The sequence below is a fragment of the Neopsephotus bourkii genome, unplaced genomic scaffold (genome assembly GCF_033783945.1).
Source record: "Neopsephotus bourkii isolate Nb327-2 ecotype Australia unplaced genomic scaffold, CSIRO-AGI_Nbou_v1 NB_1358, whole genome shotgun sequence".
Lineage (NCBI taxonomy): Eukaryota > Metazoa > Chordata > Aves > Psittaciformes > Psittacidae > Neopsephotus > Neopsephotus bourkii.
Genome location: NW_026901837.1, coordinates 5539017 through 5660912, shown reverse-complemented (window position 1 = coordinate 5660912; position 121896 = coordinate 5539017). Strand labels below are relative to the sequence as shown.

The 121896-nt window shown below is 39.7% G+C and overlaps 1 protein-coding gene and 1 long non-coding RNA gene across 3 annotated transcripts; one reads left to right on the top strand and one right to left on the bottom strand.

Annotated features, from left to right (window-relative positions):
• Nucleotides 1–202: 202 nt before the first annotated feature.
• On the bottom strand, nucleotides 203–37118 carry LOC133219496 (uncharacterized). Its single transcript, XR_009727456.1, has 5 exons — nucleotides 36689–37118; nucleotides 26553–30722; nucleotides 9740–9840; nucleotides 9157–9366; nucleotides 203–838 (listed from the first exon to the last, which is right to left on the bottom strand). It is a non-coding gene; the product is annotated as an uncharacterized LOC133219496 (long non-coding RNA).
• Nucleotides 37119–44141: 7023 nt separating this feature from the next.
• On the top strand, nucleotides 44142–69113 carry HDAC2 (histone deacetylase 2). 2 transcript variants are annotated; one of them, XM_061366849.1, is made up of 14 exons: nucleotides 44276–44369; nucleotides 52477–52589; nucleotides 53039–53156; nucleotides 54061–54135; nucleotides 54412–54550; nucleotides 56462–56603; nucleotides 60660–60752; nucleotides 60866–60974; nucleotides 62408–62548; nucleotides 64033–64141; nucleotides 66614–66744; nucleotides 67578–67733; nucleotides 68452–68509; nucleotides 68720–69113. In XM_061366849.1, the coding sequence occupies exons 1-14, from the start codon at nucleotides 44318–44320 to the stop codon at nucleotides 68748–68750; spliced, it is 1467 nt and encodes a 488-aa protein (XP_061222833.1). In that variant the 5' UTR covers nucleotides 44276–44317; the 3' UTR covers nucleotides 68751–69113. The 2 variants fall into 2 exon arrangements, with proteins under 2 accessions (XP_061222832.1, XP_061222833.1); XM_061366848.1 differs by lacking the exons at nucleotides 67578–67733; nucleotides 68452–68509; nucleotides 68720–69113 and adding an exon at nucleotides 61804–61952 and having other exon boundaries at nucleotides 44142–44369; nucleotides 62368–62548; nucleotides 64033–64145; nucleotides 66618–66744.
• The last annotated feature ends 52783 nt before the right edge of the window (nucleotides 69114–121896 follow it).

Here is a 121896-nt window from a genome sequence, read left to right as displayed (position 1 = left end):
TTTCCCAGCTGCTATTTAAACTACATAGAACAATAATTGCAGCACAAAAGATTATCTGAGATGAATTTGAAATTGTATTTTCAGGAATCAGTGTATAGATAGATAAAAGACTGCCATTTGGAGATCAGTGATTCAGTTACCCCACTATACTGCCTTTTCTTAAACAGAAAAATAAGCATAATCAAAATATATTGCCCTATTTTAATGTTTGGGTTTTTTTTATTTGGCATGATGTCTAAAAATACAAGAGAAAACATTTTTAGCAACAAATTACAGTAGTTCAAGAGGGGCAATGGGCACAGACTTAAACACAGAAGACACGTCTGAATATCAGGAAAATCTTTTTTACTGAGGCTGACTAAGCACTGACACAAGCTGCACGGAGTGGTTACAGAGTCCCCATCATTGGAGATATTCAAAAGCCATCTGGTCCTGGGCAACTAGCTCTGGGTGGCCCTGCTCAAGCAGGGGAAAGGAGCCTCTTTTCAACCTCAACCATTCTGTGACACTGTGAAGATCCCCCTCCACCATTAGTATTCATCTTAAGTATTGCACATTAGTTCAGCATCACACAGACCACAGAGGAGGTCCAAGCCCAATGTCACAAGCTAGTCCAGTCATCTTTCAAACTCAAGCTATGAAAACACTACTGTGCACGTTTATTCCCTAGTGAGCTGACATAATTCATACTGGAACCTATGGAACTTATTGGGACCATCCAAGTGGAAAAGATGAGGGAGTAACTTAGAGAAATCTTCCTGGTTTTGCATCCTGGATGACCTCAGCAGTAAAGTTGAGTGGCAGAGGATACTGTAATATAAGGCCCATAGCAGGTAAACTTCCAGAAAAAAAGAAGCCCAGTGAGTAATGCATGGAACTCTGTACAGCAAGACACTGATGTATACTCAGAAACTTGGGTAATAGAGCCATTAAAATTTGTTTCACAGATGTCTGTTATTTAACTTTTCTGCAGTACCTAATTATATTAGCAGTTACTTATACTGGACACATGCCTTAAGAATATATCCAGACTGCTGCATGAATGCAAAAGATTCATGTTTGTATGTGCTAAAGATTTAACTTACATTGCTTCTGCTCTTTGATTTGAGCAATATATAAGATCAAACTGTAGCTCGTAATTTGAAGAAAATAGAAGCAAAATTTCAATCAACCCACAAACACGACAATGAAGTTTTAAACTTCATTTCCTTGTCCTCAGTATAGGCTCCTTGACAATGATGAGACTTGTTGAAATCATTATCTAACAAGATATATCTATTTTACTCTAAACAATCAAATGTTAGCAACCGTGAGAAAATAAAGGTCCTATAAAATTACTGTCTGAAACTTTCAAATGATGCTTTCTTAACAGATGAGAGTTTTTTACTTAAATGCTCAGACACCTGTCTAAGGTGCTAGTTCAGAAATTTCATGAGTTTGAGGCTTCTCTAAATTCTACAATTCTGTTTCTAGACATTTTAAGTTTGATGGAATAAACTGATTGTTACACTGCAGTACCTAAATCCCATGCTGAAGTCATTGAATACAGTTATTTTGCAGATATGATTTCACACATGCAACTGGTTTATCTTCAGTGTAGTAGAGTGCTCTAGCAAAAGGTGTTTGCTTGCAGTTTAAGTGATACCTCTCATTGAAGTTTTAGCAGGGCTAGAGAATGTTCTAAAAATAGCTTATGTCTGAAATAAGTTATGCACTTCCTTGGAAAGGCCAAAACCATCCTTGGGAGGGATTTTTAATACCCACTCAAAAAAGTTCAAGGCCTCACTTCTCCTAAAGCAGTTAGTGCTGGAGCAAGAGAAAATGTCAGGAGTTGAATGTTATAGGCAGTAGTATTTCTGCTTTCATTTAAAATAGGATAAAATGCTATTTCTTTTCTGTGTAAAAACTTTAGAAACCAGGTTTGTAGAAGCCTACAATCCCATGGCAATTTAAATCAACCCACTGATGCCTGACAAGATCCCAACCTCCCTGCCCACACAATGTATTCTTTCCTTCTCCTTTGCACTGACTCTCATGCTTACTGCTTCTTCCACATGGAGCTGCTTCGCTTCACTTTGCAAGCAGAAGACTAACCTATTCTAAAAAGGTGAGTAACATCACTAAAAATATCCTGGGTCAAAGAAAGGTATTTTCAAATCAGGATCTGTCACTAGAAGTGGCCAATAACTAATGCCTCACAAAGGACATAAAGACAAGGAAAGCATGAAGACTGTTCCAAACTCTAATGGTTTGCAGTCATCAGATGTCTCCAATGGGAGAGGGAGCTAGAAAGCCCTTGAACCCACTGACAAGGTGCTCCTGAGCTACACTCTATATTCTCCCCTGTTACCATTTTTCAAGATGTACAAAATGAATCGGAGAAGATTGAGTAGTACCTTTAAAATCTGATGATTAATATAATGATATGGCAATAGAAGTTTTATTTTCCTTCCTACCTCACTTTGAAAATGCTATGACTTGTTTTATTGTTTCTTAAAAATACCATGCTCCTTTAGACCCATTGGAGATTCCTGACAGATGTGGTTCTCAGATCTGTAAAAGACTTCAGGAAACAGAATAAGGTATGGTAAATTTTACTTTTTAAAGAGCTTTATTTTTTTTTTTCAGAAAAAGGACTCATGATAAATGTTTTAAAGATATTTTTAATAGTAATCTCCAACATTTTTTGTTATAGTATCTGTCAAATCCAAGGACACCAACTGGCTACTAGGCTACAATACTTAGTCTTCTAATTCAGTGTCAGTGTTCAGTCTATTGTGTAAGATTTACTGCATAGAGGAGAAAAAAATATTTAAAAACATTAACAGTATAGATCTGGTCAGTCTCAGATTGCCTTATAAGGATTTAATTTTGTTACTGAAGGCTCATGCACGTTACTGAAATAGTGATGTACCCAGGCTACTCATCATTACTCCCTTAAAGTTGATTTTTCCTTCCTTTATTAGTTTCTCTGAGGAGATGCTTTATGTGTGATATCCCATAACACTCTTCTACCACCTGATCAGCTCTGGCTATTCTGTTCTTTAAAGCCTGATTTACCTTCTGACAACTTTGAGACAGACCTAATAAACTCATCTTCAGAACTACCAGCTATTACTAACTGCATTTACCTTCATAGAGAAAGGATTTTCAATTCTTTCTGCAATACTGCACCGATGAAAGAGTCAAGCCCTTAGAGAACATCCATGTGTTATCAATCTGGATACCAGCCTTTTTCCCAGGGCTTGAATTGACAAGTGCAAGGAAAGCACAGAAAACGCTAGAATGCCATCATCCATCTGCTGCACCGTGCTTAGCATATGGTAAATAAGATTACCTGCTGTTCTGAGATTGCTATTAAAACTGGCAGTAGCAAGACTTTAGGGGCTGATGTTGACCAAACTACATGACTCTTTTTCTAGCTTACTTTCAGTTCATATTTGACTCTATTCAACTTCATATCAGTTACAAAGTTCTCTCTCATAGTGCACTGTCCCTGAAATGTATGCTTTGTGACACTGAAAAAGAAACATCAGCAGAGGCTGAGACCATCTTTGCCACTGTGACTGCAGAGAAACATTGCAGCACAGTGAATTTAATTCTGCTGATGTCCTTGTGTTTCCTAGCTGATTCTTTCTAACAACTTCCAAAATAATCTCCCTGCATCAGCAGTGATCCCTACTTTAGAAGGTTAACGCTTCTATGAAAACATCCTGATTATTGATCAGGATTCATGGAAAATATTAAACACCTACGTATTTTGAACAGATTTCGGTTTTCTGATGCAGTACATATACAGTACACATAATACATGGCAAATCATAGGACATGACAAGGAAACAATGCCACTTCAAACTATCTAATGTTATGCCTCAGGCTGATTAAATAAACAAAAAGAAACTTGACAGACTCATGCACATCTTACTCTTGGCCTTAATTGCAAACAACTGTTTTGTAATGTATGAGGCCTTTGCCATCCAATTCCTTGGCTGATTTTCTACTGATGAAAGACTTTCCACTTCATTGAACTGTGAAGGCATCATTTCTACTCCAAACCCATGGAGACAGAAGAATTAATTTACAATTCCCTACTATATGAAAGAAGTGATAGGCATTTCATAAGAGGTGGGACTAACAGCAGCACTATTACAAACTTCATCTTCAGAAAATTGTTCCAGCTGTTACAAGATCCTCAGCATAGCTCCACTTTACAGGAAGAGAAAAAAGCCTTTTTACTATGGACGGCTGTGGTACATCACAGTGCCTTGCAAAGAAGCAGCCCAGACCTATAGGACTGGTGAAGCAAAACCACCATTTGTTTTAAAAACCGAAAAGCTCTACATATGCTATTCATAGAAAGGGCCAGACTCCATTAAGGAGATAAAGGAAAGAATGGTTTGGATTGGTTTGGTTTGGTTTTTTTAAGTGAACGGCAAGGCCAGTCTTGCAAGAGGTAGTCATGTTTAATTATCACTGCATCAAGTAGTAATTAGCAATGCATATCCAGCAGTTAATGTTACACCTTAAGGCTCATTTGGATCAATCTGCTCTGAAGGCCCACAGGATTAACAGGAGGAGCAACTTGCACTCACTGCTGATTAGGGAAAAATTCTGACTATGTTTCCATCCTGGAGTCTAAAATTTCCACCTGCATACACCTGGTCTGCCCTGGTACAGTGGACTACCTTTCTATCCACTGATAACAAAAGGGGAACAAGTACAGCTACTAACACAAGTTTATTTATATTTAAGACCCAGTAAAATTTCCTTTTGCAAAGCCACAAAGGCTTTATCCTAAAATGCTGTAAATTGACATTAAATATTTCACAGCTGTCATGTTCACTTCCACTTTTGACACTTAGATATTAAAAGAAATCCAGAATATAGTTATTCAGGCATCTTATCAAGATCAAGCCTTGGAGCTACTTAAACACTCAAACTTCTACTTTTACTCAATTTAATAGATTGGAATAGCAATGACATAAAATGCTGAGTTACTCGATAATATTACATAAAAGAGTAGAAACAATCACAGGACTAGGCTAAAATTGTAGGTACTTTCTTAGAATCATAGAATCATAGAATAGTTAGGGTTGGAAAGAACCTTAAGATCATCTAGTTCCAACATGGCAGGGACACCTCACACTAAACCATGCCACCCAAGGCTCTGTCCAACCTGGCCTTGAACACCGCCAGGGATGGCGCATTCACAGCGCCCTTGGAAAACCCATTCCAGTGCCTGACCACCCTCACAGTAAAGAACTTCCTCCTTATATCCAATCTAAACTTCCCCTCTTTAAGTCTGAACCAGTTACCCCTTGTCCTATCACTACCGTCCCTAATGAAGAGTCCCTCTCCAGCATCCTCACAGGCCCCCTCCAGATACTGGAAGGCTGCTAGATCTCCACACAGCCTTCTTTTCTCCAGGCTGAACAGCCCCAACTTTCTCATCCTGTCTTCATACAGGAGGTGCTCCAGTCCCCTGATCATCCTCGTGGCCCTCCTCTGGACTTGTTCCAAAAGTCCCATGTCCTTTTTATGTTGAGGACACCAGAACTGCACACAATACTCCGAGTAAGTTCTCACAAGAGCAGAGTAGAGGGGGAGGATTTCTTTTCCTGTTGTTCCTAAGTGTTAGTCTACTCTTCCTGCCAACATTCTTGTTCAACCCCAAAAGTGCACTGAGCTAATTCCAAAGGCTGTTTATACTTACACTGTGGCTAGGATGTTTTTTGAACATATGAGACAAGCATTCAAATTCTCCCAAGCTGAGGAAATTCTTAATGTAAGGTAGCCAAATCAGTACAAAACAGAACTGCTGGTGAAGCAAAGCTGTGTGCTATGAACGCTTGCTAGGCTTGCTAAGCATCAACTGATCTTGTACAGCCTCCTCAGGAAGCCTAATGGATGAATGCCATAAAGTCATGGAGAGGCAAAAGGCTCTACTGACATATCTGGTGTAGACTTCATTGGTTACTAAATCACTGAAGGCTCTGTCCTTACTCACAGTAAGGGTAACCTAGCACCTATTCCTGGATTACAAATTCTACAAGGTTATTGTAAAGTTTAGGCATTGCAAAAGTGATCCCCAGTACCCCAAATGTCTTGGAATAACACCCTTGAACATGAAAATCTTATGTGAGAAGCCATGCTTTAGGTCTGAAATTTAACAGTTAACTAAAAACTATCTAAGCTTATGAACACTGTAGCAGCCTGCACAGTGAAACCGATGTTATCACTGTTTCTAGAAGAGAGCTGAGACTGTATACTCTGCAGTATTTCACCTCTGAATTTCAGGGCTGACATTACAGGCTTCACATGGTATGGGGAAACCTAAGTACTCTGACTATTTTGGTCAAATGGTCGCGTGGTAGAATTGCTCTATTAGCCACCTAGCAATCTCCAAATCTAGTAATGCATTATGAAAACAGCATTAGAGTTCGTTTGATTAACACTGGTGATCTCATTTCATTTCCTTTATGGCTTTTTATTAGTTACAATTCAACAGATCTGATGTCCTTTTAACTTTCACAGCTTTCTGTGTAATCAAGCCGAAGTTGTACTAGCACTTTATGTTCCATTAATTCCAGTTTTTCTATTGCAGCTTTTTGGAAGTGCATTCTGAGAACCTAGAAGGAGCTCATTTTCTCCCACAGAAATAGAAACCAAATCCAAGCCAGAAGAGACCACAGGAATTAAACACTTCTGCCTTTAATTTAAGAGATGCTATATGCCACATCTACAGCAAAATCAGTGTGAGATAGTGCTTTTAAACCAAACTTTACAGTCTTGTAGAGAAAAGAGGGAAGTTTCAGGTGTGAAAAAGAGGGGAGCATGACAGCTGCTAGAGCCATTATTCAAAATAATGTATTCTCAAAGACAGGCCAGGGATGTGTAGTAAATACGCTTTGTCTATATTGATTTTGGTCCTACCATATACAGCCAGTGTATCCCAGCATATTTTCTGCTTGCACCTAGATCGGGAGACTCCACTGGCATTACATTGACATGCCCTGAGTACAGTCAGGTAATGGACAGAGAAGTCCCCTCTCTGGGGAAATTACATAGACCCCCTGGGAGCATGTGTGAACGCATTCTCCTCCTCCTCTTATTCCACCACCTTCCCACTCTGAATCTGCATCATTAGGGTCCCCTAATTTCTCTACAAAGAAAGGAAACACAAATCCAGAATAATGACTAATTCAGTGTCTTCCATGAGGGCTGTTGTGGGTGGTGCTGACTCACACCAAGCGGATGAAAACAAGGAAGCTCCTGGCCTCAGTGCAGCTGACAGGTTTGGGCTATGTTTTTCAGCTAGCAGAGAAGATTGGCATTGCTGTGGAAACCCAAATCTTCGGTGGTGGGAGGGTAGGAGCAAAGAAGGTTTGTTTATGAATATACCCTGGCCCATCACTCAGTAAAGAGGTGTGCTTCTGGGGATGGGCTGCTCTCATCTTCTCCTTAGGGATATAAGGCAGGTTTCTCCCTTGCTACGTAACCTTTCTGCGTATGTATATGCAGAGCAAGCCTTATTCTAAAGCTTTCATATACACCTTCTGTTTCATAGCCTCCAGAGCTCACCTCCACATCTGATCTCTTTCCACTTGGGAGATAGACACCTGCTATGGACCTTATCTCAGTCTTTCCCTGAGGCTAAGGATAAACAATCTCTTGTTTTTGTAAGATTTGTTTGTTTGTTTGCTCACATATATTGTTGTGGGTTTGCATTAGGGAAGGGACTCTGAGACTTTTGTGTGCTGTCCTTTTGTAAAGCGGTAGATATGTAACTGCTCAGACTTCTCACGTGAGAATAATCTTGCCCTTTTGCTGGGTTTTTTGCTTGGTGACTCACCAAATTTCCAGGGGGACAGAAAGGGCAGCTCTTTATGTCAAGCCAAGGGTACTATGAGCATGACTGACAAAGGTTATTACTCTCCTAATCAAAATATAGGATAAATTAACCACTTAAAAGGGAGCTAATTTGAGTTGTCGGCTCAACTTTACAGATGAAGGGAGATGTCTGCATATGTTTCGAGCTACTCTAAAGCAGGCATTGCCAAGCTGTGACTCCTGACCCACATGAATTTTACTCAGGGACAGTTCATGCATGCCTTTCAGACAAGGATTATGTTATTTCTCCACCACCAGGAACACCACTAGGCTGCAGGATGCAAGGAAACCTGTAAAAGTTGATGAAAAAGATGAGAAATTTTATGCGCTGAGCTAGCCAACTTGAATTGTCCAAATGAATCATTGCTATAACCTTGCAGCTTGCTTCTTGGAAGGATAAGCAGTTACTGTATCTCAGAATAAAAGCCACATGAAAAAAACTTGGAGAAAATAAAAGTGATAGACAAAAGACACTAGTTACTTCAGAAGGAAAGAATGCATAGAAGCAAGCACAGATGTAATTTGACAAGAAACAGGAATAAAAATCTGTGGCTGTAATTATGAAAAGAATTATATGTAGCATAGAGAAAGGAAATAAAACAAATCAGCTGCCATATGTGAGAGCACAATATAAGACATGGAAACAAGCAAAACCATTTCATGCCAGTCAAGGTATTTAAGAGGAATCAAAAAGGCTTTTACAGGTATATTGAAGAAAGAAAATTATAGAGAAAATAACTTGATAAATAAACCAGGACTTATTCATTCCCCAATGAGTTGAAAAAATACCAAAGAAGATCTGAAAATTAAATTTAACTCAAAAAATAATAACTGAAATAAACTGAAGGCTCATATTGTAGCTTGCCTTTTCTGATAGCTTTTTCTCTAGGTATATACCTTTGCCATGTAGATTATGCACTTCTACATAATCATGAGTACCTGCGCCAGGTTTGTGCTATCTGATGAGACTTGCTGAATTCTGCACCCTTGTATTTGTGTGAATAAGGGCAGAGGTCCATCAACACAACTATTTTGCTTTCCAGTTAGGAATACAAGAGTCTACAAAAGTCTCATTCCTTCTCAGTGCAAATAAGAATGACCTACCTGAAGTAGACACATTCAATATAATATCAGATATTTTTTCTATTTTCCCACTATAGGCCAAACTTTCAAACTCACTCAGCTGAGTGCCCCAGTTCAGCTGTGAGAGTTGGGCTTCCTCCCCTGCTCAAAGCAACCTCTCACATCTTCGTGCCCTCAGCTCACCTCCAGCAGAGAGACCAAAAAGCATCTACCAGAAGCTAGATATTTAGGCTTAAATTTCCTCAGCTTGTGGAATCTGAAGTCTTGGTCTCCACCTATAGCTCTCACCATCACCAGGGTTTCATAGCAAAGAAAATCATGACAGAGCTGAACATGGGTCTCTTTGGAATAGCACCTGCCTCTTGTTTCTCTGCTCTTGAAGTGCCTGCTGAACTGGATTCATAATTAGGTCACTTTTAAGCTGTTACAAAGCCATGTAGTCCTAATTCTGAAGAACTAATGCAGCTGTAACTCTAAGAAAAATAACCACAGCAATAGTCATAATAATGGGCTGGATTATTCCACAAAGCAAGTGGAGAAACCTTTCTGCTCATCACTCAGAAGCAGAGAAGTTAGCTTTCTACTCAAAGGCCAGAGTCATAACTAAGATGAAAATCCATAAGCAACAGGACAAGCGAGAGAGCATAACACACAAACTGAAAAATAGAAACCATTAAGACCTCAAACTATTATCTTATCCTCAAACTCCACTGCAGAAATGCGTTGTAATGCTCTAGCACAGAGAGAAACTTGTTTGACCCCTTACCTGTCACAGAACTTCAGATTATTCCTTGTCACACAAACTTGGATACTTTGAAAGTTAGCTGTGATGCGGTACTGCTGTGTAACTGCTTCAAGCTACCAAATCTACCTAGAGTAAAGGATAGATGTCTCCTTAACAATCTGTCTAAAAATTATAAGGCAAAGTGACATAACAGCTCATGATTTGGTACAAGGGCATTTCCAAAAAATGAGGGAAAACTCATCAAATTGAAAATAACTTCAGCAGTACATCCTTTCAATATGTTATTTTAAATACATTATTATTAAATAATTAATTAAATTTTAAAACAGAAAGTCCAATGGTTCCATTTAATGTTTTACCAACACTGATGAGTGTGAAAGTCTTTTCCCAGCCATTTCCAGATAACATAAAAATTGGCGAGAGAATAAATAATCAGGAAGTCAGCTACTGTTACCCAGGGATTGCATTTTTTGTCATTTTGACCCAAAATACATCATTGGTTTCTTGAACTTGACAAAAAAAAAAAAAATCAAGATCAGTTTTTTTGCAAAATTGCTCCATCAGTGTCAAGACCATTTACATTATGCCTCCTTCAGTACCACCATCTCTCCTTCCAATTTTGTTATCTGATAGCACACAAGTCCCTTCCGTGTCATCTGCAGGATGAGTTACCAGGATGCAAGGTAGTTTTCATAGGTCTCTGGGGACTACTATATTTCTGTTCTTTTGCAAATGTCTTCAGCGTATTAGATATCTCCATTGTGCACAGCAGTCATGCTGACAAGGCTAGGATTTCCAAACATCTGGTGGCTCAACTTGTTCAGGCACAACAGTTCCACTTCACACTCTGGCTATTCAGAAACCCCAACCCAATGGTCCTTAAATCGTGGATGGGTCAAAATTGCTTGTACTGAGTTAAAATTTCTAGGCCAAAGAAAAGTGCACATGCTCTAGGAGAATAGCTAGCTCATCGGTTTCATGAAGAAGCCTCAGAACTTATCCCACAGAGCAGATGAAAGAGGTTTGTTTGACAGCCCCATTAACTGAAAGCTGCTGTGAATAGCACCAAATAGGCGAGAGAAGTGTGAATTTTGTTATAGTTACAATAACTGCAGGACAAAGAAGGACTAGAGGAGAGAGACTGATCTAGTCTTCATTCCTCTTTCAGTACTTTGCTTTTCGGCTGTTTCATGTGACAGGGTCTCCTGTTCATAAAGAATAAGACTTTAGGTTCTCAAGCATTTTATTTCAGTAAAATGAGCCAGGAATAAGGGCATAAGCTGTCATAACCAAGGTTTCTAAATGTAACAGTAGTTATTAACTAGTGAAAATTTTAGTGGTATTTTTTAATAAAAGATCACTGAATAGAAGTTCAACAGAGACCCCTGAAGATTAAAAATGGACTAGTTTAATGTCATAATTAAGCCAAAATCCCATGAGTATGCCAGAGATTATAGAACAGTTAGAATAACTTTTTTTTCAGTAAAGCATTAGGTACCATTTTTCAGACATCAAATGGTAACAGTTTATAAAAAGAAAAATGTCTTGATTTAAAGATAGGCAGCCTTCCTGAAGAGAAGTGTAACCGTGTTTCACTTAGAAAGGTAATAAGAGGCAGTTGACTCCCATTAATCTTGAATAGATCAAAAGGACACAGACAGCATAATAAAAATTTCAGTGAGTGCATAATAAAGCTTCACAGTGGTTGTGAAGGGCTAAGAGTTGTGAGAAAAATGGAAGAAATCTGTCTGGTATTAATGTAGCATCAGCTTTTGGCAACAATAATATTTCTATGACTATCTATCTGTATGAGTTTGTCTATTTAAAGCTAGAAAACAAACTGCTTCACAAGATTAACATTAGTGCCAGTTTCTAAATTGTGAATTAAAACATAGGGAAACTATTTTTACAGGTGGCTTTCCCACTTTCAAGAGTTTATTTTACAACTTGGAGAAAACACCAACAAAAATCTCAAAAGAAGCAGCAAGTCAGCAGCTGAAGAAGCAGCTGAAAAGCAAGATATTTATGAATACAAAAAATATTGATATATGTTTCCAAGCTTAGCATTCAAGCTAGAAATTATTGGCTTTTAAGAAACATCTATGATCCAATAAAGAGGAATGCTCATCTTAGTAATAAGGCTCTGCCTGAAAATGCGGTGCTGTGGGTTGATATTTGTCTCTCCCTCACCCTCCCTGCATTACCTTTGGCAGGTCACTTGTGGCTCAGTTTCTTCTCAACAAAGGAATCATGTTTCTGCTCTATGTAGAGGTTATACTAGGTAAATTCATTAACATCTAAGCCTGACTGCACAGCAGTAAGGAGCAAATAAATTAGACATGTATCAGAGAAGTTGGTGGCTACAAAAATCTGTGTTAGTGTGACAGAAAACCAGTTTCACAAATATGTTTTATAATTCTTTTTCCCTTGACATTTAGAGTATCTGGACTTTTACCAAACTGCAAAATGTCTTCAAGTTTCAGTAGCTTAGCTTCAGTCTGTTAAGGTAACAGATGCCACATGAGAGAAGGCACCTGTTACGCACTATGCCTCCATTAGGTAGTTATGGATAAAGCAACTTAGATATGCAATCCATAAAAGTCAAACCATTACCTCTGTCAGCTTCTTGAGCTACTCATGGAGGCAGTGAGAGTGTGCTGAATGAATCTGAAGAGAGGTATACCTCCTCAATGATATTGGTGCGTGTCTACAAGTGTGTGTGCTGCTGTTTCTGTGTGAAACTATAAATTTGTAGATAACAATGTTTTTCCCCCAAGAAGCTGGTGGGTAAAGCAGTAACAGCAAGCTCATGTTTGTGTAAGTGAATTGGAGCCAGATGGTGAAATATTATAAACTGATAAGTTCATAAGGTCAAACAGACATATGGTTGAAATGCCAAAGTGTCACATCAGGTCAGTAAGTGTCACCACAGTAGTATTACTGCTACTTTGCAAAAGGATTAAGAAGGAGAAAATGATGCATCACTGATGTCTTCTGCTTTCTGCTCCTAGAGGTCCCAGATCACAACTGGCTCTAGTCAATAACATTAACTTAGCCAGTGAGTGTGACTGACTGGAACAGCTTGTATCTCAGAATGAGGAAGATAGCACTATCATTTTTTTAGTTGAGATAACTTTATAGTAATCTTAATTTTCTTTCTCGTAAGCTTGTTTTACAAATGTCAACTTTTCATCTTGTCACTTGTTTATCAAACATATCTGGCTTCCCTGTGGCAGCATGCCATAAACTATGCAAGTGTCATGATCCCCTCTGCAGGGGTTCTGCTTCAAGAATTTAGGAACTTATTCTTTTATTCTAAGTCACAATGGTCAGCACCTTTGAAGAATCAGGTTTGAAAAGCATCAGGATCAAGAGAGACTCCATGGCTTAATGTTTAAGTTTGCTTAAAGGTCTCTTTCCCATCAGGCTCCTTTTCCATGTGTAATTGCAAATTCAATAGAGTTTCTTTCTGTGATAACTCTGCCACCATATCAGTAAAGAATGTAAAGACAGGAAAGAATGAGAATATAAAGGTTTTGTGTTTGCAACTAAGACCTTAAAAATTATTTGGGCATCACCTACCCAAACAGCAACAACACATCCAGAAGTATCAGGAAAATCAAGCTAAATGGTTTCACTCTGTTCTACGTACTATTATGCAACCAGCTGTTTCTGCTCATTTTAGAACACTATGCTAATCACCAAACCTGAAAATTGGCATCAGTCATAACATGTGGAAAAACAGCTCAAATATTTTTAAGGTATCTTTTGCAATGTGGCCAGTGAATATTTCATGAGGAAAGTACCAATCCACAGAAAGAATATATATTTATATTGAAAATAAAAGCAAAGAAGTATTTATGTTTTTCATATTTTCACATTTGAATCTAATTTGTACAGCATGCCTAATGAACCATACATCTGCAGAGACAAGGAACAATTCAGCTTTGCCTGCTGCCTTCTGTTTCTGTTTGATTTGTATTTGTTTGTAAGTGATGCTAGATTCCCAATTGCTAGGTTTATTGTTTATTGATTTTTACTATTATTGGGCTCTACGTATATATAGGAATTCATGATCCAGAGATGTTTACTAACTGTGCAGTGGGAACTGTATACAGGCACCTTGTTCATCAAATTCAGTGAAATACCAAGGAGGGACAGATCCTAGATAATGCCTACCACTCTGGACTGAAGATGCTCAAAGGTCTCACAAGTGGAGTTATGAAGGTATAATTACACAGAATCATGGAAATGAAGCTGAAATTTTGTCCATGCTGCATATGTGCCACAGGCTAAAAGGTTTTCTGAATGCTGTAGCCAACCATACTAGTGTGAGCACTTAGTCACTATTAAGATGCTATTCTATCTTCCAGCCTTCATCACAAACAGCCAGAACCAGACCATTTGACTGTGTGTTGCAAGAACTGTAATCTGTCACCACAGAATCATTTCATGTTTTTACTTATAGAGAGTTGTCAGGAAACTTTTATGCTCTGTTACAGCTGTGGAAAGAAATGTCCTGTAAAATGTACACTGCGCTCGATTGCATGGTTGTCAAGATCTTTCATTAAAACTTGATATATAAAAAAGAGCTCATGTTACTTTTCCAAAAACCTAAAAAAAAATACATTCAGGATTCTGGAGTTAGAGAAGACTAACTTGCCACTAGTCAAACGAAAAGTCTCAGAGATATTCATGAGTGAGGAACACAAAAAGTTTCAGTTACTGATAATAAAGTCTTCAAGAGTTGGATCACACACCTACTTAAGAGGATAGTTATAGAGCAAGCTAGACAAGCAATTTATCATTTCTGAGTTGCTCATCAAGGAAATAACTGATGCCAGGAAATACTGACAAATGTGGAAGAGCACCAGGCTCAGCAAGATACGTCTTTTACAGGCAATAAACTATCCTCATGTGATGTAAAGGAAAGAAATCAGAAGAAGTCATGTAGGAAAAGGTGAAAACCAAGTAAATCATTCAAAGTACCATTTGAAATACAGTTTAAGGAAGTCCTGTTAAGTCTGGCCTGTTTCAGTCCAGCAACCTGATGCCCTTCATGATAAAGTCTTCCTCATCATGATGAACAACGACTTTGACTATATGTTCCACAATAGAACAATGGTGGTAAAGTGAATCTTTGAACTAATGACTGCCTTATTACTGCTCAACTCCCTTATGTTTATGTATGGAAAGCAACTGAAAAGGGATAAAAGATTAATACATCATATTCAGGTTACTATAAGTTAAATTAATCTTGTTGCTTTTATTCACATAGAAATAGCTATAGCTTAAAGAAGTAAAGATTCTTTCCAGCTTTACTGAAGCTCATTGATGGCTAAAGCCTGTCCAAAACAGTAATACAGCAACCATGTGATTAACAAAGACCATAAAATTATTTAAATATTTGCTGTTTCTAATGCATTGCAGAAGATGTAGAGGCAAGTCAATGGTATGATGATTCATGGCCTTCTTATCCAAACACTAGGATTTTTTTGTTGTGTTGAAATACAGAATAATGAGGACAGGAATCCCTGAGGTCTCAATTTTTAGCAAATCAGCCTGTTCCTAAGCACAAAATGCAAAATTGATGCCCAGCCACACCTATGTGGGTAATCGATTTCCTTTTCAAAGGCAGTAAGTTGTGTTTTTTTAATAATCTTGGATGTCAGTAGTTTTGTAGCAGTTAATTCTTAGAGTGCAATTTTAATTCCATGTTAAAATTAACCTTAAATTACAAACAAAACCAAAACCAAAACAAAAAACATACAAAAAGAAAACAAACAAGAAAAAAAAAAAAATGAATAAGGGAAAAATCTCTCTCAGTCAAAAGAGAAAGATGTTCCAGGAAGAAAAACTACAGCTGGAAGATTCTATCTTACTATGGAACCCTTAAACCTGCAGCTTAAAATGCAGTACTACATTCAAAAAGGCTGTGATAAATACTCTGTACATAACTTTTAGCAATTTTGTACCTTTTTTCTCAATTGTTGAGATGAATAACATTCCTTAAAATATTTAACTAATTTAACTGATATATCTTTGTGAGTCACAATTTATTATTTTATTTTTTTTTTAACTTAATGGAAACTTTTATTCCCTGGAGAGTATGTGGGAACTCACCAAAAGTAATATGTTCACTGAGATGGGAGAGGCTGAGAGATTCTGTGCACACAAAGAGCAAAATCTGAGAGCACAGGACACAGCTGGACCATCGTTCCCCCCTGAAGATGACACAGAAATCCTGGTTACAGAACTTTACTGTAGAGTAATCGAAAGAAGACAGCTGGAAAAGCAGTGTATCAGCTGGAAAATTAAGCTTGTTACATACGAGTGAAAAAATTGTTCCATCAGTTGGCTTATAAGCATCTCTTGAAAACATTCCTTTACTTTGTAGGTTTTTCTTCAGTGGATTTCATCTTCAGTCCTTTTCATTAACTGGAGCTCCCCCTCAAGGAATACAGTGGGAAACAAACTAGCTTTGCAATAAAAGAGATAGATTTCTCATTTTGACTAAAACAATCCCGATATCCTAACCTACAAAATCTTCAGAGATTTTCTTCAGCATATTCCCTCGCTTATGGTTGATATATAGTTTGCTAAGCAATTTCATGTAGAAGTGAGGCTGCTCTTAAATGAAGAGACCTAGGCCAGAAAATATTAGAACATTGATTTCAGTGACTTCAGGGACTTTAAGTATGATTTTACTCAAACTACAACTCTTGTACCATAAAATGGATGATACCCACGCTGCTACAGTACAAAAAGCCTTTGTTTTGGCTCAGCAATGTTCCTCACACTTCAGTGAAACTTAAATGAGAGCTGCTAGATGGGTCACTGCATGGAGCTCTTAGTGGAGCACCTCTCCAGCAGCCCCACTGCCCAGTGCCTACCGAGGATGCATGTGTAGAAGAGATGATAGGCCAGAAAATATCCAGTGGCAAAAAGGGAAGACACAGGAGGATGAGACACCTGCACTATGTCAGGGAGGTCTAGGCAATGGTCTTGGCCAAAGAGACTGAGAGGAGAATGAATACTCAGTACCAAACAGCTACTAGGGTCTTTACTACAAAGCAGATGAGCATGAGTGAGAAGATCATCAGCATCATCAGGAATGGGACGGGACTTTGTTTCCTTCTCGGTGCTTCCAGTATCCTCAGTGTCCCTTTACCTTGACTTGTCATAAGTCCAGTCATACACCTACGAAACTAATCTCAGATGGGAGAAGATGTCCATAACTCTTAGGATATGACCAAGATACTCTCTGCAATAGTTCTGGTAGCACTAAGAGCTTTCTCTGCCTGACCACACTCAATCACACTGTGGTGGTAAAATTATTAATATTTAAGATTTTCAGAGGTCTGACTAAGAATTTTATCCTAAATAAAAGAACATTCCTGTTTATTAAAAGCTAATATTGTGATGGTTTCTACCTCCCCGCTCTGAGCTGAGCTAATACTGGTGTGCCACTCCTACAGGCCTCACCCACAGCTGTCTCTCCATACTGTCACATTATTTACTGTTTGATTTCCTGTGGTAGTTAGCAAGATACTTAAGGAGTCCATCCCTCCCAGGGAGGGATACCTGGTTTTGTTAAACATTGAAATGATTGGTTTTCCTCATTTTTTTTTTCTTTTTCCTTCTGAAACAGCATATAGGCTGGGTCTCTGAAATCACTTGGCAGAGAACACAGGAGCAGAGGGGGAGATGAGGGCAGATTGCTATCTCAGTCTGATCTTAGTTGATAAAGCTTATGTCTCATCTGTGCTTTATGATGCACTTGGAGTCCCTAGGTCTATGACAACACCTTAGGAAACACCATTTTTCAGGTTTTCCGGGGACCTGGTCCTATTCTTAACACTCTGTGGTATTTCTCAGCACGGCATAATTAGCTGCTTCAGAATCTGGTTTACTTTCACTTCTTCCAGAAGGTGGATAAAGTCACAAAGCTTAACCTGACACAGTATCTATCACTTGGTCTTCTTTTTAATGTTGTACAGTAGATAGCAAAATGCCACACACTACTGGCCCCAGTAATGTTACTCTGCCATTCATCCTCAAACCCCTTAAAAGCTACAGTTGCGTGTTATCTTTCTTGCACAATAATTATAGCATTTTGCAGGCCCTCATAGTTTTGCTGCAGCCTACAGGGAGTACTGCACATACAGCCATGCCATGACAGAGGTAACTGCCTGCCGCTGCACTGGTTGCTCAATACAGAGCCTTGGCTGTATCGTGCTGCCCCTTATTCCTCCTAAACAGCCAGCGTGAATGTTCAGTCACTCAGGAGCCAGGTTGTCAGAGATCTGATAATTAATCTTTGTAAATTATGCTTATTTATTCAACTGAAATTGCAGGAGGACATAGCCAATGTAATCTGAGGGTTCCCTGGGAAATGCTGTACCAAACAACCCTGTATGGCACAGCTGTAGAGTCTGCTGAGACAGAAAAGTTGCTTTTGCTCAGTTTAAAAAACATGAGTAGCAAGTGTTTGAAAGTGAAATATGCTGCAGTTAAATGGACAGAAGAGGTTTAATTATAGAATCATAGAATCATAGAATAGTTAGGGTTGGAAAGGACCTTAAGATCATCAAGTTCCAACCCCCCTGCCATGGGCAGGGACACCTCGCCCTAAACCGTATTACCCAAGGCCTCATCCAGCCTGACCTTGAACACTGCCAGGGATGGAGCATTCACAACCTCCTTGGGCAACCTATTCCAGTGCCTCACCACCCTAATAGGAAAGAATTTCCTCCTTATATCCAAACGAAACTTACCCTGTTTAAGTTTTAACCCATTACCCCTTGTCCTACCTTAATTGACTGACTTATGTCAAATTTCAATAATTATTGTTCAGCTGGTGGAAAGCTACTGTTCTATCCTGCTGCAACAAACTCTGTAGAACTTAAATACCCACATTTCCCAGTATTCCCAAGCACTACTTTAATGCTTAATTTGGCTCTCCACCAAAGCAAGACCTCAGCCTACTTTTTAGACGTAATGTTACCCCTCTTCTATAATCACCCATCAATAAAAATTCTCTCCCCAGTTCTTCAGTAGCTCTTTTTCCTTGTGGCATTATGGACCCTCAGGCTCTCGGCTGAATTTCAAGTACCAAATACAACACATTGAGAGGACAGCAGAAACTATACTTTTCCACAGCTAATAGTTCTTTTCTGCCCAACCACACTTTTCTAGGGAAAAATCAGTGTTGCCCATCTCTTCTCTATGGTATGGTCTCTGGGATATGATCTAAGAAGCCCAAATGCTTCAGCCTACACAAGAAGAGCTGGAAGGAATGCTCAGCAGCCAGGCATGTCTCTAGTCACAGCCACATGAAGCCATACTTCATACTTTGAATGCAGTGCAATTGAAGTAGGATTACTTTTTAAAAGTAAATTAATTCCCTTAAGAAAAGGAATCCATGTCTCCCATTAAAACATAGAAATAGCCTATAGACAGTAACACTATACGTAGGTTGTCTTTTTTTTTTTTCCAGAGAATGTATGCTTTGATTCTTCTTATTGTCTTCCTGCTAGCTAACTAAAACCTTTTTTTCCTCACCCACGGCTTTATTCTGATGGATATGCAACATAAAGACTTTGCAAAGGGTTCAGTTATGCTGTCATTGTATTTATACCCCATATCCTCATTATTGCTAGCCTCTGATTTGTCACAAGCAATGTGCAACTAAGCAAATGTAAGCTTGTAACATCCAGGCTGCATTACAAATTTTTATTCACACAAGGAGTAATTCTGAGTCCTGTGTCAGCTGGCTTGGTGGTTTGCAAAGGCTGTGGTATCATGGGCTGATTAGAGAATAATGCAGAAAATGCAGTTGTTTTTGCTACTGCTACCACCACCAAACCAGGCACTTTTCATTTGTCTATGTAATGAGAGGGAGCCTTCCTAAGTCTCAGGTACGTTAAGAAAGAATGTGTACATGGGGAGTCCCCACTGTGCAGTTATCCTAATGTTTTTAAGACTCTTCAGATGGCTTTCGCTGAATTAAATGCATAAAGGAAGAACTAATCCTGCTGAATCAGGAAATGAGACAATGGGGATATTCTGTATGATTCCCATTACCTTTATATTATAGTCTGCAAAGGCTACAGCTCTGAATATATGTTACTTGTCCCATTCCCACTGAATTCAATGGGAGTTTAGGGTACAAGTTCAAACAAATTGCATGGGGAATGTGGAGGACCCTGGTTAGTGGAAAAAGAATATTTTCTGTATTATTCAAGTATTTAGAGTCCATACCTCAGTGCTTTGAGTCTCATCTATAAAATGGGATTATCTAGGCTCCAGAATAAAACTGAGGAACAATTTACAACCTTGTTCTCTAGTATGCCTTAAGCCTCTGGTGGCGTACCATTAAAATTAAGAAATGCTAGGAAAAAGTTCCATCTTAGAGCAACAAAGTTCATTTCAACTGCAGGCCATATGCTCCAATATCACCTATCTTTCCATATTGTTAACTAAACTACTGGCATCAGCTTGATTTGTTGAATAAATAGATTAATTAATCTAAGAGAGACATGGTACGCACCTCCATTATCTTCCATTCTGTGCACAAAAAAGAGCAATCATGATGTGCACTTGAATTAAATTTTGTTAGTAAAATATGCTTCCTTGATATTGTAGGCATTTGCATTTTATATATTCCAGTTACCATCTGCTAACGGTAATTTAATCATTCAATAAATAACACTAAAGAGAGCAACATTAATGAAGATTGGAGAATTTTTTAATATAATGAATTTTTTTTTTGTTTATTTCTGAGAACTGCAACTGTAGCCAGCAATAAAAAGGATAATCCATTAAAACTAGAGCACAATAATGAAAGCTGTTGTTATGGTTCTGGCATAGTGGACGACCAAAGGGGTTTGTAAATTCCCAGAGTGATGACTTTCCCTACCCTTTACTAAGGAATAATGTGTGAATCATTATGCTATAGACAGATGGGACTACTCTGGAGAGGCTGTGATTTCATGCTAGCGTAGCAGAAGTTCCAGGAGGTATTCATAGCTTCAAAAACTGCAATGTCTCTGGTGAGGCTAAAAGAACCTGAGTATGACCAAAATCTTTTAAAGAGTGGAGACTTTAGATCCCAGCTCAAGAAAAAGTGCCTCTTAAGGAGGGCACTTAAGGCCTGCTGAATCATTAAGACAGCTTGATTAACACACAACTTTAAGTATAAGCACTGGCAATAGGTTCTTCTTAATAAATGTATGCAGAGATGGTATGCTTATAGATATTTCTTTGCTACCTTAGATTTTCATTCAATTTTTAGTTCGAAACATCAAAGCATGAAAAATCTTCTGCAAAGTTTTAAATGTCCATTGAATGTCCATTGATCCTGTTTTCTGATGTAGAGCTCAGAAACTAATCTTAACTGAGAAATTAATCTCTTAGTAAAATGGAAACAGGCTTAATCCCAAAGTAAACAGCTCTGATGTCCCCCACTAAATTCCAGTCCACCAGAGCCTATATATCCATGTTCATACGTTCTTCACTAGGCATAATTTGTAATTCTGTTATGTGATAAGTTCATATCGCAACTCCTTTTTGCATAGGGCCCCCTCTATTCCTGCGTTTAAACAGCATACATGTAGCTTTCTGACAGCTCCATATCTGAGTACACTAATAACCATCAGAGGCCCACAGTGAAGTACCTCGGATACTTTGGTGTGATGTCAGATGAGACTGTAATTTAAAATCATGCTCAGAGTCACAACCAATACTGTTTCCAAGGCACTAGCAGAGGGCAATAAGGAGTAGTCAATGCAAGGAGAGGCTGGTTAAAAAACCAGCTTGATTATCATGAGACCAAAGACAGCACAGGTGAATCCATCAGCTCTCCTTTTTTCTGTGATGAATTTCATTATATACTCAGTATAGTCAGACTTGACAGGCTTTTTAAGACACTTGGGTCTAGTTTTCATTAGAAGTTTTGGGGGAACCAGAAAAGACTTGGGAAACACAGGCATCAAAGGACTTGCGACAGGTCATACGAGTAGAAGTGTATCAGAGACACAGCAGCAGTGCTGCAGCCAAGAAATACATTAGGTAAGAAGAACTAACGATAAAAATATATGTTCTGTGGATCAGAACAACTCTTTATTTGCCAAGTATTTTCCCCCTGCCTGAGGGTGCTACATAGACATCATGAGAATAGTATTATCTGCCGCTCCTTTTCTTCACCCCCGGCATCCTTAATCATCTGGGATGTTAGAGGGCACATCCCTGTCTGTTTCTTTACTATCCTTATTATCTGTTTATGAACACATTGTCAATGGATTTGTCTAATTCCCTTTTGAGTTTGCTGATATTTGCTCCACCCGCTTCAGCAACAAATTCCAGAAGTATGCAGAATCATAGAATATTGCAGATTGTTCAGGATCTCTGGAGGTCACCTAGTCCAACACCTTGCTCTTTGTAAGGTTAACTTCAGTGTCAGATCAGGTTGCTCAGGCCCTTTTCCACTCGAGCTTTGGAAATCTCCAAGGATGGAGATTCTGCAGCTTCTCTGGGCATCTCATTCCTGGATTTAACCATGCTCATTCTGAAAAACATTTTTCTAATTGGAATTTCTGCTGTTTCCCTTTCCTTACTCCATTGTCAACCTTCCTTTTATATTTTTTTCTGTCTACTATGTAAGAAGTACTTTTTACTTGTCTTAAAATGATCTTTTCCTAATTTCGGAGACTGCTCTCTAGTTATAGCACTGTCATGTGATGAGAGCTGCCATTAGTCTTTTTTTACATTATGAATGAAATCTCCACAAAAGTGAGAGGATTTTGCTCCCTTATGGATATTAAATGCAGTGATGTGGTCTTTGCTTCCGTTGAGTTGGAAATGTGACTATGTCTCATCCTTTGGATTATCTACAACCCAAGATGAGCTACAACAATTAAGTGAAATATGTAACCACTGATTTATTCTTGATTGAACATGACTGATCACTGCTATATAATTTATTCAAAATCAAGTCTGCAGATTGAGCAATGTCTGCAGGTATGAGAATATGTAACATGAGCAAACACATTGAATAAATGTCCTTCTTTTGTACAATTCCTGAACAACTGGTGGTTGCAGCAAGTATAGAATACTTAAAAAAGACTTCGGGTCTGGTCAGTATGTGGTTCAGTACTTGAAAGTCAGTTGTCTCAGACAAAAGTGCCTACGCTCACGACAGGTGAGCATCCTACCTATGTGTCAGTCCTATTATTTTGCCTGAAATGTTTTCATGTGAATAAGCTTCTTCAGGGGAACAAATGCCCTGTTATCTTTTCTCACTCACCTTGTAACTTTTTGCTTTTTACTCTAAGACCTGCTAAGTAATTACTTGTCAATGAAATTATTTTTTCCCATTGACTGATGCCATCCTACTATAAAGCCAGAATACGATCTCACATCCATTCTGTAATCTTCAGAGGTAAATAATTTTCCATATCAAATATTTCACTAAATAATCCATGGCTAAACTTCCAGCACATCTGGAATGAGGCGCCATTTCTTCATTATAATTTTAAAATAAAACACAATAAAATACTTTAACATGTCTCAAGTAAATTATGACCTCTCAGGCATGTGCTTCTGAGACACAGCAGAGAAAAGATGAAATACAGGCAATAAATATAGACAATTGTACATAGAGTGCAACAATAATGCTTTTGAAGAGAAATCTGCCATTCTTTCCAGTGGCAAAGACCAAAGAAAGAAACTTAAAAAAAAAAAAAGAAAAGGGATGATTGCTGCAGAAAGCATGCGTAGATTCTGGCTCACATGTGAGACCAGAGCTGGAAAAGAATGGAAAGACAGTAGTAGTGGTAATGGCCAAGAATCTCTGTCTGGGAGCGTGTAGCACAAGCAGATGCTTGAAGGCTTGAGGCTACTCAGGGTTATTGGATCTATGGTGGGTGAAGAGGGGTGTTGAGGGAGGAGCAGCTACAGCAATTGCAGTTCTCCTGTGGCTACTCATCTCCTGAGAACCAGCACAACTCCACACTGCAGTCTCTGCTGCCAGCAAAGTACAAGCCCATCCCAGACCGGGCTGGGCAGACAAGCAATGGCTGTGGTAACATATTGACTTCTCAGGGCTCATTGCTGTGGTGTTTCTTCTTTCGCCCCCATGATCCCTGCTGTAGCTGCTGTGCCTAGCTTCTCAGCTTCATGCAATGCTCCACACCTGACATCTAAAGTCTCCTCCTCTAGTGTTGGCTATTGGTCAGTTCAGAGGGTCCTGATGAACCTGCAGACCCCTAGCTTAGTGCTGCTGTCCCTTCCCTTTGAATGTTTCAGCTCATGGCCTGGCTATTGTGTGTGTGCACTACTGTACATGGCACGAACACACATATCTCCATTCAGTATGCTTTATCCCCTCTGCTAGCACCCAGGTGAATCCAGAGGGCTGCACTCAGGACATCCTGCATTTTCTTCTTCTGAATTCAGGCCAGAAGCCTTTTGGGCACAAAAAGAATTCCACTGGACAATGCCTCACTCTTACCACTTCTTAGCGTATTTCCCAGCCCTTTAGCCCCCACAGAACTGCTCTGACAGTGAAAAGCCTCTGAGGTTTTCACTGCTTCTAAACAAAAGGGATTTAAAGTTGTTTTTTTCCAGCAGCTTGAATGGAAACTGGCTATTGCCCTCAACAGCCTAAATTTCCTGAACCCACCTGAAGGCCGAAGCCAGCTATTCAGACGTAGGTGAAAAGGAACAGAGCTACCCCTGCTATTTCTTACAGACCATTTTAGTGAATTAGGTTCCTAGGGAGTGTGAAAGCACCTGCTTTGTTCTGATTATTTCTAGCCTGCTCTAAAAGCAATTTACTATAGAATAACCCATGTTAGAAGCTCTGGCTCCACAATTTTACACAAAGCAAGTATAGCTTGAGCATCCTTCCTACATTGTCCTGACAAAGAAGAATCCTATCCCATGCTGAGAGAATGGTTTGCTCCCCCTCCTACAGCACCCGGTCTGTCTGCTAAAACATCCAATGAGGTTGCCACAGGTAACAGTGTTTTATTTTGGATACAGAATGGTATTTTATTCTAGGTCTAAATGCCTGGCAAGCTTATTAATTTTGCCTGTTCCAGCAAGAACTTGCAGAGAGGCAGCTGTAACAATTTACATCCAAATAGTGATTAATTAAAAAAAAAATCTTGAAAAATCAGTTTTGTGCTTAGCACTAGAATTGTGCTTAGTTCTTTCAAATCCATTAGATTGGAATATTGATAGACTCAGAAAATGCAATTTGGAGTTACACAGGCAGCTTCAAGGTAGGGTAAGCATTGGACAGTTTGTCACTTTATCATTATTCTACTAAAATCAAGGGGGCTGCGCCAATTAAGGATGAGCCAAGGATTTGTCTCATTGCTGTGTTAGAATTCCAAGCCATAAACCTAGTAGGAAAGTACTGGTGCTGCTCGATCTAACCAAATGGCCATGTGAAGGCTGAAGTCACCTGAAATAATCCAGCAGGCTCCCTTAGCCCTCTGTAGTTCAAATCAGCCATCTCAGCCATAATCCCTATGGTGCTGGAAGGCTAATCTATTCATAAGCAGTACAAACCACTTACCAGGAAGAGAGAAGGAGATATATTACATCCACTACAGGAGTTCATTTTGATGGTGAAAAATACTTGGAGAGTCAAGAGCGGACAACAAGCAAAAGTAAATGCTTAACCTGAACAACCTAAGGGACTATGTATTTTAAATTCTGAAGATAAGGTGCATACTGTTGGGTGGATCACTTCACTCTTTGTATTAAACTCTGAGACATTTAACAGGCAGATGCATTCCTCACATTCCCAAGGGAGACACTGAACATTTATTTCTTATGCCCTCTTCATTGGAAACTGTTCAAACAATTGAAGCAGGCCTCCACAGCAGAGCCAGCTAAAACGAAGCATCATAAACAGCAATTTTTCTAGACATCCATTCAGGGACCCAGGAGTTCTCCTGCTGGCAAGAATAGTGGTGTGTGGCATTTGGACTCTGCCAAGCTTGTGCCTTGTGAAAGACAACAGGCAACAAGCTAGGAGCTTGTGAACAAAGAGGAGACAAAGGCAAGAAAATAGCACCCACTTCCCTCCTCAAAAGCAGGGGAGGAAGCATTGCCTTTAGCATTTTCTGCTGTCTGCACTTCATGCTGTTGGAGTTTTTTGTTACTCAGTATGGTGGGTTGACCCTGGCCCTGGCTGCTCTGTCACTCCCCTCATCAACTGGACAGGGGAGAAAAAATGTAACAAAAAGCTCACAGGTTGAGAAAAGTACAGGGAAAGCTCACTCACCAATTACTGTCACAGGTAAAACAGACTTGATCTGGGGAAATAAATTTAATTATTACCAATCAAATCAGAGTAGGATGATGAGAAATAAGAACTCAAAAACACCTTCCCCCACCTGCCCCTTCTTCTCAGGCTCAACTTAACTCCGAATTTCTCTACCTCCTCCCCTGCAGTGGCACAGGAGGACAGACAGAATGGGGGTTTCAGTCAGTTCATCACAGGTTCTCTCTGCTGCTCCTTCCTCCCAGGAGAGGACTCCTCACACTTCCCCTGTTCTAGCATGGGTCCCCCATGGGGCCACAGGTCCTGCCAGGAACCCATTCCAGTGCTGGCTTCCCACAGTGTCACAGCCTCCTTCAGGCATCCCCCTGCTTTGGTGTGGAGCCCTCCATGGGCTGCAGGTAGAGACCTGCTTCATCATGGACCTTCCTCCATGGGCTGCAGGGCACAGCTGCATCAACATGGCCTGCACCATGGGGTGCAGGGAAATATCTGCTCTGGTGCCTGGAGCACCTCCTGCCCTCTTTCTGCACTGACCTTGGGGTCTGCAGAGCTGCTTCTCTCACATATGCTTACTCTTCTCTGGCTGCAGTTGCTGTTGCACTGGGGATTTTCCCCTTCTTAACTATGTTATCCCAGAGGTGCTACTGCTGTTGCTGATGGGTTTGACCTTCACCAGCAGTGAGTCTGTCCTGGAGCTGGCTGGATTTGGCTCTAACAGACAAGGAAGAAGCTTCTAGCAGGTCACAGAAGTCACCCCTGTAGCTGCCTTGCTACCAAAACCTGCCATGTAAACACAATACACTTAGTAATGTAAGTGCATGGTTAACCTATATTGGCAAAAAATGCTAGGCTTAGGATTGCTGCTTCAGACAGTGTGAATCAAATATTTGTATCATCTTTTGAGAATAAAAGTGTGTAATGATAGGGAACCTTGTAGGGGGCAAACACAGAACATAAAAGAGCTGCTGCATTTATTACTGCTGCAAAAGATAACTCATCAGCTCAGACCGAGCATTTTATGTACGCCTTGCATGGAAAGAAAAGGATTCAAGTATGATCAAATTAGCTTTATTACAAAGTAATGACATATTTCTGCTATGAAACTGGCTGGATATGAATATTCAGCAATTTACTGTGCTGGTTCATGGTTTGCCTGAGAAAACTCAGTTCTCATGACAGCCAACAACATTTCACCTGGGATTATGGTAAGCCACATTATTCCTGTTTTCCTGGCTTTACAAATGTCCAGCTATGTATTCCAGTGTATTCATGCACTAAGGAACAGAAAATTCCGAAGAGGCCTAGGGTTTTCTTTGTTTGACTGGGAGGTGGTACTTGAAGAAATGCACAACAGAGACACAGGTAAAAAAAAATTACATGTCTCTTGGGAAGCATGCACATAACTGAACCTCTGCCCCACTGTTCTTTATAGAAAATCTGTTAAAATGTAATTTTATGGTTTTCAATTTATCCCCAGTACTACTGAATAGGACAGCCTTTGAACATCATTGTCTTTGAAGGGTACTAACTCAGCCTCCCTCCCACAAGGACTGATGTGAGACTGCCTGTACATACCTGTTGTCCTGGTGAATAGCTGCATGATGGGAGAACATTGCACCTGATTCACAGCTGCATGGCATCAGCTCAGGAAGCTGAAAGGTAATATACTGGCAGAGAACTGTGATGATATAGGTTGCAGAAAAAGTGGTAAGCTCAGGACTACATCCAAACCCTCAGGATTAAGGGTCATACTTGAATCCTTTTCTTTTCATGCAATATGTATGTACTTAGTCTGAGCTGATGAATTATTTTTATATTTTTTAAAGCACTAATAGATAAATTTACTAGTAAATACATCCTTATCAGGGGATGTTGAAATGTTTCAGTACACTTTCTCCCCTCCCTATAGCTCTCATGGAGAAGTAGCCTGGACACCCAGACCTCCAATACCTGGGATCATGCTGCTGACTGACGGGAGGGCAGATGTGCCTGCAGTCTGTGCCATGCACCCACTGCTTAGGCAAAATGCAGTCACAGCGATCACTCAGACTTCTGGTGTCCCTTCCTTCAGTAAAAGCTTGAGTTATCTCTATTTCTTACTGAAATAACTATAATGAGGCTCAACTTACATGGAAAAAAAAATTTTGTATGGGAATAAAGAATCCAGTCTTGACACTAAGTCAGTGAAATTGCTGCAGACTTAGTTCGATGTAAGTGGGAGCAGAAATCGGGTTGTAATAATTTGAAAACATCTTGAGGGTATAATTTTCCTCAGAACTCCTTTATCAGTGTCACTTGGTGTATTATTTTATTCACCACACACTATAGTGCTGTGTGTCAAGTGTGCTATAGTGCTGACCGGACTGTGACACTTTCCAACATCTTTTCAGCATTATTGTCAAAATTGTCTAAACTAAAAGCCAAAACTTTAAAATAATCGATTTTGCCAGTTTGTTTTAGTCCTATCTTTGCCTCTGGAATCTTTCCAAAATCTATAAGAGACTGAAATCAGTCCAAATTGCCTTCTCTGAATTCCAAAAGAAAAGGAAGAAGAAAAGAAAAGAAGCTTTTGGAAGAAAGCTTAGCAAGTCAATTAAAAAGAAGTACGGTCTAAAGAAGTGGTTGCATGGCCTAGGGAAAAAGTCATTAGCAAAGTCTTAGGAAGACATTGACTTTAAAGTCAGAATTGACACTAAAGACAATGAAGAGAATAAAAACAATGAAATAAGTTTCTTCCTCCTAATGAAATAGAAAGGAGAGCTTTAGCATCTTCTGTTTTGAATGGCTTAAAATATATATATATATATAAATACACTACTTGTGCCCCGCTGGCATGAAACTTTTTTCTTAATTGTGTTGTCAAGTCAATAGAAAAATGTCCCTTACAATGCATGGGGAAGCAACATAATAAACTCTTGCTGTGACTCTTCTGAAGCAAAACCTGCAAAAAGAGACACTTAACAAGGAACTTTACTTAGACTTGTCCAAATAAGTACTAATACTAAATACTCTATATTAACACAGGAAGCTCAAAATACAATCAGCTTTTTCCTCCATGTTTCTGCTAGTAAGTTAATCAAGCCCAGGACAGGCCTGTGGCATTGAAGTCAACTGGAACAGTACAACCCATGTTCATAACATAAAATTACCTTACCCTTCAAAACTAAATTACTTTATCCAAACTGCCTATTGGAAGTGGCCCATAATCATACTAACTTCTGACCTACACCCAAGGCCTGTGTTTAGAAGACTGATGACCAGTCTGGGTCAAAACCAGCAACCACTGGCAGCTGTACAGCACACACTTGAGGTGCAGCATTTAGTACGCACCCTGGAACTGACTGGTTTGCTACTATAGATGCAGCCTGCAGACACTGATCTTTCAGCAAGCACAAAAGGCTTGCCATATAGTCTTGGTGAGCTTATGACACAGCTCAGAAGCTCAGAAAAGGTTCTGAAAAGCAGAACCTTCAGTAATACTTCCTTCACTGACATGGGAATAAGGTAGCTGGGACTGGGATTAGTATCACATTGTATGGTGAACAGGGGCTGTCTGCAGGAAACCAGCTTGATGGGAAGCCACCTACAGCCAGCTAGTAAGAAACACCAATGAGAGAGCTTTGCCTGAATATGACCTTATGCTCACAAGGATATCCAAGAAAAAGCCTCTGGTTGGAACCCACAGCCATAGCCTTCTCTTAAAGCTGGTGCTGACTGCAATTTTTCCTGAAGCTTTTCTCTAAGTCATATCTGGAGATGCCTTTCTTCACCTGTATGATAGAATAACAGGTAGAACACTTATGGGGGAGAAAATTTCTAATGGCAATGGAAATGGAAGCAGATTTTGTCCCTGAGTGTTAATTCTCTACAATGCTCCCTGACAGAGTTAAGCTTCACAATTTCTTTCGTCCTAGAAGTGGTGAAATTAAAAACAGATTATGAAGCAGTCAGTCATGGTTGGTGGTGATCTGTGCCACAGGGTATTAATATTCTCACTGGTTAGCTATAATTTAGTGCACATGGACAGAGAAGGTTCTAATGCCACCAAAAATCACCGGAGAGAGTGCCTGGCTCAAATCCTGAGACATAAAACTTCTCCCGTCTAAGACAAATATAGATGTGTGACCAGTCCTGAAATTAGTAAAGGTGAAGGAGCACTTGGGATATTGGAGACACTGAATAGCAAAGGCAGTAAAGTCATATTTCAGATGATCCTGATGGTCTTCTCATCTGTGGTGACCTGCCTAGTGATTAGCACACTAACAGCTGCTTGTCACTGCGTCTCATGACTCCTCTTTGATTCTCCTTTCCCCTTCCTTATCCTCCTACTCTGTCCCCTGATCTCTTCCATTACTCTGTTTTCCTCATGCTACCTGACAATGCTCCTCTCCCCATTCCCAGGCACAGCATATTTTTGTGTCAGTTCTCCACAAAGATTCTCCTATGAGCTAATTCAATTCACAAATCTGACATGAAATTATCTGCTGCCTTGGCAGGCTTACTTTTCTGCTAAGCAATTTGAATCAGTTTGTGGAGGAGTCCAATGGCAGCTTCAGGTAATCAGCATGTCCTGAGGCTGTGAGGAGGTGATGGCTGCAGCCTTTGGTGGGAGTGATCTATCTTTGAAACTGCACCTGTAGGAAACAAAGGCTTCCTTCCTTTCCTCAGACACTCTCCTACTTCCTCCCAGTCGCTAGAAGCCACCTAAATTACAGACACAGGGAAGAGTCTGGAGGAGAGAAAAGTAATATTGTTCAAGTCTTTTGTTGCAGCTCTGCAAAAAGGGACTCAGGATTTCCTGAACCTGAAAGAACAAGTATAAAGAGAAGCCTATTCTTGTCTCTGTAGTCCAACCTCCCTTTTGAAATTCAATGTCTTGTTTTCTTGGTGTGCATACCTTGCTTTAAAGGAATTAAAGTATTGCTCAGTGTGTAACTATGAAGTAAGTGTCCCCTTCCCCAGGCTCTCCTTTATTACGTGTCTATGTTCCTGTCTCCTAACAGCTTCTTGGGGACTTCTTTAATAATAGATCCTCTGATATTCAGCACTTAAACAACTGTCTGTAAATACTGTGCTGGTTTTGTTATGTTGGCTGCAACACAGAATTTATTCCACTGCAATCTACTGTAGTTATCAATGCTATGGAAGATTAAAAAAAAAAAAAAAAACAACAACAACAAAAGCAAACAGAACTTGTACTGCCATTTAAAACCATTGCCTTGATAAATCAACATCAGCAGTAGAACCTAAATAGTATTTTAATTATTATTCACAACTCTTAGGCCCTAATTCTGTATGTTCTAGGCATGTAATGATGCTACTAAGAGATACACAGAAATATTTCAAAGCCAGGAAAAGTAATTCAACATGCTAAACAAATATATATTTTAAAATGGTTGGATTATGTCTACAGAATAACAAAGCACATATAACATTTCTTGTTATGAATGACCTATAACTATTCCATAATTGCAGGCAGTATTATGAAGAAATGCTGCTTTCTACTTAGTCATTTACTGGTTGTTTTCTTTGCTATTCTCTTTGTGAAACTGTCTATATAAATTATGTAATGCATTTTGTCCCTTGTGTTTCTCACGTAAGAGAAAAGCTATTTCCTCAGATTCCAAGGTCTCTCAGCCACATTCTTGTTAGCATACACATTTTTAGCCATTTAAACAACGTGTATTAAAATAAGTTTCTCTTGCATCACATGAGTAAATATTAATAGTTAACATATGCACAGTTTAGATTTAGCAAGTAAGCTGTAAGATATATTGGCATCTTTTAAATGTCATTTTTTTGTTCTCCAGATCCTCAAGGCTTAGGAAGTTAAGGGAAATATCTGTGTTTGTTGCTGTTTCGCTCAGAATGAAATCTCTAGCTAACATGGTCAGAGAGATGCACTCAGACACGGGAAGAGGCTTTAACAGATGTAGGGGCATCTGCTTGCACTTTCAGAACCCTAAGTAAAAATGTTCTGAGGAACAATTTCCCGCATCTTCCTCAGTAAGCACCTACTTAGCTCCGCACTGGCAACGCTTTAAATGTCAACAACCTTCTACCACTGGTTATCAGTGATAGAAGAGGAATGACCCCAATACACCACCAAATTTCTCCAGCAGGCAGTCCAAAATGAACCTTAACATACTTACCAGTGATATCCTGCCTTTTCAAGACAAGGTTGAGTCAAGGACCTATGAAGCTCAGATAGCAGGAGGACTGAGCTCAGGAACCCAAACATTAATCTCGAGGTCATTCACATGCCTGGTTATCTGATCATAGACACTTCCATGTCTGAGAAGATTCTTTATGAGAGGGTTTTTTATGTTATAAATAACAAATGCTATCAACTATTAACATAGCTATTTCTCACATAAGAAAAATTCTCTCAGGCAGATCTGTGGACTCAAGTATTTAGCAACTCTTGTTAAGAGTGAATGAAAAAATATCAAGTTGGCGTAGGGTTAAAAAGCTTGTTTTTTTTTTTTTTTTTTTTGTTTAGGAGTTATTTCTATGTCCTTTTTTCATCCTTCTTTCTATCTCTCCGAAGACCTACTAATCTAATAAATTTGTAACCTTGGGATTTGTATGAAACACAAACAAAAGCCCTTTGTTTCTATTCTACATGTCTGTCAACAGCAAAAGCACTGCCAGAAGTATACTTCGAAGACTCTCTTGCAATAGCTTCTTTCAGAGCTTTTCGTTCCTAATCCAAGGACATTACCTAAATTAAGAAACTATGTTAGACAGGAGAGTTGTAGTGGTTAACATAATGATGTGCCTTATGATGGCTTCAAGACTAAATAAACTCCTACTTTAGGAAAGCTATTTGGGAACATTGTAGAGCTGTTCTTCATCATCTTCTATTATCTTTACCGAGTCCTCAGAGTGCTTCCAGAAACCCCTACATATGTTCTGAAAGAGTAGTCTCCTTCTCCAGAAAGGGCTCAAATTCACCATTACACATTTCACAAGGCACTGTAATACAGTCACTGTCACTGAAGCTTCACACCAAGGTCTGCTGCAAGCACGAGACATTGCTCTTAACACACAGCTCACTTGCTATTGAGCTGCACATGTGGGAAGTCATTAGCCTGCAAGTCAGACTAAAACTATAACAAAAGCCTCTTTCTGGAGATTTCTGTAAGGCCCTAGCTTTGACACAGTAAACCTGAGTTGTATTTTGACAAGTATTTGACAAATATTCCTGAGTTTATTCATGCATAGATATCTCAGTCAGGTATACGCAAACATGGAAGTGGAGCTCATGGAAGGAGAAAAAGGCTGTGAATGAGACTAAGGACAAAAATAACTCCTCAGGGTCAGGAAGCTTTCCTACTTCAGCTGAAGTGTTTCAGGAGACCGACAGCAGAGGGCAATTTCTGCAGCCTCTGTGTGAGCATGAGAGCAGGGAAAAATAAATCAAAAAAAAAAAAAAAAAAAACAGCCAAACAAAAAGCCACTGATAAACTCTGGGCTGGGTGGCAGAGGAATTAAGAGTATCCACAAAGCAGCAGATGAGGCACTAAACTTGTGCAGCAGGGACCTTCCCTAGCCATGGCCTTGACCAAAGAAACCCTAAAGTTGATAACAGGGAGCAAGCAGTGGGATCCCTTTGCCCAGAAAGACCAGTCCTCCGGGCACTTCTCTATAAGAGTCAATAGGCAACACTGCCTCCTGCCAGCAGCTGTCTTCCACCATCTCACCAGCCATGCTGCCTCACTTAGCATTGAGTCACAACCATCTGGAAATTAATTCTTATTGGTCATCACACAATACATACTTCCAGAAATGTCAGATGGTGAACCAAGTCATAACAGCAAGGATTCAATTACATTCTTGTTATGTCAGAGCAGTTGACCTCAGATTATGACTGGCACCTGACAGGATGACATGGACCTTGAAATGACCTAAATTGGTCTGGGTGTGAGCATGCTGCATCCTCCTTTGAAGTTTTTTAAATACTCTGTTCCTTTCTCATCTCTCCCACCATGACGTGCTACCACATATATCATATAGGTGTGCTTGGTAGAAGATACTGATGCACTGAGATTGGAGTAGGTGCTGCATGAGTGAATGGTACTGAATAGAGGGGTCACAGAGCATGCATGGTAAAAGAAAAAAAGGGCTGAGGAAAGTCTTTCTAAACACAGTGATACAGCTCCTCTCTAAGGATACCCTGAATGCTCACTTATCTATTCATAAATGAAGTGGTTTCTATAATCCCTTGGGCTACAGCATGTACACGAACATACAGGTTTATGGCCTGTAGCCTTCTCATTTGGACATATCCCAGAAGTAATATAGCAAAGGAGTCCAAATGTGTCAGCATTTTATCTGCTCATGATCCTATGGTATTAAGTAAAAGGAAACGTAATTTGTAGAGACAATATAGCAGCCTTCCAGTACCTGAAGGGGCCTTCAAGGATGCTGAAGAGGGAGTGTTCATTAGGGACTGTAGTGGTAGGACGAAAGGTAACGGGTTCAAACTTAAAATACGGGAAGTTCAGCTTAGATACAAGGAAGAAGTTCTTTACTGTGAGGGTAGTGAGGCACTGGCACAGGCTGTAAATGCTCCATCCCTGGCAGTGTTCAAGGCCAAGTTGGACAGAGCCTTGGGTGACATGGTTTAATGTGTGGTGTCCCTTCCCACAGTGGGGGGGTTGGAACTTGATGATCTTAAGGTCTTTTCCAACCCTAACTGTTCTATGATTCTATGATACTATTACAACCACCCCTTTATACTCATCAGAGCAGTAAGGTAGAGGGTTGAAAAAAATGAATTCATTAGTTCATGTGGCACCATGGGAAAATTCTAACAAAAAAATACAATTTTCCAAATCTCCCTAACTATAAAGAAGGTTAGTGGAATGGATAATCTTCATGAAACCTATCGGCATCTCATCCTATCTTCTGACTCTGAGAAACTATAATAGTGGTTTCCTTCTCTCTGCTTATTCAGCTGCAGACTTGGGGAGAACATCTATCAGATCTTCTCCTTTTTGGAAGATGATTCAGCTAGTTGTCTGTACTGCTTCAAGAGTCAGCAGGGACAGAAGTACAGTGAGTTCTTCCTGCACTCCAGAATGCACATTGAACACTGAAACAGACATCACTGTAGCTAAAATCAGCACAATAATTAAAAAACCCAACACTTCCCATATATATATATATCTCCACTTGCTGTGAAATACAGCACCTGAAAAAGTCACTTCAAAGCTTTAGAGTAACAGCTTAAAAAGAGACTGGATTTGTCTTCAAATGCAGTGAAAGTCAATAATTTTCTTCTAAAAAAGCACTAAGAAATGTAACTCAATTTGGTTTTGTTCTCTTGAAAAATCACCAGGTTTTTTCATAAGTCTTTATGAGTCTTTGGAAAGTCCTTGAACATTAGAGACAATGTAGAGAATCTCTGCCAGTTGTCCATAATGCAGTAACTGTAGTTGGCTGAATTCTCCTAACTGGTAAATTCACTACCGCCTCTGTTTAAGTGCTGTATCTGAAAAATACTTCTTTCCTTAGCTTTTTGCTAAATAAATCTGTAGCTACTTCTTTTCCACCCCTGTAATAGAAGGTAGGCAGGTGCAGCTTCATATGTTTATTCTATAGTTAAAAAATATAGTTCGAACATTGTGAAGGTTGAATATCAGTATCTCAGGATGTTTAATCATTGCCACCTAAAAATCTGAATCAAGGGACACTTCATGGACAGTACTAAATTCTGCTTTAATTCAGGATTCTGTAAAGAACAAAGTAGCAGAGAATTAGGCCATTAGGTTATGTACGAGAGAGTAACCTCAATTTTTCATATTGTCTATGACAAAGTGTTAAATACCTGAGTTGAAAAAAGATACAAGATTTAGTTCTGTTATTTGCTTTTCATGTCAGAACTAGAGCCTTTGACTTCTGCTATATTTTGCTTTTAAAATCTAGGTCTCTTGGGAGACTGAAGATATATTTAGAACTGTTAAAATTTTTGACATAAATACGGTAGCAGAAATAAGTACTTGGTATTCTCAAAATAGGTTTGGCTATTTAAGTAAACTGCAGTGAAAATAGGTAGTTTGGGAATCACTGGAATATAACTTGTTCAGATGCTCAGCTGGTATAAATAGCTTAGGTGTTAAACCAGCTGCTTGTGTAGACATTTAGGCTTAAGTAAATCACATCTGAAAAAAAGAAGAAAAAAAAAGAATGCCTGATAGAAGCTAGCTAGAGCTTAGAATTGAAGAATTAATTCTCAAGCTCTGAACCAGCTTTCTCCCTCTGCATCTCTCAACAGATCAATACATCTTTTTGACTTGCCTCATCTCTTCAGGCAGGAAGTCTCATGGAAGACCTAAACTGCAGAAGTGACTTCCTGCCAGGCGACTTTGGAATGTGATATTGGGAAAAGTGAGAGACCTCACTTGGGTTTGGAGCTATGAAAGAATCACTCTAGATTTAGAGTCAGGGTATATGTAAAATGCAACCAGTCATAGCCTCTCAGCTATAATCCTACTAAAGCAGACTGCTTACTCATCATTCCTTCTGGTCATTTTAGAGGACAATCCCTCTATTATACTGTCTTACACCATTACATTTCATATTCCTTTTTTTCTTAGCTTTCAGCCTAATGGACCCCACATATTATTGTAATATCATATGAGCACTCAGCAGATCAGACTGACCATATTGCTCTTCCCTTTGGAGATCACTGGTCTCCACAGTCTTCTTACCAGTGAAGCACCCTGAGGCACTTCCCACACTGCTGCCTGCCTATATTTGCCAAAATGGTATTCTGATTGATGTGCCAAGGGACCCACTGGCCTGCACAGAAACCAAGGAAAGGCCTGAGGAGCTGAGGACGATGATGTGTGAAGGAGACACTTTTCTTGGTCCAGCTGGCTTATTGTTGGGGTTCACTGCCAAATCTGGAATCAGGAAAGTGCTGCCAGAAAGACAGATGTGGCCATGCCAGCCCTTAGACAGCATTCTGAGATACCTGATATTTAAGCCTCATATTGAATATGTGATGGGCTAAAACTGATTAAAAAGCAAATAAAATGGCATGGGCAATTTAATGGGGAATAAAAATACAACAGGGACTTTCTTATTTTGTTTCTTCTGCAAGAACCTAAAAGCTCTGTTTCAGTTTGCTCCTCAATCACTTCAGTGCCAAGAAGCAGGCTTCAGCCTGCCCTTTAAATACTTTGATCTCCTAACCACCACCTGCATGGATGTGATAATCTTGAAGAAATATGCTTATCAAGTAGGCTGACGTGAGGAAACAGGAATTTTGGCAGAAAGGTGAGTGTGCAGCCAGCACAGCAACATCAGTGGTTCCAGGAAAAATGATGACAGAAAGGTGCACAGAAGAACTTGTTTCCATTACTAAAGTCAGTGTTGCTGGTAAAAAGACAGAATATGTATAGTATATACAATGCACTATTTTCATCTTGGTACAATATGACAGATTAATACAGACAGCTACCAATAAATCACAGGTCCTAAAATGTGAAATATGGCTTCTAGAATATAATATTAAGCTGGGTCAGTGGGATAGAAAGCTATTTCGGTATTTGGAAGGGATAATTTTTAATTTATTGGCTTTTTTTAGTGGTCTCCTGAAAAATATCAGAGTTGCTTAAAAATGTCTAAACAACAATTGTTTTTTACTAGATTTGTGAGAAGTAACAAGAAAAGATTTCTTCAGGACCCATTTTGTAAAAATGCTTTTGCTCACCTTTGCTTCTGTTCTTTGACACAGGTTTGCTGTGCTGCAAAGAAAGGTTGTGGTACATTGCACCTGTGATATATCCACGCTAAGAACAGATGAGAAGGAACATTCATGACTCTGCAATAATGAGATTGCTGATCCACAGTCTGCTGGTAATTCCTGCACAGTGGAAACAAAGCTAAAGAGAATTGCCAAGGATCTCACCTGCATGCTGAAAACTGAGTATCTCCTCAGACACATCCATCCTCAGGTTGCCCTTTTTGTTTTTTAACCTTGCAATGGTATAGCTAATGAAGTGGTGAGCTGTTTTGTACTCCGAGCAGTGAGCTGTCTACAGACCCCAGAATTCCATTTAGTTTTTGTATTCATTGGCAATTTATTCATTGCCAAGACTCAGTCAGATAGGAAATTCAAACTGATAGGCACCAGTTATATGAGATGCTTGTCCCTGCTTACCTTAAATTGTTTTCTAATTGATACAAATAACTATGTGGACACTGCTTTATAACAGATTAGATGCCAAAGATTAGAATCAGTTTTTATTGAAGCTAACCCACCACTGTGGAATTGAAATGGTGTTTCTATAGTGCCTCACTACAGCATAAATTAGTTTTAAATTTTATTTAAAATATATTGGTGCATTTCCTTATGCAAATATAGCTTTATTTTAATAACATTTCACATGGTACACCTGACAGGCAAAAAAAAATAGCACTGGCAGGGTGTTTGCATAGACGGCCAGTGGTTCTTTTCTTGTTTGTTTGTTTGAGATATCAAGAGTTAATTAAGGAAACAGGAAGGAAAGTGAATCATGCAGGGACCAGAATGTCTTATCAGCTCTGACCTGTTCAGCCCCTAGACAGAGAAGAAATAAGCAAATGACTTATGGGTTATAGCAGTTCAGGACTCACTCTTCAGGATTTGCTGGAGAACAGTGATACTCAGCACACCGCTCATCTGTGTTCTGATATGCTCCTCATCTGCGGACTTCCTACCAACAGACTGTTTCCCACTAGCAGGATACCAAGTTTCCCACTGCTTCCTGAAAACAAAAACTTATCTGAGTTTTTCATACCAATTTCTGTAAATTGGACTGCTGCTATAAAACAGAAACATTTAACCCTAGCAATTTGCAAGCATACAGAGCTATTAAAACACCATTTACTAGTTTAGAAGGCCTGTTTGCTGCTTTACACAAGTTTACCTTCCACCCAACTTCAGTATTTAGCTCAGAAGTAGGTAGAATAAAGCAAAGTAAAGCAGAAACCAGTAAGTCACAAGTACTGTGCTTGATATGGAGGTCTGTGGCTCTGGGAAATATACTGTGATGGAAGGTTACTTTTTTAATCCGTATTTCCTCAATGTCATAACTATCTGTCAGATTTTCTTTTAAAAGATGTCTTTCTTCAGGCTTTACCAGATACAAGTACTATCATCCAGTCATCTCACCAAAAGCTAGCATAATTTAAACTGATCTTTTGATGCAAACAATGAACACTAGAAGACTGTGTATACTGGGCAGTCTAGCAGTCACTAAGAAAGAGTATTTTAACTGCAAAAGCTAGCAACAGACATCTAAGTTCTTATAAAGGTGGATGTGTACCATTTTCTTTAGGGTTTTGAAAGTTTTCAATATAAATAGAAAAGGCTAATTACATTACTCTCATTATACTATACCTAGCATTGCAGGCTTCTTGCAATCCACCTTCCTACTCCTAACAACTTTTTTAAAAATAAGTTTTTTAAAGAAAATACTTGAACATTGATGATTACGTGCTTTAAAAACTTTACATAGCCATTTTTTAAAAGACAAGAAGTAGAGCTATTGCATTATCTCATTCTGCTTTGCATAAAAACTGCATCTGTGTTTACGTGCTAAGTACTGAAGGCAGAGTTTGCCTGGCTATCAGACTGCCAGGTGCACAACTGCACAGGGAACCAGTTTCAGGCAACTATAGAAGAGATTCAGTGGGTGGGTACAGCAGCCCCAGGCAGAATATACTACTGAGGTATTATGTTTATACACAGCACATAGAGATGAAAGCAGTGCACAGAGAAATTATGGGCATGTAAGAAAATATACTGGCCTACCACTGAAACTGAAATCATTGCCATGTTTTACTATTGATGTGAGCATTCAGGAGTAGGGCAAGTTCCCATAGCTCACAGACAGTAATCACTATTGTACAGTATTAGAACAAAACCATTCTGATCCCTAGCACTTTCCAGCAATAATTAAGAAAGAATATTCATCAGTCTACCTTCTTGAAATTCAAAAGCACTATTATCAGTGCTTATTGCACAAAGAAGCAAAGGAAAAAAAACTGAACCTCACAGTTTTCTATTTAGCTCTCATTATCTATTTGTCCTTTAATGACTTTGATATTCTTCATAAAGTGATTTCATTAGCAATGTATCTGCATGATGAAACCTGTTATTTCCTTCTCAGCAAATCAGCCGCAAATCCCTATTTACTCATGCTTTCTAGAACTCTTGTCTACAAACAGCCTGAGAAAACTACTTTTTCCATGTTAATGCTCTTTTGCGCTGTCAAGAAACTGTGATATTACTAAATACTGGCAAAAGTCAGTAGTGTTGTCTGCGACTTTCTCCTTCCATTTCTGCATGCGTGATTACATGTTTGCGGCTGTGAATGCTGCTTTAGCAGGAAGCACCTGAAAATGCTTACTTTTCACAGATAAAAAAGGGGGTAGGGGAATGAAGAGGAATATGGCTATGGGTTAAAGGATGAGAACTGGGTTATACTTCATAGTACAATGGATAGCTATTCTATGAGGTGGCAATTTAATGAACAGATTTTGTGCATATCTCTAAGTTAAATTAGTTTGGGGGGTGAGTGTATTGTCTAGACAGAGGTAGTTTAAAAGGCTCTGTTCCTTGATAATGAGGAGGCCCATTGACAGGTGGACAATTTCTTTTGCTCTTTCAAATTTTTGGGGGAAGGTTTTCTTTCTTTGGTGTAGTTTTAATTTTTCTTTTGTGAGGTGGGTTTGTTTGTTTTTTTTTCTCAACTTTATTTCAGTTCTGCTCAAGTGAGCTAAGGTGGCTGTATGTATGTGACTATGCATGGGGTTGCAGAGTTTGGGTAAGTAGTGAACTAGCTGATGGAAAGCTTTCTAGCTGTATCTTTATGCTTCTAGATTACACAAGGAAAGAGAATGAAGGTCATCAGGTGATGATTTCTGTGGTGTATGAGTAATCCACTTTTCTACAGCAACTGCTAGAAGGGGAAAAAAAGGTGGTACAGAGCCTTCACTGAAGCTTTTACTGGGGGAGTCCTCTGGATTTGAGAATGCCATACTGATCACTTCTTGAGGAGAAAAACAAAAGTTTTAACTTTTTGCTATAAAGGATTTCTGATTCACTGTTTACATAAGCATTCACTGAGCTTCCACAGTGATGAGATTTAGGAGATATATGTAATAAATAGTAATAGTTCCTATTGCAATGCTGGCTCCAAATGCTGAAGCTGAAAGCTATTCTTCTGTTTAAAGACCCTTATTGCTACTTTTTTCATGTCACTTTCTAAATAAACACAATCTAAGGTACAACATAAATACTGTGTGAAAGAACAAGCTAGTGCTAGTATAATGATGAGGAGAAAGGGTGAAATAAAGCTAAAAGTAATCCACTAAGAGCACAAGCAATTACAGGAAGGTATAAAAATACTCCCATTATGTTGTAAAATCATATCTGTATGTAGCTACCCATTAAAACTGAATAGTCACCTTTCCAACTGCTGCTTTGCTATACACTCTTTTCTGTCTCAGAACTGGCCTGGGACTCAAGTAGTGGATGCTCATGTGTGCTTACCGTGGGGAGTGACTGCTCCAGGGTTTCTTCCATATTATTAGCTTTTGTGTAGCACAGCTCTCAGGCTGTCTCCTTAACAAGCATGTCTGAACATATCTACAGAACTTGCATTTCTAAAAGTGAGACTGGGCTAGGAAATCACCCTTGTATACATACCTTTGAAAACTGATATTTAATCTTTACTGACCTGTTAAATCTAAGTGTCCTTACTGTAATGGTGAATTATTACAAATTCAGTGAACTAATTCTTATCTCTCAGACTACAGGATAATTCTGTATTATTGTTTGCACTTCTTTAATTAAGGTAGGAGTTACTATTCTAGGAGCTTCTCTAAACGAGAACTACACTTACATCAATTCAGGTGTTAGAAGAAAACACGTGTAGTCATTTCTACCCTGAAAGCAAAGCAGATTCTCTTGATTTTGTCAATGTCACTTCAGTTTCATTTACACCAAAGTAAGTTTTCATATGAGATTGAATACCCATCTGAAACTAATTGTATAACTTACTAGTGTAATTACAAACGTTATTCTTTAGATAAAGTCCTCAAGAAGAACTTTGACAAGTGAAAGGATTCCTCATATTGAGACAGCTAACTTCTGCTATTCTGTTGTTTGGATGCAAGTGTTTATCAGGCAAGTACAAAATACCCAGTAACTTCACACTGAACTTCAATTGTCAAAGTCTATAATACTTTATTTTGTATTAGGTAACCAATGCATGGAGCTTCTGGAGTCCAAACTAACTGCTGAAGTAGTGACAGCATAAAGCAAGATGAGGCTAAAAGCAAATTAGTGGTAAGTGAATAATGTCATGCAGCTATTTTGCTGCAGTTTGCAGCCAGAATCACTTATCATCTGTATGATAAGCTACAGAAACCAATTCTGTTACTTCCAAGAGAGAAATTTCCAAACGGAATACAGCAAATGCTTTTTAAACATGCTCCACCACCCGGCTACATGACAAAATAGTATCTTCTTTGTTACAGCATGCGAGGGGTGGGGGAATCCAGAGCCTATTTTTATTTCAGCATGTCCTAGGTTTACCCTCAGGGTTTTGTGCATGTATACATGTGGTTAACATAAACTTAAATAAGTTTAAGTTTATACAGTTGTTTCTCTCTAACAGTATAAAGACAACTTTTATCAGCTACAAGGACCTAGCTTTCAGTTAGGTATCTCTAGGAGTGAAAATAATTCTGGGAACACAGTTCTATCCTGTGTTTGGACATGTACTGGTGTTGATGAATGATGTTGATAACAAGTAGGCATTTATATAATCTAATATAAAGGTACATGTGGCAACAACCAGGGTTTCCAGGTACTTTTACGGACTCCAATAAACCAAGGAAGCTTGGACAAGACTTCTACAATGAATGCAAATCCTAAACACTGGATTTGCATGGGAGCTGAAGAAACAGTAACCTTTTGTGTAACTGATACACATTCCCAGACTCAAATTCTTGCAAGTGCGAACCCCTATATAAATGCAAATAAAAGCAAGCTGTAGTTACTGGCCAAGAATAAATGCAATCACATTAACTTTCTGTGTTTCCTTCTGTGTTTGTACTGTACAACACTTGTAGACCTCTGAAACTCGATTCACATGTGCATCCCTTTTTATAAAACCACAACTACTTTCATCTTGCATAGCATGCCTTAATTCTGGAAGAAGTAATTGCTGTGCATATTGTGAAGTATGCTTTGAACTCCTTCTAGAACAGGGATACTGAACAGCAACAGTGCCAACAGGGCCCAGGCTGTTGTTGGCCCTGTCAGTACTCCAGGTCAGGAGTACTCATTCCTAGCACTGCATTGGCCTGAAGCCTGGCTGCGGCCGCCTGTTGCCTCAGGTACCTGGTGGATGGATGAGAAGTGAATAGGGCTCTTTCTGAACAAGGGCAAAATAGCAGCTTCTCCAAAAACCTTCCCGACTTTGCTAGTCAACAAAACAAAGATAAAAAAACAGCAGCACGCAACTCCAGTACTGAAGCAAATAAACAAACCCACACCAGAAACAGCTGGGTTGTGGGTAACAGCAGATTTCGCGACATCTCGCTCTGGGGCAAGAGAGCAGCACATGATACAAATTCCCATCCCATCCCCCCCCCCCCCAACAGTACGTTGAGCACCCACCCAGCACTCCCACCCGCTCGTTCCCAGGTGAAGTGGCTGAGGGGAATCGCTGCGACTCTACCCCTGAGGAGGTAAAGGCCCCGCTGCTTGCCGGGGTGCGCGTTTCCTGCTCCCCACGACAAACGCCATGCTACACCCGACCCGTACCTCGCTAAACGAGAGGCCACTCAGCGCATGCGCCACGGGGGACGCCGCTGAGGGGCGGGGACACAGCCCACCGGTGGATCGCACCACTGCACGACGCGGGGGTGTATGAGGAGAGAGTTTCCTCCAAGAATTCGGTTATGAAGACTTCCCGCTGGCTCCTTCCCTGACTGTGTGTCTGATTAAGACACGAGGGCAGGGACAAGCAGACGAGAGTCCGCGCTCTCTCGCACGTATTTTCTCCGCCTCCTTCTTTTACTTTCTTCCCCCGGCGGCGGCGGCTTGGGCGCGCCCCGGTTGCTTCCCCCCCCCCGCTGCCGATGGTCGGGCTTGCTTGCGCTGCCCGCGGCCCGGCGTCGCGAGTTCCCGCTCTCTCGGGTTCGCCGTCTCCCGCCCCCACTCCGTGCCGGCTCGACGCTCGCCTCGGCCTCCTGCTCCCTCCCCCCGGCCCCAGCTCAGCAGCCCTATGGCGTACAGTCAGGGCGGCGGCAAGAAGAAAGTCTGCTACTACTATGACGGTGAGAGGGGCCGGCACGGGAGCGCGTGTATGCGTGAGGATAAGGGAAGCCCCTCCAACGGCTGTCTGGGGTGGGCTGTCTGCCCCCGTACCCCGCCACTGCGGGCGCCCCTTCCCCCACGGAGCAAGCCCCCTATCCCGACTCCATGGCGGCCCTGGCCGGGGGGTCTCCGACGCCTCCACCTGCGCCGCCGCGCCCCGCTCCCGCCATCGGCCCTGCGCACTCGGGCCCGCTGCGGGGCTGAGTCCCGGGGGCCTCCGGGCGAGGGGGAAGGGGCGGCGAGGAGTGTTGGGAGCGGGGGTTGGAGCCGGGCGAGGTGCGGATTATGGGGCTGCCTGTCCTCCGGCGGAGCGGTTGCCGAGCCCAGCCGTGAACGCTGTGCCTATTGTTCCTCCCCAAGTACTCCCCCTCCAAAAAGAAGAAAAAAAAAAAAAGAAAAAGTTGGGACACTCCCCTTCATCCGCTAAGCTCTGAGCCGTTGGAGTCGCTGCCGTGTCTAGCTCCTCCCCTGCAAAAAGTCTGGGCCATGTGTAGCTCGGGCACCTGGTGATTCCTGCGCGGAGGCCTTCCCCTTCCTCCGGCTTTCGTGCGGAGGGGGCAGGGGCGTCTCTGCCTCCCCACACACCCCCACCATCTCCCTAAGCGAATATGCGTTGGAGTGGACGTTTGGTGGAGTTCCGGCTTCCGCGGACCTCTGTTCCAGCCAAACACGAAAGTTGCGTGCGTAGGTGTTTAATAATAGTGAAATTAGAGTTGCTTGGAGGCCTTCTAAGTTTGCACGCTTGTCTAGTGAGGACGCAGCGGCTTGTGATCTGCATTATCAGTCACGTCGGAAAAGCACATAAAGCTTCTGCTTTAGTTTTAGCTGTTTGCAGCAACTTGGTTGTGGTTCTGTCTGGCCACAGCAGCGAGAACTTTTTTTTTTTTCTAGAGATTGCAGTTGGTTTTCCTTTTTATGTACTAGGAGGACAAACTCGGTCAGATTAGTTGAGAGTATTAGGTTTTTATTTATGTTTTTAAAGAATTGTCTCGTATCAGTCCTTTACGTTAGCGCCTGGGACTGGTATTGGTAATAACCAGGAAACCGAGGTTAAGGTTGCTTTAGTGCTTTGACCATTTTGGAACTGAAGACGAATAGCTAAACCCACTAAGATATCAAAGATGTCTGTTGCTGTAGCAAATCTACTGTTCTTTAGAAATGGCAGACCTTGTGGGGCCTGTCTTTTTTCTTTTTTTTTTTTTCTTCCCTTTTACTACACTAAAGGAGGCAGACTGTGGTTGCCGCCCCCTTCTCTTTGTTGCTAGCTCTGATTCTTTGTTCAGCCTGAAGGGGGAAGGAGGCCCCTGTTAGGGATAATTTTGGTGAGGCTGGGATCTTACTTTTCCTAAGGAGCAGGTATCACTTTTTGCCTTTCTTGTTGTAAGGAAGATGCAATGATAGTTTATAAGCTTTCTCTCTGCAAATGATTGTATAATTTGGTTTTGGGTTTGTTTTATTTTTTTTTTTATCAATATGCTTTCTTTTTTCCTTTTTTTTTTTTTTGTTAAGTCAGGTGGCTGTAGTTTACTGGTTATTGACAGCTTCAGTTTTTCTGTTATCCCTACATTTTTATACTTATTTCTAGCAAGAGATTCCCTTAACAGCCACAAAGCTATACTACTGAAGAGGAGAGAGAAACTGCAGAAGGAATAAGTTTGAAGGTGGCAGGATAATGGCGACTTAAAGCAGTTGTAGCTCATATCTTGCCAAAGTATGTACATTGGATAAATGTATTTAACAATAGTAGTGCCTGTTGTAAAAGTGATTTTAAAAAAATTAAATGCTTTCTATGTGACAGAAAGGTACAGCTTTGGAATGCTTTTGATGTCTTATTATTTACTGCCAAAAGCAAAAGTTTATCTTACATTCTTTTGGAAATAGAATAATAGAATCAACTAGATTGGAAAAGACCTTTAAGATCATCAAGTCCAACTGTTAGCCCAGGACTGTCAAGTCCACCACTAAAGCATGTCACTGAGGGCATCTGCACTGTTTCTGAATACTTTAAAATTTCTTCTGATAACTCTTTTTTGAGTTAATACCTGCAGTAAGTATTTTTGATGCTAATTTATTGCTCATCTGGCAGTTCTGAGTATCTTGTAACTGTGTTGTACCAGCAAAGTCTTGAATCAAAGCACAAGGAACATTGGAAGTCTTAGCCGAAAGCCAGAAGAACCCATAGATACCTCAACTCATAGATACTACAGTTGAGGTAGTAACATATCTCCAAGGTTGTCATAACTGAAGTATATGAGTATTTTTTGGTCATAATTGTCCCTTAATGCACACTTGCACTCTCTTTCTTTAAAAGCATACACTAGGAAGTGTTGAAAAGTACTGGAATTGTATATGCATATCTCCTAAGATGCAATAAATTCCTACATACTTTAGTGAAACTCAGTATTGTCAGAAAAAATTGCTTTCTTAAATTAGCCTGTCACCAAGTTTTCTCAGTGTATTAACTCTTTCTGATAATTAACAGCTTTAATAGCCTTCACATTGTACTTGAAACCAATAAAACTTTGGGTGGGTGAAGCGTGATTTAATTTTCTGCAGTTTGTAATAGACTGTCAGCCACATCCAGTTTGCAGAAGCATTGCTTGTGATCATGCTCACATCAAGAATTTTGTTTAAATTTGCACCAGTATGCTATGAGAAGAACTAAAAATGTACAGATTAAAATACTTTTGTCATCTTGTCCAAAATATGTTTAATAAATGCTTCTAGTCTGAATGTACATATGGCCATAGCTTAGTGAAGTCTGTTCTTCGTGCTGCTTAGAACTATGCTACTAGGGAATCATAGAATCATAGAACGGTTAGGGTTGGAAAGGACCTTAAGATCATCTAGTTCCAACCCCCCTGCCATGGGCAGGGACGCCTCACACTAAACCATCTCACCCAAGGCTTCGTCCAACCTGGCCTTGAACACTGCCAGGGATGGAGCATTCACAGCCTGCCTGGGCGACCCATTCCAGGGCCTCACCACCCTAACAGGAAAGAATTTCCTCCTTATATCCAATCTAAACTTCCCCTGCTTAAGTTTGAAACCGTTACCCCTTGTCCTGTCACTACAGTCCCTAATGAACAGTCCCTCCCCAGCATCCCTATAGGCCCTCTTCAGATACTGGAAGGCTGCTAGGAGGTCTCTACGCAGCCTTCTCCAGGTGAACAGCCCCAATTTTCTCAGCCTGCCTTCATACGGGAGGTGCTCCAGTTCCCTGATTATCCTCGTGGCCCTCCTCTGGACTTGTTCCAACAGTTCCATGTCCTTTTTATGTTGCGGATACCAAAACTGCACACAGTACTTCAGGTGAGGTCTCACGAGAGCAGAGTAGAGGGGCAGGATCACCTCCTTCAACCTGCTTGTCATGCTTCTTTTGATGCAGCCCAGGATACGGTTGGCTTTCTGGGCTGCAAGCGCACGCTTACGGCTCATGTTCATTTTCTTATCAACCCAAGTCCTTAGTATTTTATTTTAGCCTCTTACCATGTGTCTCCACGGTATTGCCACAGTCTTGCAGCATTTGGCTCAGGTAGTTCAGTGGCATCTTCCAGGATAGGTATGTGTTGTACAGTTGCCCATAGCAATGAGGACAGGGCCTAAATGGTCTTTTCAACTCTGCTTTTACAACAAAGCACAGTTCTGGGGAATCACACAACTAACATGGTTACGTTAATAAGTGTATTCATTCCATGCCAGTGCACTGGCAGTATTGTTTAGATTGCTGCTTGTGCATAATGTAATGTGGGTTTTCAAAAGGCTCTGCCTTCGTGAAAAATTTGAGATCTGCTTCAGAATGTGGTTGGTCCCACCCATAAAAACGAGACTAAACCTGTTTTAATAGGGCAGAATGCTACTATATTCAGACACTGTTTTAAGTACATTAGCGCTTCTAGTTAAAGCTTATGTCTGCAAATCAGATGAACGTAAAATGAGGGGTTTCACAGAAATTCATCAGTGCTTTGCACAGTGGCTTCCAAACACATTGGAGATGTCCAACCTCTGTTCAGGGATCAAAAGTCATAGCTTTGCTAATCTTATGCTTTCTGCTTGATTTTAAAAGCTAGCAAAAAAAACCAAATCACGAAATAAAAAAAGCCAAACGACCCAAACCAGCCTTTCAGGTGCTAGTGAACTAATTTTAGGCCTGTTTGAATAGATGTTTGTTAGACTGATCAGGCATTAATGAGCTTTTACATTCATTGTTACATGAGTTCACCCATTAGTATTGCTGAAGTCAGTCCAAATGTAACTACTCCTATTAAGATTTCTTTGTGTTTTTTTTATGTGGTTTCCATTGCAGCAGTTAGTACCATTCTGAAATACCTCATGGTTTTATAGTAACTGTACTTAAAATAAGCAGACATGGTCAGTGTATATAACAATCTATTTGTATCAAAGTTACAAAGTAATGTAACTTACAAGTTACAAAGTATCGAAAAATGATAGGTGAATGTTGCATCTTGCCTCTTTGTTCAGGCCTTTAAAACTGTTCTGCAATGGCTAATTTAAAGGTACTGTTTTTCTATGTAGTTTGAATAACTAGAGAGACTAACATACTTTTTGGGGGACGTAACAGCTTTTGTTAATTGGTTGTGTGCTTGTCAGGCATAACTGAAATTGCTTTAGGGCACATAGTCTCTTGTATTTTTCTATGTATTGAAGTATTTGACATCTGTGGACCTTGCTGAAGTCTTCGACAGAGAAGTTCTAAAGCTAGTCTAAAACTTATGTTTATCAGATGAGTCATGTAGGTTTATTTTTATTTGGTAGCGCTCTTCAGAATTTAGGCAAGTGACTTGTATGAACTGAGAAGTAATAATATTTATTTTTTTAATATATTTGAACCCAAAACGTGATGATGTATGCTACAACTGAATTTTCAGGTAGCTCTTTTGGTCATTTGTAGGTATCATGTTTTGAATCTTGTGGTGAACACTGCAGGACAGTAAGCTCATGCTAGAGTTGGCTCTTGGTTTGTTTCTTTTCAGTTAAGGATTCAACTTCTGGAGATTATGTTGTTCCTTCTCAATGAGAGCCATTTAGCTGATATTTTTACTGGTATTAACCAGTAAATTTGAGTCCTTGAAGCCTTGCTGTGAAAGCTTAATAGATTTGCCAACTTTCTGCATATACTACTTTGCATGTTTTCCCTCCACCTCCTTTTTAATTTATGTTCTTTTGCACTTCCTGTGGGCAACCACACTGGTGAGTGGTATAAAATATGCTCATTTCTCATACACTTCTATATGTTTTTTACCTTTGTATTGACAAATGTAAGATTAAATACTCATACTGTCTGCAATACTAGTCTTGTGCACTTGGCCTCACTTATATACTCATATATACTATATTCTAGTCAGAGTTTGTCTGGCACTATGCGCAGAACTTTTTACCTCAGTTGTGGATAAAGTGTTTGTACTAGGAAGGGCATCTTCACTGAGTAAAGCAGGAGAGACTTTTGACACCTTTGCCTTCACCACAGGATGATGGCTGCTTTTTTGTGATGTTGTTGGCTGGAAATCAAGGTGCTAATGAAGAAACTGGAACCTACTCTGTACCTTTTCCTTCCCCACCTCTGCTAACATCCACATTGCAACAGTCCCTTGAAACTTCATGGGGTTTTTTTTCCGTATGTTTGAATTTATTGTTTTATGAGGCTAATGCCAAAACTTTTTCTTTTTTTTTTTTTTTTTTGCTAGTGATGCTAAGACCTGAAAGGTGTAAATCGTATTGCCTGTTGCTAATGTGTATACTATTATCTATTGTTAGTCATTACTGCTAATGTCTAATATGGAAAGATTAATATGCTTCTGCTAGATACTCACCCATAGGTCTACGTGATTAAATAAGCTCCCATTTAATTTACCAACTTGCAAATTCTTTTTAAAGTTCACCTTTCTGGTAAAAAATAAAGTGAAAATTAAAAGGTATGCTTAATTGACTGATTATTTTTTTAAGTGTACATACACTGAAGAGTATGGCATGTATAATATGCTTACGTTTGAATTTATCAACTGCAGTATATCAAAGGATATGTTGCAAGTATATTTTGGAAGCTTGGTAGCCTTTTTTTATTCTCTTACATAAGGGACAATAACAGATCTTATGTTTTACATAAGACAGAAAATAATTCTTCATGGTCTGCTTCTTTATCCATCAATGTTCTGAGTAAAATGTCAGTGACTATACAAGCTGAAGTTAGTTAAAATTAAAGTGACCTGTTTAAGACAAAAAAAAGTATGACATATACATAAACATTCTTTAAACCACAGATGTATTTGGCATTCAGTTTGCTCAAAAGTATCATGTTATTGAAAGTCACTATTGTCTTAAAAATGTCAAAATTTTAAGATGTTGATAGCTTGAAGTTTTGTAAATCTGAGACTTAACAATAATTTCACAAAGCAAAGCAGGCCTTGTAAATGGCTGGTTTACATCTTCTAGTCATTAGTTTCAAAGAGCTGTGGTAGATCTTTCCTAAATTCCAAATTTGTACTGTTTTGTAAGATGCTTGGAAATTTTTTATTTTTTTTTCTTGGTAGGAAGGAAGGTGGTTATATTCTCAATACCTTTTGCTCTTGACTTGCCTCTGACCAAAATTGCAAGCTTGCAATAAGTATCTGCAAGATGCCAGCTCTTAATAACGGACAGGGAGTACTAATAATACACTTCAATTCCTAAATTAGTAGGACCAAGTTCTTTGAAGTTCTTAATGCTAAAACTTGGTATTTCTGTTGTTATGGGACTGCTAAGAGCTAGGTGTTGAGTGATTGTTTTTCTAGATAATTTCATCTTGCATTACATTAGGTTATATCTGTTTTCCTAAATGTCCTTACTCTCCTTATCACTTTGAAAGCTGGATTTTAGAGTGCTTTGAGATTTTATCTGACTGTAATGCTTGCTTTTCTTGGTAGTTGGTGGTGCTACTGCAGCTGAAATTTTCTCCTCCTCCTCCTGAACTGAAGCTTATGTTGAAGAGATGAAACTAAGGGTTTTCTGTAACAGTGCTACTTCTTACCTCTCATTAACAAAATTTGTAAAATAGTATGACATTCTGAAAACAGTGCTGCTTTTGTTCCCAATGGACAAGGCAGAGCATGTTGGAGGATGTAAAAAAAAAAAAAAAAAAAAAAGTTAAAATTCACTAAGTAAATTCACAAAAGTAAAAAGTTCACTAATCCTACCAGGAAATTTAGTCAAAAATAATAGGTACTACTGCAAATAGTTGGTATGGAATTCTCTAGCTGATGGCCATTGACAGTTGGACATACCTTTTGGGCTTCTCTAAGTTTCCAGAAACATATGAATTGCTAGTTCTGTTTAAAGAGGTTCATGTCTCAGTAATATCAGTGTTCAAAGTGGAGAGAGGTGTGTATGTTCTAACATTACTCCAGCTGGGGGAAAACTTACTAGCCTGTGATAGTAGCCACTCTTTCCTTAGAAATAATGTGTCAAACTTGTAACCGTAATTGTGTGTCTAGTTGCTCTCCAATTTGACAGAGCTGAGCTAGCCTGAATTACAGGTTCTGTTAATAAACTACTGTGGATCCCTAGCAAGCAGGTGTTTGGGGAATGTTTGTGCATGTGATTGCAGCAATGCATCTAAAGCTAGCTTCTAGAATGTGACTGCTAGGGCTAGTAGTTAAGGGCAGGCTGAGGATGGTGTCTTCAGATCAGCTCCTGCAAAGTGGCAGGCTTTGCTGTAACCTCTGTTGTGGTATAGTATGGCTGTGTCATCAGTAGTTTCTGCTCTCTTAATTCCAGTTCTGTTTCCTATAATTTATTCTTCAGTTCTGTCCCACTATTTTCTTCACTTCTGATTGGAAATCACATCCTGTAGGCATCTTTGCCTTCCCACTACTGTCTGCTTGTAGTAAAACTGTTAGATTTGCCTTCCTTTTTTTCAGTTGGTTTTTGGGTTTTTGTTGAGGATTTTCTTGGATGTTTTGAGGGCGTTTTTTTGTGGAATCATACCTGCTTGCTTATTTTCTGAGAATGATTCTTGTATGTAGCAATTAAAAATGGCTTTGTAATAGCTATTCATTTGTGTGATATTGACAGGTGATATTGGAAACTATTACTATGGACAAGGGCATCCGATGAAACCTCATAGGATCCGAATGACCCACAACTTGCTGCTAAATTATGGCTTATACAGAAAAATGGAAATTTATGTGAGTATAAGCAATGGAATGTCCACTGAAGCATTTTAAATTATTTTAAAGGGCTTCAAGTGTTCTCACACAAATAAAAGGAGAAAAGTGGAAGTGGAAATAGAAAATACTTAAATAGTATGTTCAGAGGCCTCTGTTAGAAGTGAAGCAATATTTTGTAATTGGTGAGGACTGCAGATTATTGTCCATGTCTGGAAGGAGTGTAGAGGCCCAGTAGAGAATTTTCACCAGTATTTCTGTGGTTGGGGGCTTAGGTGTTAGGAAGACATTGGGGTAATTAATCAAGTTGTATACTAACAACAGAGTATGTTTTGTGTAAAGCAGCAGTGCTGTCAATTTAACTGTTCTTCCTTCAAATTAGGTTTCTTTCCAACTGTCTGTTTTAGAAAGTTCTTAGCTGATTTTGAAGAGCATTCTTGATTATTTCTATACCTTGTTCTTGTTATCAGCGACCCCACAAAGCTACTGCAGAAGAAATGACCAAGTACCATAGTGATGAATACATCAAATTTCTCCGATCAATAAGGCCTGACAATATGTCTGAGTACAGCAAGCAGATGCAGAGATGTAAGTGTCAATATTAGGTTAACTCTATGTGTACATACTTTGATGGTTAGTGTTGTTTAAAACTCAGTATTTACCAATACAGAGGTATGAACAGGGCTTCATGGTGGTGGTGGATTAGGGAAGTACTGTAGCAAGACTAACATATGCCTGCCTTTAGCTACACTAATTTGGGAACTTTTCTGTTAAAAGCAGCCATCTTGGCAAAATGTTCTTTTAAGTTTATGGAAGGATTTTTTGCTTCCCCTTTCACAGGGTGTATTCTAGATGTGAAGTGATAATTTTTGCAGGCTTAATGCACAGGTTAAACTTAAGTTTGTGAAAGTGTCTTGAAATCTGTTCTAATGTGAAATATTTCTGAAAAAAAGAATGGCTTTTACAAGAGAAGTAGAAATCTATGTATGAAAATGTTTCATGTCAAGAAAAGGAGATACTCATTCCTCTTGGATAGTAAAAATTGTACATTATTCACTGTTCACACTTTCTGTTAATTTATTTCTTTAATTATAAGAATAGGCTCAAAGTACTGTTAGGAATGCAGTTTGACAGCTATTATATAAATTTAAAAGGCAGTACTGTAACCTCCTTCTGATACCTTAGTCTCAGCAAATTATTTGTTCAAGTAGCTGTGCATTTCTTAACATGACGTATGTTAATCAGACTTCTTCCAAAATCCAAAAACGATCTAACTTCTTCTTAACAAGGAGACAAAGCTTCCCATGGAAACTAAAAATAAAAATAGTTTAGAGTCATCTTAGATTAAGAAGACTTTACATTGGTTTCAGTGATGAGGCTCAGGCAGGCGTAGTTAAAATGTTGAATGAATTGTGCTTGCATATGTGTTATCCATGCATATAGCAATGGATCTGGAATGGTGTTTTTGAAAAGTAATACATTTCTTACACAGTTAATGTTGGAGAAGATTGTCCTGTATTTGATGGCCTATTTGAGTTCTGTCAGCTGTCAACTGGAGGCTCTGTTGGTAAGTAAAGGTTGTTTGCCAGCTGTTTTGTAGATTTATTGCATTTATGTCAGCAACTTAAAACTTTGATAGCATATTTAAAACTGAATCAAATGTAAGTGTCTCTTTTTAAAGAAGTCTTTAAGTCAGTTACAGACTGAAATGTGAAATGGATTAAGTATCTCTATAAGAGATCAGACCTAGGATCAATTTATTTTAAAATTAGTATACTATTTTATGTAACAGATTTAAAGGCCGTTAGAAGTTTCTAACTGCATTGTGTCTGTCTTTTTACAGCTGGGGCAGTAAAATTGAACAGACAACAGACAGACATGGCTGTTAATTGGGCTGGAGGACTTCACCATGCCAAGAAATCAGAGGCATCTGGTTTCTGTTATGTCAATGATATTGTGCTTGCTATCCTTGAGTTACTGAAGTAAGTGTATGATGGGAACAAGATAAAGTGTCAAATTCAAGCATTTAAGTATGGGAAGATACGGGTTGTAATACTATTTCAGTGAGTTTCCATTGCCCATGTTGTACAGTTTCAATTAAGAAAAATGTGAAGCTTTGCCCAGTTTGGTTTCAGCAAGAAGATACAAGCTGAAAAGATAACTAATAGGAGATAGGCTTAAAACAGGTACTTAGAAGTACTTATTTACACAGTGTATACTTGTGGAGCCTGCTGCTACAGGAGGCTGAAGGAAGCAGACAGCAGCAACAGATTCAAAAAAGAGATTAAGCATAATCATGGACAGGAGGTCTGTAAATGCATGCTAAACATCCAAGCAATGATGCACCCTCTAAAACCCCATATGCTGTAATTCTAGATGGTGGGAGAAGTATGAGGGTAGCAGACTGCAGAAAATGGACAGGCTTACATGCGTTCTGTAAATGTTAATCTCCTGTTGCTACTCACGGGGACAGAATAGTGAGCTAGGTGTATCACTGCCCTGGCCCCTTATGGCAGTCATTATGTTCACAGTCATATACCCATTTGGTTTCTCAATATGCCTGCTTGTTCCCTATCATTTGAGTCACTGCTAAACCAAACAGGAATATTCAGGGAAGATCATACACTAAGCTTCCTTGGATTGTTACATGAATTAATGTGGCTGTTATGAATAAATAATGAAATAACAGCTGTGCTGCTGTGACTGCAAAATAAAAAAATGTGGAGTAATGAAAAAGTGATCATATAATTAACTTCAAGTAGTAATGCTTCACTAAAATTTCAAGTCCTGAGTGTTACTTGTGCTGCTTCAGGGGACTGTATCTCTTCTAATAACATACATCTCGTTTATTAAAAAAAAAATTTTGAGATATTTGACTCTTGTGAATGTAACAGTTGAGTCTGCTGGTGAGGGATGGGGGAAGCAGCTGTAATCTGGAAGTGTTTTTTAAAAATGAAAAAGGTTTCTAAATGCACCAACAAGTAGTCAATGTTAACATAATTTTAAGCTAAGGCATGTATTCAGGGTCTGTCTCTGCAGTCTGAGAAAAGCTATATGATTTTCTGTGGTCCAGTCTCAAATTTGTTAGCTCAATGTGCTTGTGAAGGAAAGAAACTCTCAAATAATTATGGGTTATGTACCCATAAGGAGCTGTCCTGCTCAGTGTCTTGTTAAGCAAAAAATCTTAGCCCACCTGAAATTATGATTGCTCAGATTCACATTCGTTAGCACTATGCAAAGTATAATGGAAATGCATCTTCTGATGTTGATAGAATTTAAGGAATACTTACTGTTGTCTGAGGCTTCAAACAACTGGTTTCTACTAAGCAGTAGTGTAATAAGTTCATGCTAATAGTAAGGGTGGTACTCTTGGAAATAAGAATGTGCCTATCTGTACAAGTAGCAGAGGTGAGGAAGAAAACTAGATAGAAAATAAGTATTTAAATTTAATATTTTATGGGCTTGTGGATCATGGGTTCTTCCTGCTTCTGTCACTGTGATTCTGAAGCATGCAGTAAGATGTTGATAATTACTGGGAAGGCAGAAACAAATGCCCTGTGAAAGGAATGAATTCAGCAGATGCGAACAACCAAAAGTGGTGTGGATGGAAACACAAGGTATAGCTTCTAGGAGGTGATACAACTTGGGGTAATTACTAATATAATTGCATACTTAAATTATTTTGATGAAGATGAACTTACTTTCATTATTGTCTAAACTATATTGAGAATTCTAAGACCATATGGTGACTGCTACCAAAGTGATAAAAATGATCATAATCTTGGGTTTTATTGTTTGGTTTTTATCATTGGGTTTTTCCTTGTTAGGTAAGGGTATACTATGAACATAACAGATAATGATGAGTTTTTCATACAATATTTTTTTTTTTTTAGGTATCACCAAAGAGTGTTGTATATTGATATTGATATTCATCATGGTGATGGTGTTGAAGAAGCATTTTATACTACAGATCGTGTCATGACAGTATCATTCCATAAGTATGGTGAATATTTTCCAGGCACAGGGGACCTTAGGGTAAGGTTGAACATGAAATTTCATTAGGTGATTAATTCTTCCTTATGGTCTTGCTTGTAGATACTGTTTTCATACTAGGTTACAGTAACTGTGCCCAGTAATAATATACAGCAGCAACTTTTTCTGAAAAGTCTAGAGTGATAGACTTGAAGAACTTTAGGGGAAAAAAGAAAAACCCAGGATAGCAGGAAAGTAAATTACTCACTTCTTCGTGAAATTGACAGTTTCACTTCTGGATAAATTGTCTGAAATTTTAGTTCAAATGTATGATCAGTTTAGTTCACTCAGATTTTGGGAATGTCTCTAGGAAGACAGTGTGGTGTATTTATAATGACTGTGTTTCAGTTCTGCATGTGCAGTGAAAAGTAACTGGAGATCACGTGGCTTCAAAAATTATTTCAAATCTCAGAATAACTTCATGCTAGAGTCACAAAGCTTTAGTTGCAACTTGAATTTGCTTATGTTCTATTTGCCTGGTAGTAATAGTTGACTCATTTTTTGAGTATTTCTTATGTCATAAAGATCTCTTGATCACTGCTGAAGAACTTTAGTATGCCCCACATACGGTTGTGTACTGAACCTTATAGCATGGGGCTGTGAAGAATTATCATTTTAAGATGTAGAATCTCTGGCAAAGCTGAGAATGGAAACCAGTTTTCCTGGCCCTTTGTATTAAATTTGCTAGTCATTCATCATGTTAGACTCTTGTCTGTTAGAACAGGAAATTGTTCCACTTCACAACTTGAACGAGTATTTAAAGTATGGGGATTAATATATAATTAAACTTCTTACCAGAAGCTCTCCATGGGTAAGTCAGTCCTCTGGTGTCAGCAAGTTTGTACGCTAATTTATGTTAGTAATTTTTTTAAAATTGTAAGTTAGTTAGTAATTTTTTTAAAATTGTAAGCACTTCTGAAAAGTTGACCTATAGAACTGCTATGTTAGGAAAGAATTCACTGTTTGCCTACTACCTTTAAATTGATTCAGGTGATGGAGGTGTTTGTGTTTATGCTAATATTCCTGAAATGTGTGCTTCCCATTGTGCTGATGATACCCAGAGGACCCAGAAGTAGGTTAAAGTTGAGCTTTAAATCAGTGAGGTGCTAAGTCTTCATTTCAGTGTGATTGTTGGAACCAAATACTATTAGGGTGATTAGATACTGTTAAACTGTGTTCTAAATTGATTTAGGTGGAAATCAGACAAGGCATTGTTTTATCCGTGTGGTTTAACTTCTGTGGCCACAAGATGGTAGTGGTGCTTCAAGAAAAAGCAGCTCAGACCAGGATGTTTATCATAACGAGCTGTTGTTGCTGAATTTGGCTGGATTTATTTTCCTTTTTTTTTAAGGGTTAGATATCTTGGCTTTTTAGAAGCAGCACTTCCCGTTGACACAGAAGTTTATGGACTCTTCGCCTCACCACACCCAGGACAAAGAATTTAAAGATAACGCAGTTGAAATAAATAGATGAATACTGTGTGTTACTGGGATTTTTTTCAGTAGAGTGTCAGCGACAAACAGTACTTCAGTCATAGTAACTTTTATTCTGTGCTGTTAGCTAGTATTTTGAAATGAGCATTGCCTGCATATGGACTTCAGCAGGCTTTATTGCAATTATTATATCCCCATAGGAAAAAAATTAGCTTTTTCCGATCTCCAGAGCTTGCAGAACTGATTGAACTAAAGAGAGAACTATTTCTCTGAGAAGACCGTGTTCCTTCTGGAAGCTGGTGTTGCACTGCTTGCTTCTGCTCAGATTGATCTACTGTTGCTGGTTATTTGCATGAAGTTTAACAGCTAAATCTTAGCTTTATTTTTTGTCAGTGGGCTCCATTCAAGTTTGTTTCTGTAATTCTTTAGTTACTTGGTCTAGTTTGCTTATCAGGTTACACTCATTTGATGCAAGAACAAATCATGCGTCAGCTGATGGTTTTGTGAGTTCAGCTCTATCAGTGTAGCTGATAGACAACCTCACAGAGGTTGTCTAGTTCAGCTGCATTCATTCATTTTTCTACTGAAGGTATTGCCCATCTGAACTTCCAATGTCCTTAGTAAGTTATTTGATTTTCTAAGTATCCTAGATAGTAGCATTAACCTTCTAAGTAGATAGGTCAGTTGAGACTGTAGTACTACATAGAGGCCCAGGTTCTGTGTGGAAATTTGATCTGTTGATGAATGGGCAGCTATCATAATGCTATATTGTTTCTTTAGTCTTTATCACCAGTGCAAGTATCAGTTAGAGAAAAGGTCCCTAGGGTAACTCAGGCTGGAAGATACTCATAGAATCATAGTTAGGGTTGGAAAGGACCTTAAGATCATCTGGCTCCAACCCCTCTGCCATGGGGAGGGACACCTCATACTAAACCATATCACCCAAGGCCTCATCCAGCCTGGCCTTTGAACACTGCCAGGGATGGAGCATTCACAACCTCCCTGGGCAATGTGTTGCAGTGCCTCACAACCCTAACAGGAAAGAATTTCCTCCTTATCTCCAATCTAAACTTCCCTGTTTAAGTTTGAACCCTTTACCCCTTGTTCTGTCACTACAGTCCCTAATGAACAGTCCCTCCCCAGCATCCCTATATGCCCCCTTCAGATACTGGAAGGCTGCTAGGAGATCTCCATGCAGCCTTCTCTTCTCCAGGCTGAACAGCCCCAACTTTTTCAGCCTATCTTCATATGGGAGGTGCTCCAGCCCCCTGATCATCCTCGTGGCCCTCCTCTGGACTTATTCCAATAGTTCCATGTCCTTTTTATGCTGAGGACACCAGAACTGCACACAGTACTCCAGGTGAGGTCTCACAAGAGCAGAGTAAAGGGACAGGATCACCTCCTTCGATCTGCTGGTCACACTCCTTTTGATGCAGCCCAGGATACGGTTGGCTTTCTGGTCTGCAAGCGCACACTGCCAGCTCATGTTCATAGGCTCATGTACCTAGGTTAGTGGGAAATTGTGTGAAAATTTGGCTATTTTACGTTCTAGGATAAAATCAATTTAATTACTTCTTTTTTTTTGGTTGGTTTTTTTTTTGTGTTGTGTGGGTTGGGTTTTTTTTTTGTTGCTATTTTAATCTGGAAAGCAAGGCACTGTCACCTCAGAAGAATCAACATTTGAAGCCTAGGTAATTCTTTTTGGGAGATTCTGGGTAACTGTTATACTCCAGATCAGCCAGAATTTTTAGTTCAGCAGCGGTCTTCAGTGTCACTAATCTTGCAATGCTATGAAATAGTAATGTGCTAGAAGAAGAAAAAATAACTGCTAGCATTGTGTTTATGCCGCATTAGGCCATTTGTCTCTGTCCTCATGTCTGTCTTTCTCCCATCCCCATCCCGTGTTGTCTGTGTCTCCCTGCACACATGCACCCCCCCCCCCCACCCTCCCACCCCCCGCAGTGAAAGATAGTTACTGGCAGTGAAATGTTACTGTTGCCTTTACCAAGGAGGCTTTGTTCAGGAAGAGGGAAAAGTCCATGACTGTTTCAATAGCTGGTGTTGAGAAGTTGAATATAAGTTTAGTATTTGTGCCTTGTAGTTTTTCAAGGAGGTTGGGCCTGAAGTGTGCTCTTTTTGTAGAGCTCGTGTTTGGTGGTAGTTTACAGCCAAACTGAACAGATTGAATCTTAGTATCTTGCCCACCGCATCCTTATAGTGGCAGAGACCTGCTCCGTATACTGGATCAGTTTCTGTCTTAGTGATGAGCTACAGGGAAGAAATGGGAATGAGTGGCAGGCAGGGATCTTCAGGTTTTAAGCTGTTTCTGCTTAACTGTTTTTACTGTCTGAAACTGATGAGTTACATTTTGTCTTTTTTGTGTTAAATCTTTGAATTAAAACAATCAAGTATACTGACTGCAAACTTGGTCTTGGTGTACAACTCCTACACTACAAAATAATTCTATGAGAGAATAGGAATCAAGTAAGGTATTTCACCTTTTTTTATCTAGCAGACATCAATAATGGTACAAAATTGCTCAGTGGACCTGTGTAGGTGTTTACCCATTATACCATCATGTGCTTCTGTGTTTGTAATAAAGCATTTGTCATCTTTGCTTATATAGGACATTGGTGCTGGAAAAGGCAAATACTATGCTGTCAACTTTCCAATGAGAGATGGTATAGATGATGAATCATATGGACAGATATTCAAACCAGTGAGTACTTTTTTCTTTTTTTTAAGCTCTCTAGACGGATGCTTGTTCAGTATTTTGAGTATATTCCCATAACATGAAATAATGAATTAATTGGTGTTTTATCCTGATTATAGATTATATCCAAAGTAATGGAGATGTACCAGCCCAGTGCTGTGGTATTACAGTGTGGAGCAGATTCACTGTCTGGTGACAGGCTGGGATGTTTTAATCTTACTGTTAAAGGTAAGCAAAAAAGTGTGTGTGTTGTCTGTAACTTTTATTTAATAGAAACCTCTACCCTTGATACTATTTTTCAAGACACTTGCATGATGAGGACTGGAGTCACAAAGATTTTGTTCATTACTATGATTAATCACCTCTTTCTTTGCTATATAGGGGTGGCCAAAAGAAACCCAGAAGTTGCCTCTTTGTTTCTGTCCATCTAAAAAAGTTAAGCTTGATTTTCTGTGTTCCTCCTAGCCACTCAAGTGATTCCCTTTCTTCTATGCACAGGCTTTCTGTAGCTTTAAAGCAATGTTCTGAAATGACAGGAGAAGAAGAGTTATCCTACTGCAACATTTATTATGATTGGCGAATAGAAAAACTAGTGGTTCACTTAGTAGGACTACTGATACTAAATATCAAACACCTGTTGGGTGTAAAATAGGTATTACTGAAATGAAAACACTTATTGTTAAGTTTGTATTGGTATTTATTGTTACACTGAGCCTTACGTTAACGTTTTTATAAACTTCTACAGGATTAATTTTCTTCAGTGTTCCTTACACTTTTATATAAAAAAAAAAAGTTATTCTGAAAATTGGGCTGAGATGCCAATTTAGCAAACAACATAAATATTACTCTTATTATTGATTGTAATTAATAATACATTACTTGTATGTTGAACTTCTGCTAAGCCTTGAATCCAGCCTATTTGAATCATTTATTTTCTGGGTTTTCTTGGGTTTGTGTTTTTTTAACGAGGCAATTAAGAGTTTTATAGGCAACAAAATGCAGTATAGTATCTGTTGGGTCTGCAGTGTTTCAGGGTTCTTTTCTTGATTTGCACCAGGTGGCAAAGCTACTTCAGTTGCTCATACAGCTCAGATTTTTTTCCATCTTACATATCTTGGAAACCAAGAGAGCTGCTGCCTCCTACAGATGCCTTTCAGTATGCTGTATCTCCCTGGAGTGTGTACTGTCTTGGCACCAGTTCACTCTGTAAGCAAGACTTAGCAACCTCTAATACAGGTTCAAATTTAGAAGTAGAAAGGACCAAGTAACTGATTTACTGTTTTCCCTTCTTTCCCTGTTGCATTTGACCTGAGAAATTGTCCCTAGATTTGTAACTGTGTGTTGACTTCACTTACGAAATGACAAAATGCTAAACTTCCTAAGAGCATTTCAGAAAAGCAGCGATAGATCATCATGGAAAGTCTCTGAAGATTGGGGTGGATAATTAATGTTCAGTGTATTTTGTACATTTCTTATCTGTAGGTCTTGACTTCTTGTGAGGTTCTACTTAGTTCTAGGGGGAGACAGTTCTGTTTTACTTGAATCAATTCAGTTCTTACATGTTAAGTGCAACTGCATATGTCTTATTAAATAGTTAATTATATATTTTTCTCTTTAATAGATATTTTGCATATATTGTCAACTCTTTTTGTGTTTGACAGGTCATGCTAAATGTGTGGAAGTTGTAAAGACTTTTAACTTGCCATTGCTGATGTTGGGAGGAGGAGGATATACAATTCGTAATGTTGCTCGATGCTGGACATATGAAACTGCTGTTGCCTTAGACTGTGAAATTCCTAATGGTAAATATTAATACACAACTTAATATTTTCTTAAAAGAATAATCATGAGAGGGTTTAAGTGAACAGATAGCAAATATTTCTAAGCATCTGTTTGAATAAACAATGTAGGAAGTTATTGTTAGGATTTAGACAATAAAATTTCAGTAGCTTATGCACTAAGTAAACGTAAGAATTGGGTCTTCTTTTATGCCTTAGCAAAAGTTTTAAATGATTGCATCATTTTTTGAAAATTCAAAACATCTAAAACTTACAGAACCTTACTTGTAGCTATTTTTAATATGAATGTCATCAGTATGATAGAATATATCCTGCATTTTGATTGTAACGGGTGCATCTGAGTACGTTGGGCTCCACAGATATACTATTCAGAAGAAATTAATGAGTATGCAGGTGTCTGTTTTGCTGTGTAAAACAACCGTTTCTTCATTGTATCCGTAACTTAAAAGTAAATGTGAAAGTATATTGACTTTGTTTGTTCATTTGGCTCAATTTTGCCTATACAAGCTATCTTAAAACAATTTAAAAACCAAGAAAGCAATAGTGGACTCCTTTTGCATAGTTAAATAATGAAGTAGTTTCTCTAAGGAAGATCCCCAAAGGTCCTGCACTCCCTTTACTTCTAGCCAAATATGTTTCTGGACATGTTTTTTGGAATGTCTTTTTGCAAAATTATGCGGACTGGTTTGTTGCGCATCAGTCACCAGTATTTTTCATGTTGGACTGAAGCTTTTCCTGATAAGCTTTTGCTGTTCATTTATCTCTTGCTGGATTCATAATGTTTCCATCCAACTTAAGTGGAATGCTGCTGTCAGTGAGAAAAGAATATTTGGACAGTACCTTTCGAGATTTATATTTTGCATTGTGCATGTCAATTTATATTCTTTGTCAGTCAAAGTTTTTGAAGAGAATCTTGAGTGATTAGATGTTCCAGTCAGGGGACAGTTATGTGTGTGAGTATAAAAAGCGAAGAGGGAAGAGAAGGGGGGAAATGAACAGACATGGGCATCACTGAATCACTGTACAGTGCTTGGTTACTGTGAATGTTGAGCTAGCTGTAATTGTCAGCTTAGTATTGAGTATTACATATTTTACCTAAGGAATATTTTGAATGGCTCACTTAAACCTTTTGCACTGGATTGATTTTGAAAACAGCGGTAAGAAATCATCCGTTGATCTTCTCTTTCCTGCAGAAGTAGCATTTTTAATTATTTTCTCAAATCTATGTTTCTTGTTCCAGTGTATGTTCTACATGATTGCAGTAGAACGTGCTCTTGTTCTTTGTATTTTGCTAACAAATTTGAGTTCATTTACTGAATAACTGAGAGGAAAAACACTGAACAGTTTAGGCAGTACTTAATTATTGCTTACCTGAATGCTTCAGGTTTGATAGTTCTAGAACTAAAATCCTGTTAAAACAATTGTTGCATTTAAAATGTTTGAAATCTTTTGGGTCACAAAGATGTCTTTTGTGTCTTGGTTTATAGAATTGCCATACAATGACTACTTTGAGTATTTTGGACCAGATTTCAAGCTTCATATTAGTCCTTCGAATATGACTAATCAGAATACACCAGAATATATGGAGAAGATCAAGTAAGTAGTGATTATCTTATTTGTCAAGTAGGTCATATAAATCATATTTGTCTAGAGGTTTGTTAGGGTGTTTTTTAAAACTGTGCTTTTCTCTGTTACAGTCTAAAAATAAATGCTGAATAGATTCTACATATATTTTTTCACTTCTGTAAGAGGAACTTTTTAGAAGTCTCTTCCTACAACAGTATATATGCTTATGAAGTCCTGTGCCTATAAATATGAAAATTTAAGATCCAGCCTGCATTTTTACTTTTTCCACCCTCTAGAGACATGGCTGTTTTACTTGGCTTCCCCTTATAACTTTGTAGAAAGTTTATCCCACCAGGAAGGACACTGGTATGCCGAGATGATTAGGATTTCTAATTTTCGGCTCCGTGTCAAAAAAAACTGAGATTGTCATTCTTTGTCAGCTGTAAAAATAAAAAGTCACATATGAGCTTGGACATCCAAAACTATGGAAAGATAGCAGTATGTGTGCAGGCAATTGAGTGACTTTGACAAATCCACATGGTTTGAGAAGTGCTCATTGCCAAGCTGATGGCAACCTTATGGAGTTTAACCATGCCAAGTGCAAGGTCCTACACCTGGGTCAGAGCAATCCCAGGCACAGCTACATGTTGGGCACAGAAGAGATTCAGAGCAGCCCTGTGAAGAAGGACTTGGGGGTGCTGGTTGATGAGAAAATGAACATGAGCTGGCTTCAGTGTGCGCTTGCAGCCCAGAAAGCCAACCGTATCCTGGGCTACATCAAGAGGCGCATGACCAACAGGTCAAAGGAGGTGATCCTGCCCCTCTACTCTGCTCTTGTGAGACCTCACCTGGAGTATTGTGTGCAGTTCTGGTGTCCTCAACATGAAAAGCGCATGGAACTGTTGGAACAAGTCCAGAGGAGGGCCACGAGGATGATCAAGGGGCTGGAGCACCTCCCGCATGAAGATAGGCTGAGAAAGTTGGGGCTGTTCACCCTGGAGAACAGAAGGCTGCGTGGAGATCTCCTAGCAGCCTTCCAGTATCTGAAGGGGGCATATAGGGATGCTGGGGATGGACTCTTCATTAGGGACTGTAGTGATAGGACAAGGGGTAATGGGTTAAAACTTAAACAGGGGAAGTTTAGATTGGATATAAGGAAGAAGTTATTTACTGTGAATGTGTTGTCTAAGAAAGTTGTTAATGCTCTGTCCCTGGCAGTGTTCAGGGCTAGGTTGGACAGAGCCTTGGGTGACATGCTTTAGTGTGAGGTGTCCCTGCCCGTGGCAGGGGGGCTGGAGCTAGATGATCTTAAGGTCCTTTCCAACCCTAACTCTTCTACAATTCTATATGTTGGTGTTCAAAATGCAAATATATAAATCACAGTCAAATGAAGGGGGTTAGTTTTTAATAATGTGCAAGGGAAGGGGGGATACACCCATCTATTCATTGATGTAATTCTGCAAAATTTCTCTGTGGTAGTGTAAGTGCTCCAGCTAGTAATCTGCCAGGCTGCTTGCTACATAATTGTGTGGTGTTGAGCTTTTGTGGCGCGAGTAGGGTGCAAAACTTGGTTTTTAACACATCCCTGGGCACAGATTTTGTGTTTGCTATTGACAGAGGTATGATCTCACATCCTCATATTGGCACCCACAAGAAGAGCAATAACCCATCATTTCAGAGAATCCTCCTTCAGTTAGCTGTATGCTTTCTTAGAGACCTAGCATTAGGGACTTCCTGGACTGGCAAAACTCCTTTGCCAGGTCATGTGATTTAAACAGAGGCAAAGACTATAAGGGTTCCAGAAAAACACCAGTTACACTTTGGCTCTTCAAGTTGTGCAGAAGGTTACTAAGGTAGTTGTTATAAATGCTGATATTTGATACTTTCCAAACCTTTTTCTGTGCTTGGACTTCTTCATAATGATAGTCTTGAGTCCCAGGAGGAGCCTAATATCCTTCCTGTTCCTGCACATCGTGCTTTGGAGTGTGGAGTCCATTGCTTAAGGTTCCTTGGACAGAGAGTATGCCTCTCTGTTTCCCCTGAAACAGACAATAGGAAATTTTACACGGATGGATTGCTTTTGACCCTGATATCACTGCTACATGTAGTTGAGAAGTCTTTATGCTTTAAGAGTCTGACTTTCTGAGAAACTAGAGGGTAGCTTATTATCCAGCTTCCTACTTACAGAGTAATACTGTCACTTGATTCAGCCCAGGTGTCCAGGACTTATGCTGACCTTGGGTGGAACTGAAGATGGAAGTTGATTGAAATAAGTGTTTAAAAAGATTAAAGAAATTGATACTCATGTACACTGTGGATACTAATGATATCTTAGGCATGGAAACTTTCTGAAATTGGCATGCCTTTTTTTAATTGAACAATGAAAGAGTAACTGTAAAGCGAAGTAGGTGAACTTTGAATGCAGAGTTTTCAGAATCTAATACAAAATCCAAGGAGAAGCTACTTTGTGTAGTAATAACTTCCCTTGCTTGTTACTTGTAGGCAGCGCTTATTTGAAAACTTGCGTATGCTACCTCATGCACCTGGTGTACAGATGCAGGCCATTCCTGAAGATGCTGTTCACGAAGACAGTGGTGATGAGGATGGAGAAGATCCAGACAAACGCATTTCTAGTAAGAAATACATTTTCATGATAGAACATGACCAAGTAGTGTCTTTTTATATTAATTGGTCTAAATCTTAGTCCTAGTAGTGTAGTATTGAAAGACTGGCAATTTTTCTGTGTAAAAAAATTTGCCACTGGTGTGTCAGTTTTGCTGGTCTTAAGGTGTCATCTGTGCACACATGTAAACCTGTTAAAGGGGTCTAAAGAAGTGTTGAAAGAACACGGGGGTTTGAAATTCTTACGAAACACTGGCTATTGCAAATCTAAAACAGATACTCCAGAAGTCTCAGATGAATTTAACTAAGGGAATACACAATTTTGCCTCTGTCTTCTGCTATTCACAGAAAATAGGAATGTTTCTTCATAATGGGAAGTGCTTAAGAAAAGGAACAAAACAAAAAAAAATTCACTTTTTTGTGGAGAGGTTTTCCATACTTGTGACAATACCCTTCATTTCATTACCATCAGCCTTTATATGGATAATGAGTTATTTTTCAGCTAGAGTTTTTTGCTACATTTAACCTTTTTTTGAGGGTGATTGGAACCATCTTAAGTTCTTATTGGCACACTGTCCATTTTATCAACTGTTTAAACAATGTTTTGTGCTATAATTTTCAGTATTTGAAATTAATTTGTTAAATGTTAAAACACTCCCAATCCACCCCTGCGTCTCTGTAAAGCTGTATTCATAAGGCATTGTGACAGTCCCAGAGTATCTTGAAAGGTAGTATTTGCATCCATAATTTGGTTCACCAGCATTAAATGATATTTGATAGTTCTTTTTTGTTAGACCTGTTGTAATTGGGTTTTATACTCACTTAAATTAACTCTGAATCCTAGTTCGAGCATCTGATAAGCGCATAGCCTGTGATGAAGAATTTTCAGATTCTGAAGATGAAGGGGAAGGTGGACGACGAAATGTTGCAGATCATAAGAAAGGAGCAAAGAAAGCCAGGATAGAGGAAGACAAAAAAGAGACGGAGGACAAAAAATCAGGTAGGACTCTGGTGTGATTTCATCCTGCGTTTTAGAACTGCAGATGTCAGTTCTTCCAGGAGAAAGATGCACTTTTTCAAAAGTTAATTAGCTGTTGAGATGATTTATTTTTTACATCATATTTAAAGCATCTATTTTAAATAAGTCAGTTTCAACATGCAGCTATTCAGACCAGAGTAGTATTTTCTGCCAAGAGTTATTGCTTCCTCACAGATTCGAAATCTTACAGCCAGGGCTTTGTATAGTTTAATGAAAATGTGGATTAAAGTTCTTGCTTTAAAAATATTAGACAAAGGGTTTGTTCCTGTTTGCTTTTGTGGGGTGGTCCCAGCTGACTTTCTCTGAAACAGAAGTGGGATAGGAGATAGTGTAATTTGAAGGACTCTTGACTTTTCCAAGAACAGCCCTTTCTTTAGGGCTACAAGACTACCACAGTGGTGGAAATCCAGGTTTTGTTACTGCATACTCTCATTATGGCTGGTCAAGAGAGACCTTGCCTCAAGGTATTTTGAATCATTTGGCATTGTGCCCCCGTCACTCCTTTGGAAGGATGCAGTTCATGCTCGATGCTCATATGTAACCAGTGACTTCTTTTAAAAGGTAGTTAACCCTGGCTAGGAGTAGATTAAAAAAAAAAAAGTCACACTTTTTTTCCTTCCAAAGTATTTTAAGGTTTTCTTCCGTCTTTTGAAATATTTAAAATCTTGTTATTTTTCAGATGTTAAGGAGGAGGATAAATCCAAGGACAGCAGTGGTGAAAAAACAGATGCCAAAGGGTAAACACTAATTAATAATGAATGTCACCTTTTTGAAGCATGTTTGTTTAAATCAGTACTTTATAATATCCTAAATTCTGAAGAGATCACTTTCAGTTCCTCATAATACTAAATATTTTAGACTCATGACAGTAGTAATTAAAATAGCATTTCTAAAGCAGTTAATTGAAAAATGAAACAACTTAATAGGTTATTTTTGCGTTTTCACAGAGCAAAATCTGAACAGCTCAGCAATCCTTGAACAAAAGATAGCCTCTCATCAGTTGCAGAACATAATACTAGAGTTGGAGAATACCTAAAAGAAGAAAAGTTTTCGTATGGAGAGAGACTGCTGATTTCATTTTGTACTATTTGGCATGGACCGTATTTATTTTCAAACGGCTTTGTTCTGGTTTTTGGCAAGTTGTATTGTGAGTTTTCTAATTATGAGGCAGAAAATTCTTTTCTTCACCATGCTTTATGTAATAGTATTTAAAAATGGATGTGAGTTATTATGTTAAATGTCTAAACTGATCTATTAAAGTAATTTGCCTTTCCTGAGCTGATTTTACCTTTTTTGTAATTTTATCTTTATTAAAAAAAAAAAAAAAAAAAAAAAGAAAAATTGTACTTCGTTGTCCTTTGTCTTTCATTGAACTACAAAGAGGAAAACCCGTATATAAATAATTAGGCTTACACTTGCCTGTGAATAAGTAGTGGAGTTAAATGGACAGCTGGAGAGCACACAAATTGAACTGTAGTGCTTTCATTGACTCCACACATTTCACTGTCTTCTGTGTGGGGTGCAAACAAATGTATGGGAATATGAGTACATGAAATTTGAATGGGCTGAATAAATGGGTGAAGAGATGTTGGCATAAGGTGCTTGAATGGACTTGCATTTTAATTTAAAAGTTAAAACTGCAGTCAGGTGCCTTGTACTGTCCAAGAACCTTTTCCACCACCACAATCTACCCAGAAGACTGACTCGTTTGCTGTTTATGAAATTTGTATATGGTCGTCTTTCAGAGGTTGGAAGATAGGAAGTGAAAGTTTATGTTTATCTTAAAACCGATTATGATTTTTACAACTATGAGCAACATAAAACTTTTTCCAAAGGAGTTTATTGCCTGCTGCAGCCTTTGATTCATTACTTAGTTCTAGTGCCTGAATAGAAACAGACCTGAGTGCACACACCCCTTTTTTTTTTTTTTGTTGTTGTTGTTGGTTTTGTTGTTTTTTTTTTTGTTTCTCAGTCTACAGCAGCTGTCTTGTACATTGGCATTTAATGAAACGCACAAGCTTTGGTATCAAGATTTCAGAGCAGTGAGCACAGAAGTTCACAGAGCCACATTGCTACCCAATCTTTTTCCCTTTTTAAAATAAAAGTTAATCTTACTACGTTTTTAACCTATTCTCCATTAAATTCTGGGATTGTAGTCTGTGGCTTAATTGATTTAATTCATGTGAAAATTTTAGTGCACTAATTTAAATTATTTGTGCATTTGTTCTTGTCCTGGATTCAGCTGCAACAGTTATTTTTCTCCTCCTTAGTAGCTGCTGCAGTGCTGTGTTTTCAACTTTAGCCTGAGAACAATGCTGATAACACTGATGTTTTTAGTTCTTGTTAAGTAACATTTGCTCCAGTTTTCAGTCTCATGCTCTGCCAGTGAGGAGGGGCATGGGAAGCTGGGAGGGAGCAGGGGCAGGACAACCTGACCCAAACTAGCCAAAGGGGTATTCCATACCACAGCACATCATGCCAAACATAACAACGTCAGTTCTGTCCAAATGGTATACTCACTGAAATCTCTTCTGAAGGCATGTCATTTGTTGAGTAATTTGACTTTTCCCCTTTTTCCCCTCTCTAATGTGAATAACTTTCAGTAAAGCTAGGACTGCTTGAATACGAAGGAGGGGAAAGGTTCTGTTAATGGCTTTTTAGTATATAGTGGGAGCTTTTTGTTGTTTTGTTTTTTGTTTGTTGTTTTGGTTTTTAATCTTTCTGGACACTACATCTTTGACTCTTCCCTTCCATTTAGATTCTCGGGTAAACTTAGTGAGGGTTAGATTCTTAAACGTGGGATTTTTCATCACCCGTGTCATAGTGCTGTGTTCTTTTCTGGAAAATACTTGTATGACTCCCATTAGGGTTTGTCTGATGCTGTATAAGAAAATCAGATTCATTTTTTTAGTGCATTTCAGTTGAGCTGACCAGTGCTTCCCTGGTATTTGCATAGTAATCTTTTAATAGTAAATTTGCCCAGTGATTTAAATACTATGCTAACTTGTTCCGGTATATGACTACAGAAAAGCCTTACAATTCAGTTTTATAGAGGATAGTATGAACTCTTCATTGCCTGTTTCAAGTCTTTGCTACCTTTTAGAGCCTGAAATTTAGCAGGAAGATGGTGATTCTCTGTAGTTTAAGATGCTGTTAATTTTAAAGAGGTTGTGGATTAATTGCTGGTTCTGTTGTGCATAAAGACCAAGTATATGAGTAGAATTAGTAGACTGGAAGTATTTAAAGGGATACATTCGTAGGGTTTCTTATTGTGAAAGAGTCTGTTGCTGTCAGTAAAATCCTTGACATGTCAGTTTGATTTTGGTAGACTGAGTACCTCTTCACCACATGGGCACTACTGGAATGAAGTGTTGCTGCTTCTGTTTTATTTGAGTGGAGGTAGTTAAGGTACAAAATGCTCTGGGTCCGTGCTCTGGCCCAGTGGTGTGCTTGCCTTGCTCTGGTCTCATGTTACCTCTTCCTAAATTGGATCAGCCTTTTTTCTTTTGATAAGAAGAAAAAGACTTCATTTAACATTTCTACCATCACGTAGCCCTTCTGCAGCCTTAGTGTGTGTTGTAAGAGCCTGGATTGCAGTTGACTTCCAAAAGAATGGGGAAGAGTGGAGAGAGGTGGGAGGTTGTTGTGGAAATTAACTTACTTACTCTTTCAGTGGATCATACACTCTGGACACCTCCTAGAGTATCTGCAATTTAAGAGATGTTTTTTGTGACCTAACAGGCTTGGGAAGGACTTGCTGCATTTTTCTTTTCTTGACTGAGCTATGGATTTAGAGACAACATCTGGGAGCACGTGTGCAGTCTCCCAAGTGAATCTAACACCTGCCATCTCTACGGCAAAGAGGATAAAAGTTGTATGTGTGGAAGTTGTAGGAAAGCTGTAGGATTGTATCAAGAGGATGGGGAGAGGTCAGTGATACAGTAAGGAATTCTATTTGTAAGGAATTTGGCACTCTGCATTTTGTTATAGAAGTTTGCACTTCATAGAACTGAACAGAACATATATATAGAATCATAGTATCATAGAATAATTAGGGTTGGAAAGGACCTTAAGATCATCAAGTTCCAACCCACCTGCCATGGGCAGGGACACCTCGCTCTAAACCATATTACCCAAGGCCTCGTCCAACCTGGCCTTGAACACTGCCAGGGATGGAGCATTCACAACCTCCCTGGGCAAAGTGTTCCAGTGCCTCACCACCCTAACAGGAAAGAATTTCCTCCTTATATCCAATCTAAACTTCCCCCGTTTAAGTTTTAACCCATTACCCCTTTGTCCTATCACTACAGTCCCTAATGGACGAGTCCATCCCCAGCATCCCTATATGCCCCCTTCAGATACTGGAAGGCTGCTAGGAGATCTCCACACAGCCTTCTGTTCTCCAGGATGAACAGCCCCAACTTTCTCAGCTGATCTTCATACAGGAGGTGCTCCAGTCCCCTGATCATTCTCATGGCCCTCCTCTGGACTTGTTCCAACAGATCCACGTCCTTTTTATGTTGAGGACACCAGAACTGTACACAGTACTCCAAGTGAGGTCTCACAAGAGCAGAATAAAGGGGCAGGATCACCTCCTTCAACTTGCTGGTCAGGCTTCTTTCGATGCAGCCCAGGATATGGTTGGCTTTCTGGGCTGCAAATGCACACTGAAGCCTGCTCATGTTCATTTTCTCATCGACCAGCACCCCCAAGTCCTTCTCCGCATGGCTGCTCTGAATCTCTTCTCTGCCCAGCCTGTAGCTGTGTCTGGGATTGCTCCAACCCAGGTGTAGGACCTTGCACTTGGCATGGTTAAACTTCATGAGGTTGACATCAGCCCACCTCACAAGCGTGTCAAGGTCCCTCTGGATGGCATTCCTTCCCTCCAGCATATCAACCCAACCACACAGCTTGGTGTCATCAGCAAACTTGCGCACTCAATCCCACTGTCCATGTCAGCGACGAAGATGTTGAGCAAGACCGGTCCCAACACCGATCCCTGAGGGACACCACTCGTTACTGGTCTCCAGCCGGACATTGAGCCATTGACCACAACTCTTTGTGTGCAGCCATCCAGCCAGTTCTTTATCCACCCAGTGGTCCATTCATCAAATTGATGTCTCTCCATTTTAGAGACAAGGATGTCGTGTGGGACAGTGTCGAACACTTTACACAAATCCAGGTAGATGACATCAATTGCTTTACCACTGTCCATCAGTTCTGTAGCCCCATCATAGAAGGCCACCAAATTGGTCAAGCAGGATTTCCCCTTGGTGAAGCCATGCTGGCTGTCACCAAGTACCTTGTTGTTTTTCATGTGCCTTAGCATGCCTTCCAGGAGAATCTGCTCCAAGATTTTGCCAGGCAGAGAGGTGAGACTGGCTGGTCTGTAATTGCCTGGATCATCCATTTTCCCCTTCTTGATAATGGGGGTTATATTTCCCTTTTTCCAGTTGTCAGGAACTTCACCTGACTGCCATAATTTTTCAAATATGATGGCCAGTGGCATAGCAACTTCATTTGCCAGCTCCTTCAGGACCCCCAGATGGATTTCATCAGGACCCATGGACTTGTGCACGTTCAGATTTTTAAGTTGGTCTCGAACTAATTCCTCTCCTACAGTGGACCCAAGGTCTTCATTCTCACAGTTTACAGGGTATTAGTATTTTTAAAAAGTTGTTATACGCCTTCTTCATGTCTGTTATAGGGTTCTTGCTCAAGTACCTCGTAATTTCTGCCACCATTACAAGTAGATCAAGAACTGTTCATGAGCTGGATTTCCCAGAAAAAGGTATTGAAAAGATCCAAGCTTGTGACTTGGCTCACTGCAGCACAGAGCAGCAAAATGTAGAGACCATTCATAACATGAATATAAATTCATAACCTATGAATGAAATCCAGGAGTATGTGTGAGTCATACCCTCAACTCACTCAAGATGAGCAAGAAGGTTAACTGTTTTGCCTCATGCTCAATCACCTATTGAAAATGACAATGCTACTCATATCAATGCTACTTTTGTCAATGACAATGCTGAAGTTCGATGAATCGTCCTTCTTATTGTTAAAGGGGAATGTAATGCTAAAATATATAACCTTATGTCTGTACATAGCTTCACTACTTGGTCAACTTTCCTTGAATTAACTATGCAAGTTCTCTGGGCACAAGCCTTTCATTCTTCCCCCTTGAAGAAAAGCTGTTGCTCATACTTTTACCACTCATACAGACTTGATCCACAAGATCTGACCATCTCTAATGCCTTATGTAAAGTTACTTTGGGCGTAGTGTTTGTGCCTGGAGGAGGGAAGTTTTTTTTCCCTCACCCTTAAAGAACTGGTCCATATTTCAAGCATAATTTGCTTTTAGCTTTATCCAGGAAAAGATTTTTTTTGCTTATTCCAAATACTGGCAGTCACCATCCAGTTTTAAAAACCCAAAAGCTAAGAATAACAGTAGATATTTTAAAAATGTTCATGCTAGCTATCAATGCTGAAGAATTGTTTTATTAACATTTTTCTTGTATTTCATTTGTTATGACCTTCTCAATTATTTTATGAAGGGTCTTGTAAAACATGGCTCTTGTCACTTCATGAGGAGTTTGTGAATGTTTTGTCTTGGGAAGAGCTCAGGATACTTAAGAGTATTTCCAAAATGCAGTGGTCAGCTATTTTGCAGGCTGCTTTCTGGTGTAAACAGAAACTTTCTGCTCAGAAATGTAGGCTGTTGCCATTTCATGAGCTGTAGTACCCGTACGAGCATATTTTCTAAAACATTTGCTGTAGGTCTGCATACAGGCAGAAACAATTTTTTATCGTTGATTTCTTTGTTCAACAGGAATATAAATACAAATTCCTATCAACAGCTATTTCTTGGGGAGGGATGAGAGAAGGGTCACGATTTTTTTACTTTTCATTTGTATTCCTTCTTCTGTTCTGTTCCCCAAGTAACAGTGCAATGTTGGGCTGTTTTCTCAGGGAGGACGGAAGTAACTGGAGAGCAGCAGCCCTTTTAGCAGAAGAGCTACTTCAAAATACACTTGAAATTGTGGCCAAGAACTTGAATTTATAACGTGGTTTGCATTTATGTATCTGCAAGCCCTACTGAAAATACATTTCATGTACTTGCAGATTTCTGTTCTTTCAGTAAGTAGTGTTTTGGGAACGTCAGTTTGTGTGTGGGGAGGAAAAAAAAAACTGAAAGGGAAGTCAGAGTCCAGAATTTATTTTGCCCAGAGCCTAGAAATGCCTATTGCTGATCACATATAAGCTAGTGGTTTAAGACAGATGATGTGGCTCTTTTTAGCTCAGTTTTCAGTGAGATTTAGGAATCTGTAAATTGAACCATATTAGAAAGGGTTATTATATATGATTAATAGATGTTGCAAACATACGATCTGTAAGATACTTTTCAGAACATGGTAGCATAAATAGTACCTATTATCAATACAGTTACCAACTGTGGGGTGGTTTGGGGTTTTTTTTGGGGGGGGAGAAGGGTCCAAGAATGTAATAATTCGTAATAATTATTTATGAGGTGAAGACATCAAGCATAAAGACTAATGTGTGTTCCTATTTGGTCATGTTATAATTCACTCCAAATGGCTGAAAGTTGACTTCAATAAACATATTTTTAAATGCAAAAATCGACATCTGTTTTGGGGTATGACTGAAGCACTGGCAAGAATGATAGATGTGCGGAGAGAGGGAATTAGGTAAGCTACAGGCATTGCCTTTATTCCCTCTGTTGCTGTTTCCTCAGCACCTCCAAATACACTATTTGTTCTCCATCCCACAGTAAGAGAGTAGCTTCAATTTATTCCCCCTTCTTTTGCTGTATCTTGATTCAACCACCTCCCTTTTAGTCTTTGGTTTTGTTGAGGGTTTTGTGTTGGTTGGTTGGCTTGGTTTTGGTTTGTTTGGATTTTTTTTAGGTGAGAATTTGATGCCTGAAAATGGTTCTTCAGCTCACTAAAAGTATGAATGGAGGCAGCCATTTGAAAACGTTGTCTTCCGAGTGACAGTGTTGCCACTTTTTTTGCTAGTAAAAGGATCCTTAAAAATCTTTACCTTTTTTTTGTCTCACTTGTGTCATTCTGTTTAGTCATATCACCTCTGTAAGAGTCCATGCAAATGGGACAGGGAATTGTATCAGCTTATTTTAAAAGAGATTATATACCACAGTCAGCAGTAAATTTACTGAAGTGTTTAATGCTTTTCAGCTTACCTTAGAGCATGTCTTTTTTAAATGGCATTCGTTGTGAACAGATGACCTGGCAAAATTAGCTATTGAAACTGGATAGCAACAAGCAGAAATAAAGAATAACTTCCTAGGTTAGAAACTTGTATTAATAATAGTCTAGGCCTAATGTTTTCCGTGATCATGCTTCCAGAAGTGGGGGTGGGGGGAGAAGAGGGGCAAAGAAAAAGGCTGTGGGCTAGCTTTAAGTAATTCCATGCTGCAGTTGCCAAACCAGCTCCACATGGATAATGCATATGCTGAATTGCTCTTTGTTTTTTAAATCTATATTAAAAACTTTGTGTGATGCTGCTTTTAACAGTATTTGATTCCATAAAATGCCCCAGGGACTTAGCTGGTGGAGGAAAAAATTCTGTATCATTGCAGATTGTATTATGCTGCTGTATTAAGCTTAGAACAAGATTGACTCAGTATTTTAAAAGCAGTTACTTTTTTCTTTTGTTTTGGGGGCTAGCAAGCAATTGAAGACAGATAAATCTGCATTCAGCCTTGAAGTGAAGGGAAGATCAGAGCAACCGAGAAGGGTTCTGAGTCAGAAAACCATGCTCTTGTGTGGCTGACTAAGAACTCATTTGGTCTGGAAGGTTTCTAAACACAATAGCAACGTTCTTGTAAGGTTTCTATTTAGTACCTTTCCGTGGAGACCAAAATTAGGAGGGAGATTTCTGGCAGCTCAGATTGGAAGAAAAAGACTTAGACACCATGGATTTTTAAATGGATTCCTTTTCTGTGCTGACAGTCCACATGTTAACCTTTTAATTATGCGAATGGAAGGGGCATGCTTCCCTACTTGCATCACTGTGCAGGGTTTATTGGTTGTTTCCCTTCCCCCTTTTTTTTTTTTTTTTCCCTATTCTTTTTTGGCATCATTTTTTCATTCCATGGTCAGTGAGTGTTAACACACTGAAGGAATGCAAGAATAGACAGTGCTGTTGTAACTGCAGACACATAAGTTACCAGCCTAAAAAATTGTGCTGTGCACCTGAACTTCAAAAACCTTGACAATCTCCTTCTTTTTTTAATTATCTTTTTTTTTTTTTTATTAAGAAACTAAAATAGCCTGATATTGCTGGAATTGCCCTGCAGAATCTTACATGGTTCTTCCATCTGAAGGGAAACGTTAAACCAGTAAAGGTGGCGTATTCCCATCAGACCAGCTGTGGGTCTAAACCGCTGATGACACAGGAATGATATGTAAATACCTGGTCCCTCTACCCACAACCATCAGGAGCCTGTGACTCCATGTGCACAAAAAGCACGACAAAAACAGTGCCTCGGTCACTGGTGCTGAGATCGCAGCTTTGTGTGTTTCAGAAGTAAGGACTTATGCTGTATGTGTTCAACTTCCTGGATGAAGCACCAGTACAAGGCTGTGCTGCTCTGCAAACCCTAGTGAAGGTCTCTGTGGTGCCTTTAAAAAGGCTTGCTCAGTTTTCAGCAGCAGTCCAAGGGGGGCAATATGGGTCTTTGTTTGGCCTAATTTAAACTTTCTCTTGATTACCCCTCACAGCCTGGTGTTTCTTAGCCTTGACTGCATGCAAGGGTCAGCTCTAAGACTCTCATAAGCTCCTAAACCGATACTGTTTGGAAACCCATTTCATTCTTCATGCCTCTGCCTAAAACTATGTTTGCTATATTACTGGGAAGCAGGCTTGGAGGAAATAAAAAATTTCAACCCCTGGATCTGTAAAGTTTGACAAGAGTGTTTTCTGTTGTTTACCTTGCTAGATATTTTCTGTTTCCAGATGGATGGTGCCTTAAGTCTTGGTGGGTTAAATTTAAGATATGAGCTATTTTGGGTGCCTAATCTGAAAGAGCCGTTTGGGATTTGATGTTGAGAGGCAGATAAACAGCAGTTCTGCAAATCAGCACCTCCAAATGAAAGTTGCTATGGAGAACCTGAACATCTTATAGTTCCTAAACTGATGAACTGAAATTTTGGAACATGAGTTAAGTCATTATGTGACAGTAACAATAGTTACTTACTGCACACATGCCTCTCCTGGTGTCACTGTGGTACATGATGACACATGAAAAGTTTCAAATTAATTTCTATTTTTAATATTACAAATATTTCCAGCACTGTTACAAAATCACTTTGGTAAGGGTTCATTGTTTATTTTCTTTTCTCAGATTGCTAAATTGTCTTCTGAAAGCAAACTAGGAGAACTGTAATGCAGGTCTTGGCATGTCCCTATTGTGTTCATCGTTAGTGTGTGGTAAGCATGTTTAGGCACATTACAAAGGAGCAACAGTGCATGATACCAGGACTGGTTTGGCTCTTTGAAGCCCAGAGTGATACAAACCTTGACAAGTGGTTGGGGTAACTCCTGCAGGGACAAGTTTTGAGACAGACCCCAGCTAAGGGTGCGTCTCTTCTAACGCGCTGGCTTGAAAGGAGCTTGCTCATCTTTCAGTAGCAGTCTTGCCAGGACAGAGTTCAGCTCAGGTTTATTTAAAATTAGGTCTCAGGTAGGCTGAGCTTGTGTACAAATGAAGCAATGCTTTTGCAGGTCTGGCGGAATGTATCCCAGCAGCCAGGAGCTGAACTCTAATGTTAAGACTGAAACTAAGATATGTGATAAAAAGGAGGTAAATAAAAGGGAAATTTGTTGCTGCTGCCACAGCAGAGGGTGCAACAGCGGCACTTTCACTTAGTCCTGGCAATCTTGCTCCACCAGATCTGCCTCCTCTCCTAATAAGCAGGTCCTGCCTGTGCTGTCCCAGTCATGGCATTTCCTATTTGAGCTCTCCAGTAAGAGGATATGGGAGCTACCAGGCATACTGAACCATGCAAAGGGCCTTTGGGTAAAGTATTTATGGAGTTTCAGATGTTGCAAAGTTACCTACAGTGCACTCCTCTGTTCCCTTTCTTTCAGTAGATCACTTCTGTTTCTGGGGCAGCATTCAGCTTAGTTATGCGCACTCTCCATGTGCTGTACGAGCTGCTGGGCATGACCAGTTATTTGTGCCCAACCAGAACCTGGAATTATTTCTGGGAAGGACAAGTCTGTGGCTCTGAGGGGGGTGGGAACCATAAAAAGAGGCATTGAGAGCTCCCCATCTTCCCTTCTCCTGAAGCAGGAAGTTATGTGGGAGTTTGTTAGGCTGTCACCCTCGCTAGGACACAGGATGCTGCCTCCAGGACAAACAGAGGTATGATCTCACTCAGTTCTGCTCCTTTGTAATGAAGTGCTATAAACAAGGGCTGCCTGCATGTGATAGGTCTCATTAATCTAAACACAGCTCATACAAAAGACGTGCAAAGCCCTCGAGAAACTCTTCAGCAAAATATTGGAGCCAAAAACCTCATTAGCAAGCACTTAACTAACAAACATGCTTCTGATTTATTTAAAAAGAAGCTCAGAAAATGCCTGGTAAACTACTAAAGCCTTTCTCCTGAAATCCTGAATGGTCATTAAAATCACTGTTTCCCTGTTGAAGGAATCTGAAGTGTGTTTCTTAAGGCTAAACTGCGTACAGAGTATCCCCATCTCACCCTAGTGGAATAAGACAAGTCCCAGCAACTGAGAGTGCTGGATGAGCTTTGGCTCTCTGTAGTGTCAGCTCAGGCACTGCTTTCTTTACTTCTCCTTTTTCTCTTCCCCTCACACCTCCTCAGCCTGTGCCATAACCCAGACAAAGGTAACATAACAAGGCTGGGAGTTGGGAGGATTGATCTGGGACTTGGAATAATCCAGCAAATAGGTTCTGTGCTCTTGTTCTCTCAGGGGCTGGCACTGCTATTGAGGCTCATGTGGACAGTAGGCAGGAAAAGGCAGAGGTCACTTAATGTGGTACCAGTACAAAGAGAAAGGCTTATCAAGCAGGTTTCCTTTGGTGTTCTTTCTCCTCACTACTTATAAGACTCATTTTTTCAGGGTACAAATTACTTCCATTTAAAAGCTGTATTACTGAAGTATTCCATATTGAAGGTGCCCACTCTTTTCAGTATTAATATTCAAGTAGTGAGTAAATGAGACCTTGCTTAATAAGACAAGTGGAAAATGTCATCTGATTTTTAAAAGGAGAACAGCTCCCAGTTTAAAGCAGTCTTAAGCATTTGATGCTTAACTCCTGTTGAATTGCCAGGTTGCTGTTCTAGTAAGGATATCTTGTAAGTCAGGTGATAAAAACCTGACTACTTTTCCAGGGTAAAACTTTACATACTATGTTAAAAAACCCAAAGTGAAGTATCTGCAAACTACTTTGTCTTGTTTGATCTTTTCACTGTTTCAGCTTTCTTTCCTTTTGTCCACATTCTCCAGCACCAGGTGATGAAGCCAGTGAAATGCTGGTGCTTGTTACCTGTGGAGCACCGAAGACCTGTTACAAACTGCTGTTGTGCTACTATGTGTAGTCCTGTTTATTGTTTCACTTCTGCTTGAAGTTTTGCTATGGATGGAGGGTTTGTTTGTAAATTCCTTTGGAGTTTCTCAGTTTGGTGAGGTCTGTAGGGGGTGGGGGTTTGGTATGTTATTCCTCTGCCAAAAATACTTGGACGCATCCTTCAAATGTTCTATTGTCTTAAGCTTCTTGCAGCTGCTTTGTGATTTTATTTATTTATTATTATTTTTTTACTACCCCTGCTTTCACTGCTGAGTGTTTTTACTGATTCATCACAGAGTCCAAATTCAACAGTCTTGGATACTCTGCAGTATTATTTATTTATCAGTGTAAAGTCCCTTCTCAAACAAGTAGTTGCTTTATAAAAAATGGGATGCCCTGGCATGTACCTCGTGTACTTCTGAGAGAGCCATTTAAGTTAGGTGAGTTCTGTTGCTTCCTTCTATTTACTGGACAAGGAGGCAGTAATTAGCAAGTCCTAACTCAGTGCAAAATGAAGACAGTATTTTACTGAGCTTTTTCTTTTTTTTTTCATCTCCACGCCCATCTTTGTAAGTTTTCATGCCACCACCAAGTGTCCTTTTTATGGTCTGAAGCAGATAATAGATAAAGCTTATAGTGAAAATAGCTGCAGACATGACAAATGCCAGATATTGAAAGAGCATGTGTAGTACTGGGTAGAATATTAGCAACTCATACATTCATGTTGAACTTTGTCCTTTAATGCCAGAATGCCTGTGCTACTTGAAAGCAGCAATCCCTTCTTATTAACCCCACCATCACAGAACAAATAAGGCAGTTATAGCTCACTGCCCTGAAATGGAAGGCACATTGGAAGGAATGCATTTTGGAGAATTTAAAAAGCTTAGTTTAGGCAATCTGAACCCCTCTCCCTAAGTTCCTAAGATCACTAGTCTTCTGGAAAAGTCCTGTTGAATTAGAAAGCCAAATAAATTAAAATGGAATGGGGTGATTTGTTTTTGTGGTTTGGATCCACCATTTAGAATGCTCTAGTGAAGAAGTAATTCCCTTGAAATTGCATGGATGCTAAAAAGAGGTACTAGAAAGATTTTTCTGTTTTAACTATGTAGACTTTTTTCAGGTAAGCATTTTCTTTGTGCTCAGTGGCCAAGAAACTGCTCTGCATCAGGTTGCTGAGGTTTACATAGATAAATTGGATCTAACTGTTGTCAATTTTAGCATCACTGTACCTAAATTTTGATTGCTCAGGAGAACACAGATTCTTCAGTGTTATTCTTAAACTTTCTATGACATAATGAGGCAATTACACTGGAATCCTACTGAACAGATAGCTTCTAAAAGTAGGCCTTAATAAAAGTTGTGTTTTCTAAGTGACTTCTCCAGCCCCCTTGGCAGGTACACACTGAGAGGTGCTCCATTTCTCTCCAATTCCTCTACTCTGGACTTCCTGAAAAGAGGTACCTGAATCTTAATTAAAAAAAAAAAAAAAAAAAAAAGAAGAAAAAATTACTTTTCTTCCCTCTTTGCAAATCACAGCTGGTCAAAAGCTAATGCTGCTTTTTGCACAGCTCATTTGGGTTTCAGAGCCATGACTAAAACATGCTTTCTTTAGGGCTAGCTCTTCTACAAGTCAGAAACTGTGGGACCAAATTCTGTCAGGAAGAATGTAAAGAGCTAGTTTCTTGCATCTTGCATAGGTTTCCTAACTGCTGATCCATAAAAGGAGGAATACCCTAGAGGCGTCCTCATGGAAGAGAGGACATTTAATGGAGGATGTAAGAGCTCAAGGCTCTTACATAAGAGAAACAGAGGAACACTAGGCAAGCTCCCCTGTTCTTACATTCCCTGAATATGCTTCAGAGATCTGAATTCTGAAACCCAATGTGCTTCTGCACTGCAGTGTTTATAAGACTAGATAGTATGATAGCATCCACTTGGATAATTGTAAGATGCTTAAGTTCCTACATTAATACAATTTTTGTTCTCCAATTTATAGGATAACAAGAGAGTATATGACAGAACACTTTATTCCATATATTTGTGTCTGTATTATCGCCTCTGTCTCCCTGTATAGCCCACTACATACCACCTCATCACAGGCTTTCCTAGATGAAGCTCCTGTGGTAGGGGTGTACTGGCAATGGAGAGAATGGATAGATGCTCATGGTGTTCTCCAGCATCTTCAGGCATTGCATATAAAGCAAATGCGCTGGTCCTGCTGCATTTCAGAAAACAAATCTGTCCTGAAGTTGAGAAGGGATAGGACTGAAAATATGGAAATTCTTGAAGAGTCTCTAGTAGGAGAAAAAGGTTTAGGACATGCCAGCATCTCATTCTGGAGTTCAGATGACAATGTTCCTGAGCCGTCTTTAGAAATAGATGCAGCATTGATCCCATACAGTGGTGTTTCTCCGAATTAAGTTCTGCTGAAGGACAGGACTTGTTTGGTGCAGAGCCGTATGAACATGGCTGTATCTGGATTTAGCTGAAAAAGCACTGTCTCCATGCAGTGTGTTAGCTGCACATCTCTGTTGGCACTCCATTGCACAGCTGATACGATATTTTAGTTCATGTTTTAGACTGAAAATATAAGTTTTAACTGTTTAACATGCTTAAACAGTTTTTTAGATCAATTTCTGAGTATCATTGTAGTAGTTCTGTTGATAGATAAAGTCCATAATCCCCCTTTCTCATCCCATGAATGGCCATGCTGAAGAAAACACCTTTACACCTTTAGGGGTTTTTTTTTAGATTCCAAACTTTGTTTAGGATGAAGTCAGAACTACCTGTTAGTTAAATTATCTGCACCAAACTAATGCTCAGGTTAAATCCACCCTAAGGGCCCATGCATTATTTCAGCATACAGGATGTTCTGCATTAACTGATCACAATGTTTCCAGGTAACTGCCCATTAAAAGGGAACAAATAATTCAAAATTAAATAGCTGAGTAATACAGAAGCTACAGTAAAGCATCTTTTTAAAAGGTCAACCACAGACCATGCGGAAGTGCCTCATTCAGGAAGCAGTGGTAAAAGCACATTGAACAAAAGACAAATTCTCAGCTGATGTATATAAACTCAGCTATACTGACATCAGGCCTATTGAATCCTTGCTATTATTATACAGCATCCACAAACCAAGAAAACATATTGACACATTTGCTCTTTTAACAATTATTTACTACTTCAAACCTACAGGCTTTTGCCATTTTGACAGCAGAATTTGGATGCATTGTTTTCCATAAAAGACAGCAAAACTGCATTGTTCAAGACTATCAATAGGCAGAGAATATTCTGCCACCTACATGTTTCAAAGCTGGGTTGAATTTGGGAGTTTTTGTTGTTTCCCCCCCTGGCCCACCCTGTTCATTAAGCACTAATTCTGCTCTATTAGTTGGCAGATGCATTTGGTTCTAGTTCAGTTCTTTGGTATTGGTCTTTGTGTATTAGCTCGGGATTATTTTATGAAGACTTTTTATTCTATACGGAAAAATGTGTGGGTGTCTGAGTCCTCCTGATCGTGACTGTTTTTCCTCACTGCATCTTTGAAAGACTACTAAGTTAGGGTTTTAAAGGCCTAAATAAAAGCTTTATCTTATCAATCCATCCACCAATGGTCTAGTTTAGCAGAATGCACAATAAGCTGCCATATTTCTGTCATGACTGAGACTTTTTTGTTTGTTTGTTTGTTTTGTTTTGTTTTGTTTTGTTTTGTTTTGTTTTGTTTGTTTGTTTGTTGACCATAGCAGGCCGTTGATTTTTTAGGGAAAAAAAAGCCTTTTCTTAACACAAGACTATATTTGGATGCAAATAGCTTTTGAGATGCTCTCATAGGACTGATATTTTTTTCTAAGAAACAGGCAGTACCTGTAATAGCTTGTCTGTACAGATAACATTTTCCTGTTATATCAAAATAAGGCCAGAGGGTGCATACATGTGTGTCAGTCAGTATGCAACTATGTTCAGTGTGTTACACACAAGCTTGATCTAGGCAGATCCTAAAGAAATACTCATCAGACTACAGAGTAAGCATACTCTCTGTTCTAAGGAAGAATGATCTATATATGGTTTTTAAGCTAATGGTTAACACAGAAATCACTGTATGTGTAGATAGCATCATTATTTCCATCACTAGTGCTGCTGGTGGGTTTCCTTCTCACTTAGAGAGTCTGCAAACAACTCAAGGCTTTGAAAATGCTGAAGTCCTACTTCTAACCTTCTCCTCCATTTGCAAAGTGTGTTGCTCCCTCTTCAAAACCAATTTACATTAATAAATCTTAACATCCTGGTGCAATCCTGAAAAATATCACTTTCCTTCTTAAAGCTTTTCCTCCTTTGGCTGGAGGTTGTACTTTAAGCCTTTGGCATTCAGTGCTTTGCCAATCTATCTGAAGCTCTCTGTTGTTCTATGCCAAACAAAACACTATATCCTTTTCTATAGCCTGGAGGCTTAGCACGTGATGTATATTACTTTCTGCAGCCTTGCATGAGAAATGAGGATTTGTACATTTCTGAAAGACCCTAAGCTTTCTGTAACTTTATATATACATAAAGTTACATATATATGCATCCTAATAATCATGCTGTGGCACTACTGAAACAGCACATCCTCAATCAAGTTGATTCATTGAGTTTGAAATTAAAGAGTCAATGGAGAAGTTACACAGTCCTCTATCAATTAATCTATATTAGCAGGAAGAAGTTTGTTTCCATGACTTTTTTCTGGTTGGGGCCTTAAAATAATAGCTTTACTTTTTGATCCAACTGAAAATCTTCACAATTCCATTCTTTCTGTTGGTATAGTGTGTTCTAGAAAAGAAAATCTTTAGTGCTGTGAAACTGTGTTTCACATATAAAATATTAATACGTTTGACATATAAAAACGTTACCTGTGTTCCTTCTGACGCTTTCTGTTTGATATTTTATTCATTTGCAGAGCATATCACATGCTGCAATTGCAGCTTTCCAATATCTGTGTTTACAGTCTTCGCTTAAGGAGCAGAGCCCAGAATTCTGTGTTATGAAAAGTTTTCTGTTCTCTTTCTTTTTTCTTTGTAAAATGAAAAATGTTTTGCAGTCCAGTCCTGACTTGGAGCCAGCTCTTTTCAGGCTTTCTGCAATCTCAGCAAACCTTCTGCTTGCTGTTTCAAGTGGACCAGTTAGACATGCAACAAGTTACAGATTTCAGACCTCCATATACAGCAGAGCTGTTCCCTTTTTCTCATTGAAAATACCATGACCTGCTAGACTTACCCATTTTCACAATCCTTACTTAAGCTCTTAGATTTGTTAACTGTTGCCAGATTTATTTATTTTTTAAAAATCTTGGATATAGCTGCAAAGTAGGTAATTCAGAGTTAGAATAGAATTAAGTTTTCAGATCTTATTCCCAAAATATGTCACTTAGAATTCACTGAAACCATTTTGAGCACTTCCAAAAGCTAAAACTATGCAGAATAGTCAAATATTTCATTTAAAAATATTTCCTTTTATTTCTTTAGGTTTTCTTCCTAGCAAGCTAACTACTTTTAAGTGAATTTTGAAGTAAACCTGAATTAGTAGCATGTTTTCCTTTTAGAATTTGCTATTCTCAAGAAAAAGCAGTTTTATTTTCAAGGTTGGGGGAAAAAAAAAAGGTCCAATAAACAAAACTCAAAGAAAACTCACACCAGCAAATATTCACTTTGATTAATGAATGAAAAAGCAAGCCCAGCAATCTTCAGCACAGCTCTGCTTGCCAGTTCTGGTGGTGAAGGCTATAAACTTCTCTCCCCTATCCCTACAGTGCTGGGGTCATTCCAGATTCTTTTCTATTGTTTGAGATTTGAAAACATTAGGTGTATGGAGATCTAGATAAGGGTAAGTATAATGCAATATTATGTGCAAGATGTGTGTATGGGTATAGAGTATATGGGAATATCTATGCTGCTGCACCTGGGTTCTGTGTTGCTTTCTTTAGCTGTGTACAAGTATACTCATCCTCCAGATGTTTTTGAGCTGTCCTGCCTCTTGTGTGGAAAGCAGAGACATGAATAAATATTACATGGTTTCTATATACTATGTAATCTGTTTGATCTGACAGCTGAAAATCTGTGCCAGTATTTGTAATAGGATCTTTCCTTGAAGAGGGAAAGGAATGCTTTTTTATGGAAAGGTATGTACTGTTCAGTTATATTTGCAATTAGCCACCTTGAAGAAAAAGATACAAATCTCAGGGGAAGGGCAAAACTCATTTGAAATTAGCTCTGTCGGAGAATCCTGAATAGTCTTCTGAGATCTGCTTGGAATGTGTTCATTTATCCTAATGGTAATTTATTGGATGGATTTAATATTTCTAAGTGTAATGGGACTTTGGGTTTTAGAAAGCTGAAATAGATCATACTGGGTGTTTTAGTAAAAGAAAGGGGATGAGGCTGTATATAAAACTCATCCTCCTCTTGATTATTAAAAAGTGTGTTTGGAAAAGTGAATAAAGAAGAAGTATTTTATTCATGATTATGCTTTTCAAATGAGAGTAATAGTAGGGCTGTAGTTCTGGAAGAAGTATGCTACCTTTTTGGGATGGGAGGGTAAATGATACTTAGAGTAGGGGTGCTTCAGTAGTACAAGTATCGAAAATAGTACAGGCAGCAATATGAACATCCATTCTTATTGAAAGTACCAACAGAGAACCACCCTCCCAAGGAATGAAAATACTTTAAATGCTTCTAGGAAGCAGTGAGAAAGAGGGATTTGAGCAGATGCCAGTAAATGTGTAAATAGCAATACTGATTACACCAGCCTTCCTGCATAACTGAGAGCAAATGAAAAACATGCTTTAGCAATCCGTTCTGAGAATTTAACCCCTGAATGTGCACTGATGCAGCCCTGTCAATTCAGGCACCTATGATGGCCACAATCTTCTTCATGGTATGTGCTGTGAAGTTCAGGGTACTGGAGATAACCTTCTCCAGCAAAGTCCCAGAATGTTTCATGCTGCTGCAGTAGGTCCAGGGGCAGATATGAGGCTTGATGTTGTTGCAATATGGTGCCAATCAGCATTATGGTGCTGTTTGACACCTACTTTTGCAAGATCAGATGTGATGAAAGTAGTTCTGAATCTCTCAATTTGAAGTTGACTCCTGTGGGTGCCAATAAGTGCAGTGGCTGGGTCTGTGAATTCTTACCTGATCAATGGTTTGTTCTCTCCTTCCTGGTGTACAGCAATCCTGAGTATAGTGATTATATCATTGTCTTCACTTGGACATGCAGACAGATCATAATATAATCATAATATTATTCTTGGAAAAGCCGTATGTGTATTATGTTCCAGTTGCTGTCACACTGTTATTTGAAAAAACAGTATCTCTCTGAACTTGATCTGTTTCTGTCACTTGAAATAATAACAAAGTCGTACATAAGTTCTCTCTCACACACTGATGTGAGAGAACCCATGGGAAAATCACAGCAACATGTTTTTCATTAATTAAAAAATGCCCCAAACTCCAGAAACAATAAACTAATAAAAATCAAATAACAGTGTGATAGTCCTTTACAAAAAAAAATCTTCTGGGTAAAATCTGAAGAGTAAAAATGAAATTTCTTACAGAACATCATTATTTTCAACTTGACCTATCAGTGCAAAAGATTTATACTAACCCCATGCCGAATTTTGGTAAAATGTTGCATGCTTTTATTTCCTCTGCTTCTTTTACTGAATCAAATCTACTGCAGACATGCCTTTGTCTCCCTGATCATCACTTGGATTGTGACCTGTGAAACAAGCACTCCTAAGCTCAAGTATGAATCTGTGTCATAATGTCCAAAAGGATTGATTTAAGACGGACTTTACTGATTAAGTTTCTAACCTATTTTTGATACTTTACATTAGGTTGTTATACCACGCCACTGTTTGTCAAGTAGCAAAAGTGTTTCCCACTGTCCCTCAGTTCTCACTTTCCTCCCAAACTCACTACTATAAGCAAGACAGGAGCAGCTTCTTGCCCTGGCTGGTTATATGAGCCCAAGTGCAAGGCCCTGCACATGGGTCAGAGGCATCACAAACACAAATGCAAGATGGGCAGAGACTGAACTGAGAGCATCCCTGATGAGAAGGACTTGGGGATGCTGGTCAGTGAGAAACTTAACATGAGCAGGCTTCAGTGTGTGCTCGCAGCCCAGAAAGCCAACCGTGCCTTGGGCTGCATTGAAAGGAGCTTGACCAGCAGATCAATAAAGGTCACTCTTGTGACCCTACCTGGAGTCCTGCATTCAGCTCTGGGGCCCCCCAAAATAAGAGGGATGCAAAGTCCAGAGGAGGACCACAGAGAGGATCAGGGGGCTGCAGCACCTCTCCTATGATGACAGGCTGACAGAGTTAGGGCTGTCCAGTCTGGAAAAGAGAATGCTTCAGGGAAACCTTGCAGCAGCCTTCCAGTACTTAACAGGGGCCTAAAAGAAAGCTGTGAAGGGACTTTTTATAAGGGCATGTGATAAGACAAAGGGGGAATGGCTTTAAGAAGAAAGAGGGAAATTTAGATTAGGAAGAAATTCTTCACTGTAAGGGTGGTGAGGCACTGGCACAGATTGCCCAGAGAAACTGTGTCTGCCCTGTCTCTGGAAGTGTTCAAGCCAAGTTGAATGAGGCTTTGAGCAACCTGGTCTAGTAGTCTGATATCTGGGAATCTCTTGCCTGAGAGAATGTTGCATGGAACAACTTTCTGTTTTATATTCTTTGCAGCCAAGATGACCATGAAAAGTTAACTTTCGTCCTGGATGTGTATGAACTTTGCGAAAAATTAGACTCAAATCTGTATTTCCAGCAACTTTAACCAGAATGGTACTTCAAGTGCTAGGAGTTTCATGATATTCCTTTGGCATATGTTCCATTTAGATCAGTGGGGGTTGGAATTTCAAAATCAAATTGCAAATATGACTTACAGTTTGAACTGAAATTCCATAAACACTCAGAAGTTGGAGAAGCAGAGAGTAACCTGCTTGCTCCCCTACACAGGTGTGCATTCTGGAAATTTAGGTTAGAGTCACCTGAACTCACTGTTGTGAGTGATGCCAAAGCCAATGTGAATCTTCCTGAAAGACCACCAGAATTGACTGGGACACATCACAAAGCAGGAAGCCATCTTCTCTTTGACTATCTCTTATTGTGCTCAGTGGCCCTACTTTAAGAAGAATTTTGTCATATTTGCCTGACCAATTTGGTGGCCTTCTACAATGGGGCTGCAGAACTGATAGTGAGGTGGACTGTGAACTGGCTGAAGGAGAGAAGCCAGAGAGTTGTAGTTTATGGGGCGGAGTCTAGTTGGAGGCCTGTATCTAGTGGAGTGCCTCAAGGGTCGGTACTGGGACCAGTATTATTTAATATATTCATCAACGATTTAGATGAGGGAATTGAGTGTACTATCAGCAAGTTTGCTGATGACACTAAGCTGGGAGGGATGGCCGACACGCCAGAAGGCTGTGCTGCCATCCAGAGGGACCTGGACAGGCTGGAGAGCTGGGCGGGGAATAACTTGATGAAATATAACAAGGGAAAGTGTAGAGTCCTGCATCTGGGCAGGAACAACCCCAGGTTCCAGTATAGGCTGGGGAACGACCTGTTAGAGAGCAGTGTAGGGGAGAGGGACCTGGGGGTCCTAGTGGACGACAGGGTGACCATGAGCCGACACTGTGCCCTTGTGGCCAAGAAGGCCAATGGCATCCTGGGGTGTATTAGAAGGGGGGTGGTTAGTAGGTCGAGAGAGGTCCTCCTTCCCCTCTACTCTGCCCTGGTGAGACCTCATCTGGAATATTGTGTCCAGTTCTGGGCCCCTCAGTTTAAAAAGGACAGGGACCTGCTGGAGAGAGTCCAGCGCAGGGCAACTAAGATGATTAAGGGAGTGGAGCATCTCCCTTATGAGGAAAGACTGAGGGAGCTGGGTCTCTATAGTTTGGAGAAGAGGAGATTGAGGGGTGACCTTATTAGTGTATATAAATATATAAAGGGGGAGTGTCACGAGGATGGAGCCAGGCTCTTCTCAGTGGCAAACAATGAAGGGACAAGGGGTAATGGGTACAAATTGGAGCACAAAAGGTTCCACTTAAACCTGAGAAGAAACTTCTTCTCAGTGAGGGTGACGGAACACTGGAACAGGCTGCCGAGGAAGGTTGTGGAATCTTCTTCTTTGGAGACATTCAAAACCCGCCTGGACATGTTCCTGTGTAACCTTATCTAGGTGTTCCTGTTCCGGCAGGAGGATTGGACTAGATGATCTTTTGAGGTCCCTTCCAATCTCTAACATACTGTGATACTGTGACAGGGATAAAGCAGCTGATGTCATCTACCTGTACTTGTGTAAAGCATTCGACACTGTCTCACACAACATCCTTGTCTCTAAATTGGAGAGACATCATTTTGGTAGGTGGAGCAGTTGGCGAATGAAGAACTGGCTGGATGGCCACATGGAAAGAGTTGTGGTCAACAACTCAGTGTCCTGGTGGTCTTGTTCAATGCCTTTGTCAGTGACATGGACAGTGGGATTGAGTGCGCCCTCAGAAAGTTTGCCAATGACACCAAGCTGTGTGGTTCGGTTGATACACTGGAGGGAAGGAATGCCATCCAGAGGGACCTTGACACACTTGTGAGGTGGGCTGATGCCAACCTCATGAAGTTTAACCATGCCAAGTGCAAGGTCCTACAGCTGGGTCAGGGCAATCCCAGACACAGCTACAGGTTGATCAGAGAAGAGATTCGGAGCAGCCCTGCGGAAAAAGACTTGGGGGTGTTGATCAATGAGAAAATGAACATGAGCAGGCTTCAGTGTGCACTTGCAGCCCAGAAAGCCAACTGTATCCTGGGCTGCATCTAAAGGAGCGTGACCAGCAGGTAAAAGGAGGTGATCCTGCCCCTCTACTCTGCTCTCGTGAGACCTCACCTGGAGTACTGTGTGCACTTCTGGTGTCCTCAACATAAGGAGGACATGGAACTGTTGGAACAAGTCCAGAGGAGGGCCACGAGGATGATTAGGGGACTGGAGCACCTCCCATATGAAAACAGGCTAAAAAAGTTGGGGCTGTTCAGCCTGGATAAGAGAAGGCTGCGTGGAGACCTCATAGCAGCCTTCCAGTATCTGAAGGGGGCCTATGAGGATGATGGAGAGGAACTATTCATTAGGGACTGTAGTGATAGGACAAGGGGTAATGGGTTAAAACTTAAACAGGGGAAGTTTCGATTCAATATAAGGAGGAAGTTCTTTGCTGTGAGTGTGGTGAGGCACTGGAATGGGTTGCCCAGGGAAGCCGTGAATGCTCCACCCCTGTTCAAGGCCAGGTTGGACGTTCAAGGCCAGGTTGGACAAAGCCTTGGGTAATATGGTTTAGAGCGAGGTGTCCCTGCCCATGGCAGGGGGGTTGGAACTCGATGATCTTAAGGTCCTTTCCAACCCTAACTATTCTACAATTCTGTATTTCCAGTTTGCCCTGTCCAGCTTACCTCATGGCCATTCACTTGCGCTGTGATGTGTATTAAAGGAGGGATGTGAGAGAAGCACTATTTTGTGTGTAAAGGTCACCAAAAGAGACATAAAAAAGTGTGGTAGCATGGCCCTTTCTAGTTCCTTCCCGTTGCACTTTATCTCCTCCCTGGTGCAGTGACTCTGAATGCCTGACAGTATGTTCTGCAGAAATGCAGCTGATTACTTAGACATGAGTAGCCTCATTTTTGAGGCTGAGCAGGGAACAATTCTGGGTCCATGTGCATTAATACTGATGCATGTATTTCTGCAAGTCTGGAAGCTGAGGTTAGTATTTGCAAAAATAAACATTTTGCTTCTTTGTATATAAACAGTTGGTTTAAATCTCTTAATTCCTAAACATCTTCCAGAAAAAAAAAAAAATCCTAGCTGCCCCATTTCTGCTGGAGGCACTATTGCCCAGCACTCAGCAGTACTGTGTAGTTTAATGATAACCCTAACCTATTCCTTTGATAATGCATTACTTTATCTTGCTTCCATTTTCTGGGTGTGCTCAGAGTAAAGATATTCCCACACAAAGGAGTGAGAAATGAATGACATCTTTTGTTCATACTGCCAAAATTTAGATGTTTCAAGCCTTTAAATTGGGCATGGTGGGGATGGAAGTCAGCTCTCCTATTAGAACTAGAGTATATTTTCTCCTATTGACACTAAACTTGACTGCTAAATGCAGATTTCTAAGGAGTTTTTGGGGCAAGTCTGAAATCTAAGTGCCCTAGTGAGTCCAGTTAAACACAAGCCTGTCTCTGAGCTACTGAGTTAACCTGTGCATCTGACTACATGGATTGCAACTTTCTCATCTGCTAAACAGGGCCTATAATGGTTAGGCATACAGGATGAGAAGGCTGGCCATTTAATGCTTACCTGTGCTGAATTTAGAGGAAGACTTTAACACCTTGTAGTTGCTAATGCAGTAATGAAATTATCTATAGAGAACTTTAGGCAGAAAACAAAACTATACATATGGCATAGAATGGGGAGTTACAGATAAATTGGTATTAAAATAAATAAGATCGATTTGTTTCTTATACTGATTAAAATCCAGAAAAACAACTTTGTGATCCAGTGACTACTATCTAACATTATTATGTGACAGAGCACATAACTACAAGGAAACCAAGATGTTACCAGTTACCATTGACTGTCAAAGTGCCCCAAAGATGTGATGGAATTGATTCCTCTTTTTTTTTTTTTTTTTTTTTTTTCACAAAAGCACTACATATAATAGATTATACAGTTCCTTCCCTCAGGGACCAGTTATTCCTTACGGAATGACACTGATCTTGGAGAAAAGCCTACAGCTTCAATAGATTTTTACAGCATCTCAGGAATGTACAATATCCACTCTTTAAAAAGCTTGTCACAATTCTTTTTCTACTTACGTAAACAGAAACAAACATTTAAACTGTAGGCACAAACTCTGTTGTAGGCACATCCCAACAGAGGATTTATTTTTATTGCTTCTTTCATGTTTTTTCCCCACATAAAGACTGTCTACACGTAGGTGACAGGAAATGTTTCCTATAGCTACAAAGACATGAGAGGAGCATTTCAAAGATTTCAGTAACTATGAAGTTTTACTTACTTCAGCCTTTCAAACCTTGTGTGCCCTGATTTACCAAAAAATGAAGAAGTCTGAGGCAGGCTACAGTTTCCTCCACTAAAGAGTCCTCACTCCATTTTTTTATGTTGAAATAGAGGAAGGTCACATTACCTTGAAATGTACCCTTCTGGATCAAAGCCCTGTTGATTTAGAGCCCCTGGAACTGCGTATTGCAGCTGACCAGTCTCCAAAACGCCAAGGCTTTTTACTTTAAACCCAGCCATAACTACACTACAGCCAAAGCCTGCCCTATAAATTGAAGATACTCCCTTGTTCAACAATCACCATTAACACAAGAGGCTTGGAAAATGCGTTTGCTATGGAAAACTGCAGTTATGTTTGTTGCAGCCCATTTTTACATATTCCTATTTTAATTTCTTGAGGGGGTGGATATTACCTGTGGCAGTAACATCTGCAGAAGATTCCAGTGACACTCTTGTCCCACAAGCTCTCCCTAGTCAGTTCCTGCCAAGCAGCAACCCCTTCTGCAAAACAAAATACATTTGTTGAGCTGGATTTCTCCCCAGCAGAATACCAGGAGCTCAAAGGGAGAAATTAAGGTGACTAAATCAGTCTCAGTTTTCCAAAGTGCTCTCTGTACTGGAACAAAAAACCCAAATGAGTACATTTTTATTTCACCCTAAGAGCTCTGCCATGGGTAAGCCTATCCCCACACACAGCCAAGGTCATCCTCTGGTGCAGGCAGGACCCCAAGTGCCAGGACCCTCACACATCCTTCCAGGCACCTCTGGGTTCTTTCAGACACACACATGCAGCCAAGTTGAAGGTGGCTTTTAGATCAACAAGTTGACCAGGTAGCTGTGGCCTCAGAGCACACTGGGCTCAGTCCTGCTTTTGCTCTCACCCTTAGCTGTAGCGATGCTATTACCTGAGTGTTGGGGTATGGAGGTTTGTTTATAAAGCAGGCAGCAGAACTTTTGACTTTTACAGGAATGTTTCAGTGTGGTTGGACCACACGGGTAGCTTCTGGTTCGGTTTAGCAGAGCAGTATGGAAAAGCTAACCATAAATGGGTTAAAAGCAAACAATTTGCCCCTTTACAAATCTTGTGCTCTCCCAGTTTCTTGTCATGCTGTATCTACAGGAGAAGAAAAAACAACACCCAAACACTGCAAGCAGCCCTGCAAGCACACAGCATTCTCACGATGGAACCCAAGTGTCCCCACAGCTGTTACAGAAGCCTTTGCTCAGAGGATGGTGTGCTATCACTGTGTCCTGCATCAGAGAAGTCTGCATTTTCCCAAAGCTACTGCTTGCGCTTTGCCACATGTATGCTGCCCAGTGTTCCTGGGAACTGCTCTATGCTGTTTGCAACTTCAGGCTTGATTTCAGATAACCAAGTTCACAAGATGAGCAGCACCAGTGCATAGCTACTCCAGTGAAGAAAATCTTCTATGGAAACACAGTCACTGTGATGGATCCTGTGGGTACATCATTTTTCAAAGTGATTCAGTTGATGAAATTCTCTCATGTACCCAGTGCTATCAAAATAAATGACAGCTTCTACAGTGTGTAGTAAAATGGTCTTGAGGTAACAAATATTAACCCTATGAAATGCAATTTTGCTCCGTTCAGTTTTGCTACTGGAGCATTTAGTGACCTAGTGGACTTCAAACCCTAGAAATGTTCTTTTGGTATGAGGTAACACAGGTTTTTTGAGGTACATCAGTTGAAAGCCCCACAGTGACAAAGACCTAAATTATGAGCATTGGGAAATGCTCAAGGAATCACAAAGTGGTGCATGTACAAACAAAATGTAGAAGTATCATTTGAGAAGAGCTTGGGTTTCAGGATGAAAATGTCCATGTAGGTGCTAGAGACAGGATGGAAACCTAAGTAGCTGAGGTGGACAGAGGTAGAAGAAATTAATTTAGTCAAACCTAGTTACGACGGAAAGCAAGGTACTTCCATCTGATGATGTTCATCTTCCTGAGAAAAACAGCTCTGAAACTTCCAGAGCTTTAAATTCCTTCCACCCTGAGAGAAATTGGTAGGTGTTTCACTAATAAGAACAAACCACAGTTGCAGGCAAGGGTAGAGAGAGTGAAGGGAAACACCAAATTGCTACCTTTACCTTACCTAATGGTCTCGAGGGAAGTTGAAAGTTTTTACTATTCCCATTACAGCAATAGAAAAAACACAGTATTATGAATGAGATTTTAATCATCCATACACATTTGTGTGTATGTGTGCATACACACACTGCTCTCCTAACACAGTCAAATTGGAGATGGCTATTTCAGCCAGGACTGCACTTTTATAAGAAAGCTTTTTAGTTTTGTTTAGTTTAGTTTAATTTTATTTCCTATAAGCCCAGTAAAATAACTGAGAGAGAAAATACAAAACAGAAAAAAGAAAACTGAAATGGAATAAGCATGTCAATCTGACTTTTTTCAGCAGCACCTAGATTGGCAAGAATATCATTTACTGATCAACAGTCTAACAGGTATGAAACTTCCCAACATTGCCAGCACTAGTATTTTATCCAGGTATATAACACTAATCATAATAGTGAAGTTGGAACTCAGGGAGTACAATTATTTCTTGCAAATGGTGTGAAACTGTATTTATACATGGTGTGAGGCTAGTAGGTCTGTGATATCATGATTTATATTTGAGCCTGCATTTGTCTTTTTAAATGAAAAATGTGGTTTTGATACTTATGGAATGACCATTTCTGTTCTACACCTAGAGCACTAGGAGGTATTTGAAAGAAAGCAGTAGATATAAATCCATATTGTGCCATCAGTATACATGTTCTGCTTTGAGCAGAGTAAGCTTAACACCACCTATTTTGAGCTGCTTCTGTTTATTTAATAAAGCTGGTATACTCCTCTCCGTGGGTTTTCATGTAAGCAACCAGGCCCTAAGAAGCCTGAGAACAGGATCACCCAGCCATGAAATCCCCATACAGAGATTACAGTTGGAAGTAAAATCTTACAGCCCCATGTCCCAGTGATCTGACTGTCTGTGTTGAGGGAGGGAGTGAAAAGGAGCATGTGTTTTCAGATAGATGTATTTCCCTTTGGAGTTAGTCTGAGCATATCCCTCATATTTCATATAAGCTACTGAAGAGTCCTCAGTTAAGAGCTCTGAGTGGTTTGGTGGAGGGGTAAGATCTAATTAGCCTGAGTTTAGAAAGGCAATTATACCCCATTCCTACCTCCCTAACCTTCCCCAGTCATCCTGACATTCACTTTTTAATATGTGTGAAGCAGTATGCTAAACGAGATTCACGGGTGCATCTTCAGAGAGTAACATATAAAGACCAAAAAGCAAATGAAGAGAGCAGGGAATCTCCTAAACCTCAAATCCAACCCAAAGACCTCCTCCAGGCCCACCAACAGCAGCCTTCACAAAAACACAAACCCAGACCTAAACAATGATCACAATTACATTTTGTGCTTTAAAAAGCAATTAGATAAGTGATACTTCTAAGAAAGTAAATACTTTCTACTATAAATGCTTGCTAAAGACCTAAACACTTTCTAAAACAGCAGCTTACAGCTGGAGAAAGAGAATGCCACAACATTTATGTGTAATCATTAAGAATTATGTTAAACAGTTTGATTGAGAGAAAGTGCAGTTTTCCTGAAGAAAAATTTCTAAAGAAAGAACTTGCAACTTTTGGAAACAAGACCTAGTGTACCAGATGTCTCTGATGACACTAAGTAATTTAAAACTCTTCTTACTATTTCTACAACTTCTTCAGCTTCATGGGACTCAGCAAAAGCCAGCATTTTTGCACAGAGTTCCACATAGCTGTTAGTACGACTATTACAAGTTTGATCACAAGTCACTGAAATTGAGAAAACCTCTCCTCATTTTCCAGTGGGACAGTTCAATGGAATATTGTATTCAACTGGAAACAATGTCCAAGAATGAAGCAAAAGATTATTGAGAATTTCTTAGGAACAAACTGCAACACACAACACAGGATTGACTCTTCATCATTAAGAAGAGTCAGCCTCTTTTAAAAACCCAGGATGCATTTTTTTTTTTAACCTGTTATAACGCTAGCTGCTCCAAGTTCTTGTATCCTTTTGATGTTATTGCCCAGCCCAGTCCTTGGAGTGATGCTATCACATTCCCTTTCAGCTTCATTTCCCTTGCAAGGGACATAGGAAAGAGGAGAGAGATAGCAACAAAGAGTAAATAAAATAAAACGATGATATTAGTAAATATATTTGTTTCCTGTCAATCTCAATACAAACTGGAGAGAGGTGATAAGAAAAAACACTGCTCCTGTTTCCAGCTGAGGCCTTTGTTTCCAGTTGAAGCAGACAGAGGGAAAGAGCAGATGCCTCCATGGATACAGCAGAGACACGACAACTGACAGTTACTTCTTTACTTCTTATGATGCACTTCATTGTAACAGAAGTTGTTTGCCCTAACTCAGCAGAGGTTTAAGGCAGACTGATTTCACATCCTACATGTCCTCTTAGTGAATCCTGTAAGAAACCAGAGAAAACTAACTTTAACCGAGCCCCTGTTTGCTGACTGAGCGCACCATGTTCATACTCCCTCTGTACGAACTGACTGCTCTCTGGAAAATACACAGGAAAGACAGGCGTTTGGATGGATGTATATGCCTTTTAGATGATTAAGTTTAGTCCTTGGATTGCTCAGACACAACTGTCCTTTGGAAAAAGAAAAAAAATATCAAAAAACCTTGGGGAAAAGATTATTGAAAAGAAAACTTATTGAAAAAAGGACTTTATTTTGCATTTAGCACAGAACGGACTCTGACATGCAGAACATCAGTTGTTAAAACAGTCAAAGTGTAGTCTGGTCAAGGAAAAAGTAAAGATGGGCTATGTACATATTTCAAATATATGGTCATATTATGTGGCATATCCTTTCAAAGGAAAAGACTGTCAGGCTGTGATGGATAGATCAGCTGCATTAGATTTTCTTTGAGCAAAATGTAGCAGTGAAATAGTTAACAAGTCTGGTTTTTACATTGTCATAAGCAGACTTCATTGCTAGCATCCCACTGAGATGAATGAAGGCAGCTTATGTCTAGTGTTATTGTTTCCATGTGTTTGGCTCCAGACTCAAGCCAGCATTCCCTTCAGTTTATACTTGAAAGGTTATCTTCACAACCAGAAGAGACAGAAACTTTCTGTAAATATATGTATGTGTAAAGAGAAGGGCAAATACAGGTTAACTCCACTTATTCAGTTCCAGTTTTCCTGAATTTATGTTTTGATAGTTATAGTGAAAAGAATTTTGTTTATAGAAGCTTCTTATTATCTGAGTGGCTGAGACTTTCCTTACAGCACATTTGCTCTGTTTTAAATATACAGGGAAATCTGATCAATACTAACATAATTTTATCTCATGGTTAATAATTTTTAGTCTTTTAGGCTAAGCAATGAAGTACCGACTAACAAAGAACACAGTAAAGTATGCAACAAGGAATTGCAAATGGAAGAAACAAAGTCTGAGCATTATTTTTAAAGGGAAAGGCAAGCAATCTGCATTTAAGTAAATGAAAATATACTGCTTGTAACAACAGTGCTTCAGAAAAAAAAATGTCTGCAAAGGGTGGAAATATTTCAGTTGGCTTGGGTTTTGCCATGTGATTATCCCTAAAGCCTGCGTTTGTTTCCCTTTCTCTGTCAGCAATCTATGACTGAAGTTTCTGCAGGGAAGAGCTCACCTAATTATGAATTGCCTGTGCTTCCCTGGAGACGAGAAGGATTCAGAAACAGCTTATGCAGATCCTTATTTTTGCCCGACCTTGAAAATTATCCTTATTCTCTGAATGATAGGCTTCAGATAAAGGATAATTACTAAAGTATTTTTCTTAGGGAACAATAAAAATGCTAAATACAGTGTCTCAAGCAATACATATTTTGGGGTTTTTGCTGAATACAGGATTCTTCTGATACAGGGTCTCATACATACCCCCTATCTATGACGCCACATGGTTCTTATTTTCTGTAACACTAGCTAATAGCTTGGGATTGTTTCTCTTTACAACATGGGATTTTTATTCTATTTTTACAATGATCTATAAGGATATCATTCCACAGATTAGTTTATTAAACATCTGGTGAGGAAGGAGGTAATACATTGACAAGGGTGATGTAGTCATAGCATTGCAGTGCCTAACTTCTAAGCACCTCCCCTTCTTTTAAGGTAGCAAGAGCTTTACATAGAGAGCCATCAGAGTCGTATTCATGTGGCTTCAGTTCCAGCCTTGTCCTGGGCCCACAGTTGCTTGTCAGCAAGAGTCCTCTGAGACCATAGCACTACCATGGGGAAATATGGACTTAAGTGAAATTTAAGATGTCTGAATATGGTTCTTGGGAGCTCAGAGAATCAGCCCCCCAAAAGCCAGTCTGCAGGTTGGGATGCAGAACTGCAAGCAGATTGGAAATGGGAAACACAGGGTTATGCTTCAAGCTTGGTCCTTTTCAGGAAAAGATCCAGAACAGGACCTTAACACGTCTGCTCTTTGGGAGGTCCTTCTTTAGGTGCCTTAGTCCAAAGCTAAGGTCAAGTTATCATTATTCATGTGCCCAATGGCAAAAGCATGGGCTCCGTGACAGGCTCTATTACCCCAGAAAATTAGTTACTTAGATAAGCTAGGGACAGGTAGATTGCTTGAGAATTACAACTCTTGATGTAGGCACCAAATGTTCACAAAGGGAGGACTAAATCTATCAAACATACGTTAAAATATAAAGCCCATTTCCTGTAAAATTCTCTTTCTCATGCATTTCAAGTTTCTATGATGGAATTTGCTAAAACAGCCAGAGACAAGGCAAATTTTTAAATGTACAAGTGTTCTAGTAAATTTTTTTTTACTTCAGCAAGGAAGACTTTGGCCACCTCAGAATTGAAAACAGCAGTCCTATTTCTCATCCAGCCTGAAGTGGCATGAGTCCTACACTGATCTACACTGGAACGAAAGAACCTGTCATACAAAGAACTGTTCCTCTATTCAGCTTAATCGCATGGAATTTTACTGGCACTAGCCAACATACCTACTGAGGTCAATTAGCAATATCAGTCCTCTGGTGCTGATACAACTGCCTTTAACAATAGCTGTTCAGTGAAATTTAAAGTTGTGTACAAATCATATTAGAACTTCACTAGTTGCTTATTACATCCAGTCCAAAAAAGACATTTTCTGAAGTTTGAAAGGTCTTGCAGAAAGCCTGTGAGGTGTGAGCAGTGGATGCAGATAAGCTACTCCAGAGAAGACAAGCCAAAACCAATGGCAACAATGTGACCCAGAAAGGTCCATCATTTCAATTGTTACAATGGCATGTTGCTTGAGAAACTTTAATTGCATCTGAATGAAGGTTTATTTTGATGGGGGAAGCAGGAATGAACATGATTGTTGATTTTTGCAAGAAATGCTGGGAGAACAGTCTACAATCAAATTCCTATCTGACAGCAGAACAGAAATAATGAGGTTAAAGAAAGAGCAGAGAAAAAGTAGCCAAAATGGAGAACTCTTCATCTCTGGAGTTACACAGATATGGGTTTTGTCATAACAAGTTGTATAAATATTTTCATCAAAAATACAGAGGTACAGATTAGATACCTTTCCAATGAAGATGGTTTCCAAGATAACAGGTTCAAGATATGAGATGGACTAAATGCCCTTCTTCTTTCAGCTAGGTCTCAATCCATTCTTTGTGTACATCATCCTCTTGTCCTTGAATGACTCAAGAAAAACTACAAAAGTTCTCCGGGCTATTTTATGACCCAGCTTTTACTCTTTTGTTTCCATGACCATTCCTTCTCAATCCTCTGGGACCACAAACTCTGTTTCCCTTGGTTGCAGAAATTTAATAAGAACCAAATTTTGATCCTGGTTGCATCTATTCATCCCCAGTCTAATAAATAGCATTATGTGAGTGAAATGGTAATTAGAAAAAACAGCTAAGTTTAAGTGTGAGGGGAATCTTTCAGTCTCTCTCACGCTCTTTGGGCTCAGGTTCTCCTTCATGGCTACATACCAAACAATATTATGTTCCCAAAGAGAAGGCAGTAATCTTCTCTGGGATGCAGGCTTGGAGTTCTTTTGGCTGCTGGGTGGGGAATGCAGTGGCTTGGCAGCATGGGGAGAGTGCAGCAACAGTTTCAGCCTCATGAGTTCCATGAATCTCAGCAAATTTATCCCTTCAGCTCTCAAATTTGAAAAGATCTATTTCAGCAGAAACAAACTCACAACAGAAATGCATGCAGGAATTAAAATAGTATCTGGAGGGAGAGAAAGAATTATGAGAGGTAGTATTGCCTGAATACGTGAGAGTCTCTACTATTCTTTGCTTGTGTTTGCATCTCATATAGGCATCTCATACCACAATTATTTTGACCATGCACAGGACTCACCTGAGAGGTGAGGTGCAGTCATTGAAATCAGGGAATTAAGGTGCACCTTAGCATTGCCTCCTGAGGGACCTCCACATCTCTGACATAAACAGTAGCAAAAGGCAGAAAATCAGGTCGCCCAGTCTCAGTGGAGTAACAAAGGGTGGACTTCCCATAGTGGCTTCTGCACATGCAGGCTTTCCCTGTGCACAGGACAACTGCAAAGGCAGGATGTCTTCTGTCTTGAGTTATTAGTTAAGCAGTAGAAAGCAATGAGAACTTCATTTTCATTGTGCTAGTAGCGCACAGCAAACACTGGAGGAAAGGAGGAAAGCAGGAAAGGAGGGCTCTCCTTTCTTCAGTGTTGTGTTAAAGCCATCAGTGTAACAGCTGCAAGGGGCACACACAAAGGACACCTTCAAGCCATCACTGCAGGCAGACACTCACCCCAACCAACATACTGCATCCACAAGGCTACCAGCAGGAAACCAGCCCAGCAAACACTCTACCACAAGGAAAGAAGACCTCTTCTAGGTTCCAGGGAAGGAACAGGGAACAGGGAGTTCCTGTTGCACCCATGTGTGATGATAGGCTCTGCAGGAATGTCCCCCAAAACAGTTTCAGATCCCCCTGAGCTTGGAAAATTGCCAGAGGACAGTTACATCTGTGTTTTCTTCTTTAGCCATACAAATTGTAGGATATTACACCTGGTCTTTAAAATCTCTCTTAGACACACCTTCATGTGAGAAGGCTTCCCCAATGGCCTCAGGCACATTGTACCAACAGTACTACATACCTACTAGGTCTTACATTACAGATACACACACTCACACTACTTTATTTTTTTAGTTCTTATCTCTTACAAAGACTTTGAGCAGTTGTCATAATAGTCTGGTTTTCTTCCTCCTGGAAAAGCAGATTTAATTTGTGGCTGTTTCCCCTCAGTTTGGAGCACAAAGATAGGATCCTGTCAACAGCTAGGAAAAAATACTTAAAGGTTTAATTACCTTCCCCATCTCTGACCAAATGGCTACCTAAAAAACAGCTGCAATGGAGGCAGTCCTGTGATAACATGCTGCTTTGAGGAGTCCTTAGGTCAATCAAAATAGTTTAAACTAACAAAACGAAAACTGCTAACAGGCAGAGAAAACAGAAAATACAATTAGATGTTCTTTTTTCTGCTTTTCACTGGGCTCCTGGTTTGGAATATGTAGTGGAACTACAGTATTTCCAGGAAAAAATAAAAAACAAAAACAAAAACAAAACCCTGGAAAGTTTGTTTAGGCAGAATTTAAGATGTCTGATTTACTATTTGGGATTTATGAATATTTGTGTCCCTTTTTTCCTGAACAAATCACAGCTCAGCTGTGAACAGCAGTGTTCCTGACATACAGAATTCAGGCAGGCAACGTGTGTGGGGTGCCTCTGTAGAGTGAAGTCCCTGTATTTGTGCTATGAGAAAAAGCATGCTATGAGAAAGTGTCATTTTGCATGCATAATTGTAACTAAAAATACAGGGGTGCCTACTTGATAGGGAATATGTGCCTGAGTTACTCTAATTCTCCTTTTGGGCTGCTAGCAGCCAGTGCAGATGCTGACGTTCTTGGCATCTTTCATTATTTTACATGCATTGAGGAAGGAATAAGAGGGAGGCAAGTGTAGGGTGGAACAGTCCCTTCCCTCCATTCATCCGTCCCGTGCAAGTCCTTCTGGGGAGAAGTGGGAACAGAGAAGATAAATCTTAGGGACCAAAGGGACTTTGGAGGAGGGCAAAGAGCAGTGGTGACTTTGGATGTGATGTGTACAGGGAGACAGGAAGAACAGGCATGATTTTTGTTAGTAAAGTAAAGGTTATAGAGCTTTTGCATGGTCATTAAGAAAAGGTCAGTCTTAGAGCCTGTGATGTCCTTAATATAACGGGGAGGTTAAAAATTACAAGGAGAGAGCTTTGGGAGGAAGGAAAGGACTTTGTGTGTCCCTCAAGGTGCACATGTACCTTACTAGTAATACTAGTTCCAACCACAATGTTTCCAGTTGTTAACACTTCAGCCCCTGTTTTTAAAAGCCAATTGCCCTTAGAAGGAAAACAGCCTGAGAGAGGGTTCTGTGATTGCCTGATGTTTTCTCACTTTTTTGAAAAAAACTCAAAAAAAAACAACAACCCAAAACAAAACAACCAAACCCCAAACAAAACATCTGCAATTCCATTATTGGTACAGAGAAGAACTATGAGCGTTGACAACTGTCAACGTTTTTTTTGGTTGAAAATTATTGGAGATATTTTTTTTTGCTGTAGGCTGAACTGGAAGAGACCCACTAATGTGACTTGTACAAAATGGAGCAGTTAAGGAGGAAAGGTAAAACAGATGTCTTTGGGCTCTTATTTTGGGCCACCAGAGCCAAGTTCTGAGTGATGCTCACTGCTTTGAAGTGTCTGGCTGCAGCTCCCACCCGCCTTTGCCACGCTGCCTGCATGAGGGTGGGGTGCGGAAGGCGTAAGACGAATGGGTCTGCTGATGGCCCAGACAGCTTGACGCTGGGCAGTGACAGAAATCTTCTATAATGCACCCCAACATCTGGCCCATGTCATCTTTTTCTGGTTCAGCCGATGCCTTTTATCATGTGAAAATACTAAAAACAGATCCAAACCCTCCATGTATAATCAAGGCCATAGCTCTTGTTCCTTTTTTTATTATTTGAGAAAACCTTTATAGCTCCCTTCAGATTTTGCAGCTCATGGATTATAAATCTGCTCTTCAAAGTAGAGGAATGCTTTCTGGCACTGGGAACTGTCACATCGCCTGTAGGAAGGTAGACAGTTTGACTGTTCCAAGCTGTATAATTGCAAAAGCCAAAGAAAGGATTCACTTCTTTTTCTTTTCTAGGGCACAAATTATGAAGAGACAGAGAAGCTGTCTTTATGCTGTCCCTCAAAAACACATTTACATATTGTCCTTTCTAGTTAATCCCATTTCTGTGAATGAACAGAGCAAGCGCAGGAGCAGCACAGACTTTGCCTTGTTCGCTTTCTTTCCCACAGAGAACTTCATATGTTGCCTCCAGAAAGTCCAAGCTGTTGTAGATGTTACATAGGTCTACAACCAATTTCTCTGGGCCACTTGGAAGGACAGGTTAAGTGGGAAGAGTTAGACCTTGGTCCAGTCAGGGGACTGGAGCACCCCCCATATGAAGATCGAATGAGAAAGTTGGGGCTGTTCAGCCTGGAGAAGAGAAGGCTGCGTGGAGACCTCATAGCAACCTTCCAGTATCTGAAGGGGGCCTATAGGGATGCTGGGGATGGACCCTTCATTAGGGACTGTAGTGACAGGACAAGGCGTAATGGGTTAAAACTTAAACAGGGGAAGTTTAGATTGGATATAAGGAGGAAATTCTTTCCTGTTAGGGTGGTGAGGCACTGGAATAGGTTGTCCAGGGAGGTTGTGAATGCTTCATCCCTGGCAGTGTTCAAGGCTAGGTTGGACGAGGCCTTGGGTAATATGGTTTAGAGCGAGGTGTCCCTGCCCATGGCAGGGGGGTTGGAACTAGATGATCTTAAGGTCCTTTCCAACCCTAACTATTCTATGATTCTAGCAATCGCAGGGAGCAAGGAGAGGAGTGGTAATGAGCATTTTGAGGGTAGAGCGCCACAGCTTCACTACGAGGAGGGATTGTCCTGCCAGAGCCTCCCATCATCTCCCTTCTGCAGCTGTCAGGCAGCTGCAGTGGTGGGACTGCCCGTAGGTCTGCAGGCACTCATGGGAGAGGCTGTAGCTTCCTGAATGGTGGCAGTGTGCACCCTGTCCAGAGGCAATGAACCAGTAGCTGTAGGGAGCAAAGGAGCACATGGGCATGGAGGTCAGAAGAAGGGTGTTACAGGACCACTGCAGGATATAAAGTTCTCTTCCTGGGCTTCTTGGTTTTGGCTGCTTTCATCTTTAGGGGCAGAGTGCCCTGTCTATGTTTTCATAGCCTGTAATAACAGATGCTTTTTAAGGAGTTCATGGACAGACAGTCTATTGTCTGGGTTTGCGCCTCAGAACTGCATGGTGTGAAGGGCTATTGGCACTTGCTTTTGTTTACTCTGTTTCTAAAGATGTGTGGTCCTTAGAAGGATGGGGGTCTTTATGTCTTTCGGGTGTTCTACGGACCAGAACATAGCCTGTTTGTGTTCTGTTTGCTTTTCTCAGAATAACCCACCCCATGCCCCTGCCTGAGAAAGACCTCTGCACACATTTAACCTGAACACACTCTGAGGTTATCTAAAGGTCCCAATAAACAAGGGTGGCCTATCTGAAAATATGGTCTGGTTGTAACCATTGCAGTGCAGGCTGAACATAGTTAGAAAGCCTGGCTTGTGTGTATGTATTTTCTCTTAGTGTCCCAGTGTGGCAGAGAGTCCCTGGAAGACTATCAAGCATGGACTGGCTTTCAGAGCTTACTTCTTGCCAGCAGCTTCTCTGTGTGAGGCCAATAAAATTTGTTTTCACTTGACAACAACAGAGTATTTTTGCGTTTCTTGGTGTGCCTCCTCAGGACTAACTGCTGTTTGGGAAGGCCATTAGGTCTATCCCTCCCCTTTATCCCATGCAGGATGAAGACACCACCCTTTATGCCCTTTCTCTAGAAGATGGTGACTGTTATAAACACTGGGTTGGGCTTACAGACGGACTGAAGAGGAGTTGCTTCCAAGCACAGACCTAGGAGGAGTCAAAGGAGGGATAAAAGCAGGGGAAGTGGAACTTGTTTCTGAAGTCTAATAACTCATGGTTAAAGGGTGTCCTTTGAAGAGGAATTGAGATGTGGTAGAAGTGTGGGGCAGCTAGCTGTCTGTTCTTCCCCCAGACCTGAAATCTACGCTCTACTCCACTCCCTTGAAATCCCACCGGCAGTACTGTGTTCAGCTCTGGGGGCACTAACACAAGAGGGATGTGGACTTGTTGGTGGGAGACCAGGAGAGGGAGCTCACTTTGGCATGGGGCCATGCAGAAGCCTTTTATTGTCTGAAATTTTCAGCCCCAGGTTGATCACCTCACACCTGGAGAGTGGTGTGGTCCCAGGAGCAATGCTAACCCTGAGCACCCAGGAGGCTGGGTGGCAGCTTGCTCCGGGATCAATGGCTTGTTCTTAGTTCAGCAAAGGGTATTTCTAGTTCTAGTGGAATACTGAGAGGGGTCAGGCACTAGGCATTGTGAAAGTATTTCATCGCCCTCTTTGTAGCCACCAGGGAAGCTTTTGGATCCTTCTTCTTTCTTTCTAGCCTCATGAGATAATTGTGGATTCTAAATAAATCAGAATAGACTGGAAAGTAGGTCTTGGGGTTGTGTATATGACTGATAGCATACAGGAAATGCAAAGGGGCAGAGCCTCATTAAAGGGTGCCGTAATGAGCTGTTTTGCCTAGGACAGCCCAAATTCTGTGCAATAGGGTGTTACTTGTGGCCATCTAAATTGCCCTCTGAATTTGTGAGAAAAACTCCTTCATCAAGATGTGACACCCTTGCTGGCATGTAGCAGCCTGCGGAGCAGATTGCAGTGTATTTTACTACTGTGCAATAAAAAAAAGTAAATAGTTATAACTTCCTCAAACTTAGCTCATGGGATTCCTAACCTGATAGTTGGGTGACCATAGCTCTCCCCTTGCTTACAGTGTCCTCAAAACCTCACACAGAAGACTTCTGTTGTGATGCATGCATCAGTCCTTAACCCCTTATCAAATAGAATACTGTCCTGAAGGATAACTGTTACAGATCTTATGATCCAGAAAAGTGTTCTAATAACTCAGATCTACATTTCCTAAATTGTAATGTATTGCTAAGAAAATGACAATGTTTCTATTTCAAAAATGGTCAGAGAGGGTTATATTTAATACAGTTGTCTAAAATATTACACAGTATATTTTGCTAATGTGCAATAGATAAATAAATAAAGAATGGCAACAGTTATATCTTCCTCAAGCTTAGCAGTTGGATCTTTTTTTTTTAATCTTAAGAGCTTGACTTGCCCAGCTCTTGTAAGGGATAATTAAACTTAATGATCTACACTTCAAAAAATGACCTGTGATTTTGAGAATTTCAGTTTAATGGTTTCCCTACTTGAAATACATCACAAGTGCTTTATTGTTCAAACTGATGGTGTTTGGTGGTTTCTGAAAAGCAAAATGGAAACATCTCAAGGAGACAGAGCCAGCTTTTCCCATATGAAAGGCTGACATACAATACTAGGGTAAAGCTATGCTAACAGATGCATTTGCCTTTTGGGTTGAATACATACGGCTAATTGCAAAAAGTGCTTCATTGAGTTTTTATATCGAAGAATGTAAATTTTGGAGGAGAAATTAGCATTTTACTTAAAAGGGAACTAAAATCAGTTTCTGATGATGCTTCCTCATTTGTACGATAGCACAACATGACATTTCCGTTGTAGGTGTTTTACTTCCGTACTAGATAATTTGTATGGTCAGTCTGTTAAAAATGAAAAGCTTTAATTAAGTTTTTTTCATCATTCATAGTCTTACTTTTTTTTTTTTTTTTTTTTTTTAATTTAAGATTGCTGACAACATAGAAATGTGGAAAACCTGAAGGGGGAAAGGAGAAAAAGCAGTAGAAACCATCTGGCAACTCATGTCCTTCATTGCACAAACACATTTCTTTCAGGAAGTAGTTCACATACTTATTTAGCTTTGGAAAGGATTATTTGTTTGAAAAGGATACAGAACAGTTTTGGCCGTCTGTTACCAATAAATCAGCTTTTCTGGACATTGACTGACTCCTTTGGAGGTTTGAAATGTGTTTGCTTTGCTGAATAAGATAATGAAAAGCAACCAGTCTGGCCATTAATTATATCATTTGTCATATTTAAGTCAGCATAAGTACCATGCCACAGTGCTGTACATGAGAATTAGCTCTTGCTCCTGATGCATGTAGGGGCTCTTTATACTGGCAATGAAATCAGTTAGATGGTTCCTATGAAGCAAGCTTGCAGAATTCAGTTCTCAACAGGGGGCAAACTGGAGTCTTGGTGTTTATTGCAGGCCGTCACAGCAAAAGCTGAATAAAATACAGTAAGATAAAATCAATTAGCAGTTGAGGCCTGCACACAAAATATTTTTATTCTTAGGATTTAGTGCAATGCTCTATGTATAAATATCATGATTCATTCCATTCTTTCATACAGTTAAACAATGGATGTTCCTTAACAAGGGATGTCCTTATACACACTATTTTATGCATCTTGGAAAGTACAAACAGCATTCACTCTTGACAGCTATAGATCAAATTACAAGCAAGCCACAAAGAATTATGTTTCTGCAGAGGGAACCCTTAGTCCCCCGCTGGGGTCCTCTGAAGGAGGTGGCCAAAAGCCAGCCAACTTTGCTTCCCAACTGCAAGGAGCCAGGCTGCATTACACTGCTGGCAGCACTCAGCATCCCCGAGGAGGTTGTTCTGAGCAGAGCCCAAGCGCAACCACCACCCAGGGCTGCACAGTCTGGTCTGCAGCTGGAGGAAGCTCACACTGCAACTCGTGGCTGGGGTGGTGGCCAGAAAACCCAGCCAGGACAGCTGGAGCCTTACCTCTTCCAGCCACCAGAGCTGCTCCTGCAGGACACATCTGTTTTGGTGTGGGTGCCACCACATCCATGCCTGTCTGCTCATGACCATCCCCATAAGTAGGGAGCACAGCTGACACAGATGCTGCCTACAGCATAGTCTTCATGGTCATACCATGTGAGTGGCCCTGGCCTCCTCAAGGTGCAAGACCCTGGGCACTTGCTTCTTTGTTTGAGCTGATGAAAGAGTACCTCTCCATCTCATGTTCTTCCATAGAGAAGAGAGTTACTTACACAGAAAAAATTTGCTTCACACAGTGAAGCATGTGCTCTTACCATGAGTTGTATAACTCATTTGGTAAAATTGGCACTCCAGCATCACAGTATAGGGAGCAAATTTATACATAAGACCTTTATTGTGTACAAATGGCAATGAGGTTGTAGTGCCATAATGCCATGACTTAAATGGGGGTGGTAAGGAAGATGCCTTTACCAATTTCTGTTGACAGCTACCATTGACAATTACCATTTCCATTGTTCACCAAAACATTTGCATCCTTGATTGATATTGGTTTTCGAAGTTGCAGCTTATGTTCATTTGTGTTCTATGCCCATACTCATCTCCCCGAATACATATGGGGGTTATATATACATATATACATCCACTGTAAGAGTGGTGTTTCTTTAAAGGCCTGGTGGAACATTGCAAATTCTAGTAACAAGCTTGAAAAGACTGCCCTTTGAAAAATTAATGAGTGACCACATAGGATTTTTGTGGATCTTCTTTTTCTTTCTTTCTTTCTTTCTTAAGTACCCAAGATGGATGCAACTCTATTAAAAATCCATCCTAATGACCATTCAGGTAGACTTCAGTGCCAACTTTCATCTTAGCTTCAACTTAGCACCTCTCATTAATTTCTTAAATTCTGGAATTGAGGATTTCCATATTTGGTTTTACTCTCTGATTATGTCAGAAAAGTTTGAACAAAATGGTTTCAGCCAAATGAATGTGAAAAAAAATAAAATATCTTCCATATGTTGTTATTGAAATCTTCTGCATCTGTTTAAGTCAAAAATGGCAAGCCAGAAATCTTTATGTTGGCTTATGATACAGCCCCTTCAAGAAAACACTCCCGGGTTGAACAAAATTGGTTAAGTAGTTTCAAATCAACTTCTCATTTTTCTGCATACTATGTAGACCTCTTTCATTTTCCCCCTCTCCCCTTTTCTTAATTTGGTTTCAAATCCTTGTTTAAAATGAGTTTGCCAGAAATTCATTTACCAAGAATATCCTCAATGACATCTCAGTTATGGATATATTTGTCAAGAACCCCAGCTGTTAAGGCTGATTGACTTGAAAAAGCCAGGGTGGATGCGACTGCTTCAGCATATGAGGGATGCAATGTGGCCTAGTGTGTACTGTCAGCTCTTTCCCAATTCGTGACGTTTTAAGCATCATACCTGCTGATCTCACTTAAGTCAGTACATTGACATAATTTTGCATGTGTACAGTCAGACTGTTTCTTGCCCTTTTTATCTAAAGCAGAGAAATAACATACAAAAACTTGGCCAAATAGAAAAGTTGACAAATAGCCACTTTAAGTCAGAAAATCTCAAAGGCTGAGGTTACTACAGCAGTGCTAAGACTTCACACCATCTTTATATTCTTATAAAGCTTACAACCCACTTTAACAAAGACCCATGTTTAGAAAAAGAATAAGCCTTTAAATTCAAGTACTTAAATCCAGGAAAAACTAAGACTTAAGGTAGCTCACTCTTTGGTCCACTGAGTATCTAATAATTTGGGGTGCAATGGGATGGCCTCAATAAGAGGGAGATACTAAACTCTCCCTTTCTTATTCCTTCTCTCATGCAAGAGTGAATACACTGGGGAGGGAGGAGCAGACTTTTCTTTGAGATGGGTATTCAAATCTCTTCAGCCAGGCATGTAAGCTTGCCAGCACTTCCCAAGAGCACTCTAACTCTCAACCGTTGTAAAAATAAGTGCATAAAAACATATGTAGAAAGTCCCTCACATCCTCTCTTTTCCTTCTTTGCTGCATTTCCCACTGGCTAAACAGCGCATCTGGGAGCAGGACATTGGAAATGTTTTTCCCAGGTAGCTAATTTTCTCCAGACATTATAAGGGAAGCCTAGACATCAAATTAGTGTGTGAATTTGAGGACTTAGGTTGTTCTCCCGTATACAGGGAGAACTACAGTGCAGAGTGGTTAAACCCCAAATTTCTAAATGCTCCACTACTTCATTCCTCACTCGTGTGCAGAAAGCCTTAAATACCAAAGGGCAGGCTGTTCCCATTTTGTTAGGCTAAACTGGTAAATATTCAGACAACCTGAAAACAAAACAAAACAAAAAACAAAACCAAAATAAACAAATAAAAAAAAAAAAAACCAAAAAAACCCCACCAAACCCCGAAAAACAAGCCACAAGGTATTTTTAAAGTATTGGACTAATCATTTGCCCAATCATTTGGTTGTATGGGAAACCAGTGACAGAGAGCATGGTGGAGCACATTTCCCTAGGACTCCAGTTCAGTGCTTTGAGCACACAACGGTCCTTCCTCTTCTTTATTCCCGCTTTGCTACCTAAATGATAGGGATGTAAGATGTAAGAGATGTCAACCTCATTCTGTTCTGAGAAATACTGCATTATGGTTTTATTTGCTGATCTACTGCATAAATAACTATGTCTTACATGGTTACAGGGATATGAGGGGTAGGTACTACTGAAACCCACGTGCTGGCTAGGCAGACACATTGCAAAAAATCCTTCATGTTTATGATGACATTAAAGTTTCCATGAAAACTGTGTATGTTAAAAGAAGATAAGTTGAGGTTTTATGTGTAACTTTATTAGTTTCTCAACCTTGGCTTTGCACTTTGTGTTTCCTTATTTGAAGAGGAAACTGAGTTCATAACTGATGCCTGAAAGTCACATTTCTGCATCTTGTTTTAGTGGATAAATGAGAAATTTAAACAGTTTAAAAAGAAAGAAGGGGGGTGGTGAGTGATGCTTTTCTGTAGTGTTGAGACTGCCAGCAGTCAGAGATCAGGGAATCTCAGTTTTCACCTTGATCAGATCTTGGTGATTATTGCTCTTGGAGTGACAGAAATCCACCACATTCCCTGTTGGCACTTAGGTGATTAATGAAATTACATGCATATGAGCAGGTGGCTGAATTTCCCTTGGAATAAGACCAGTTACACTCATAGGAGAGTGTTAAGATGTTTACACTTGGAGAAAACATCAAATGAAGTAGTATGTGCCCTGGGTAGACGCAATATGTAATTAATGAAATTGTGATGGAGCATCTAACACAACGTTCCCTGAAACCCACAATCTGTTCAAATGTGGTTAGTACAGGTAAGACAGATCACCACTGCTGTTGTTTGTGGATTGTACATATGCATGTATATGTGAATATACATATATGTACACAGACTATATTATATAGTGTAATATATATAAAACTATAAATATATATATAAAAGACTATATAAAGGTGAATCTGGTTTTAGCACCTGAAGATCAGAGTAAATGGAGAACTCAGTGAAGAATAATGAGCATCTCTCTTTCTATTTGCCTACGAATGCTACTTTCTCTTTGATCTGCTGCTGGTCGACGTTATGGACGTGCTTTCAATTGTGTGCCCCTGTACTCGATAACACTATTTAAGTGTATAACACATTCGCTGTAGGTCTGTCATAGATTATGATATATAGCTATACTTGTAGACATGAAAATTGCTAGATTTAGCAGACAGTCCTTGTACCTCTGGTCACCATAAACACTTAATTCAAGTGATTTAACACCAGATGCAAAAGGGCTGAGACACTCCTACTGGATAACCAGTTCCTCCTCATGAAACCAGGAGGACGATGCTTCAGTGCTGTTTCGCTTACCACTCTTTCCTACACAGGCTGTAGATTTTAATAGGAATCTAATTTTTGCTGTGAGTGTATAATACCTAATTCAATAAAGTCCATGTCTTAGACTGAATAGTTAACAAGTAATTGAATATTTTATTGTTATTATTTTATAAAATAAATCTTAAAAACACTTTATGTGTTTCCAAAATCTGTTTCTGCTTAGAAACCTGACTGATAACTGCATTAAGAATAATATGTGGCTCTGTCAGTGCATGTGTATTTTTATTTAGTTGGATGTTTATACATATGTATCTCATGAGGTAAATTCTGGACAACTGTTATTGTACCCTCCCTTTCCTGCACACCAGATTAACTTTTACTGAAACACAAGACAAAGCTTTCCTGGTCTCTCAAGACATTTTGGAAATCAATACTTTGAACTAAAACTCTAAAGCAAAAATATATAAGTAGGAAAGGGATCCTGAGCTATACTTTTTAACTCTACTGGCATTAATGTAGGATAAAGACAGTCACTTTCAGATTATCTGTTCTAACCTCAAACCTCTACAGGAAAGAAGGTTTTCCACAACTTTCCTGTTGTGTAATCTGTTAGACCATTGAATTATGCTTGTACTCAGAAATCCTTTCCTGAAAACTTAAGCAATATCCTCTTTCTTACAAACTATATTAATTATTTTCAGTCCCACCTCCAGCTGACATAGAGAACAACTTGATTTATCTTTATTATAACCTTTCATGTCTTGAAAACCCAAACTAAACTTGTAGACCTCTAAACGTCTCCTGATCTGGAGTACGCAAAACCAACTCTTTTTTCTGTGCAGTCTCTGTGATGCCTTCCTGTGCAATTCCCATATTGCCTAGGATCGTTCTTAAAGGGCACCTTTTTTGAGCATCTTATGCTCAAAATGACCCTGTTGAGACCTTGCTGCAGCTCTTGGAAAAGAGCTAGCACTTGACTGATACTGCCTGTGAGCCACCTTGACCCCAGGCTTCTTTCCTGTTGTCTGGGTAGTCCCCATTTTCGGTTTCTGAATTAGATTTCTTCTCTTTCCTGAGGCACAGCCCTTTGCTGAATTTGCGCTTGATTTTTGCATAGCGTCTCCTGTTTATTACCATATGAAGTCTAATAGTACTCTAAGTTCCCTTTTACGTGCACTTCCAGTCCTCGCAGTATGGTAGCAAACCATTGACTATTATACCTGGAGGTTATTTTTTTCAGCTGACTTTGCTCAGCACCTATTTTCCTAGTTCTTATTTCCCTGGCTGTGCTTATGAGAATGTTGCACAGGACGTCATTGAAAATGTTAGTGAAGTCAAGATCCATCACAGCTCCTGACTCCCACTGAACTACTAGGCTGGATATATTGCCAGAAGAGAAAATTACATTGACTTGACATGTTTTATTCTTGTGAATCTTATATTGACTATTTCTTACTATTTTGTTCCCCAATAAATGCATTTGCTCTAGTGTTTTCAGTTATCTTGGTTAGCTGCTTTGTCTGTAATTTCCCCAGTCCTGGCTTCATAGGTTGTGGTTCCATATAACACCCATGTCCCTTTGTCCTTCTGCCAGTCCCTCTCTTTTCTTTTTACTCTCCAATCACTTCTCACCCTTCTATTTTTTTTTTTTCACCAGTTCCTTTGTGAAACTGTACCTGCAATAGGTATTTTATTTTTCTTCAGTTCTCCAGACTACCCCATTTCTTTTTGTTGTCAAAAGCTCTCACTAATGGCTCAGAAATAGTTCAGCTAATTTCCTAATGCTGTGTGAAATCCTTTGACTACTACTTTGTTTAATTATTCTTTAAACTTATTATTTCCCCATCTTGGTATGTTGTAGATAGATTTCCAAGTTAACCACTCCTGGTAGCAACAAATGCTAGATGTCTCAGTGGTTACATTGGCCATAATAATTTCAGGGAATTTCCCTGCTATGGCTCTCCCATGCTGCTAGCAATACAGAAACTATAAGCATAGCCAAACCACAAACATTTTTACCACTTTAGCTGATTTATGCAATGTGATGGTGAAAATGTCATCAGGCAATCCCTGCACTACCATCCCTGCCTACATTAAAGGAAAAGTTGGAGAAGTCTTTAAACTTGTGATTTTCAGGTAAGTGCCTTTGATAAACTTGGCACCGTGTGCTAGCAATGATAGTGAATACTATAAATTTTACAGTCCAGTAAGGCCACTTCCTTTCAATGCCACATGAAAATAAATATAAAAAAAACTAAGAAATATGCTTTTTCTTTCATTTAATGCACAATATACACATGCATTTCAGCTCATTGAGCTGCTGGTTCATGAGGACTCATGGCATTTCAGATGATAGGTCTGAACCAATTTCTCTTGGTTTTCTACAGCAAATCAGCTGGAATACATACCTTTTCTTTGGAGGTCTGTAATTTTAAAATACAATTTGGACTGAGAAAACTTCTTATTAATACTTTTAGGAATCACGAATAATAACTTGAAAGTTTTAGGGTGTTAAGGCACTTTCCCAACAGAAAACAAAATCTATGAAGAATCTTCATTCTGTACTTTAATATACCAATATTTAATAAAGGTAAGGATATATTTTCATAAGGAATGAACAGCCCCTAAATAAAAATCACATATCTACATAAAAATATTCTGCCTAAACTAGGCACCTGCCCTCCTTCCCAAAAAGTCACACTACTCCCAGGGTGGAAATTGCTGCCAGTGCTCAGAGCAGCCAGCCAAAGGAGTAAAACATTTTAGCTTCAGTACATGAAAATGGCCTCGAAGTGTCACTAGAGAGCTATAGATAGATAATGTGTTTCTAGCTACATTTTAAGGTTTTTGGGCTTCAAGATCTTTTCACTCAAGAGCTGCTTCTAATTTACTTAATCCTTCTTATCACTTAAAATGCCCGTCACTATGTATGCTGATGAAAACGCCCTGGCCACTTGTACACAGATGGCAAGTCTTTAGGTTTCTTCACAGTTTGACCTTTATGAAGGCAAAAAACATTAAGTGAGAAAAGAAACTTGCATAAAGCATTGAGATAGATATATATATAGATATAGATATATATATATATATACAAAAGGAAGTTGGCAATTTATTCCCTCCCCCTTCATAATCTTGACCAAGACAAATAGAAACGTGATTTTAACAATGGTAGGAAGTGAAACAGCCTAACCTTTCTGCATTTAGCCTGGAAGTTTTTTTCAGAGCAGAGACTGTCTCTCTCATATGTTTACACAGTGCCAAGCACAAGCAAGGCTCATATTTAATCTGGGCCTTTTGAGCCTGTATCAAAATATAAATATTTCCTAATAGTAGTTCTTACGGGAGTGGACTTCTGTTTGTACTGCTGTTCAGAGTGGTCCCTGGCCATGCTCCTCCTTTGGGATTCCTTCCCATCTGCCTATGTCACTGTCATCTGCTACTCAATTGCCTTTAATGTACCAGATTCACATAAAAAGAAGTCTGCATTAAGACCAAGACAAAATGTCAAACGTAACCAGTTTCATTTGCAAATGGTGCATTTCTTACTTGTATGTCACTTCACTGAAGTGCTATTGGGACCATCTTGTGTTCAGCTCCCTTTTACAGTGTCATTTGAACTTAAACGGCTTTCCTGAAAAGTTATATTACATATGTTTCTCATTTTATCTTTGTCACAAAAGACAGAGGGTGTATTATTTCTCCTAAACTCCTCAGGAACAACTTGCACTTCCATCTTCCGCATCTCTACACAGCCCAGCCAGGCAGAATGTTTCCAGTGATTGCTCCTTGCAGTTACACCCAGTACACCTACTACGGAGGATTCAGAAGAGAAACTTCAGAAGTGCTATTTTGTTCCTACTTTCATATATCCACAGGTTATTAGACTAATGACTATCATAATATGTATGCAATAACAACAATTAGATGCAAGTCAAAGCTCTAAAGCCTCTTTAGATTAGATTAGATTAGATTAGCACTGGGATTTCAATAGAGACCAGTTGGCTCTCTCTTTTCTGTTTATTAAACCTGATGGTCCTATTCTAACATCACTGGAAAGATATTTGCCCCTTCTCCTCTTTGGCCCAGTTTACAATAACATCAGAAGCTTTGTGATCTTGAAACAACAACTTTCTGTGTAGGCAAAAAAATCACCCCATAACACAGCATTCAGTGGATATTAATGATCACAAAAAAGTTCTCTGCTTTACATCAAAAATAGCAATTTTTGCTGATGATTTATCCACATGAGCTTTTAAATATATTTCTACATCATCACTTCAGTGTATAGGCTTGTCAGGTATTAGACAGACTCCATGTGGTGGTGGCAGGGGAAAAGCTAGGCCTGATGAACCTCCAGGATATACACTCTCCCACATAAAATAATGAGGATCAGTTTCCAGTGACGTTTCATTTTTGTCATTTGTGACAGCAATGCTTGAAAGTGCTCCATTCCATTTTGCCGGCATGGTTCTGTGTGTTGTCAGTCTCTTAATACACGCAAACCAGTCACTTTCTTATCCTTTTATTGTACACCCTGCATTTTGGGTGGATTGCAGCTGGATGCTGTGTGGAAGATTCAAATGTATTTCTCTTATCATTACCAACATTTATGGAGGAATTTTAGAAGTGCTTTGTATTGCTTAGCTTTCCTCTCATACACAGATCTCAGTGACAGAAGAATGAGGCCAAAATGACTCCTTCATAAAATTCTTTACCTAATTTAGTATACATATGACACTGTTTCTCCATGTCCCTTCTAAAGTGAAAAGCAGCAAACTAAAATATTAAAATAGAATTCAAATATACATTTATAAAAACATCCAGGGAAACTGACTCAGAGAAATTTTGGAATTATTCTGTCACCACTGTTTTAAGTTTTCCTCTCGGATGTTTATCAGAAACCAAATACTACATAGGATATGCAAAAGTAGAACTAGGGGAGGAAAATCATGTTCCTTCATGCATTCTGACCATAGGTCCACGATTATGCCATTTTTTTTTGATTGCTGAGATGAAAAATATTTGCTGCATCTTCTTGTCAGAGGTTCTGTGTCTGTTAAGCTTGCTTTAACGGGTTCCTGAACTGCGATGTAGGACTTGTGGCTGGCCTAATGATTCATTGCTGAAAAATGTTACCTTCATCAATTTTGGACTCAGTTACCCTTTTGGTGGTTTTTGAAAGGGGTGCGGTTTTGCACGCTGGTGGAGACGGTGTCCCTAGTAATTAAATTATATACTTTAAAGGCAGCAGGGGTGTACTTTACATCCATGATAGCCTTACTCCAAAGGGCTAGAAAAAAAAAAAAAAAAAAGTAATTTCTTCCCTTAGTTCCTAAGCACTGGTGTTTTGGGGTTTTTTTGCCTCTCATTCTCCTTTTGCAAAGGCCTTGCCTACGCAGGTCTTCACTTACTGGTCCAGAACAGTTCTTTTCCAGCAAGGAGCCTGCTAGCAACAGCTCCACAATGGGTTTTGTTTCCTTTGAACAGCAGGTCACTCTTGTAAGCATGGCTTTTGTGTCATCAAATTAATTTAAAACATTCGTGTGGGTCTACATACCATGTTTCAGAGAGATAACTGTTCCAGTATAGGCTAGCAAGTCACCTCTTGCAGCTATTAGAGCTAGCCAGCAAGTACAGTTTCCCTACCCAACTACTTCACAGGTACTTTGGTTTTCTCTCTTTTCTGAAAGCTAAGATGTGAATTTCAGGAGACAGAGTCTAGTTTGGACTGTACCTAAAAATAAATCTCTAGTCACCATGGTCTTGGCTAAGAGCAATTATCAGATAACTTTATTACCAACAGGATCAGCTTGTGGTGCCAGAAAGGACCTCAGAAGGTAGCATTGCTTGGCTCAAAACAATTCTTCGGCACCCAAGAATGGGAAGACCTGTAACATTTACCTGCTTGGTGACAACAATGTATACACCCCCAGCAACATTTCGCTGTTCTGAAACCAGTGCAGTGCTAGGCACCAAAAAAAAAACCAAAAAAAAAAAAAAGGAAAAAAGAAAAAGGAGAAAGAAATTACTTTTAATTGAATAATCACTTTGTTACTTTACCTAAATTCAACGCAACTTTAAGAATTATTATTCCATATATTTTCTTTTGGTCTTTCTAGTGCAAGCATTAATGTCCTGTTTCACCTAGTATCTTGGTAGTCCTGTTCTGGACAAACATGCCTTCCTACAACAAAGACTATGGGCAAAGATGTGTAAGTAATACTTGTAACCTTCCTCAAGATTTAAAAACATTCTGAAAGCATTAACAGAAGTTTTATGTCACTTCTATCAGATAACATCAGGACATATCCTACAACAGAGGCATTCTGAAGCCCAGTATCTTGCTTTCATGTAGAAAGTGTACTCAGTAACACAGCCCAAATTTACATATTCCTAAATCCCTACTTTGTTCAGGGGCAACACTTTTGTCACTCATCTGTTTAGCTATAATCATCATTTTGATCCCACTGCTGGCCCTCCGCTGATCTTCCCAATAGGCAGTGTTCTTACTCCAGAGTGATCTCAACAGTTGTTTCAGTAAAAGCATCATGAAGCATGCTGGCTACAGCTTCCCGCTCTGAATCCTCAAACATGAAACAGGTCTTAAAAGCTCACCAGCACACTGGCTCTCCTCAGGGCAAGCTAATACAGAGACTTTTAGTAACCTCATCCTTCACTGTAGCACCACCTCTTACATTCCTTTATTCAAGCAACAGGAGGCTGCCTAGCCTGCTTGCCTCTGCCCTGCTGGACTCAGTTGCAATCGCAATAGTCTCCATTCATTGTCAATTAGCTGAGGTTCCCAGAATTGTAAAGAGGACAAATTAACCCCACTGTCTAGAGTGTATATAAACACAACATATTATTTTCACTTGCTGCATACTTTGGGTAGAAAAGTACCTGCTTTATTCCAATGACTTGAGCATGGTAACAAAAATTGCCATAACCTAGAAACAGGATGCTTTCAACTCAGCTACATCATTATGGAAAACACATTTTATCTCAGCCTCTTAAAACCTTACAAACGAATGCTGAAATGAGTCCAGTATCACCAGTGATGACCTTTTACTACTCTTTCACTGTACAAGTAGTATAAAGACTGAATTCGCAGGACTGATTTTGCAGGAAACCATTAACTGTTATTACAGCTTCAGACTAGAATGTGTATTATTCTAAATATTAAAAAAAAAAAAAAAAAGCAATATAAAACGACTCACAACTTAGAAAAACCCAATCAAAGCAGATAAGAACTATCTAATCATCTGCAAGTGAAGTTCAAGAGTTAGCTCTTTCAAAGTGTTAGGTAACAAAACATATTGTTAAAACATGGACAGCATCCTCCCTCATAATAAAAGAGTAAAATACTCACACATGCAATGTTTGCACCAAATACAACCAACAGGAATTTTTAGCTATGTCAGAAGTTGATACATGGACACTTGCTTTGTTTACAGGGGTTGTGTACCCAAGCTCCAACAGTTGCCAAAGCCGAGGCTCCAGGTCCCTCCCCCATCTTGCCTTTCCCTTTTGTCTTGCTTCCTTGCCTGAAGGCAAAGTCTCTACAATTTCACATTAATAACTATCAGGACCAGATACGGAAATCGAGTACTTGGGGTACATAGTGATTTTGAGAGTCTGAAATTAAGTTTAGATATTACCAAGATAGGCATGAAATTTGAAAGGGCTTTTATACAACCATGTTTTGACCTTGAACAAGGAAGACTGTTGCCTTAATCTAAGCAAATAAACATAAAAGAAGTAAACCTCTGGAGCCTCTAGTTAGGCAAAATTAGATTCCAGCACAAGTTTTACCTAAAACATGACATTTCAGCACAACAGAAGTTACCTTGTTCATAGCAATAATAACATTCTGCTTAAAAAGAACCATAGCAAGCCACATGACAGGAAAGTCAGCTTGAAATCACACATTTTAGTCACATGCATTCCAATTCTCAGATAAATCATTGGAATTACAATACTTATGATTAGCATTTTCACCAAGGCAACCAATGCAAAAATAAGAAAGATATAAAGCTTTCTCAGTAAGATTAACCATCTCACCAGTCACCAACACCCAGCCCCTTCGTTTTCCTTGCACATAAATAATGAAATTCTACAACTGCATGGGAGTGACCACTCAGGCTTCCTGGGACCAAGGGAGAAGAGATGCTCTTGCATCCTCTTTGGCAGGAGGAAGCAGTTCAAAACTCCTCCATTTCCACTATTCCAAGCCCTTTCCAGTTACCACCTTCTTAAACCGTGGGGGAAAACTGGTATCACTGAATCTCACACAACTGCTGGGACCAGAAGAGTAAACCACAAAACTGGTCTTCTCAAGATGTACTCTTGAAACAATGCTAGTGTCAAGACTTGGAAGGAGATTTCAAGTCAAGGCAAGCCATGGAATGATGAAGCCCCAGGTCAGAAGCTCAGCCACTCAGCAGGATTGATTCTGCACCCCTAGAAACTGGAAGTGCTTCAGAAAACACCACCAGCTGAGAAGAACATGAAGAACATGAAAGTGTGAGGAGAACACATTGGGGAAAATCTGAAAAATAACTTCACTAGTGATTATTTTCTTCATATGCACACATACAGCTTGACAAAGGAAAAAAAAAAAAAAAGAAATTCAGACTTC

Excerpts from the sequence above, each read along its gene's own strand:
- HDAC2 (XM_061366849.1), top strand. The coding sequence starts at position 44,318 with ATGGCGTACAGTCAGGGCGGCGGCAAGAAGAAAGTCTGCTACTACTAT. Across the intron at positions 44,370-52,476 it reads AGTCTGCTACTACTATGACG|GTGATATTGGAAACTATTAC; the intron begins GTGAGAGGGGCC and ends TGATATTGACAG. Across the intron at positions 66,745-67,577 it reads TCCAGACAAACGCATTTCTA|TTCGAGCATCTGATAAGCGC; the intron begins GTAAGAAATACA and ends TCTGAATCCTAG.